Source organism: Xenopus laevis, chromosome 2L (genome assembly GCF_017654675.1).
Source record: "Xenopus laevis strain J_2021 chromosome 2L, Xenopus_laevis_v10.1, whole genome shotgun sequence".
NCBI lineage: Eukaryota > Metazoa > Chordata > Amphibia > Anura > Pipidae > Xenopus > Xenopus laevis.
The window spans coordinates 140,340,021-140,484,199 of NC_054373.1; the positions used below are offsets into that span (position 1 = coordinate 140,340,021).

The 144,179-nt window shown below is 38.9% G+C and overlaps 4 protein-coding genes and 1 non-coding gene across 11 annotated transcripts in view; 2 read left to right on the top strand and 3 right to left on the bottom strand.

The window, feature by feature from the left end:
• Nucleotides 1-1,730: 1,730 nt before the first annotated feature.
• Nucleotides 1,731-6,891, bottom strand: LOC108708523 (translationally-controlled tumor protein homolog). The gene is made up of 6 exons (XM_018247323.1): nt 6,682-6,891; nt 4,519-4,592; nt 4,108-4,298; nt 2,975-3,080; nt 2,713-2,829; nt 1,731-2,343 (listed from the first exon to the last, which is right to left on the bottom strand). The coding sequence occupies exons 1-6, from the start codon at nt 6,707-6,709 to the stop codon at nt 2,341-2,343; spliced, it is 519 nt and encodes a 172-aa protein (XP_018102812.1). The 5' UTR covers nt 6,710-6,891; the 3' UTR covers nt 1,731-2,340.
• LOC121400245 lies at nt 2,413-2,544 on the bottom strand. The gene has a single exon (XR_005965653.1). It is a non-coding gene; the product is annotated as a small nucleolar RNA SNORA31 (small nucleolar RNA).
• A 15,478-nt stretch (nt 6,892-22,369) lies between the features above and the next one.
• Nucleotides 22,370-44,176, top strand: LOC108708524 (kidney mitochondrial carrier protein 1). Of its 4 annotated transcripts, none has more exons than XM_018247324.2 (10): nt 22,370-22,525; nt 27,162-27,251; nt 29,891-30,038; nt 30,761-30,855; nt 32,593-32,678; nt 34,864-34,959; nt 35,917-36,041; nt 36,567-36,705; nt 38,480-38,560; nt 41,290-44,176. In XM_018247324.2, the coding sequence occupies exons 2-10, from the start codon at nt 27,188-27,190 to the stop codon at nt 41,329-41,331; spliced, it is 876 nt and encodes a 291-aa protein (XP_018102813.1). In that variant the 5' UTR covers nt 22,370-22,525; nt 27,162-27,187; the 3' UTR covers nt 41,332-44,176. The 4 variants fall into 4 exon arrangements, with proteins under 4 accessions (XP_018102813.1, XP_018102814.1, XP_018102817.1 ...); XM_018247325.2 differs by lacking the exon at nt 22,370-22,525 and adding an exon at nt 28,629-28,749 and having other exon boundaries at nt 27,156-27,251; XM_041582472.1 differs by lacking the exons at nt 22,370-22,525; nt 27,162-27,251 and adding an exon at nt 30,284-30,502 and having other exon boundaries at nt 29,900-30,038.
• Nucleotides 44,177-58,835: 14,659 nt separating this feature from the next.
• cog3.L (component of oligomeric golgi complex 3 L homeolog) lies at nt 58,836-91,743 on the top strand. Of its 2 annotated transcripts, none has more exons than XM_018247329.2 (23): nt 58,836-59,268; nt 62,471-62,617; nt 65,029-65,090; nt 66,335-66,500; nt 67,098-67,172; nt 67,581-67,673; nt 68,462-68,587; nt 70,279-70,362; nt 70,889-70,932; nt 72,665-72,791; nt 72,984-73,075; nt 74,153-74,292; nt 75,180-75,340; nt 76,170-76,278; nt 80,307-80,431; nt 82,133-82,222; nt 83,554-83,674; nt 87,357-87,445; nt 87,526-87,660; nt 88,321-88,396; nt 88,604-88,731; nt 89,554-89,652; nt 90,763-91,743. In XM_018247329.2, exons 1-23 carry the CDS (start codon nt 59,119-59,121, stop codon nt 90,790-90,792), a joined length of 2,469 nt encoding a protein of 822 aa, XP_018102818.1. In that variant the 5' UTR covers nt 58,836-59,118; the 3' UTR covers nt 90,793-91,743. The 2 variants fall into 2 exon arrangements, with proteins under 2 accessions (XP_018102818.1, XP_018102819.1); XM_018247330.2 differs by having other exon boundaries at nt 70,282-70,362.
• A 7,877-nt stretch (nt 91,744-99,620) lies between these two features.
• LOC108708526 (glutamate-rich protein 6) overlaps nt 99,621-144,179 on the bottom strand; it is a 67,197-nt gene continuing 22,638 nt past the window's right edge. For 2 of the 3 annotated variants that reach the window (XM_041582474.1, XM_041582473.1), the window contains 9 exons: nt 143,778-143,848; nt 141,488-141,613; nt 138,758-138,912; nt 133,516-133,580; nt 132,086-132,246; nt 118,615-118,697; nt 117,683-117,838; nt 100,331-100,559; nt 99,621-100,103 (listed from right to left, as the gene is read on the bottom strand). In XM_041582474.1, the coding sequence (XP_041438408.1) occupies nt 99,813-100,103; nt 100,331-100,559; nt 117,683-117,838; nt 118,615-118,697; nt 132,086-132,246; nt 133,516-133,580; nt 138,758-138,912; nt 141,488-141,613; nt 143,778-143,848 (1,337 nt within the window). In that variant the 3' untranslated portion in view covers nt 99,621-99,812. The remainder of the gene's footprint in view (nt 100,104-100,330; nt 100,560-117,682; nt 117,839-118,614; nt 118,698-132,085; nt 132,247-133,515; nt 133,581-138,757; nt 138,913-141,487; nt 141,614-143,777; nt 143,849-144,179) is intronic. The other variant, XM_018247331.2, reaches the window with a different exon arrangement.

The window sequence follows — 144,179 nt, forward strand, 5'->3', positions numbered from 1 at the left end:
AAGTCAGGCCCGGTTTCAAATGGACACTGTTGCTTCTGAATTGCACTGGCTACTTACCTTACTTTCCTGTTTGCATTGGGTAATGTAAATACAGATAAAGGGGCCCTACACAGGCAGAATGAAGCTGCTGATTGGCTGGGCTAGAGTGGCAGCATCAATACTGGGGACTGGATGAGAGATTGACAGCAGTTTGAATATTCCACCCAATGGAAGAGATTGAAGTGTTCAAGCAGCACTGGGCATAAGGGAGCGGTCTCTCCAAACCCAGCCCTGGATTCAACAGCATATCTGCTTGTGGCCGATTGACTGATATGTTGCTGAAACGCAGGCAGGCGGAGATCCAACGGATTCATTTTCCTTTCAGATCAAGGAGTGCATTGGCTCATTAATGCAGTCCTTGTTCAGACATCTCGTATTCCTGTAGGGCTAAACAATGCGATTAGCCCAGTATCAAGTGGGACTATTGAGGGAAAGATCTGCCCATTTGGCAACAATCTTTCTTATAACATATGACCAAGTTTAGTCAGCAGATGTACTTGCATAGGGGGCACTGGGTGGGATCTCAGGGGGTAAAACAAAATCACTTCCCCTCAGTCATATCTACCAGGTGAAATAAATGGGAACTGATCAGAAATATTGACATTAGCAGCAGGTTGGACCTAGATGTTCCCAGATTCCCTCAGCTGCTTGTACTTCGTCTCAAAGACCGAATTCAGTCGTTATCGATGCTGCAGTAAAACGGACGCCATTTGTACCCAGCTGCAGTAGAACATTTAGTAAGTAGGTACTTTAGTGGTTACATTGGTGTTCTAAATGTCGAATACAAGACTCGGTCTTAAATATATTAATGGGTTGAGTGCAGAGGACTCTTGTATTTGTCTAAATGAATTGTGGTCACCGCTTCATTGCACCCCCACCTAATGGTTTTAAAAATTAGTGGTGAGCACAACTTTTCCTTGTTGGTTCTAGATGTCAGCCATTTGTAGATGTCTGCTTTTTGTGCTCTACAGTTTTTCCTCTATGACACTCCATTGACCAGGGAACCACTCAGTTTTTTGGGAAGAGCAAAACCCCAAATCTTGTTTTTAAAATATTTAAATGCCTATACTGTGAATTAACCATTTAAATTCACAAAACTAAAAATAGAAAATACAGTGCTGGAAAACTAACAAAAATCCACCATAACGTCAGCACAAGAGTCTGTAAACTCAGAAGGCCAACACAGGACTCCGGTATGGAAGAGAAAAATCTGGGCACCTTACCTAATGCAGGGAAAAAATCCCAAACAGACTGCTGAATTTATGTTTTCTGTTGGCTGCTTTTAGGATATCCCTGACACATGCTGCCAATCTCATGCTGGATACAAGTTCCAGATCACCTTTCATCATCCACCACCTCCTCACAGGGTACAGCAACATCAAGTACTACACAATTTATCAAGCATCGGATTGACAGTACTACTTTGCAGGTAAATATTGGGGTATAACAGACCTTCAGTTGTACATGGAGACACTTCAATTATCAATGTGGCCACAGGTATAAAACTCTTCATGCTCGGAGGCCAGAATTTGCAGTGTCAAGTTCTAAATAATACACACATGTATACAATCAAATCCAGATCATGTTGTGAAAAGCGGTTGATTTTTTTTTTTAATTTCTACACTTTGAGCATTCACCTGTGGTAAAATTCTTTATTTTACCAGTTGCACAGAAGGGCAAAAAGCCACACATTGTTTAATTCTGTCTTTATTCAGGATCAGTAATAAAAAGCTCTTCATTGATGGTAGAGAGCCTATTAACAGGCAACAGTCAATGCTCCAAATCCAAACAAGTTACTGTGCAAAGAACTTGCAGTGTAACAAACCCCTTCACGGCCAGAAGTATTTGCAACAATGTTGAAAGTCCTTCTGGCAGAGGAGGAGTCTAATAACCTGGGGCTGAGAGGCAGATTGAATACTTTTTGCTGTCTCCTTAAATGTGCAGATTGTCCACAAACTGAAGGTCCGCTTCTTTTAAAAGATTCTGCCAATCAAAGTCTGTCTGATCAGTCACAAAGCTTCTGTGCAACAAATGTCAAATGCACAAGACCCAGTCTTCAAGAGTAATTGCAGAGCAAACCAAGAGGCAATGTCTACAGTGGAGAATCATGGGCTTTATTGAATCTAAATGACAAAAGGATTTCAGGTTTTTAAAATAAAGAAAGTCTCCACTTGAATAATTTAGGGCCATAGTGAAACAAGCTCAATGTATCAGTCCTTTTTCGAGTCGGTAAATATCTTGCTCAGTCCTGGTATTCATGAATGAAAAGCAGCAGCCAAGATGGAAGAACCAAACGGAATGTTACTGCAAAGATAAGATAACAAGAGTTAGTTTATATCGTACAGACAGCAAGTAACAGCAGAGTACAACTGCATTTGTATTCCTCTATTCAATCTGAAAAGCCATGTATTAAGGCAGACAGAAAGCGCGAGGAATTTCTCTCTTGCATCTCTGTGCAAACCAAAAAAGCAACTAAAATGGCTTATGGTCTATCAATGGATGCGTAAATGCTCCCTGCAATGTGTCATGCACTGATCAAATCTGTTCCTTAAAAATGGGCTAAAAATAAACTCTGCCGGGTTTCTAAAACTGGGGCGAACAGGCAGATGCCAGCAAGTGTGGTAGAAATATGCTAAACTTTCCTCCCCCCTCATAGAGTTTATTTCAACTTACACATTTCTCAATAATCAAGCCATCCTTAAAGAAGATCATAAAGGGTGTAATACCATCCTCACGGTAATCTAGCAGACCCACCATACCATCGGGGTTCATTCTTTCTCCGGTGTAAAACTAAAATCAGAATAGAGAGATACAGATTAAAACTTTTATCAGTCACCTGCAGGAGCAGCTAACCAGGGCAACCTGCATGGAATAACTATGCCAGCACTCCATTTAGTTCTAATTCCAACAGAGACCCCAACTTTTAGAAAATTACCTGATAGTTTTTGAAATTTCCAAGTATTTTTTTTACAGTTTCTTGAGCTCCTTTCATGAAGGTGTTCACTCTCTCAGGATTGGTCTTCTCAAGATGGGCCTTGAGTCTACAGAAAGCACAAATCCATTAATCATCATCACAGTTCTGCTCTCACACCTCAATTTCATTTATATTGACCAGTCAAGAGCAGAATTATGTAAAAGTAAAAAAGGGGACTGAATACCTATAACATATGACAACAGATGAAGGGGAATTCTTTTAAACATGAACACTTTAAAGAAGCCATGTCATGGAAATGTATTTCATAAAATTTAACCAGTTAGTTACAAATTCTGCATCTTTTCTAGAAAAAAAAAAAAATAATGAACTAATTCAGCATTCCCGGATGTTAGAGGTGAACAGAGGTGCAGTGGCAGATCCTTCAGCTAAGAGTGGGTATAACATACAGATACCGGGCAGACAGGCACAGGAACAACACTAAAATTGATGTAAAAACATGCATTCCACCCCCTCGAATAACAAATCCCTCTTCCCATTGTGTGCTGCATTTTAAGATGATGGGGTCACATCCATTCTCTTGTGAGGCAGAAGCAACTAACCAGCGGTGTTAACAAGAAAGCTTGGCTAGGAGATTGAAGCACGCAGAAGCGCTTAGAACGTCGCACTACTGTAAAATTTTATCTAGGTATGTATGCATAAATCAATAAAAAACTGTGCAAGATAGAGGCTGTTATTTGAGGGGGACAGAATGATTCTCACACATTTTAGTGTTTCTGCTCCTTTAAGATGTAAACTTGCCAACAGCAATAACTTCTCGTAAGGCCCCAATATGAATTAGAACTAATTTTAGCCCATTAGGCTTAGGCCAAATGAAAAGGGAGGGAAAAAACTTTCTACTTGTTTTGTGACAAAGTTAAGCAATTTCCCATCCAACGTCTAATTTGAATATGCAAACTAGCATCAGGCAGAAGAATTCAGCTGAATCCCAATCCTGTTTAAAAAGGCCACATTCTGAACTGAATTCGGTGTACCCCTAGGCATAACTGCTACACAAGACAATGGTCAGTGATTGTATCCTATGCACCAATGTGGACATTTTTGCTTTTAAAAACTAAGTTTTCCTCATCACTCACTGCTTCACATAATCCTTGATGTAATTCTTGTAAGAGTCCTTGGTGAAGCCTGTTTCCTGAAGTTTGTGATTCATTACTATATCCACCCCACTGGTTAGTGATGAACCACCAACGTCGTCCTCCTGGAACTCGGCTGAGGCATTGCCCCCAATAAGCGCATCATCAATTGCACCTTCTTCTCTTTGGATTACCTAGATTAAAAATAGAGAGTTCAGTCACTCTAAAAAGCAAATGGTTTGACACAGCTAGAGTCAGCCAGGCAATCTCACACAGGCTATCAATCACTAAAGCACTAAAGTAGTTAGGAACCCTGCTTTTTTATGTCAGTTAGCAATAGACTTAACTAGAGCATTAAACACTTCACACATTATCCATATAAATGTCAAATTGCAGGCTGGGAGCTGGACTCACCTTGCCTTCAACTTCCAAACACATCCCATCGGGGGTTTCGATGATTTTGTAGATATCCGAGAACATTTCGTCTTCTGCAAGAATATATGTATAAAGGTTGAATTAGGGCAGTGACAAACAGTGTGACCTAGATCTTTAGCAATGCCATGATTCATTTAGCCTAATCCTCAAAAGAGATCAACATCCTGATTATTAAAGGGAAGTTCCATTATATCTAATTCTGGTATTCATGATTTTATGCTTATTTAAAGGTGCTACTACCATCATTAAAGTTAAAATTTAACTTAATGCTTAATCATACTGAAAAGAAATAAAAAATGTTTTAAATGTCTGCAGTTTCTGGTAAAAAGTTTTTCTTTACTATCCCTTCTCTCAGCATTTGTTTCCCTCCCTTCTGTCTTTATGCAGATGTTGGGAGTCCAGAAATATATCTTTTGAGGGGCTCATCTTTCTAGCAGATGTCTTAAAGCTTCCTCAAATAACGGATTCCAGGGAAAACAAAAAAAAATAACACTGTGGCACATATACTACATGTAACGTAATTGTGATTTTAAAAGATCTTCTTTTAAAAAAAATGTTTTATTAGACCTACACATCAAAATGCCAGACTATTACTTGAAAAGCGACAGATAATGGAAGAGAGACAGTGATGGGCAACTATTATTTCAGAAATAAAGGAATTTGTAGTTGTGTATATGAATCTTATATTTAGTTCCCCTTTAACTGCAGAGTGATGTAGGAGTAGCAATAGTCATGGAGCCGAGGAAGCTACACTAGCACTAGTGATTCACAATTATAATAGCCAGACACTTTATTCAGGGACACACCTATAAGGGAGCTTACACACAGGGATATTTAGTTGCCTGGCGACTAATCGCCTCCTCTGCAGGGCAACAATCTCCCCGAACTGCCTTCCACCTGCTATAATGAGAAAACACCAGCGCAAATGCACTCGTAGCTCTTCGATTTCCGAAGTTGCCTCGCGAGGAACCCCCTTGGACAACTTAGGAAATAGAAGTGCCGCTGACGTTCTCATTAGAACAGGCAGTTCGGAGAGATTGTTGCCCCCCAGAAGAGGCGATTAGTGGAAAGGCGACTAAATCTCCCCGTGTGCTAAAGCCCTTAAAATGCCAGACTGCAGCTGAAAATTCCCTGTTGGGAATCTGAGAGCCTAGATTATTGGGGCCAACTAGAAACCTGCAAATAGTTTTCATTAGAGGCAATAGCAGCGCCGCCAGATGGAGACTCTCTGATGCGGCCATTTTATTTGCCATCGGCAGAGCACCTGGAATGACGTCAGAGGGAAGTGGCCCATAGAAGAATGGAAGCTTAGCGACAACATTCCCCTTCTACTGCTCCGCCGACCCAGCACAAAAGCAACTGTAGCCACGACCCATGGAATCTGCATTGTTGCAATAACAGGCGCGAGTCTTGCCGGTCACACTCTTTTACAGCCATTTCTTTGTAGAAAGCGAAGGGCGGGCGCTTATAGTAGGCGGAAGGCACATGCAGAACACGCGAATCACAGAGTAGAGAACATGGCCGCGCATTCAGCCGCTCTCCTATCTGCATCAGTGGCACAGCCCCACCCTTCCATCCGCATCAAGGGCCAGTTGCAACACAACACTCCGCCCTCCCGCCAATAAGTTTGCCCAGCAACACCCCCTCCCCCGGCTGCAGCCCCATGCACCTATGACGCAGTTTGAGGGAGGGGCAACAGCGACACGCAAACCGGTTAAGTCCCGGCCTGTCGACTCACGGGCGCTACGGAAACACAAAAATGGCAATTTGGTACTACTACTATAGGGCCGCGTTCTCATCCCAGTATTATACGCCCTTCACCTAAACTTGTTCAGCAGCTGCCGCCTCACAGCACGAGACGGAGTACACATCCGCAATAATAACCGAGAAAGGAAATTGTACCGCTCCGCGCTAATCGCGACTGATTCTTATAGGTAATAGAAAACATATGGAAGTGATCGCCCCAGTCTGAGCGCGGGGTTAGTGCTGGAATGTTCCAAAAGTTGGCGCTCCCTACCATCACGCGCACACTACCCAAAAAAAAAAAAAAGCATCCGGCGCTCCAGAACTGTCTCTTACTTTCCCCAACTACACAGTAAAACAAGATGCCGGAATCGGTCAGATAGGGACGCCCCAACTCACCAGTGATGCAGTCCTTGTAGATGATCATGTTGGCGGCCTAAGTGTTGTAATGCCGAAGCACACAGCGAGGATCAGCGCCGGCGGAGGGTGGGGAGAGAAAAGGAGCGAGTCAACGCCTCACTCGACTCATATAGAGCGTCGCAGCCCCCGTGACGCAATTAGCGCATGCGCATTGAACTACCACAAGCTACGCGCGCGCTCCTTGCTCTGACGTCCGTCAGTGTGTACAATGAGGCTGCAATGGTTCGGGGAGGAGCTATGAGCGCGCGCGTTGGCGTTGCAACCACTACCTTCCACCAATTGTCTGCTTATTTGTGCAGTTGTTAGTGTAGCAGTGGCCTCTGTTGGTCTGTGTGGAAATTACACGTAGCATTTGCGCCCAAAAAACCTTAGCAACTTTCCAATGCACTGTAGCGCTATAGTAAACTGACTTGTGCTAGGGCATTTTTAGCTACTTTCCTTGGTGGGCTACGACCACCGATGAGCTCTCTTTCTCAGGGGTAAGCCCTTGCAACGGTGTGGAGGCAAGGGTGTAGTGTAACTGAAACCTGATGCGATAGCACAATGATGGGCGCCAGTAGTTCTTTAACAGTTGAACAAAGAACAATATTTATTGAACAATAGCACAGAGATCATTTAGCACATTGATCCACAATGGAGTATAGAACATACACAGCAGCATAAAGGAAGCATATACTCACAGCACATATAGGCTGAATCCCCACAGGCTAGGGAATATACAGCAGAGAGTAAGTTGACAGCATGTGATGGGTATTGCCCAGTTTTCAGGATATCTTCCAGTGGCAGACTAGGGGAACTCCTGACATCCCTATCTAAACACTTGGTTCCTTACTCTGGGTCAGTAATACCCTGGGATCTTAATCCCTCTAATCTCCTCGACGGAGCCTTGAGCTGCTCAACTAATTAACCTCTCTATCACTCCTAGAGCGATCTATAAAACGAGTATAGCTGTCTAATTACTAGGGCCAAGGCGCCTATGGTCAGCACTACCCATTCCCTTCCAGCCTGCTTGGTTGGGCTAAAGCAATGGACCCAGAGCACATGGTTCCTAAACCTTTTATACTCTGGCACAGTGCCATCTGGTGTACACTGTGTGAACTGCAGGGGTTACATAAGCACAAGGTCCCTTTAAGGACCCACTGAGGTGTCCATATTACTAGGGATGTGCCTGTCTGTAAAGTGTAAGGGTGTCTAAGATTTTCACATCCCTACATTCTCCCCCTGGTGAATTCCTTCCGTCCCGGCAAGGAACCTTTCAAAGAGCAAATACTGAAAATATAGCAGTTAAGGCACATCATGCAAGAAACCTTTTCAGAGACCAAAAATACATTGCATTTCTATAACATTACCATATAACCTCTTCGGGGTAACTCTCCTGAGAAACCCAGGTACAATGGCATAGCTGGAAAGAAACATATCAATAGCAACAGTTTCATTCATGGGCAGGTAAACTTTGTCAGTAAACACCTGCAAAAGAAGGTACAAGTTAGAGATACTGCATTTCAAACACATCAGTATTCTAGTCCATCATATAATCGAACCCACAGTCCTTTTCAAATGCACTTAGGAGGGTAAAGGGAAAAATTGGATGAACCCACCAACGGGTAGGTGTTAACTAAACAGTCCTTGGACCAAACTCCAAGAGGAGTAAAAGAAGAAAAATCCTTCCCTGAAGAAAGTTCAGTCACTTTGGAGGGACAGGAAAAATGTAACCGGAAGACACTCCCAATGGAGCATCATCAGTGGGAAAACACAATGTCCCTTCAAAAAGGAACCACCACCCACCAGTAGACTCAAATCATGTGAAGAAACCTGGCCTTGGTGTCTTCATAGGGAATGTAGTATTTGGGATGGGGTTTGTCCACCCATTGTCCATCCCCCAAATAAACTTCCAAATTAAAGTACTTGGTAGGGTTGTACTTCCCACAGCTCTTCACTGCATTTTGAAGAATGGTGCGACCATACCACCACTCCTTCTCGATAGAGCGCAGGTATTGCCAATCTTGCTCACGCCTCACCTTGTCGGGTTTGTGAGGCAACTGTGGTCCATCTTCTCCTTTCGTGGAATCTCATCGATCAGCCAGTTCTCGTAAGATGCAGCCACCTTCTCGTACACCCACAGAGAAGCATAGGGCATAAAGTAACCCCAGGTCCGGTGCACATGGAAATTAATCACTCTCTGTACTCTGGACACAGAAGTGAAGACGTTGGGATCTGCCCATCCTGGCAGCACCCAGAAATCTTTTTCCTCCTCGGGGCCTATGATAGGAGGAGCAATGAAGCTACGAGGCACTTCTGTAGGAGGGCCTGGACCATGCTCAGCTTCTGGAGTCTCCTCATATTCTTCCCATCCTGGAACAGGTCCTAAGGGATTGTCGTCCTTAAGCTTGGGGATAGCAGCCAGCAAATTCTTTTCCCTCTCCAGGGATATCTTTCCCCACTCGTAGTGGTACAAATCAGCCACTTAAGTGCTCTCTCCAGGCTCACTAGGAGTTTGAGGCACAATCACTTTGGGGCATACGGGTTTGGTGGGCTCACTCACCACAGACCTTTTACTTTGGCACCGAATCTGTGCAGGAACTTCCAGTATGGATTCATCAGCACTGTTCACACTGGAGGACATCAACTTATCCAGCAGATCCTCGTCATCCTCCAATATTGGAGGGTCCCGAATGGAGGGAGCTATGGGTGCAATCGGCCCCAATCAGTTAAATGAAAACTTTCTCCAATCCACATCATGGCCTATGACTGGAGTTGGAGTAGGAACAGCAAGGGCTGTAAAGATGGTAACAGTCAAATCCCCACAAGGCTTTGAATCGCTGAGCAACACTTTGCGGGATGAAGACTTTGCCTCAGAAGAATTAGACCTCACATGAGGAGCGGCAGCTCCTGGAACAACCATAGGAGTTTTGGAAACTTGAGATTCAACCAGCGGGTTCTCTGTTCCAGAATTAGAAACATGCTGAAAGTATTCCTCCTCCGAGGATATAGAAACAACGTCAGGCCTGCAGGCCACATCATCTTCAGGCGCGTGCCACGCCCTTTCCAGACAGTCCTCTGGTAGCAGTTCTGGGGCAGGCACACAACAAACGGGGGCCCCTTTAGCAAAAGGGGTACACACTTCTCCCCCTGGTGCATCCAACACTATAGTAGACACAACCAAAGGTGTAGGCATCACGGCTGCCAAAACATCACACAAGCAGTCAGGCTTCAACGAAGGGGAAGTGGAGCACACATCTGCCGTCCAGCCGGACGGGGTGATTTCACTGACCGCAGCCGCGGTCACGGGCACATCTCCCTCAAGCGGAGCCACTTCGGTTGGGGAGGCACAAGCTGAGTTGAGTGAAGACTCACTGGGTGAATCATCTAGTATAGCTTCGGGTACGGGTACAAAGGCCGGCTCTAGCGCGGGTTCTGAGACCTTCTCTGACACCTCCGGGGCCTCCTCTATCTCTTGGTAGACAAGAATAGTTTTGCCGCTCACCTTGTCCCGTGTCTTCTCCACTAATGGAGGTTGATCAGCCCGGTTGAATGGTTCCATCCATAAGCGGGCCTCGCATTGCGAACACACGCCATCCAGGTCTTCCAAGGCGTTGGGCGCTTCCATATCACACACGCCACAGTCCGGAATCATCATTCCCCTTTCGGTCGGGGTAAAGGTACCCTGATACACATACTGCCGCTCGGGCTCCACCTGGGTAGTAGCGCAGGGCAGAGGCTCCATGGTAGGCTCCGGAACCTCCGGTTCAATAGCAGGTTCAGCCACAGGCTCAACAAGTGGTTCGGCAACACACTTATCTGACTCAGCCGAGTCTAACAGCATGGAAACCAAACTCAATATGGCAGCAGTACTATCCTCCAGGGTGGGACGTCGCGCCATGGCTCAGGTAACACCCCCTTGGGATAATCTAGTACGCCCTTTTCTACTTTTTTGCGTGTTTCCCTTCTTAACTCATGCAGGTTAGGGCGTTGGCACTGGAGGTTGCGCAACACAAAATTCCTTCACAGCAACTTTTCCTACACGAGGTGGTATAGGTGGCGGTGAAGGTGGGGGTGTCGCAGGGCAACTGTCCACCAATGGTTCTGTTCCCAGGGCCAAACAAACAGGTTCCTCAGCTAGCATAAAGTCATTAAAGTCTATGGCATCAGCAGCTAGGAATGGATTTAGCCCAGGGGTAGACATTTTAATTTCAGCGTACTCTGAATCCTTGATACTACAGCCCTTTTTCTCTTCCCATAGGCTGGAGCTATAGTAAGATTCATCTATCATCGGATCCTCACACTCAGAGGTCAAATTAAGCAATGATAGAGGAGGGGGACTGCACATGAGCTGGGCAGACTTAGGCAGGCTCTGATACCGGCACGGACACCCCTCTGCAGAGACTCCCATAGGGTACACCTTGGAAGGCCATGTATCACTGCTAGGTACGCCAGGGACCCAATACAAGACCCGAACAAAACCTTTCTCATCGGAGGGTTCTTGCGCAACATACTCAAAAGCATTAAATATGGGGTTGCCCCTTAAGGAGTGATTCACAACATCTATGGGGCACCCCTCTGGGACATTATCCACTACAAACGTGTAGTCAGGATCCGCTCCCATTTCTAAGGACCAGTCCCACAATGCTGCTTCAGACAGGGGAGCCATTATGCTTTTGCTGTGACCGAAATGTGTGAGGGATACACGCTCACAATATAATCAGTAGGCACACCGCTCGGGGAATAAGAAATACAGACTTTCCCCGCCTAGGTGTCTTTTTCCTACTGAGTCCGCACACGCAGGGCCTGTCACACTAGGCCGCGTGCGGAAGTACAGTTCAACCCTTTAAGAGCCCCACGTTGGGCGCCAAAACGTAGCGCTATAGTAAACTGACTTGTGCTAGGGCAGTTTTAGCTACTTTCCTTGGTGGGCTAAGACCACCGATGAGCTCTCTTTCTCAGGGGTAAGCCCTCGCAACGGTGTGGAAATAATGTCATAAACCAGCTGATTGATAGACCTGCAGGCAATCCAGTGGCGGAACTACCGGGGGAGAAGGGAGTGCAATTGGGCCAGGGCCTGCACCCCCTCTGGGCCCCCTGGCAGCTCACGTACTGCTGATTTCCGGGCACAGCGGCCGATTTCTAAATGCAATTGCAGGTGCAATCGGGGGAAGATAATCTGGTACGGAGGGGGCCCGGCTGCACATCCCGCACCAGGGCCTACCCCCTCCAGTTACGTTACTGAGGCAATCTGACTGTTTTACGAGAAATAAACACCACTTTCACCTGCAATTGCATTTAGAAATGTGTCATGTAAAAATGTGCATACAGGAAAGTCCCCCAAAAATGTGTGTATGTGTGTGTATTAGGGTTGCCACCTGGCTGGTATTTTACTAATAGGGAAAAAAGATAAATATAAAGGAAGGCCGGTATTTTTTTTCCAGAAAAGGTGGCAACCCTAGTGTGTATATATGTGTGTGTGTGGGGGGGGGGTGTTGTATGTAATAAAACTAAAAGCAAGTCTAAGCAGCTTTCAGATATGTGTTATTTAAAGGGATCCTGTCATCGGAAAATATGTTTTTTCAAAACACATCAGTTTGACATTTTGTCAATTTCCCAGCTGCCCCAAGTCATGTGACTTGTGCCTGCACTCTAGGAGAGAAATGCTTTCTGGCAGGCTGCTGTTTTTCCTTCTCAATGTAACTGAATGTGTCTCAGTGGGACATGGGGTTTTTAATATTGAGTGCTGTTCTTAGATCTACCATGCAGCTGTTATCTTGTGTTAGGGAGCTGCTATCTGGTTACCTTCCCATTGTTCTTTTGTTTGGCTGCTGGGGGGGGAAAGGGAGGGGGGTGATATCACTCTAACTTGCAGTACAGCAGTAAAGAGTGATTGAAGTTTATCAGAGCACAAGTCACATGACTTGGGGCAGCCGGGAAATTGACAATATGTCTAGCCCCATGTCAGATTTCAAAATTGAAAATTTGAATAATTGGATATAAAAAAATCTGTTTGCTCTTTTGAGAAATGAATTTCAGTGAAGAATTCTGCTGGAGCAGCACTATTAACGGATTCATTTTGAAAAATTTTTTCCCATGACAGTATCCCTTTAAACATTTACAGTGGTTTTAATGGGAAAAAAGAGGCTAAATCATTGGAGGATGCTGATTTGTTAGCCACCCCCTGCCCAATGACTATAATCACTTACCTGAGACATTGGGTCAGCGCTCCTGTTCACTAAAAAAAGGGCACCAGCCTGGGTTACTACTGCAGGAGTGCCAAATCACCATCTTCTATTGTCTTCCAGGGATGCATTATGGCCAATGTGCACTGTGCAGAAGCGTGAAAACCCAAATTTTGGTTAGCTGTTTTTCTACTACACCTAAGCTTCTGGCTAATAAAAGAGCCATCAAGAGAAAGTAGATATGAAATGGCACTCCTTCTTCAGTATCCCAGGGTCTCAGGTAACCGATAAATGTAGCTGGGAGGTGCCTAACAAATTGACATTCCTCAGTAGGGTTGCCACCTGTCTGGTATTGACTCGGACAGCCTGGTATTTTGAAGGGCTGTCCGGCTCAAAACTGCCTACTCTGTTTTCCAAAATCGGCCGATCGCTGCATCATAGTCCCGCCCCCGAATCACTAACCGCCCCCTCCGCATCAAGGCCCTGCCCGGTCTCCACCGGGCTAAAGGTGGCAACCCCATTACTCAGTGATGTTTCTCTGAGCCGGGCTACGCCAGCCAGGCGCCCTTGGCAACCTGGCCAGCCATGGCATTGGCTTTGCGCCCTCGACACATGCCTATTCTGCCTACGCCTAGTTCAACTCTGAATCTGAATCCCACTAGTTGAAGACATTGCGCTTTAAAAACTCCTGGTATCTTTCAAATAGCAAAGTGGATTCAGGCCCTGTATTGGGAAGAAAATTTTTTTTTATTAAGAGTGTACATCCTATAATACACAAAGAGACAGATTTATCAAAGGTCGAGGTGAATTTTCGAATGAAAGAAATTTGAATTTCAAGCTATTTTTTGTGTACTTCGACTAGGGAATAGTCCAAATTAAATTTGAACGTACTGTCTCTTTAAAAATTCCACGTCAATCATTTGCCATCTAAAACCTGCCAAATTCCTGTTTTAGCCTATGGGGGACCTCCTAGAACCTATTTGAAGTCAATTGGAGGACTTTGAAAAATCTAAGTTTTTTTTGGGAAAAACTTTGAATCGAATTCGATTGAATTCGCTATTCCTTCTATTCAAATCCGGCCGAATATGGACCTATTCGATCGAATACAGACCTATTCGACCAAAAAAAACTTTCGACTTAATTTTGCTTGGTCTTTTTGAATAAGACTTTCTAAGTTTTTTCTTGATAAATATGCCCCGAAGTGTCACAATAGGGTTACACTTGCTTGAGGTGGATCTGGACAGTGACATCAAGGGGCGGAGTCAATTACATCAAAGTGGTGGGGCTATGACATGAGGGTGCTGATGTTTAGGGGTGGGACTATGATATAATCGGACTGGGGTTATGGCAAAATCAACAGAGTTTGGGGCATTTCAGGCTGCAATCAGCAGTTTTATTCCGTTTTTGGGGCTCTGAGACCTGGACAGGTGGGTTGTCAAAACCATACACATGTACAAGATAAAAGGTGGATTTGTTGATGTTATTAACTGTCATCTATTGGATTTCATCCCACACTCATTAATCTATAATAGTTTTAAAGACTGCAATTCTGGTGCTGGGAAGTATTATTTCAAAGGAAACAGTGGGCTTGAAGTAGTGTGTAGTGATGTAGGATTATACTATTCTATTAATAATAATATTCCTCAACCCTCTTACTAGGGTTTTGGTTCTTTTAAGCAAGCAGACAAACAATCCACACCAATAATTGTATATTAAAGAGATTGCATTATATAATAAATCAATGGATTGTTACACTTAAATTATTACACTTAGACTAAACAATAATTACAATATTTACAGTTACAAACATGATACAGCTACATTATTGTTACTAAAAGAGCCATGCAATAGAGGTCAGCTTCATAATGGCTTCCCTCCAGCCTGCAGTCCTCACATACTATCTTGTCCCAGGATCCTCTGTCTCTTTTCCCAGGCTGCTCTCTTCTCCAGCTCCACAGCTGCTTCCTTCTCTCTGGGGCTCCCAGTTGCTTCCTTCTCCCCCTTCTCCAGTACTTTTTTTATCCCTTGTTTTCAACATCTGCCCCCACAGTTTACCTCCCAACTGATAAGATGGCGATATAAACCCCCAACTTGCCTACATGCTGTTGACCTGCAGAAACCAACTACAATTCCAAGACAACCATTTGATATGGAAATTTGGGTAAGGGTGTGAGGTGGAATGTAAGACTCGCTTTGTAGACAAAAATATGCACAAGGCCACAAACAAATTCATATGTAATATAACATAATGGCATACCCAAAATGGAGATTTCTTACAGTGTGGCACTTTATTTTATACAATATTTTGTAGTGTGCACTATTTTCATTTTGGGGTATCTTTATGCCATATGCTCTGTAATTACTGAGGTATTTCTATGAATACTGGTCTTTAAACTGTTCAGAAGACCCTGGAATTCATATTTATGGTGATTTACATTTGTACTAGGACGCTGTAGATTGTAAAGTTTAAAGTAAAAAAAAAAAAAGCAACATTTAAAAAAGCATTGGATTTTGGTAATTTGCAGTAGAAAGACATATTTACGCATTTTAAATTCACCAGATTGTGTTCTTTCCAAAAAAGTTTTCATGGTCAACTTTTGAGTTGGGCTGCTCAGGAAGCCACCAAATGGAGCTGAAGCAAAGTTGCTGAAGCCGAAAGGAGCTGAAGAAGGTTTAAAAAGAAAAAAAAAAAACAACAAGTCAGTGCCCCTAAATAAACACTTTTATGGAGGGCCACTGAATACCAATATTTTTAACTTGTAGGGGGGACCCTGGCCACCAATGGGGTTATTATTATGTTTGTGTGAGGGCTGCCCTGGCCACCATTTTTTTGTCAACTTGTAGGGAGGACCCTGGCCACAAATTCTTTTTAACTTGGGGGGGGGCATTCATGTTTATATGTGGGTGTAAAATGATAAAATGTGTGTTTTTGAAGAATTCAAAATTGGTAAAATGAAGGTTGAAATGCATTAAATGAAGTATTCCAAATGGATACATGGATAAATGTGCCTTTTCACTTCAAATGACCAAATTGCACATTTCTGCAGTAACGAAGAAACTAAAGAAGCCACTGGAAAAGTGGTGAAATGTTTTTAAGATTACTAAGCAACTTATAATGCCCCTAAAACATATCTTTACATAACTTTACATAACTTACCAAATGCCCCTAAAACATATCTTTTTGGAATCTAAACTTCCTGAATAATTAAAAATTGGTAAATATATATTTGAAAAAAAACATCCATATACTGATATTCTGAATTCCATGATACATGTGCATATGATAACTTAACTGTGGTATACTCCAAAATATCAATAATGCATTGTATTGTTATATGAATAACATTTTATAATAAATAAAATTATTTATTTATGTTTATATATTTATTATAATAAAATTTGCTCACTGTTCAAAAACAATTCCTCCTTTTATGTGTCCCAAAAAACAGTAATGTAACCCAGATAAAATGTATATTTATAAAACATATACAGTGCCCACATCCTCCTCCTCCCCTAACCCCCATGAATGCAAGACAGTGCTGGGGTGCGGGAATTGGGTCTGTGTCATGCCTGCTCTCCCTGGTGTGGTGTATGCTTCTAGCTAGTTATGCCACTGCCATCAACCCTTATGCTACATTAACTAGAACATTTGATTATGTATAATTAATACAATAATGAATTGCCAGCCACAAGTCAAAACTCCCTGCAACTCCTGCTATAACTCCTATTTCTCGCTCTATCAGGTAGGCCCTTGCTGAACTGATGGAGAAGGGGTTAACCACACTGAATTCACACACACAGAACTTAATCTCACAACGCTCACAGCATTGCCTTACTTCAGGAAACTAAGGGTCACTCACTCAGGGTACTAACCCTCCTCATCTCCTCTTTGGATCCTCAGTCAGCTAAGCTAACTTCCCTAATCCTGTCTCTCTCACTCTTAGGGGCCTATTTATCAAAGGTTGGATTTCAGTGGTTTTAGAGGTTTTTGAAACCAAAAACTAAACTCAGAAACTCTAAAACCACTAATGTGAGATTTATTACAAAAATCAGAATTTAAAAAGTACAAAAAGTTATATAAAAAAAAAAGTACACAAAGTTGTAAAAAAAGTTTAGTTTCGCTGAACAGTAGTTCGCAGTAAAACATACGAACACCTCTAAAAATTACAGTTTTTTGGACAATTCTTAGAAAGAAGAAAACCCTGAAAACCTCTAAAAGTCTGAATTGATTTAAATCAGTAAAGCTCCCAATGACTTCTATAGGACCTTGACAACTTTTACCTGGCAAAGTTTTGTATTCATTTTCTTGGTTTTTACACTTCATAAATCTCACATTTTTAGAGATAAAAAAAAAAATTAGAAAACTATACATTTTTAGAAATTCATGGAAAAAATAGAAATGTGATTGTTAGTAAATGGACCCCTTAGAGTGAGCGAGTTAGTTAGCCAAAAATGTAAGGATGGAGTGACTGGATGTCTAACATATCAGAAGAGAACACTACTTCCTGCTTCTCAGCTCTCTAACTCTGAGCTAGTCAGCGACTTGAAGGGGAGCCACATGGGACATAACTGTTCAGTGAGTTTGCAATTGATCCTCAGCCTTCAGCTCAGATTCAAAAGCAACAGGTATGACCCATGTGGTCCCCCCCTCAAGTCACTGATTGGTTACTGCCTGGTAACCAGTGTAACCACTCAGTGGAAGCCAAGAAAGCTGCAAAGCAGGAAGTAGTGTTCTGGCTATTATGTTAAGACATCCAGTCACTCAAGCCTTTATACATTACATGTTTGGCTACCTAACTATATTAGATACATTTTTCATTTTGCACAGCCTATCTATTTACCCAGTTTTTATTTTTTTACTGAACAATTCCTTTCAGCTCTTTTGGCATTAACCACCCCCTCCAGCAAGTGGGGATTCATAGAAAGAAATGTACATGACTTCCCTTTTAACATACTATGGAACCCAACGTAAAATGTAAGTTATAGGGCACCTGCCGGGGGAGGGGGGGAATAGTTTCCCCCACTGTAGGGTTGTCACCTGGCTGGAATTTGACCAGCCTATCCAGTAAGTCACCAGCTAGTGCTGGGCCTGTCCATTACAATTTTAAAGGCAGTGTACTTGCCAATACATTGTTTATACCCTATGAATCTTTACCTTTCTTGATCTCTGCCACAGCCTGAACACCTTATTTTATCCTGTGACATAACCACCTCCACCATGTCTAGTAGAAAAGTGATCTATCTACAAGAGTATTGAATGAGTTGATTAAAAAAGGGGGTCTGACTTACATCGGTGTGTAGAGAATAATGGATTGAGAAAACAAAAGGACACCCCTTCTTTATCAATTATTCAGTATTAAAATCTATTGAAAGGGTACTCAAAAAAAGGACTGGATGAGTGCCCCACGTACTTGTGTGAATAGTTAGATTTACTAAAGTATGTACTATCGCAAAAATTAATTAACCATCTTGATCACACTTGTTAATTTAAAACTGTATAAGAAGAAAGTGCTGGTGCAATAAATTAATTGATTTAGTGGAATTCCCCGCTTAATAAATAAAGTGACTCAGTGCTATGCTGGTGATGACACTTGAGGATTGCTAATAAGCTTCTAAATCATTAGTCATTAATTAATACCTCTAATTCTATTTAATTGTATAAGAATAAGAACAAGTGACCAATTAATAAGTTATAAAGTGCTTAAGTGCTAGTGTTATTGATATCAATTCATCCAGTAGAAATTCATCCGATTTCAAGGATAAGTAGGAAAATGAATTGAATAGATGGTGGAGAAGTCCCATTATAACTGTCTCCTTTTTGGTCTAGGGACCCCACAAAGATAGAAAAGGCAGGGCTTCAGGGACTGTGGTATCAAAAATTACCTTTTCTATCTAATGCAGACTTATTGCAAAGAGGGACAGATTTGGTGAGGTGAAAATGTGCGGGGGCCGATGTTCAGTCTGACATCCTTTGAACCATCATTTAACTAATTTAAACAAGGAATCGCGTAGCCGTAGCAGTAATATTTGGGCACATTAGTGAAATGATCTGCCACTTGGCCTATACTGCTGCCTGTGTGCTGAAGGTGTTAGCAATAGACATGTAGTGGCACGTAGTGATGCACTGCTCTCGCATACTTCTTTAGTTTACTGTACTGGCACGTCAGTACTTCTATTGCACCTTCAGCCCTAAAGAAGTATGTGAGAGTGGCACATCACTACGTGACAGTACGAGTCTATTACTAACACCACATGTGCTAAAGCACACGCGGTGCTTCATTTTCCGAAGTCGCCCGAAGTTTACTCATGAGGAAGACACGTGGAGGCAGTTTGGGGAGATTGTCACCCAGAGGAAGGCGACAAAGTCTCCCCGAATCTCCTCGTGTGAACTAACCCCTAAGCACTTTATAACTTATTAATTGGTTACTTGTTCTTATTATTATACAATTAAATAGAATTAGAGGTATTAATTAATGACTAATGATTTAGAAGCTTATTAGCAATCCTCAAGTGTCATCACCAGCATAGCATGAGTCACTTTATTTATTAAGAGGGGAATTCCACTAAATCAATTAATTTATTGCACCAGCACTTTATTATCCATAGTTTTAGATTAACAAGTGTGATCAAGATGGTTAATTGATTTTTGCGATAGTATATACTTTAGTACAGGGGTGCCCAAAAGGTAGATCGGGGTTCCACCAGTAGACCTTTAACTTGTGATCAGTAGATCTCAGGACACTGTCTAGTCTTGAGATCTAAAGCTTGTCTAAATCCTCCTTCTGTTTAACTCAGATATTTATTCTGTTAAGGTTACATAAGAAATAGTTAATAAATAATACAATTCTCAAATATAGCAATATAACTTTACTCATAAATCAATATAATATTTAAGCAATACAAAATGCTAACAATGCTTTTATGGATGTAGATCATAATGGGATAACATCACTAAAAGTAGACCCCACATTAGTAAAGTATGGGCACTCTTGCTTTAGTAAATTGAACTATTCAATTATATGTGGGGCACTCATCCAGTCCCATTTTTGAATTCTCAATATAGACCCTTTCAATAGATTTTAGAACTGAATAATTGATAAAGAAGGGGTGTCCTTTTGTTTTCTCAATCCATAACCACCTCCACCATGATGGCTGGTATTCCACCACAAAAGAAAAGTCCTGGCCACCAAAAGTTAATGGGGAAGAGCTGACCACCAATGTGTTTTTGTTTTACTTTTCTGGGAGGGCCCTGGTTACCAAAGTTTTTTTTTTTTTTTTAAACTTATGGGGGCTGGCCTCCGATGTTTCTTTTTTAACTTTGGTGAGTGCCTATTTTTTTTACTTTTATGGGGAGCCCCGACCACCAATGTTTTTCTTTAAACTTGTAGGGTGCGTACCTTGGCCACCAATGTTTTTTAACTTGGGGGGTGGCTAGTAACTGATGTTGCATGTTTATATGTTTTGCTATTTTGATTTTTTTGCCACGGCTGCTCTTTACACCTAGTCTGACCCTGCCTACAAGTGAAGCTGGCCATAGGTATATAGATTTTATTATTTGTATGACGAAAGAATGTTTGTTTCAATGTAATGATCTACAACTACAAACAATTGAAAAAGCCAAAACCTTAAATGCTTCAAAACGGGGTGATCCCTTATTTATTGCATGGTGCTCCATTTATTGGCTTTTTCAGTTGTTTGTGGATCACTTAACTGGCATGTGGCTAGGCCAGTGTCAACACCTGCATTCCCCATACAAACAAATTATAATGATCTACAACTAACCATTCAGATTAAATAAAGTAGGAAAAAGAACAAATCAGACTCTGTTCCAGTCATTAATTTACAGACAGCAATCGTATGAAAGTTTTGTTTGAGAAATAGTAATGTACCCACAGATATTGCACAGAAAGCTTCTAACCTGTCTGATCGACTAATCGCCATGGTACAAAAAAATGTGGGGATTATTCTAACTCCACACACGGTCTGAAACAGTCTATGACCAACGTTAAAAAACAAAAATCTGATTGCTGTGGGCAACACCACCAGTGTTGTTTTCCTCCACTTTTTACACAGCATAATAAACAGGCCCCTTAGTGTCCCGGCTAGCCATTATGTGTATTTGTAGAGTGTCGGACTGGGGGGCCCAGGGCACACAGCCTTAGGGCCCCCCCACACCATCCCACGGGCCCTTCAGTCACAAAGTCCTCAGTCTCTGCAGTCCTCCCGTGCGCGCACCTCTCTCTCTAGCACGTGAACACCTCTCTCTAGCGAGCGTCAGGAAGGTAAGGAGAGGGAGTTGCAGGGAGCAGGTCTGGGTCTGATCCTGCATGCGTTTGAGATCACAAACACACAGCCAAATTTAATTTTTAATTTAAAGCCCAGGTGGGTTTTTAAAGTACAAACTAGCCAAGGTACGGATTAGGGCTACTTTTGGATCTTTGGCTGGTTTGTACTTTGGAAACAAAGTTTGTTCTTACCCTAATATGCCAAGCCTGCGTCTCCCAATGGATAATGTCGTTTTTGTTTAACAATTTGCCAATTGCTAAGTTTAATGTAAGACTACAATACACAACATGCAATGGGACTGACTTGTGTAAAAGTCGGGAGTTACCAGATTTTGGGCTCTGTACCCCAGTCTCCTGTATTTTACGGTGACTTTCCTCAATTTTAGGGCAAAAATCTGTTGGCCACCAAAATGTCTAGAGGTTGACCCGTTTTACCAGTATTTTATTGAAATTGTTTATGTATTAGGGCATTACAGGTCCCTTTACCTCCTGGGCCCCCTCTGTAGTTACGCTCCCGATGAAGGTAAATCTGACACATTTTGCTTCATCGAAAAATTTAAATAAAAAAGGCATATTTTCACATATATCCTTTCAATTTTTAGACGTTTCACTGCACATATTGTGCTATGTTTGGGCTACTTTTGAAGTGCCTCTTGGCTAGTTTTGGGCTGTTGTTTTAGCTGACTTTGGCTGATTTTGAAAATGAGACCTGGAGACCCTGGCTGGAAGGCTGTCTCATGAAGCACGAGTGTCAGCCTAGCAATGGCCTCCAGCATTTTTTATCACTCAATATTATTGTTTCCCCCTATAAGAGTTCAGCCTCTAGTCCCTGCACCTTTGTGCAAGAAACAATATCCTAGATAAGTGCCTTTAATATCTGTGTCAAAGCAAACACGAGAAGGTTGTATTCAAGCGAGCTCCTCTGATTTCCCAGTCGCCATGTTACACAGGATACAATTTACCCTTAGATCTAGCCTCGAATTTTGCCGCTTTCCCCCCGCTTCTTCTGAGATTGCACTCTCCATTCATTGCCCTGCAGAAGACACTTCGAAACTGGCCAATCTCGAGCCCGCCCCACTGGCATCGCGATAGCTTAGGACAAGCGCTTTTTACAAAATAGGAACCAGCTGGCACCGCCCCCGGCTCTTAATCATTCGTGCTTCTTTTGTTCATGCCCATTTTCCGCCAATCGTATTCTTTCCTTGGCGCCCTGTAGGCGGAGCTGAGCGGGTCAGAGACTGGGCGGTACTTTGTGAGCTATGGGAGGCCAGACAGTAGGAGGGAGTGTCTCAGTGGGTCACCTAGTTCATCGGAGGCACTTCTTCACATCTTTGTTGCCTGAGCTTTCTGTTTAAACTTCTCCCCGTCCCAAAGGTAGGTGCTAGCTTGCTGCTATAGTGCCTGTGAAGTAGGAGAGACAACATGTCGCTTGGTTATTCGTACGCCCCCTTCAACTGGCTGAATAAGTAAGGAGGCAAGTCCCATGCCCTGTCACATGGTGCTCGGGCATCTGTAGGGCTGCTAGTGTAGCAGTGAGCGCACAGTTCCGGAGTGTGCTATAGCGCCGAGTGATCATGTGCTCTACTGTATGCGCTAACGTTAGACAGAGGCGCAATATCCAAGGAGCATTGGGGCCTAGGGAAAGCAACACTAGCGCTTCCTCATAGAGAGGCTGCTGGAGGGCTGCGCTGTGTTACAGTAATAGGATCTCCGCTAGTTATGTATCTCATACCGGAGAGCCGCTCACGGAAGGTGCTGCAGATAGTACTATGATGTACATGTGCCTGCTGCCTCGGACTTGCTGTTATTATTCCTATATGTCACAATTGACAGTTCAAAACGTGCACGTGTATTTGTGTCTGAGGCTGGGGTGTACCATCTCTTTCACAACTGCAAATCCCATAGCAAACACTGTCACACACACCCTCTCCTCACTCACATTCACTCTCCTCACACACACACTAATTTCCTCACACACTCACTCTCCTCACACACCCATTTTTCTCACTCTCCACACACTCACTTCCCACACACACTCACTCCCCTCACACACATTCACTCTCACACTCGCTCCCCTCACACACACTTCTCTTTTGCATTTTTTTTTTAACATTCTTATTGGGCTTTTCCAATTATACGTTTACCTTTATAGTCTGCAATGTTGAGCATAATCATAAACACAAAATCACAGAACATAAAAAAATAAAAATCACAACTGAGAAAGAAAACTGAAAAGAAAAAGTGGTGAATATATAAATCATTGCACAGACATTCTTTCTCCTTAATCAATAAATCTCCCAATTTCCCATAGAGATTTAAGTGTGAGCATAAGTAAAGGTCTCGGGTAGGCATTTTTATATAAACAGTAAACAGATAGATGAGCATCCAGTCTCCAAACCTTTAGAAAGTTATGTTTCTGGAGTAGAAAACTGGTTAGTTTTTGTTCATCATAATTCAATCTACTTTCTGTTTCTCTTTTCTGTATTTCTTTATGCAGTTCATGATATACTAAATGCAGAATAGTGCCATTAAAGCGAGTTTAATTGGACACATTCTCCTGCCTCATTGATTCGCCAGAACAATTGAGATATTTCCAGTCTGTCTCCCAGCCATATAATAAACTCTTTATCTAATCTGCTTGATGTACAGATACTTGTAAAGCGTCACCGGAGGACAATGTGATTGCCTTTCTCTAAAAACAATAGAAATTGTTGTGGGAAGTAGTATAGGCTTGTGGCACACAGTGTTTATGGTCCCTTGGTGTTTTTTGCAAATGTTTAACTGGGAAAGCTCTATTATTGTTTATCATCTAAACTTGAATAATCTGACATTTTCTGCACCTTGTAGCCCCTACTTGCATAAGGCTCTGCTGCAACTCTGTGGGAAAACCTCAGACTCTTTGTAGTGCTGCCTGTTTCCCTGCACAGTGGGGCAATGTATAGTGTTGCACTGTGTATTGTGTAAGGCCCAGACACACTGCTTCTGCCCATGTGATAATCTTTGTATACCCATTCTCATATATTGTCTCCAGAGATAGAATTATCAGTTTATCAGCAGGCAGAATTCTAATGGATGTTTCCATTAACTGCTGTAGCATTGTCTACAATCACCTTAATCTGAAACATACCTATTGGTCCTTCTCTGTCTGCTCTTTGATCTCATTCCCTAACCAGCTACATCTTGTGGCTACAGAAAAGACAATACTGATAATACTGAGAACGGGTGCTTTACGGTGTGGCACACAAGCAGATATAGTCGCCTGTGATAAATCTTCGCTACTGCAGGCAACTAATCTCCCTGAAATGCCTTCCCACCAGCAAGAATATAAATCGCCAGAGGGGTGACATAAGCGTTGCTTTGGTTTTTTGAAGTCACCCGAAGTTGCCTCACAAGGAAACGTAAGAAACCCAAAGCGAAACATATGCAGTCCCACCAGCGATTCACATTCTTGCCGGTGGGAAAGCATTTTGGAGAGATTAGTTGCCGGCAGAAGCGAAGATTTATCGCAGGCGACTAAATGCCACCATCAAGGTATATTCTGGTGTTTTTGTAGCCATGACAAATAGCTGGCTACAAGTAGCACTGTTTGTCGTAGCCCTTAGGTGACCTAAAGTAAGTATATTGACTGGTTAGTGGTCTTTCCAGTATATAACCCTCAGGGCACCCCCTACTACTTACACTGTAGTTTGCCCCTATAGACAGTGGAATGTTTGGTGGCCAGGAATTTAGAGGGCATGACCTACTGGAGCTGCTCTACACGAACAGGCTTTGCAGGCTCAGCTGGGAAAAGCAATGAACTTTTACTCTGGGCTCTTCTAGGGAGGGGTGTGAGTTTGTGCATATTAGTGACAGCTTGTTGTAAGTCTTTCGCTGGATGGATAGCTAAAACTTAGAATTACAGACCTTAAAGGAACAGTAACATCAAAAAATTGAATTGTTTTAAAGTAATATAGTAAAACTGCTGTGTTTGCTTTAGAAACACTACTGTTGTTTATATAAATAAGCTGCTGTGTAGCCATGTGGGCAGCTATTCAAAGGAGAAAAGGCTCAAGTTACACAGCAGATAGATACCATTATGTCCTACAGAGCTTATCTGCTGTTATCCACTATTTTTCCTGTGCCATATAGCTTTTTTTTATAGTTTATATACTGATTACCTTAAAGCATTCATTTTTTGGTGTTACTGTTCCCTTAAGCAGCACCCACGTAATAGTTTTTCCGGCCCCTGTCAATACTAAGCAGTTAAATGAGGCAAGAATGGGCATTTTAAACAGATATGAATCTCGAGCAAATACAAAACAGTACAAAAAAACAAATTGCAAAGTACTTTATCAGCAGTGTTCTTGTTTGTATGGACAAGCTGCTGTTTGCTGGTTAAAAGGAAACACACATGGAGCCACCATCAATCTCACATGTAAAGGGCAACACATTCTGTTTTATAACTAGACTTTAATTTCCTTTGTTTCCCTTAGATAAAAAATGGTAATGTTAGTTTATTGCATGAACAGAAAATTATTTGAGTGTGGAGCTCAAAGTGCCCCCCTTTCAACATCCAGCAGGCCACATACTTAGATTAATAATGGTATTGATCATGTATGCCATAGTGTATGCCACATATATGCGTGTGTCTTTAGAAAAGACGTACATCCTTTAGTCACAGACAATTTTGCTAGAAAAGGGCTTTACATAAATGGATTTTTTTAATCTAAACTTTACTTTTTTTTTGCCAAAACTTGTCTAACTACATGGTAAGAATGCCAAAACTCCCAATTGCCAGCTCGACATGGGCTTGTTCCCATTAACCTTGATGAAGGGCAGCAGCATTCCTCAGAGTTACAACCTTGTAATGCCTGCAGGGCTTTTATCTGCTGAAACAGTGCTCCCTCTACATGTACATTCTTCATTTACTCACAGTTTTTCTTTAAATGAAGAGCCTACAAAAGTTTAAAGATGTGACATCCATAATTATATATAATTGTTTTAAAGGGGTTGTTCACCTTCAAACACAATTTTCAGTTCACTTGTTTTCAGATAGTTCTCCAGAAATAAACACTTTTCCAATTACTTTCTATTATCTGTGACCATATTTTTTTTTTAAATTTCTTTCTTTCTTTTTTTTTCCCACACAAAAAAGAAAAAAAACAAATTAGACAATACACAAAAAAAGGGGGGAAGGGGTACAGAAAATAAATACAGGGGGGGGGGCATTGGGAGGGTGGTGTATTAATCATATATCCCACAGTTCATAACCACTTCAACATTTGTCCCATATTTGTTCTCCAAAAAAAATTTCTTTCTTTATTTTTTTGTGACCATATTTTTAATATTAAAGTGTAGAGTTTCATTTTTCACCTTCTTATATCTTTCTTAAAGGTGTGGTATACCCTTTAGTTACATTTTAGTCTGTTATAGAATGGCCAGTTCAAAGCAACTTTTCAATTAATCATTATTTTTTTTATAGTCTTTCAGTTATTTACCTTCTTCTTCTTCTGACTCTTTCCAGCTTTCAATGCGCTGTAAGGCTACAAATGTATTGTTATTGCTGCTTTGTATTACGCCTCTTTCTATTCATTCCCCTTCCTATTTATATTCCAGCCTCTTATTCAAAGCAGTGCATGGTTGCTAGGGTAATTTGGACCCTAGCAACCAGATTGCCGAAATTGCAAACTGGAAAACTGCTGAATAAAAAGCTAAATAACTCAAAAAACCACAAAACATGAAAACCAATTGCAAATTGTCTCAGAATATTACTCCCTACATCATACGAAAAGTTAGCTCAAAGGTGACCAACCCTTTAAGCATCTCTGAAGGGGTCGGGACTGTCCTAAACTGATACAAAAGTTGATACATTTCTTATCTTTGTCCCTGCTGAGCAGAATCCCTGAGTTTCATTAAAGGCAGCTGTTAGAATTGATACAATCAATCCATAAGATACTTGTGAGAAATGTAACAATTCTATTTGTTAAATTTGTAATCTTTGTATTACTGAACAATCTCTTTTTTCCCACAGGCAAAATAGAGACCTCCAGGGGGAATATGACCGCTCTTAACTGGAAGCCCTTTATATATGGGGGGTTAGCGTCAATCACTGCTGAATGTGGTAAGCCTTTTTTTTAATATTCTGGAATATTATTATTAAAAGGTTTTTAGCTGACGTTCATTCATATTTTGTAAGAGCTGTCTGTTTCACCTGTTGTTTTAAGTAAGCGATTGTATATTAAGCTGATGCCTTTACTGGCAGCAGGGGATTTAATGTAAGTCATATTTTGTCAGATCTCTTAACAGCTGTAAGTTGCATCCAATGCCGTATATGAAGGTAGAGGTAGAAATATTTGTTGGCTATATGGTATGTTAGGCATAGTTGCTGAAATGATAGCAGTGTTGAGGGATCAAATATTTGTAGCTTGGTCAGGATGTATGTTTTCCATTTTTCTATTTTATGTATCATAAAGTCTAATGAGTCCAATTCCAGTTGCAATTCGAGTTGTAAGGAACCTAGTGATTGCAGGGTTAGAGTTGACCCATTTTCACACCGAAAATGATGCCCTGATCGTGCTTGGTATAATAGATTTGTTGAAATGAGCATAAGAAATCTTTTACTACATGTAATATGTTAACTGTTTTGGGGTGACCATACTTTTTAATATTAGCCCAGAATTTAAATTTTTTGGGGTGTTGCCATCTGGTAATTTATTCTATTTATCCCCAACCAGTGGCTTGTGTTCTCAGTGGTCTCAAAGCCGGTGTTTATTTTTGAATTCCTGGCTTGAAGGCACAAACACCATGTGTGATGCCAAACAGAGCCTACAGTAGGCTGCCAGTCCAACTCTTGTAGTGACTCGCAGGTAGAATTGATTGGGGACCCCTGATCTAGTATGACAGCTCTGTAGTACAAATAGATGTGGGGTACCCAAAGCCAGCTTTATCTCTCATACTGCATATTATGTTTGATGGGATTTCCACTTTTTTTGTATCCACAGGTAAATTGCATATTCTTATTGTTTTTAATATTTGTGTTTAAAAGTGCACATTAACTTTTGCCTTGTGGACCCACCAGGGATACTGTAGGATGAGAGAATTAGGCTGGATTCATCCATTTCATTTGATCAACAACAACCATATCCATAGATTTCACACAAGAAGATTTAAATGTGAACAATGAAATGTATGCTGTAAAGTGGTAGTGAAATCAAAAAGTTGAAATATATTATATAAATTTCCTCTAGCAGCTGAAAATACAGTATTAGCAATGGTATAAAACAAGGTGTGTGGAGACAATAGATGACAGTTGGCACTCATTTATCATCAAATAAATAAGAAAATCAGTGAATTAAAGAGATTGATACCTAGGACCCAGTATGTTTGGATTTATCCAAACTTGTAGGCTGTTGTAAAGCCACAGTATCTAACGTAAACCTGAAGTCTTGTTGCTATTCCTTACCCTTTATTGGAAAACCCGTCACCTCTTTCTATACAGATACTTGGGAAGTATGCTGCTTAAGGAAGGCATGATCTTAAAAGGTGAACAATCTCTAAGAAGAGCTGACTTAGGCATCAGGTTTTGCTGTAGCCATAAGCCTTAGGCTTATGTCTCACAGGTAATTATTTGCTACCTATAATTAAATGTCATTGGTCTCTCTGGGGCCATAATAGCGTTTGTCCCCAAGAGGTTGTTAACCAATAGGTCAGGACCAACAATTTGGTCCCCATACTTGTTTTATTGTATCCCCATGATCCTATTAAAATTGCTGCCTACAATTGAAAATAGTATAAAACTGGGTCCTCTGACAAAATGTTAAAGAAACACTGCCTTAGGTAATTGTACATCATATTTTGATATGTTTTCAGCACTTTTTGATTTAACTGACAAATTAAGCCACACAGTGTGGTTACTGTTGCTTCTTGTAGCTAAGTAGAACAGGCTTTGTTTTATTTGTGAACAGTAGCCAAAAATGCCTTTATGGGAACAATAAATCTAGTTCAACCCAGTGATTAATCAGCCCATGTGACATTAGCCTTAGGGCTTTGGCACATGCAGTGTTCTGCCTAATGCAGAATGAGCAGTGATCAGAATGCCTCTGTACAAACCTGATTGCTTCCCGTTGACTTCAGTGTCAGCGTGAATTTACAAATACACAAAAAAATGCTATATACATATAACAAATTATCTAATCTTTATGACACCTATCAGATTAGTAAATTCTTAATAGGGGTCCGCCATACAACGCCAGTGAAAGAAAATGTAATTATAAGACACCTTTCAGTATGCATTCCTTTTTATATTGTTTTAAGAGCCAGACCCAGAGAGCAGAAAGGGACAAACACTGCTTTCATTAGAAATTCAAATTACTTTAAACCACAGAAAGGTTTAATGTATATTATGAAGTTGCTTATAATTGCATTTTCTTTATTATATATATTTTTTGGGGGGTGGAGGACCCTTTATTGTGATTTATTGTAAGCTCTTTTGAGCAGGGGCCCTCTCCATTGTATTTTGTAATCCTTGTTATAGAATCACAATGTTACAGTGCTGTTAAACTATTGTAAGACCCCTATCTGTTATAAGTTAATGTAAAGTGCTGCATAACTTGCTGGCTCTGTATGAATAAGTAATGATAATGATTGTTTTTTAAGTCTATACCTTACACACATTTTGGTAGTATTTCATTCTTTCAAATTAATATTTTTTAAGATTTACAACACGGTTATTTAAACATAGTCTTCATTTTCCATTTTAAGGTACGTTTCCTATAGACTTGACCAAAACACGTCTCCAAGTACAGGGTCAAGCTAATGATGCCAAATATAAGGAAATCCGATACAGGGGGATGATGCATGCAATTGTGAGGATATGGAGGGAAGAAGGCGTCAAAGCACTTTATTCTGGGTAAGCACAAACTACTTATAATTTAGGTAATGTTTTTTATTGCCGTGGCACCTTCTAACCATAAAGTGCTGTAGCCGTACTTGGTAAGCTGCTAATAGGCTTTGCCTCATTTCTGCCTCTCAGACTGTGCTACACCTCATTCAAAATATTCTTCAGATCACACATAAATACTCACAGTAATCTGTCCTACAATATCTGTTATTTTGCTACTACATCTACTGAAGTTTTTTTTTTTTTTAATGCAGGCAAGAACGTTTCACATATATCCACCTCTCAAGGGAAAGCAATTATGTGTGTGTGTGTTTTTACAGCTTGTTGTCACACAACAGACTCCAGCATGTCTCATGTTAGAAGTAATTATAAAACCTGCTATAGTAAATGCACATTAGCAAATGCTGCTCATCTGCCACACCTTTAGCTGGAAGTTCTTCTTTGTAATTGAGCGAGGATGAATTCACTACTAGGTTAGTGCTAATGACTAAGCCGTCTGAGCTGAATATTAGTTTATCGTTAACAAGATAACTTTTCATGGCTGTTGTGAATAAAAATTCTCTATCATGAGTTGCTTTGGCATACTGTATACAGAGTATCACTACTGGCTCTGAGCTGTTGTGAATTGTAAGATCTTTTGTGGGCCTTCTCATTTTCCAGGTTAGCTGTAACATCTATGGCTTTAAGGGAAAAAATGATGTATTGAAAAATAATAAGCCCTTTCTTTCCAGAATAGCACCTGCAATGTTGCGCCAGGCGTCGTATGGCACCATTAAAATTGGCACGTATCAGAGCTTGAAGAGATTGTTTGTCGATTGCCCAGAAGGTTGGTAAATATCTTCCTATTAATCCTGGCAAAAGGCTAGAATTTTGAATGCAACATTTCTGTATTTACAGTTATCTTGTTATGAAGTATTGTGTAAATTGCAGTTAAAGGAGAACTAAACCCTAAAAATCAAAATGCCCAAAAATGCCATATTTTATATAGTGAACTTATTGCACCAGCCTAAAGTTTCAGCTTCTCAATAGCAGCAATGATCCAGGACTTCAAACTTGTCACAGGGGGTCACCATCTTGGAAAGTGTCTGTGACACATGCTCAGTGGGCTCTGAGCAGCTGTTGAGAAGCTAAATTTAGGGATTGTCACAAATTATCCATCAGAAAATTAGGTTTGTCTGTAATATAAGCTGATGCTACAAGGCTGATTATTAAAATCTAATTGCTAATTGCACTGGTTTCTGTGCTGCCATGTAGTAATTATCTGTATTAATTACTAATCAGCCTTATATTGTGACATTTCTATTCTATGTGTACTGTAAATTGTGAGTGGGTCCCTAAGCTCAGTAAGTGACAGCAGCACAGAGCATGTGCAGTGAATCAGCAGAAAAGAAGATGGGGAGCTACTGGGGCATCTTTGGGGAGACAGATCTTTACTGCTAAAGGGCTGTGGTTGCCTTGGGCTGGTACAGAAGCACAAAACATCATGTACAACATTTCTACCTACTTCTTTAGTTAAATTTTACTTCTCCTTTAAAGAAATGGGAAATATGTAGTTCATAATACACTTATTTAAATGTATGCAGTAAATACAGTATTAAATCATTTTATAGTAAACTAATATTTTAAAAATACAAGTTATAAGCAGCAGTAGATCTAGATAATAGAGCTTTCCCAGTATTTTGAGTTTACAGTGTTGCAGTAATACAAAAACCATTCACATTAAGGGATTGATTCCTGAAATGCGTAAGGCGTACGACTTTTGCAGGATACTGCAATAAACCTGCTTTGTTTTTACCAGAGTGCCGTCCTTTCTTTGGTTTGGTTCATTATTAGTGATGGGCGAATTTGCGCCGTTTCGCCGAAAAATTTGCGAAACGGCAAAAAATTTGCGAAACGGCGCCGACGTCTCGTTTTTGGCGGCGGCGCCCATTTTTCGGAAAAATTTTTTTTTGACGCTGGCGAATTTTTACCGCTAATTTTCGCGGGCGTTTCGCGAATTTATTCGCTCGGCGCGAATCGCGCAAATTCGCCGCGAATTTGCGACTGGCGAATAAATTCGCCCATCACTATTCATTATCCAGAAAGCCCCGAATTACGGAGCTGTCTCCCATTGACACCATTTTATCCAATTAATAGAACTTTTAAAAATGATTTCCTTTTTCTCTGTAATAATAAGAGTACCTTGTACTTGATCCAAGATAGGATATAATTAATCCTTATTGGAAGCACAACAAGCCTATTGGGATTTTTAAATGTTTACATGATTTTCTAGTAGACTTGGTATGAAGATCAAAATTATGAAAAGATCCGTTTTCAGGAAAGCCTCAGGTCCCGAGCATTCTGGATAACAGGTCCTGTACCTGTACAGAAATTATGATTATAATGGAGTCTGTGGGAGATGGCCTTCTTGTAATTCAGAGCTTTCTGGATAATGTGTTTCCAGATTACTGATCTCTTACCTGTATATTGCTGTGATGTAGTATTCTGTGATGGGAAACCCTATTTTATTATACAGCATCTCTAAATGAGAATGTTTTGATTATATTGTTTATTTTCTTTACAGATGAAACGTTAGTCCTCAATGCATTCTGTGGAGTATTGTCAGGGGTGGTGTCTTCCTGTATTGCCAATCCTACTGATGTTTTAAAGGTACCATACAAATTGTGCTTCTTCTTGCATTTCATGCAATAAAGATAAGCTCTTTTCTCAGTGACTAAAGGAGAACTATAAGTTCTGAATATAAAATTAATAAGTGACGTATTATATATTATAAAATAAGTGATGTGTTTAGAGGGATAGTTTTCCTTTCACATCCTAGCCAGCTATGGTTGCTGTTAGGGATGCACCAAATCCAGGATTCGGTTCGGAATTCAGCCTTCTTTAGCAGGATTCAGCCATATCCATGTGCCTGGCCAAAACAAACCCTTCAAATGATGTGACTTTTCATCACACATTCAAGGAAGTAAAAAAAAATGTTTTTCTCTATCATTAATTTGCATATGTAAATTAGGATTGGGTTCAGCATTCAGACAAATCTTCATGAAGAATTTAGCCAAATCCCAAAATAGTGGATTTGGTACATCTAAACCAGGGTCCCCCAACAATTTTTAATTGCCAGTCACAATTAAATGGAAACTTGTTGGGGAGCCATACTGGTTCCTGGGGGTTGTCCATAAATAATTGGCTAATTAGTATTCCCATGAGGACTACTGGTCTGCAGAAGGCTCTGCTTGGCAGTACAATAGGTCTTCATGTCTCCAAGCCAGAAAGTAAAAAATAGCTTTTGGGGCACCTGGAGTAAAGGAGATTATGAGAGACATGTTGTTTTCAAGCCATGGGTATCACTGCTTTATAGAATTAAGTATTTGAAAGAAATCTAATTGTCCATATGGCCTGGGATCCAGCTGCAGTTCAGGCACAGACCAGTGTGCAATAATCCTACAAAAGGCAGCTGTGATCTGTGCCAAAAGGGGAGTTACTACATACTGACTTACTAAGGCTTCCAGATTTTTGCACATACCACAATGCCTATTTTCTTGTTTCAATGTTTAAAAAATGTAAATAAAATGTAACTGTCATTAACATTTGCAAATATCTTGTTTTTAACACACCAATATATAGTTATAAATGCGGCTGAAGTGTGGGGAGAATAACAATCCATGTGTTCCTAATTGCACAAGAGAGGCTGACGTAATGTCCTAGGTGGCATAGGAACACCATGCACGTAACATTTTGTGTGAGAACAGAACACGTGATCAGTGCTCAGAACAGCAGCAGGGTGGCAGGCAGCCTGACAGACAGAACATTCTTTCCTGTACTCTAAAAATAACGTCTTGGTTAATCCCTGAACCTTTAGTTATATGGATGTGTTGAGTATATTTGTCACACTAAATATAACGATGACTAAAGTTACCTGACCTACTGCAGATATTGTTTAGGAGGGAATCCCTATAAGATCAAGTAGATAATTTTTCAGGCTCATGTCACAATTTGACCCTGAGAGAAGTGACACAATATGAGACCTTTGCTAGATGAAATGTCTTACTGACCTGCTCCTTGTTTATTCAGCCTGTACAGCCACTCTGACCCTCCATTATTTACGGCAAGATATTGAAATGTGATTTCATTTTTGCAGATTTTATTATCACTGCCTGTCTGGTGGGGGACTTAACAGTAGTGATTTTAAAACAAAATAGTATTTATGTTACACATAAGTAGTTTTGCTGTGGGATTTTACAATTCTTGGATTTGCTGCTCTCATGCTGTCTCCATTCAGAGTTGAATTGATACCGGCAGCTGTAATTCAGCTTGCCTGGCATCTAGTTTCATTTCTCTTCTCTATATAGTTAGCAGCTATTATTAAACCCCTATTAAAGGACAGTTAATAATATAGCCCACGCAGTGGCACATTTGCCATATATCTGTAACAACAAATATGTAAAAAAGTTGTCCCCTAGATAAGTACAGCAGTGCCTCCCCCTTATTTTTAGTCAGCTTGGCATATGTCTGAAGACGGAGCTGACTAAAACTCCAGTGGGCTACGGTGGCCCAGACAGGACTAATTTGTATTCACTGCTATAGAACTTTTATATCTTTGGACTTGTTATGGACATTTAATCCCCCTTTAAATAGGGCTTTGTCTGATACTTTGATTCTGTTATCTTCATTTACATATACAGTTGTAGCACATCTTTCCACAAAGAAATAAATGTCACTTAACTTTTCTTAGTACCGAATATGGGAAAATAAAGTAGGTATTTTGTTTAAAAGGAAACATTTTAATATGTGGTTTTATTTACACTTCTGATCATTTGCTTTGTTTCCCAACTTAAAGATAAGAATGCAGGCTCAAGGCAATGTAATGCAAGGAGGAATGATTGTAAACTTCATCAATATTTACCAGCAAGAGGGGACCAGAGGACTATGGAAGGCAAGTTCTGTATCTGTTGACTGTCCAGAGGGTTTCCCTTGCAAGTTGATACGTTGTTGACTGTTCATGCCTATCTATGATAAGCCATGAATAAAATAACTGGCTGGAATTCACCACACTTTGTTATGAGCAAATATTACTTGCTGCACTGTTCAACAAAAGTATATTGTTGGTTTTATGTATTTTTGAGCAGCAGTGGAAACTGGCAGCTACTGTTGCTGGGAGAAAACTATTTGCAGTATTAGAGTCATTAACTCACAAGCTCTCACTCATCTGGTAGCAGCACTGTATAGTAGTTTGGTTAGAGAGATTCTGATTTTGTTTTGTACAAAATGTATTCAGCACCTGTAACCTCTTTAAAGGAGAAGGAAAGGTGTTTTTAGTTGGGGGTGCCAAAAGTTAGGCACCCCAAGGGGTTGTATCTACTTACCTGACACCCTGGGCCGGTACTCCAGGGGTTCTTCCAGCGAATCAGCTTAATGCTTTTTCTTTCTTCAAATTTCCCGGGGCAGACGCATGTGCGGTAGAAAGAAATAGCCAGCTTTCTAATAAAAGTTCGGCTCTTCCATCTACTGCGCATGCGCAGCCTCGAGAAGAAAGAAGAAGCCAGAACACCATCGCTCCATGCAGTTTTCTGCTGATAGGAGCACCGGCCCGGGGTGTGAGGTAAGTATATAAAATCACTTGGGGTGCCTAAGTTTTGGCACCCCCAAGTAGAAAGTGTCATTCCTTCTCCTTTAAAGAGCCACAGCCTTAAAGGCAATTGCAATGGAATAGATGGGACATTTATTGCTAACTTCATATAGTCCTTTACATTGCAGACTTTTTTACATGCAGGATAACCAGAACACATTGTTGGATATGCTATAGCCTTTTATTATTTGCAGATACTGTATATGTCTGACTCTCATCTCTTGTGAAAGCACCTTTTTAAAAATAAATTTATTTTTTTTGCAGGGGGTGTCTCTCACTGCCCAGAGAGCAGCTATTGTGGTTGGTGTGGAATTACCTGTGTATGATATCACCAAGAAGCATCTGATACTTTCAGGACTAATGGGAGACACAGTCTACACTCACTTTTTGTAAGTAGTGTGGAAATTCGGATACCTTTCATGAATAAAATTGTTTTGATTACTTGTGCCTCAGGGAAGTATTCATCACTTTTACTTACATTTCACCCACCTATATTTCTCTTGTAAGTAGTGTCATATTATGTCTTTATATTTGATTCTGTGCCTGCCTTTGACCTGTTTTCATACGTAGAATCTCTGTGCAAGTCAAGCTTCTTATGAATGAGAGACATTGCCACACTGCGAGCAGTGTACTTCCTTATTGGCCAAATTTCAAATTACAGATTAGAAAGCACTTCCTCCTTCAACACTCCTCATGTGCTGCCTTGTTTCATCTGGCTGCTGTTAGATGACATTTTAAAATCCCATTATGTAAGATGCTAGTTTTGCAACCACTATAGCTGAAATTCTGTCCTATATTTTAAATTGATCAGGTGTAAAGTTTTGTTTGTTCCCTTAAATGTGTCCTGCTTTTACTGGTTTAACGCTCTGTACTTTGTAACAGACGTAATCATTGTGACATCTGCTTTTGTTTAGATCCAGCTTTACATGTGGATTGGCTGGAGCTCTGGCATCAAATCCTGTTGATGTTGTGAGAACTAGAATGATGAACCAAAGGTCAATACGTGATGCGTCAAATTCAAGTTACAAAGGTACTCTGGATTGCTTATTGCAGGTACGTATATGCACAAGAACTAACCTCACAGAAACCACTTTTTTTCCAAACATTATGCAGGTAATAATTTGCACACAGTTTTCAAGCAGACATATTAAACTTTGTTTTTTTAAATGGCTTTTGTTGCTTGCTTCCCTTATCCCACTGCTGTGTTTGTGGGGACAAAAAAGCAAGAGTGCTGCTTTATATTCCTTTAAATTCAACAGAACTGAATGAAAGGAGAATGAAAAACATTTATATTGGTTAGTCCCTCTGGAGAGGCCTTCTTCTATTTCCTGACCTACATGGCCATGGACCCCTCGTCCTTCCCAGAGATCTAGAGTTAGAAGCGTCCCGGTTTGGGAAGGAGGCCTCTCCACACTGAGTAAATTTTACATAAATGCATTTAACATTTAAAGGGAAAATTTGAAAATAAGCCTCATCTCATAGAAATAAGAATATAAATATGAATTCAAAATCTTGTACTGTTTCTGAAATTATCAAGTTATTTTACACTAACTTTCTTTAATCAGTCTTTCTTCATGCAGAAGGCAGAGTCAGATTTTGATGGACAGTTAGGTCATTGGTATGTGATCCCTTGGCCTAGACAACACTAACTGTCTTTTGAAATAACTTACTCCTACTCAAACCTGCATGTAGAAAGATAGATTGCTGGGAGAGCAATTTCATTGAGAACAATAATTTGATTATTTCAGAAATATCACAGTTTGTTGGTACATAAGATAATTCCCTTTAAAGGGTATATAACTTTTAGATTATTCTATGCTTAAACAATATATAGTCTTACTCCCATATGTAATAAAAGGCACTACATGCGCATAGGAGCAGTAACTAATCACAACCAATTAATAGTGTGCTTTTAAACAGGTGACCAGTAAATGCTGCCTGCTGATTGGTTGCTATGGGTTACTGCTCCTGGGCAAACTTATTGCCTTTTATTGCATAACTCCCTTTGTCACTTTGTCACCAAGGCAGTGGGCCAAAACATCGTCTTAACTCATGCAGTATGCTTACTTAACCTCCCATGGTCTAGTCTGAGAATTATTTTATTACTTTTTTATTCTTTTTAAAGTGATACTGACACATTCCTATAAAAATAGGAACGTGTCGGTATCCGTGAAAAGAAGCTGCACGTGAAATATAATCAGCTAAAAGCTCCCCAAGTAGTAACGGTGACCCTCCGTCACCATTAAATCATCTTGCTGAGTTGTTTCAGTCATGGTGGGCACATTAAGCCATGCAAGCTGGTTTACTGATATTCATAAATGCATTTTTCATATTGAAGAAGCTTGTTTTTTATGTTTAGTTGCCCTTTAACGGATATTGATTCAGCTATATTGATTTAGCTGTATTTGAATTAAAGTGTACAAATTGCAGAGCACTGAACCTGCCTGTTTGTTAGGTTACTGTTTTTATATTTGCTATACTCACTAGAGTCATATTGTCAAATGATCCAGCTACCATCTTTTTTCAGCGCTGTTCATTACAATTTTTTATGTGGAAAAAGGTTAATTTGCCCCTTCTAAAACTTCATTTGAAAGTTGGCATTCTGCAACTCGTTTTTACCCATGGTTATTGGAGGGGAGTTGAATATAGGGTACAGTTTGCTTTATATCCTTCCGCTCATTCCTACCTAATTCCCACTTATCTACAGTTCATGTAATTTCTGTATTTCAGGGGAGACTGAATGTTGTGGGGTTGGCTTTAGGTAAAGCAGAGTTAGACTTGTGCATTTCTATTCTATGCTTATTATTCTTGGTTTTTTTTCCCGCAGACATGGAAGAATGAAGGATTTTTTGCATTATATAAGGGATTTTGGCCTAACTGGTTGAGACTGGGTCCTTGGAACATCATTGTATCCTTTTCAAAGTTCAGCAACAGGTTGACCAGAAAAAGTAAATGTATTACATAGATACTTTGAGTAAGCTAAATGTTAAAACTAGTATTGGCTGACACCAAACATGATATTCAGCTCCTTTGGACTGGCTGACAGATCTTTTGTGAGTAGAGTTCTTGTTTCCAGAGGGTATTTATTGGACACAGTTTTTCAATGAAAGGTTCAAAATAGTCACCTGTTTCCTAGTTTAAAATGTGACACACTAGAAACAAGAGATAATTGCATTATCTTTAATTGTTCAGTGCAAAACATCTGAAGTCCTTACTGATCAGATTTGCCATCATTGTATGTAGCTTCACTTATGTAGATCTAGGGAAGTGGGTCTGCAGAAAATGTCCTCTGCAGATCTGATCAAGGATGTCCCAGCTGTACTGTACTGTAAAAAAAAAAATACAAAATAAGTTTATATCAATTCATTTTATGGGTTTAGATCCCCTTACTGCATACTTTAAATTAATAAACTCAAATATACACAGTTAATTTTGTTTGAAAAAAGAAAAGAAAAAAACGCCCATCAAGTTCAACCCTTCCAAATGACCCTATCTATCTGTCTGCCTATGTGTCTGTCTATCTATTTATCATCCAAGGTAGAACCCTCATAAGACAATGAATAGTTATAGTTATGCCTAGGTGCAGGCTAAAAAAGAAAATATATGTGTGTGTGGGATCAAACGGCACTCACCATTCAAAAATGTTCTCGCCGGGTGCTGATCAATAAATCAATAAAAGTTCAAAGAAAGCACTCACGGCATTGACCATCGGATGAGAGCTGAAACGCGTTGATGCACCATGCACGAATTAATACACTTTGAAAGACATCCGATGGTCAATGCCGTGAGTGCTTTCTTTGAATATATATATATATATATTCTCAAACAAAGATCCGCACTCACAGGACTTAAGATAAAAAACTTCACTTTTAGGGGCAGATTTATCAAAGGTCTAGGTGAATTTTTGAATGAAAAAAAATTCAAATTTCGAGCTATTTTTTGTCTACTTCGGAATAGTCCAAATTCGATTTGAATTTGAAAAAAAAATTGAATATCGAAATTTATCATGTACTGTCTCTTTAAAAATTCGACTTCGACCATTCGCCATCTAAAACCTGCCAAATTACTGTTTTAGGCTATGGGGGACCTCCTAGAACCTATATGGAGTCAGTTGGAAGTTTAGTTTTTTATTTTGGGAAAAACTTCTAATCGAATTCGATCGAATGCGATATTCCTTCGATTTGTACGATTCGAATTGGGCCAATATGGACCTATTTGAAAGAAAACTGACCTATTCCACCAAAAAAAACTTAGACTTAATTTTGGTTGGTATTTTTGAATTCGAATTTCAAAGTTTTTTTCAATTCGAATAGGGCCCTTGATAGATATGCCCCTTAAATTAGAGCAAAAAGGCTGACGTTTATTTTGCACCCAGGCACATTAAAGACTTTATTGAGAGTGCCGGAGATACTATGGAATATATATATATATATATATATATATATATATATATATATATATATATATATATATATATATATATATATATATATATATAATATATATATATATATATATATGTAATATTTATGTGTATATGTAACCAAAAGCAATTGTAATTTTAAATGAATGTTTACAGAAGAAAACAGGAAATAAACGGCTGGTTATTTGTTTTAAGATACAGATATGGGACCTGTTATCCAGAATGCTCAGGACCTGTTGTTTTCGGATATCTGTGATTTGGCTCTTCATGCCTTAAGTCTACTATAAAATCATATAAACATTAAATAAACCCAACAGGCTGGTTTTGCTTCCAATGAGGATTAATTATATCTTAGTTTGGATCAAGTAAAAGGTACTGTTTTATTATTACAGAGAAAAAAAGAAAGCATTTTTTAAAATTTGGATAAAATGCAGTCTATGGAAGACGGCCTTTCCCATAAATGTATCCTATTTATGAGGCAGCATTTTATAAGTCAGAATATGATCAATAGAAACAAATCTGCCCCTTACCGAACATTTGCCCATCTATAACATACTGACAGTTCATTTAAAGGTGAACTTCATTAATTAGGCATAACTGACCTGACTACAAGTGGAGTTTTTATTTAAAAATACTTAATCCCCCCCAGATTGATATAGCAGTAGGTCAGGCTTACTCTCCCTTTGTTTTGTTTTTTTTAAATCTTGAGCTTGAATCTGACTTCCAAAGTGCCCCATAGCAGAAAGGTGAAAAGGCGACGGCAGCTTGGATTCCTCTGTGTGCTGAACTGGAAGTCCACTTCACACAGATGAGCTTTTTTCAGCATCTGCAGACACTGAAAAAAGCTTAGGTGCTTCAGGTCAACAGTGTGAAGCGGACTTCCAGTTCAGCACACAGAGGAATCCAAGCTGCCGTTGCCTTTTCGCCTTTATGTTATGTGGCACTTTGGAAGTCAGATTCAAGCTCAAGATTTAAAAAAAAAAAAGAAAAACAAAAGAGAGTAAGCCTTACCTATTACCATAGCAGTTTAGGGGGAATGAAATGTTAACCTAATTTGGTATTACTGGTCCTTTAAGTGAATTTGCCTTCTGTACCATGTGGTATCATGGAAAAAAATTGGGAATTGCCTTATGATCTACAGGGAATCAAAACGACCTCTTTTTAGATAAACTGTTACCACTGTTCTTTATTGATTCCTTAATCTTAAATTGCAGTTCTTTATAACATATGAACAGCTGAAGAAACTGAACTTGTGATGTCGGGAGATTCCATTCTGAATAATTTTGAAAGTTCAAAATCCTCCTATGTTTGGCTACTGGACTTCTGCACTATGACTTGAAATGTTCATTACAGTACTGTGTGTTAAGACAATGTTACTCTTGCTGAAAGCCTGAATGTTAAATGTCAGGCTTGCCCAATGACCCTGATTTATTGTTTTTAGGAATGTCACATTGATTTTGAGAAATGCATCCATAGAGGACACCCTCGAATACAAGTTAAAAAGCGTTACTACTAGTGGGACTCCCACCTACAGAGGGAAGTGAAAGAAAACGTTTTAATTGTCTATATTTATCCATGAAAATGTCATTTTACACAGCAAGTTGGGCAGTCCTCTGTAATTGGTGTATTTTGGGGGGAAAATGAGTTAAGATTTATGTTAAGATAAATCTATGGCTTTTGACTTGTTGGGTATCTGTTACATCCTCTGAAAATGTGTCTTAAGGTTTGATATATGATCTGTTACACCTTCCCTCCAGAAAAATAAGAATTAAGCAATTTTAGCAATTTTTTTGTATATGAAGATTAATCTAATTTCAGAACCAAAATTATATATTTATATAGAAAACCCATATATGAGCTTGAGACATACTGTACTCTTTTCTTGGCCCACTGGAAGGCGTGTGTTGCACACTTACAGATTAACATACTTTAATAATGAGTGAAGCAATTTTTTTATTTTGTTTGGATTTTGTATGAAAACTGACTAAATAATACAATTATGTGTGCAATAATCGTGAGCTTCTCTCAGAATTTTTTTTTTATATTTTTTAAACAGTCAGAGACACGGTACCTCCAAAATACCTAGAGTGTCCATGCCCTTACTGTTAAGCTCATGGACACCCTATACAAGTATTTAATGCAAGGCTTTATAGATTTTTTTTTTTTTTTTTTTAATGCAATGGAAATCATAATTCCACCAAAGCTAGAATGCTACTGACAGAAGTACTTTTAAGTCACCTTTTTTTTTATAGTACATTCCACATACTGCTGATGTACACTTATTTATTGAAAAATGCCATTGCTAATGAAATGCTCTAATGCATAGATTTTATGTTTATGTGGTTTATGTGCACATGACACTTTTGCGTTTTTCTGCCACTTTTCTTAGAAACTTGAGCAGTTCGATCTGTGCTTTCTTGCCTGTGGAATTTATTTGTAGTGTTTAGTTCAACTCTGTAATGCTGGAGGTTCTCCAACTTGCCCGTTTCATATTTTGTATGCAGTGACATGTGACTGGATACGGAAATTGCTTATATCACTTTGTTTTTTAAGCAACATGAGTTAAGTTACAGCACTGCCACAATACAGTAATGGTTACATCGTTTTTAATTTTAAGTGGGATTTTTTTTTTTAAGTATTCAACACTCAAAATTATTTGAAGTGTACTTCGTAACTTTATCAGTATGAACAGTGGTCCATATTCTAGAAATCAGTCCTAATTTACAAGCATAATTCAACTGGTCATAGCTTGCAGGTGTAGGGATGTATATGCATAAGCATATTGAAGACGTGCAAAAAGATTCAGGTTTAGCCAGAATTATACAGTTAACTGGATTTCATGCAGCTTAGCTATGTTCCTTATTTTATATTTTAACGGGCAGCAACAAAACTGGCATAATTGTGATTTCAAGGCTGTAATGTTGGGCTTACACAAGAAGATCTGCTCATTTTGAGAGGTTGCCAAAGCAGCAGATGCTTGCTTCTATTTAGCCAGCCACGCAATGGGCCAAATCAAATTGTTTGACCCGCATTATGTGGTCCTATGCAGACCTGTCAAAAGCTGATGTAGGCTTCACCTTATAGGATTTTCTGATCTGCCAGAAATGTTGGCAGGCTCCAAATACGAGCCAATAAGCTGCCGTCTTGATCTGGGAAATCCAAATCGGCAGCTTGTGTCGGCCCATTCACAGCCAGCTTTACTGCATGGAACAATAAATAAAAACAGATGCAATTGCATCCCTTCAGAAAAACAGATCTATTGTTCACTGTAAGTGAAGGCTTTACTCATATCTGGGCTATGAAACTCTACATTTAGGTGTCTATTCTTCAAGAACCACTCATAATAAGTCCATTGTGTCATGCTACAGATATATGTAAATAGCAGTATTTGGATATAATATGGATATAATAGCTGTTGACAAGCTCAGCTTGTTACTTGCATACAGGGGGTGATACAGTGGCAGTAGTAAGGAAAAGTTAAAAGTACACTAAATACAGTATTTTGGCAGCTCTAGGAGAGTGGCAGAACATATGAGGAGACGCACTGATCATTACAAGTGAAGGGTGTCCATCAGGCTTTTTTTTTTTAAATGCTACCAATGGGTTTCAGTACAGTTTGGGGGCTATTTATTAAAGTCCAAATGGGAAAAAACTGAAGTTTTTTTTACTATAAAATTTGAATTTTTAGTGGGAAAAAACACGATTTTTTCAAGATTAATTATACCCTGAGGATGCAAAAAGTCAGTATCCCAAAATACTCCTTCTTCAACCTGTTGAGGACCTGTAGAAGTCAGTGGCAGAGGTCCTATTTGCAATTTGCAATTTTTTATTTAAAATATCAGAAAAATTTGGATTTTGATAAATAACCCCATTAACCAACTGACTGTGGAAGCTTATTTCCAAACTTCATTTCATCCCCAGAGTCCTTGTGCCTAAAAAATACTTTGAAAGCTGTGTAGATACTTGTATTATAGTTATTACTAGTTTCTGTATTTATTGTTCATTTTAAGACGTAGCCATTAGTTTTCTATGAAGTGTTATGTTGAGCTTGCTTGTATTCTATGTGCTTTGAGAGGCTGCTAATAAAATACAGAATGTAAATCATGTCTGTTATTTTTTTTCCGCAAATCATTTGAAAATAATATGGGAAACCATCCATATCATGAAAAAAATGTTTCTTTATTTTTTCTCAGAGCTGTATACATATTTACTAATTTATTGGTGAATTTCCTCACTTACAATTTTTTCTCTGGCTGCAACACACTCATGCAATTCTTCCTTAGAGCACCACTGTAGTCAAAATGCAATGTGTGCCACAGACAATTCTGATGACAATTCTGCTAATCCTAGTTAGTGGTCCATAACTGCCTCCGCCAACATTATGTGTGCCACCGGCAAAGCCTTTACAAAATGCTCAAAAAGAAAATATTGGTCATGGCCCAAATATCCGTACCTTCTCACCAATAAAAATACATTTGAATACTTGCTTTACAGTTTATAAGATACTGATGGCCATGACTTACAGAAGAAACAAAATGTTTTGTGCATTCCAGAATCAACTTTGTCGGGAAGGTCAGGGTTAGTAACTTAGGGCACTGCTAAATATCTTCCCTACAGAGAAACAGTCAAATTACTAAGTGGATAAAGGACTAAAGCATAAACCAAAAGCTATGTAGACATGTCTCCAACAATTATTCCCCAGTTGTTTAGGTTGACATAGGATACCTGCATTACATGTATTCAGTTCAGTTGTATCAGACCATTCAGGCAAGACTGAAATCTCTTTCACTGTCCAGATCCAATGGACCAGATATCCCACCCATATCTCGCTGACTGGCTAAAGAGGGAGTTGCTGCATAACATTCACCAACCTGCTTAGATATTAGTGATAATGTTATTTTGCTACCCCAGTAGTTTTCCACATAGTGGGTCACTTGTCAATAAGAACATCTTTGTAAATTTGAATAACATGGATTTATTCACAGACTTCTTTGTTCACTTTGATATGCTTATATCTATATTAAACCTGCCTAACAGCTTGTTGATCCAGAGGAAGGAAAAATACCCCTTCTGAAGAATCGTTAATTTGCATCAGACCATAAAAGGTAATTCCTGCTTTTCTAATTTTGTCAGTGGAGAGTTGCACTTGTTGAACTAATTGTTATTTTCAAGACTTTTGCTTCAGTTCTGTAAGGCATGTGGCTTTTTCAATCACTTTAACCAGAGGAAGAAAACGCTAAAAACTATGAATTCAGAATACATCTTATGATCTTCAAACCCAAACTAGAAACACATTAGATGCAAAAACAAAATATGGAATCACCCTGTGGTTATATTAAGCAGAGCTGGATTTACGCAGTATTAGGTTGGTAAGCAAGAAAATGGAGCATCTGTGATGCAAACTGCTATTCTTATTGGTGTGTTTAGAGGAACTGTCTCCAAAGTGATTGGACTGAACCTTGACATTACTGCTCTGCTCCCTCTAATGCATGCTAGTAAGGCGCCATGCAGAAAAGGCACGTGCAAAAGTGGTTGGGTGGTAGCATGTGCCTGTCTGTAAGTTCAGGGGAGTTGTGTCTGTGGGGAGCAGGGCTGTATTTAGGTCCAATGCCGCCCTAGGCATCAGACCTTAACATGCCCCTTATGTCATGTGTGTGACGTCAGCGTGTCAACGTGTGATGTCACATGGTGGAAGTCACTTCCACGTAATCCCTCACCCCCAGCTCCGTCACTGGATCACCTATGGAACAGGCCCTCTGGGCCTTAATATAAATACGCCCCTGGTGGGGAGGCATGTTGAATCCAACCAAGGAGGCAGGTGGTGGGTGGAGTTTGAGGTGGGGCTTGCCTGGGGTGAAACCTTACCGTATTGTAGGCCCTCAAAAACCAATCCTCCAGACAGACTTGTAGAAAGATTTGTAGTTTATTAGGTACATCAGGATACAGCCTGGGGTGATTTTTATTCAGGAGCCATTGCACTTGCCTGAATGTTTTTGGGGTGTGGGAGGAACCGGAGAACCCAGTAGAAACCCATGCAGGCACTAGAGCACACACGCTCCTAAGTCCTAACAGATCTAACCTGGCACTATGGAGCCCAAGTTTTAATTACTAAAGTAGATGCGCTACTACACGGCCTCCTGTCTATTGTTTGAAGAAGAAGGGATTGACAACTTGTACAGTTCTAACTTCCTGCTCAGCTAACCCACCATGGTAACGACTAGTTCCTATCCCTGGAAAGGACAGTCCCTCTAGTGGATAGGAAATAGATGATTCATATGGCAGTGAGCTAGTTTCTATCCCTAGAAAGGACCTAATGCCTCTATTGGTGAGGTACCAGGAAAGTATAGGAATTAGACCTGTATAATGACAAAGCTAAATGCCATCCAGTACAAGGACATTCAAAGTAAGGTCCCAAATAAGGATAGACTCTAGTCTGTTCTAATAGAGCTAGCTATTTATCATCCTTATAAAGGCCCTCACAATACATTAACCTTATGGTATGTTAAATAGATAGAAAACTATTTGCAACTCATTAAAGGACATATTTCTGCCATTTTTAGAGATAGTACTTAGTTATTCATATATAAGATGTGTGAAATCCATCATCTTTGTTAGACTGTTTTACTGCTATTTCATATGAGGTCCAGTAAAGGGATAGAAACTAGTCAGCTCATATGTGAACAAGCTAATTCGCATGCGCGAAAAGACGCTTCTGCGCATGCGCGAATTGACGCATGCATACTCACACAGATGTGAACAAGTGGGTGGTCGGCAGAGAAGGGACCGGACTAGGGGTAGGAGTAAGTACGTGCCTGGCGCCACTCCACCTTTGCGCCCTAGGCACGTGCCTACTCTGCCTACCCCTAGTTCCGGCCCTGATTATATATAAAGACGCCAAGCTCTGTCTCCATTATGGATTTGCCTAGTGCAGTCCTATTAAGGGTACAAGTGGATTTTTTTTTTTTTTTGTAACATATGTTTTTATTTATTTTCCAAATCAATAATAATAAAGTAACAAAATGGAAATTTGGAGGTACATAAATTATACAAAGAGAAAAGATTCCATTGTCAATACAAGTTTAGCGATTTATCTGAAAACCTGTCAAATTGTGAGTTAATGTAGAACTTGAATATGGGATTAAATAAAAAAACAATATTTCCTTACCTCATAGTTTGAAAATAATTAACAAAGAAAGCCAGTGATGTAAAATAGTTTTCCTGGTTGCAGCAGTTAATCTTTCTGCTAAGAGTCTCTCCGAACGTGTAAGATTTAATTGTGGGGGGGGGGGTATTCCAAAAATTGCCCATGTTAATGTAAAGGGTGCAGTTTGTTGTCTTAGAGATTTCCAATATCCCTGAACTTCTCCCCTTCTCTGGATCCTAGGGCAAAGCCATAAACAGTTTACGAGGTCAGCTATAGGTTGTAGGCATCTCAGGCATTTGTCTGTATTTGTAGTACCTATATGATGTCTCTGAAGTGGTAGAACGAGAAAAACTATGGCACTCGAGGCAAGTGAAATGCAGGGTTTCCCCTTGCTTTTATTTCTTGTGCAGACGTGCAACGTTTCGGGGTGACCCCCTTTATCAAGCATCACCCCAGAGTTTTTCTCGTTCTACTATATATTGGGGGTTGCCGTACCTCTACCCTGTGCACCAGGCGTTCTCTGTGAAGTTATTAGAGTGTGCTCTGCTTCACCTTGTTCCTGTCTCCGAAGTGGTGTCAGATACGATTGATGTAGTATCTGTAGAGACATTTCCTGATATTTACTAGTAGAAAGCGTTTGCATAGTCTTTGTGTGAAATTGGAGTATCTTAGCAGCTTCTGTGTGTGGAATTACTGAGGTCCTTTTGCTTATAAAATTATTTGAAGTTTCAATTAATAATGTGGTCCTAATTGTACGATAGATTTGAGATGTAGTTTTAACTGTAGTGCCTCTGGGCCATAATGTATTTATTTGGTTATTTTTATCGATCTGAGAAAGATGTTGTAGAGCTTTTGTAGCAAAATGTAGAATTTGAATAGAGACTAGGTAGTCCTCAGATAGAAATGGGATTTCTGAGCTACCGTATATATTCGAGTATAAGACGACCCGAGTATACGCCGAGGTACCTAATTTTACCTACGAAAACTGGGAAAACGTATTGACTCGAGAATAAGCCTAGACACAACTACAGCCCTGTCTCCCAGCAGCGCACATTCCGCCAAAGCGACCCCCACAGCGATCAACCGGACTTCTTTGCAAAGTTGATGGTGACAGAGAATTGCCAAACGGATTACTGTGTGCATTGTCCCACTTAGGGATCAGGAACCTTGGCTCTCCAGCTGTTAAGGAACTACAAGTCCCACAATGCATTTGCCTTTAGACTCCTTCAAAAGGCTCCTTCATTGCATTGTGGGACTTGTAGTTCCTTAACAGCTGGAGAGCCAAGGTTCCTGATCCCTGTGAAGGTGCTGTGTGATATTGCCATCACTGTTAATCTTTCGTATAACCAACAGAGGGTGCTGTGTGATATTGCAGTCACTGTTATTCTTTCATATAACCAACAGAGGGTGCTGTGTGATGTTGCAGTCACTGTTATTCTTTCATATAACCAGTTGCAGTCAAATACCAAATAAGGGGATTTTGTGGACTCACCATTAAATCTCTTTTTCTTTAGTTGATGGGGGCCACAGGAAACAGTGGGGTATAGCTCGTATCACTAGGAGGCAGGACACAACCAAAAGAATAAGTAGCTCCTCCTCCACTGCCTATACCCCTCCAGTGGGCGGAGCCTTAATCAGTTTGTACTAAAGAAAGTTGAAAAACATGACCCAAGTAAAAATTAATGAACAAACCTGTTGGCTAATGCCAAATCATGTCTAATGAAAACCATGGTCCTCCAACTAGGGAGGGAAGTCCAGTGTCCCCCAAGCACACATGCGAGCCCCCTGGAGCACTGGGGAGCTGTGCTCCCCGGTACACGGCTAGGCGACATGCTGCCCCTAATATTCTGCTGCCCTAGGCCCAGGCCTTTGTGGCCTCACCACTCACACTGGACGCAAAACCTGCCCTCACACAGGGCCCCAAACCCACCCTCACACAGGGCCCTCACTCTCTAGTACCGCCCTCACACAGGGCTCAAACGATTCTTACCGATTGATCGAAGGATTTTTATCCGATGCCAAAAACTTTAAAAAATGCACTGGAAGGTCCCCATTGGATAATATAGCAATTCGGTAGCTTTAATTTGGCGAAGTATTGAAATCGAAGGATTTTTAAAGAGACAGCACTTTGATTATCGAATGGTCGAATATTCAAACGATTTTTACTTCAAATCGAAGTCGAAGTAAATCTGAAGTCGTAGTATCCTATTCAATGGTCGAAGTATCCAAAAAATTACTTCAAAATTCGAACTTTTTGGAAAATTCACTCGAACTTAGTAAATCTGCCCCATAGTGTTTCACAATTCATTGTGTTGGTGTTTTTAAGGGAAAGTATAGGTATGTGACCTGTAATCCAGAATGCTCAGGACCTGGGGTTTTCCGGATAAGGGATCTTTCCCTAATTTGGGTCTTTGTACCTTAAGTCTGATAGAAAATCACGTAAACATTAAATAAACCGAATAGGCTGGTTTTGCTTTCAATAAGGATTAATTATATCTTAGTTTGGATCAAGTGCAAGGTACAGGTATGGGACCTGTTTTCCAGAAAAAAAGGAACTCCCTTTTTAAAATGTGGATTATTTGGATAAAATGGAGTCTATGGTAGATGGCCTCTCTGTTATTCAGAGCTTTCTGGATAATGGGTTTCCGGATAATGGAAACCCATACCTGTACTGTTTTATTATTACAGAGATAAAGGAAATAGTTTTTGGGTGATTTGGATAAAATGGAGTCTGTGGGAGACGGCCTTTCTGTAATTCCTAGCTTTCTGGATAACGGAAGCTATACCTGTACATCCTGATTTAAAGTGGCTATAATTTGCTGTTGCACAAGGTGACCTGGAACCCCATGAAAACTGCGGTAGAAATGTCTGATGTTCGTATAAGCTTATGCTTTAATACGAATGAAGCAAAGACATCCCCGTACAGTGAAACAGAATGTATTTGCTACATATGCCTGGTGTTGTACAGTAACGTGGTCTCTAGTTTGTGTAGGTTTAGACCTGGTCTTTTGGGTTATACCTGGGTATTCGTGAGTTTTCAAATTACATTTCGGGGGGGGGGGCTTCTGCAGATATAATATCAAGTTACAGATAATAGTAAGATGTACGTGCTCCATTGAATTGTAAGTTACTATAATTATGGTACAGTTATGGGATCCGTTATCCGGAAACCCATTCTCCAGAAAGATTCGAATTACGGAAAGGCCGTTTCCCATAGACTCCTTTTTATACAAATAATCCAGATATTTTTAATGGATTCCCTTTTCTCTGTAATAATAAAACAGTACCTTGTACTTGATCCAAACTAAGACATAATTAATCCTTATTGGAAGCAATACCAGCCTATTGGATTTACTTAATGTTTACATGGTTTTCTAGTAGGTATTAAGAGCCAAATGATGTACAGGTATGGGACCTGTTATCCACCTGTGATCCAGTACGGGTATCCAGAATGCTTGGGACCTATTAACCAGAACAGGTATGGGAACTGTTATGCAAAATTCTCAGGACCTGGGGTTTTCTGTATAATACATCTTTCCATAATTTAGATCTGCATATCTTAAGTCTACTAGAAAATCATGTAAACATTAAATAAAGCCAATAGGATGGTTTTGCTTCCAATAAAGATTAATTATATCTTCGTATGGATCAAGTACAAGGTACTGTTTTATTACTATAGAGGAAAAGCAAATTCTTTTTTAAAATTTGCATTATTTAAATAAAATGGAGTCTATGGAAGATGCCCTTGCCGTAATTCAGAGCTTTCTGGATAACGGGTTTCCCGATAATGGATCCCACACCTGAATACATTTCACTCTGCATAATGGAAATTTAAAATATATCGTGAAGGTTTGCTTAAAGGCACTTTCTCTGCTGGCTTATTTCGAGATTTTCTCTGATCTCTAATGCCAACTAATGGGCTAGCAAGGGGTTATTCTCGTTACTATATTTTTCAGTATTTTTATTGGTTTTGCAACATATTTAGTTACAATCCTTTTGATTAAAGTGCGTTAACATAAGAATTGTTATCAGTGTAAGATGTTGCAGTCAGTTCAGTGTTGGCTAAAAGAAATGGTTGCAATCTAAACAAAATAAAATGTAAGAAAATTAGTAAATCAATATACCATAATAATGCTAACAGTAGGAAACTACAGGTAGGGAACTGTTATCCAGAATGCTCGGAGTCGGGGTTTTCTGGATAACTGGTCTTTCTGTAATTTGGATATTCAAACCTTAAGGCTGCTAGAAAATCATGTAAACATTAAATAAACCCAATACGCTGTCTTGTTTCCATTAAGGATTAATTATATCTTAGTTTGGATCACGTACAAGCTACTGTTTTATTATTACAGAGAAAAAGGAAATCATTTTAAAAATTTGGATTATTTGGTTAAAATGGAGTCTATGGGAGATGGCCTCTCCGTAATTTGGAGCTTTCTAGATGATAGGTTTCCAGATAACGGATCCCATACCCATAATAAAAAGTAGCAATAGCAATTGATTTTAGATGGGGTCAGGGACCCATATTTGAAAGCTGTGAGAAGGCAAATAAGTTAAAAAAAACAAAAAAACAACGAAAACCCATTGAGAAGTTGCTTAGAATTAGCCATTCTATAACACACCAAAAGTTAATTTAAAGATGAACCACCCCTTTAAGAAGGATATAAAAAAATTGGAGAAAATGCAAAGATGTGTAACTAAATGTCACGGTCGGCACCCAACACCAGAATAAATGCCAAGCACCATGGTCTCGGCTCGTGCTTCACCTGTAGTGTGACCGCCGTTGGCCTCAGGAGGAGCCCTCAGCTACTTGGATGCCACCAGGACTGAAACGAGAGGTGCAAGGCAAGAGGTTCTGGATAGGCAGAGGGGCACGACTGTTAGCAAGAGTCTTTAGGCCGAGGGTCACGGTACAAAACAGGAAACCAGAATCGTAGTCAGTACAGGCAGGGTCGAGGCAGGCAGAAGTCAATTGTAATCAGGCAAGCAAAGGTCAAAACCGGGTAATCAATCAGACAGGAGGGTTCAGCAGAAGGATAGTCGATATTCAGGCAAGGGTCAGATATAGAAGTCAGGATAATCGTATAGCCAGGCATGAAGGCTTATGTCTTGAGTGGGGAGAGGGTCAGAGACTACTTTCTAGTCTTAAAATATAATAGCAGATATTGAATATGTTTACTGAAACTCCGTTCCTGAGCTTGGAGGACCATCATGTGGAGGTAGTATCCTTCTTTCATGAGAATAGTTTTCATGGACTTAATTGCTCATGACTCTGAGTAAACCCTCTGTAACATCCCTTAATACTAGAGCTCCCATGCCCTCAAACTCAGTTGGAATGGGAAGAATTTGAACACCAATCAGTTTCTAATGCAGGAAGTTGCCAAGCAGTTTAGCCTAAAAGATGAGCCACTTTCCAATTTTTGCAGCTGTCTTAGGTAAGTAGATGAAGTAGCAGCAGTGTGAAGAACATGTCTGGTAGTGCCCTAGACCACAAGCTTCCAATTTAAGTCAATGGGAAATTCTTCAGCTTTTTGATTAGCCTAAAGAATGAAATATATCCTATACACATACTAGCCTCTTTTAATGGAACAGTCATTGATGTGTACCCTCTTTATGGACCGAGCATTTTGCCGCTTGAGTGTTTTCAGTGCTGTGAACATACACCAAACCACTCCAAATTGCCACCCCCACCCAATTCATTTCTGTAGAAAATTGCTTGTGCCTGTAAATACATTATTGCATTAGCTAGCACTTGCAAGCTGTTCCCATAAGAATGAAACAAACAAACATTTTGCTCAACAAAACCTTTGGTGTTCCATTACACTTATAGGAGGGAAAAGATATCATGTTATCTCACGTTCTCCACAAAGTGCACACATTCATTCACTTTATCCTTTCCCTTCAGTTTTCTTAGTCTATAATTTGCCTTCATCTCCCTTGTGCAGCTAAGATTTAACCATATCCTGTCTTGTGTACACCCTTTCCACTATAACTTCTCCCCACTTATTGAAATACATTTTGCATAGAAATGTAGCAGCCCTGTCAAGTCTATATAGTAAAGACACTGGGATGACAGAGTTTAAAGGAACAGTAACACCAACATTTTTTAACACTTAATTCATCCTCAAATAGTTATAGTACTAGGTCATGTTTACGCTAATTTTTTTTTTAGAGCTTGAATCTGACTTTCAAAGTGCTCCATAGCAGAAAGGTTACAGCAGCTTGAATTCCTCTGCTATGCTGAGCTTAAAGGAATTGTTCAGTATAAAAATAAAAACTGGGTAAATAGATAGGCTGTGCAAAAAAAAATGTTTCTAATATAGTTAGTTGGCCAAAAATTTAATGTATAAAGACTGGAGCGACTGCATGTTTAAAAGAACAGAAAACTACTTCCTGCTTTGAAGCTAACAAAAAACAGCGATGTGGCAATGGCGGAGCTCATCCCATGCACACCAGCTCCTGCTAAGCCGCAGCTCTCGCGATGTGTCGGCTCCTTCTGTCCGGCTCCTTCTGACCGGCTACTACATCAAACCACTGTTACCGATGCGGAACGCTGATCAAAGCATTCTTGGAGTCTGGTAAGATTAATATCAATGTATCGGCTTTATTTATGCGCTTTTTATCCCCTCCTTTGTAATTTTTAAAAGTGCATAAATATAGCCGATACATTGATATTAATCTTACCAGACTCCAAGAATGCTTTGATCAGTGCTCCGCAGCGGTAACACTGCTTTGAAGCTAACTTGGTTTCCACTGATTGGGTTTCTTATAAAACAAGAACATGAGTAGATTTCACTTTCATTCTTCTTTAACTTTTTAGTGTTTCTTATTTGTTCCATTCTCACCCCATCTATATGTTACCCCTCCCAAATGTGACCAATGCCCATAATAAAGACACACACAAAGCAACTTGATGTTAAATCTGTGTAAGTCACAGTTTTATTGATAATAATTAGATAAACTGCGCTATTTGATCCAGAGGAAGGCTAAAAACCTCTGGCAAGCTTCGGACAATCTGCTTACTAGAGGGAAAAATTCCTTCCTGACCCCCTTAACGGGGATCGGATTTGCTCCCAGGATCAATGCGCCAAATTAAATCAAGGGAAGCAGGGTGAGGGAAACAGAAAGGAATATGGCAGCATACACATGAGTGCCTTTAAGCTACAAGGTGAACGCTACATTCCATTCTATTGGAACCCAGGCAGCCTGTGGACCCGGCTTCTGCAGTCTGAGGGATGGAGTGGACAGGAATGCAGGGTCTACTGAGTGGCTTAAGGGTGCTCTTGTCTGTGAAACCATACTTTAGGTGTAAGGGGGTAGCGCTGGTGAAATTACGGTGGCGGGAATTGAAACAGAGGGGAATATGGCTACATATACATGGGAGCGCCTTTAAGCTGCTAGGTGAACACTGCATTCCTCTCTATTCCATTGGACCCCAGGCAGCCTGCAGACCCTGCTTCTGCAGTCTGAGGGATGGAGTGAAAAGGAATGCAGGGTCTACGAGTGGCTTGAGGGTGCTCCTGTCTATGGAACCATATTTTAGGTGTAAGTGCGGCACCGCTGGTGGAATTACGGTAGAAATGATTGGGGAAATAAGGGACACTATGGTTGGAATTGCGGTGGAGGGAACTAAAATAGAAGGGAATATGGCTGCATATACATGAGCACCATTAAGCTACAAAGTGAACCCTGCATTCCATTGGACCCCAGGCAGCCTGCAGACCCGGCTTCTGCAGTTTGAGGGATGGATTGAAAAGGAATGCATGGTCTACCAAGTGGCCTAAGGGTGCTCCTATCTATGGAACTATATTTCAGGTGTAAGGGGGGAGCACCACTGGTGGAATCATGGTGTATTGGAGTGGAGGCACCGCTGGTGGAATTGAGAATGGCTCACTCACCTCTGTAGACAAATACAAGAGGTCCTCTGCACTCAACCCATTATCAATATATTTAAGACAGAGACATTTTGTGCATACTGCTACTAAAAAATGCCTTACCCTTTAAACAAAACAGGGATTGTTTGTCCATATATTGCAATATATTTAAGCTGGCCAACTACGTCAAAGTCATCCCATATCTGGCCAATCCTACGCTCAATTTTCATCTGATTCATTAAGAATTCAATTGCTTAATTATACATTTTACAAAGGGACTAAGTTTTACCTGCAACTTACTAGCTGCTTTCAAAGTAAAACTCCCAAACTTGGCTGCCTTTTTATTAGACACCAGTGGGATCACCTGACTATAGTTGGGAAGGGTGGGAGCTACAACAAGGAGCTGGTCACTGCTCCTGAATAACTATAACAAACAAGGGAAAATTGTGCTCACCACTAATTTTTAAAAACATTAGGCGGGGGTGCAATGAGGCTGTGACCACAAAATACATATAGACAAATACAAGAGGTCCTCTGCACTCAACCCATTATCAATATATTTAAGACAGATACATTTTGTGCATACTGCTACTGAAAAATGCCTTATCCTTCTTAATAGTCCCAATTTTATTAATACAACTAATGATGCATGGTTCACACATGAGGAAATTCAAGAGACTAGAACATGTTAAGATTAACCGGGCCGGGCCCAGATGGTATTCATCCCAGGGTACTTAGCGAGCTTAGCTCTGTGATTGCCAAACCTCTTTACTTAATTTTTCAGGATTCATTGAGGTCTGGCATAGTGCTAAGAGACTGGCGAATTGCTAATGTGGTGCCTCTATTCAAAAAAGGATCCCGTTCTCAGCCTCAAAACTATAGGCCAGTTAGTCTGACGTCAGTGGTAGGAAAGCTTTTTGAAGGGTTAATAAAGGATGGACTTTATAGCAAATCATATGAGTGTGTGCCAGCATGGTTATATGCGTAATATATCTTGCCAGACTAACTTAATTTCTTTTTATGAGAAGGTAAGCAGGGACCTCGATTCTGGGATGGCAGTGGATATGATTTACTTAGGCTTTGCTAAAGCATTTGATACAGTGCCACACAAAATGTTACTGGTTAAATAAAGGAATGTTGGCCTGGAACATAGTATTTGTACCTGGATAGAAAAGTGGCTAAAAGATAAACTACAAAGAGTGGTGGTAAATGGAACATTTCCTAATTGGACCAGTGTTGTTAGTGGAGTACCACAGGGCTCTGTACTAGGTCCCTTGCTTTTCAACTTGTTTATTAATGACCTGGAGGTGGGCATTGAAAGTACTGTTTCTATTTTTGATGATACTAAATTGTGCAGAGCTATAGGTTCCATGCAGGATGCTGCCACTTTGCAAAGTGATTTGTCTAAACTGGAAAACTGGGCAGCAAACTGGAAAATGAGGTTCAATGTTGATAAATGCAAGGTTATGCACTTTGGCAAAAATAATATAAATGCAAGTTATACACTAAATGGCAATGTGTTGGGAGTTTCCTTAAATGAAAAAGATCTAGGGGTCTTTGTAGATAACACGTTGTCTAATTCTGGGCAGTGTCATTCTGTGGCTACTAAAGCAAATAAAGTTCTGTCTTGCATAAAAAAGGGCATTAACTCAAGGGATGAAAACATAATTATGCCTCTTTATAGGTCCCTGGTAAGGCCTCATCTGGAGTATGCAGTGCAGTTTTGGACTCCAGTCCTTAAGAGGGATATAAATGAGCTGGAGAGAGTGCAGAGACGTGCAGCTAAATTGGTTAGAGGGATGGAAGACTTCAGTTATGAGGGTAGACTGTCAAGGTTGGGGTTGTTTTCTCTGGAAAAAAGGCGCTTGCGAGGGGACATGATTATACTTTACAAGTACATTAGAGGACATTATAGACAAATAGCAGGGGACCTTTTTACCCATAAAGTGCATCACCGTACCAGAGGCCACCCCTTTAGACTAGAAGAAAAGAACTTTCATTTGAAGCAACGTAGGTGGTTCTTCACAGTCAGGACAGTGAGGTTGTGGAATGCACTGCCGGGTGATGTTGTGATGCTGATTCAGTTAATGCCTTTAAGAATGGCTTGGATGATTTTTTGGACAGACATAATATCAAAGGCTATTGTGATACTAAACTCTATAGTTAGTATAGGTATGGGTATATAGAATTTTAATTAAAAGTAGGGAGGGGTGTGTGTATGGATGCTGGGTTTTCATTTGGAGGGGTTGAACTTGATGGACTTTGTCTTTTTTCAACCCAATTTAACTATGTAACTATGGGGAAGGTCCCCATAGGCTTGGCTAACTTTTTTTGATCGAAGGATATTCCTTCGATCGTTGGATTTAAATCCTTCGAATCGTTCGATTCAAAGGATTTAATCGTTCGATCGAAGGAATAATCCTTTGATCGTTCGATCAAAGGAATAATCCTTCGATCGAACTATCTGCGCTAAATCCTTTGACTTCGAGGGTTAACCCTCGATATTCGACCCTTAGTGAATCGCAACAGTGAATCGCAACAGTTTCTATACAATTTATTGTTCCCAAGTTGTCCATTACATTATTTTCCATTAAGGGAGACTGTCAGTGCATGGCAGAAAAGCAAAGCTGTTTATGGTTAATGAATATAATATTATTATAGCTGTGTCAGTATGTTTTGCCTTTCATTTTTATCTTGCCATTGTTGCACCGTAATTGTGCAAGAGTAATGGTAAAAAAAAACCCCAGCTCCAACAACCTGACATTAATTCACCGTGATCCCCCCTCACCTAGGGTTGCCACCTTTTAAAAAAATCTTCACCAGAAGGTGGAGGGGGCGGAGTTAAAAGGTTGGGGTGTGCCGCTAAAGGGGGCGGGGCTGTGACGAGCTATTGGCTGGTGGGTCATGACATCAAAGGTGGCGGAGACAAACACACGCATTTGGCAAAAGTTTTGAGCAGGCTGGGGGCAGGCCACAGGCTTTTTTTAGGTGTATTACAAATTTACTGGCAGCTACATTGCCGGTAAATTTGTAATACCGGCCCCGGCTGGTGTTTTACCGGCTAGGCCGGTAAATAGGTTTGCCACCTTTTTAAAATTTCTTTACCGGCTGGCGGGGCCACAAAGGGGCGGTCCGTGACGTCATGGGCAGGGCGTGACGTCAAAGGGGGCGGGGCTGCGCCACGGACACTAAAAGAACCACAAAGAAAAGCTAAGTTCAAGGGGATTGGGGGCAGGCCGAGGGCTCTTTTTAATCGTATTACAAATTTACCGGCAGCTACATTGCCGGTAAATTTGCTATACCGGCCCCTGCAGGTATTTTGCAGGCTAGTCCGGTAAAATACCATCGGGGTGGCAACCCTACCGGTAAAATAGGGTTGCCACCTTTTAAAATAAACTTTACCGGCAGGTGGAGGGGTGGTCTTAAAGGGGCGGGGTTGTGATGTCAAAGTGGCAACACTAGTGGGCAACACTACCTTCACCCCACAGAAATTCAGAGGCAGTGATCCCTTCAATCCCTACAAACATCCAGCGACACAATGAACTGGCCCAAAACCTGAGGTAGAGGTTACAACCTGTACTAAACCTACAATACAAGTTGGCAACCCTGGGAATTTAGTTGCAGGTCCTGTCAAGAGTCCGCAGCCTGCCACTAGAACCCATTACCACTTTCCCATTTAGCGGTCACATGGTAGGATCACATGACCGTGACGTCAGGTCCTTTCCTAGGATAGGAACTAGCCGCTACCAACCCACCATACCACACCTGACTGCGTGGAACTTTAAAAACCACGTGACATTCGAGTCTATCCACCCTGTCACCGGGAAGCTCTCTGTCTCCCGTATGTAAATATAAGGGCAAGAGGCGGGGCTAGCTGTTAGCTTAATGCAGTTCGCTATAATGTGATAGTAGTTCCGGGTTGCGTGGATTCCGCCTCTGAGCGGCGTTGCCAGGTTTCAGGATCCCGGAAGCGGATCTGAGCGCAGCTGCTGTTGTGGCTGCTTCTCTCCATGGTTTGAGAGCCAATGATGGCGGGGCAAGAAGAGCAGGAAGCCCGGGACAGGCTCACACTATGGGATCGTGGGTCAGAGCCGCTGGCCCTACTCACAGACCGACAGACAGACTCTATACTAGAAATCATGGCTGCTACTGAGGATCTGCCTGTACCTGCGGAGGTAAGAGACAGTGACAGAGTGACAGCTCTCCTGCGATAGTCAAGGGCAGTTTGTATTGTGTTCTTGCATCGCTGCTGCTATTTCTGTTACTTTTTAGTCTATTTCTATAATCACTTTAATTCCTATAGATTTGCTTCTTGTAAAGACTGTCTAATAGATTTCAGCGCTTAAACAGCAGTGCTAGAAATTCATTAAATGCTCTCATTCCTGGGCTAAGAGTCAACTGTGATATCAAGGCAAGAAAAGTGTCTTGAATTCATTAGATGTAGAATTAAGCTTGTCACAAACTGCTGCATGGAGCAGTGGCATTTGTTTATTATATTATATAGCCCGGGGTCCTCAGCCTATGGGGTCTGACCCTGTATCACTTGTAGGTGGGTTTAGGGTTTGGATTCAGTTTGCAACCACTTTACATTTTGAAAGCTCAATTGGTCCTGTGAGACGATTTGCACAAATAACCTTCAGTGATGTCTTTACCCAAATCTTTGGTGAATCACGTTTTCACTGATTGTCACCCAGTCGGTGTTTATAAACATATCATAGTCTTGGGTGATGTGATGGCTGATTTTATCATTGTTATTGGTATGAGTGGCTTAGATGATTTCTTGAACAAGCTTAAAGGAATTGTTCAGTGTAAAAATAAAAACTGGGTAAATAGATAGGCTGTGCAAAATAAAAAATGTTTCCAATATATTTAGTTAGCCTAAAATGTAATGTATAAAGGCTGGAGTGACTGGATGTCTAACATAATAGCCAGAACACTACTTCCTGCTTTTCAGCTCTCTTGGTTTACACTGACTGGTTACCAGGCAATAACCAATCAGAGACTTGAGAGGGGGGGGGCATATGGGTCATATCTGTTGTGTTTGAATCTGAGCTGAATGTTGAGAACTCACTGAACAGATATGTACCATGCGGGCCCCCTTCAAGTCTCTGACTAGCTCAGAGTTAGAGAGCTGAAAAGCAGGAAGTAGTGTTCTGGTTATTATGTTACACATCCAATCACTCCAGCCTTTATACATTACATTTTTGGCTAACTAACTATATTAGAAACATTTTTTATTTTGCACAGCCTATCTATTTACACAATTTTTTATTTTCACACTGAACTGTTCCTTTAATATCAAAGGCTATTGTGATCTCAAGACCTACAGTTAGTATAGATTCTGGTATTTATAGTTAGCTCTGTATAGGTGTGTGTGTATATATGAGCACCGGGGTTTGTTTGGAGGAGTTGAACTTGATGGGACTTTTTTTCAACCCAACTTAATTGTGTAAATGTCCAAAACCTTTTGCACTTTTGTCCTTCCATTTCTACCTGTTTGTTATCCAATCACTATACAGGCAGGTGCCTCGTTCCTGCTCTGTCTCTAACTACATGGGACTTTATCTCTATGTATTTATACTTATTGTAATGCTTGTTCTTCCTGTGGGTACCTTTCTATATTATAAAATGTTATAGTGTTGTATACCCTAGGATCATTTTATAAATTAAGGTATTGTACATACATATATGCGCTACGTATAAATGCACTTCTACTTAAAGGAGAAGGAAAGGTTAAAACTAAGTAAGCCTTATCAGAAAGGTCCATCTAAATATACCAGTAAACCCCCCAAGTAATGTTGCTCTGAGTCCCCTGTCAAAAGAAATACTGCATTTCTTTCCTTCTATTGTGTACACATGGGCTTCTGTATCAGACTTCCTGCCTTCAGCTTAAACCTCATTGCCCTGGGCAAGAGCATGCTCAGTTTCCTCCTCTCCCCCCACCCCTCCCTTCTCTACTGTAATCTGAGCCCAGAGCAGGGAGAGACTCAGGCAGGAAGTGATGTCACACCACATTAATACTGCAGCTCCTATTCTAAACAGAGAGTTTCTAGAGCTTTTTACTCAGGTATGGTAAAACATTGTACAGAATAAATATAGCATTCTAGCTTGCACTATTGCAGCTAATCTATATATAACGCTTTGGGATTGAGTATCTCTCTATTCATGTTACATTCAGTGGCATTTTAGGTCATGTCTCCTGATACAAGTTGCAAGGCAGGTGACAGAAATTTGCACTGCTTTGAATACTCCACTCCGCTGCATGTGACTGCGCACAAGAGGCTCTTATTCAAATCAGTGGAGATTGGCCACGAAGTGGATCCGATTCTCTCAGCCTAAAAAAAAAATATGCAGGATAAGAGCCAAATCAGAAGTAATGATCCGTCTGCCCTTGGCCTTATTGTTGTTGCTATTCATTCAGGCATATAGTGTTCTCCTGGCTTCAGCCCCACCCAAAATGTTTCGATGGTAAAAAAAAACAACTACTCCAGCCAATGCCTGACATCGCTTTTGTAGACTAGAGGTACAACTCAGAGGTATCTGTATACTTTTGCCCAAAAATATGTTGCAATACATTTGACATGGGATGCACTGAATCCACTATTTGAGATTCGGGCCAATCCCAAATTCTTCATGAAGAATTTGGGCGATACTGAACCGAACCAAATCCTAATTTGCATGTGCAAACTGGATGGGGAAAAGTGGAAAAAACATTTTTTACTTCCTTGTTTTGTGAAGTGATTTCCCTTCCCACCCCTAATTTGCATATACAAATTCAGATCAGGCCAGGCACAAGGATTTTGCCGAATCGAAATCCTGCTGAAAAAGGCCGAATCCTTGCCAAATCCCGAATCGAAATCCTGGTTTTTGGCTCATCCCTACATTTGACTAAACAGTGTACATTTGTAACGCAAAGACAGAAAACTGGGCCTAGATGGACTGCATCTCAGCTGAATGCAAATGTCTCTATCAGTAAGATCCAATTTACATGCTGACACCATTAGATTTATGGATGTGATTATTGCTTAGTACAGTAATCAGGGTAAGTGTTTATCCTTTTTGGTATTCTGAATGGATAAATGAGACAGGAAGGAAACAGTAATGTGCATTTAATGAACAACATCTGGTCTGAGTGCAGGATAACAGATGAAAATAATATTTAAATGCAATATTGCCTCAGAAATCTCTTTCCAGCATCATCTGCATGCTTTTTTTTTTTTTTTAATTGTGCAAAGTAGATAATGGTTCATAATATAACCTGCTTGGTAAATGCACCTCAATTTGTGGTACTATAAGCAAGCAACAAACTTCTCAATCTGACTGTTTATGTATCCGTATTCCTTTCTATCTGTATAACATGTATATGATTTCATACAGCTTCCAATTGAAGATTTATGCAGCTTGACGTCCAGGTCGTTGACAGTAACACTCTCTGCAGCTATTCCTGAATCTACAGAAGATATCCTCCAGCAAGGTTTTTCTTTGTTAGGGATGGAAGAAGACAGAATTGAGACAGCACAGCAAGTACGTTATAAAGGTCATACCTCCTTTGTCATCTGTGTGTCTTTTTGTAGCTCTGTAATTAGCTCAAAGGAGTAACCTATACCATTGGAGTTAATGATATATATGATCTATATATTTAAACAAATGTTCTGTTGTAGAAGGAGTTTCATAGCCAATGAAAGTAACATCTGTTATCCTTACTGACTTCTTTAAGTTCAGTTTCCAAAGATTAATGTACCATCTAATATGAATAAGTGACTTGTTTTTTTTTTTTAACATAGTAAATAATGTACACTCTGTTGTAAAATACAAGAATATTATAAGTCACTGAGGAGTTCCTTGAAGAGGCTGAATGTTTCTATACAGGTCATGAAACTGCAAGGCTTCTTCTAACATCCTCACATTTTATAACGAGAGAGGGGGGGTTACATAAATTACAATGTATTCTAATACACGGGATTATAAGAAATTGTGCACCCCATGTTATAAAACTTTGGAGTTCCACGATCTGTATAATACACTTTGCCCATGGCCTTGTGTTATTAAATGGTCTTGTTTACATCTGATATCCTTATAATTTACAGTAGGGGGAACCTTATTGCCTAAATAATTTTCAGGTTTATTCATGGCTTGGAGTTTGATAATTACTTAATATAAATTCCTATGCAACATAAATTCAGTGTTAGAGGTTATTGGCATGGCAAGCAAAGTAATATAATTCAAAGCTGTACTTATCTTAAAATAAGTATATCATTTATTACCTTATGCGCAGTTTTCATTGTTAATTAAATAAAGGTCATCAGAGAAATTAGCAGCAGTCAAACAACAGTCACTTTGTTAAGTGAAAACTTCATTAAGGGGAAATTGCCATCACGTAAAGTGGATGTACAACATAGTGAAGACAATTAAATATGATTAAGCCAGTGGGATTTTAACATAATGTTTATCAATCTTCCAGAAAAAAAATTGTGCAATTTCCAACTCTTAAGATTAGAATTTAAACCGTTATCTAAATATTATGGTGGTTAGTAACCTAACTAAACCTAGCTGCCAGGCAGTGGTTGAATGGCAGGTGGAATGTTGAATAGCAGTGGCCCTGAATCAAAAGTAAAGGCAAAAAAATGAAATCCCATTTTCACTTTCTTTTCTTTATGAAAAAGAAGTCTATGTTTAGTATACAAAATACAACATTTCTAACATTCTATTTTAGACTTTAGTTCCCCTTTAAGTAATGACTTTAATAGCATGCTAGCAAAATTTCACATCCAAAGTAAGGGGGTTCGGAAGCAAACCGTAAATTAAAGGAGAAGGAAAGTCAAAAATTGCGTTCCCCACCAGGCCCCCTCCTGAAACGCCGTAGTAAAAACTCGCATATCACTGCTGCATCTGTGCACTAACATTCAGAAATTACGGCACTTGTAACAGTTTGGCGCCACCATTTTCACATAGTCGCGTCACTTCCACCCTGCGCTCAATCGTTAGTGCGCATGCTCCTCTTTCGTGACCACATGACTTAATCATACACGCATTCTGTATCTGAATGCAAGCAAGGAGCCAAACCTGCGCTTACTGCTGCGCATGCACAGGGCACTGCTGATACCTACTGCGCATGCGTATGCCGTATTCACAACGATTTCTGGACTACAGATAGGTTATGACTTTTTATACATGTTCATACCTATTTCAAAATCGATTGCAGCAAAAATACTACTGGAAAAACTAATGAAGGAATGCTTGCTGTCACAGATACATACTTTTCATTGGCAATAATTAGAGCTTAATTTCATTTTTGACTTTCCTTCTCTTTTAAACCAATTGATGGGGGAAGCAGTTGCTGTCTTTATGGACAATGCATGTAAATGTAGAATTTTCTGAATTTTTATGTCTGTAAAATGGCCCCTGAACACTTCCCAAGTCATGAAATGAAATAGAGCAATGCAGGAATGGGACATAATATCCAGAATGCTTGTGGCCTGGGGTTTTCCGGATAAGGGGTCTTTTCATAGTTTTGATCTCCGTACTTTAAGTCTACGAAAGAATTGTTTAAACATTAATTAAACCTATTAGGATTGTTTTTCCTGCAATAAGGATTAATTATATCTTAATTAGGATCAAGTACAAGGTACTGTTTTGTTACAGAAAAAAAGGAAATCCTTTTTTTGATTAAAATGTAGTTACTACTTTACCTGTATATTATCTATGTAATGTAATGTATGGGATGTTTTCGGATCTGCTGACATTCCACATTGTCAGGTGCGAATTATGCTCTGCGTTTGAGTGTGAGTATTGTCTATAATGTCTCTATATTCTCTGATCCACAAATGAGCCCATAGTTACAGAATTATTCCATGTCAAATTATACAAAGGGTACATGTACTATCCTATCTCTTACTGTTTCAACAAGTTCTAATGACCGCTATACTTTTTCCCAGTTCTTTTCATGGTTCGACAAGTTGCAGATCCATATGGATCATGATGGCAGCGCAAAGTACAGGTACAGTTTGTTTATTCTATGTTAAAAAGAAACTGCAGGAGCAAGTTGTATTATTTATTTATCTAAAATAATTTCAATCATGGTAGTTTTCTGTGTAAGCTGGTGTCACATGGGAGGTTTCAGATACACAGAGGTTCTGCTTTCTAGGGTTTTTAATTGCTGTGTAGTGTTGACTGTGTGTGGTGTGTATCAGCAAAGCTATAAACCACATGGCATTAAAGGACAGGGAAAGCCCACTGAACATGTCTTCTAATATGAAAAGGCTTATATGAAAAGTTCAGTAGCACTCTGTAACCCCCTCCAACAGCTGTCATTTCCAAGCAGCACTGTCATACTGAGAAAAAAAAATGCAGACTTGTCTTTGAATATCCCAAGCTGCAGTTTCAGACAAGACCAAGACCCATGATTCTGCTCAGTAGTGTCTCCCAGGGAAGCAGATGTGATGTTGGAGCTGGGCCGAAACCCACAGGTTCCGGCTAGGGTTGCCACCTGGCCGGTAAGAATGATGGTTGATCCCAATGTTATTAATAGGGAAAAAAGATAATTATATAGGAAGGCCAGTATTTTTTTCCAGAAAAGGTGGCAACCCTAGTTCCGGCCGACTCCTGCACAAAATCTTCAGGTCGCTGGCCGGTCTGGGTCAAGCATTTCTCCTGCTCTCCCTGACTGCGACCTAACCGGGTGCGGATTGGGAGGGGGGCAGGGTGCGGGTCTAGAAATTCTCGAGCCGTCAATTTAAAATACAGTGCAGGATAGAGGGAGGGTTATGACTGCACATGTGCACAAACCGCACACACACGACATCTTGTGAATGTCAGCAAATCATCATGGCAGCATGGAAAGGAATGGAAGATGTTCACAAATCAGCATACTGTAAGTGAGGGAGGTGATTTTCAGGAATTTTAACTTAGAGATTATGTGCATCAAAGGGGTCTAACTGATGGGCAAAATGATTACTATGGGCTTTCCTTGTCCTTTAAACATAATTTTTAGGGTAAGAAGAAGACAAAGGCCAGCAAATAGTAGTTGTACTCATGTTAATAGTCTGTAATGTGTTGTGCCATATTTGTGCCATATTTGTGCTTAAGGACAGGTTCCTGTTAAAATAGTTTAAGCATCACAACATAACCAACATACTGGAACAATAGAAAGGCTTTAACTCATCTATGGTAAGCTTGACTGGTGATTAACAATTACAAAAGACTCACAACATAAAATCTCATTGTATTTTGTTGATTTTCTAGAGAAATGCGAGATTACTTGGCTGAGTTTCAGGAGCAGTGCAATGCAATACTGAACGATGTTAACGTGGCACTGGAGCATTTAGAATCTCTTCAGAAACAATATCTCTTTGTATCAACCAAAACAGGAACACTACACGAAGCCTGTGAGCAGCTCCTGAAAGAGCAGGTATGTCTTGCTAGCTTGGCCTGTGTTGAAGCTATCTTTTGCAATCCAAATGTGTACACAATACACATGGCACTGTTAGCCAGAATGCTCGGGACCTGGGGTTTTCCAGATAACAGATATTTCCGTAATTTAGTCTGGTTTTGCTTCCAATAAAGATTAATTATCTTTAGTGATGGGCGAATTTATTCGCCAGGCGCGAATTCGCAGCGAATTTGCGCGTTTCCCCGCCAGCGAATAAATTCGCGAAACACTCGCGAAAATTTGCGGCAAAAACGTCGTTTCGCGAAATTCACGAATTTTTCGGCGAAGCAAAACGGCGCAAATTCGCCCATCACTAATTATCTTATGATCAAGTACAATGTATTGTTTTATTATTACAGAGAAAAAGGAAATTGTTTTTAAAAATTTTGATTATTTGGATGAAATGGAGTCTATAGGAGATGGCCTTTCCGAAATTCAGAGCTTTCTGGATAATGGGTTGCTGGATAACTCATCCAATACCTGTATAATAATATATTTTACTGTTGTTTATGGGAAAGTGTTTTTCATGTTTACTATTCTTGTGTACTGATAGTGTTTTCTTTTATTTATCCGCAGTCAGAGTTTGTTGAACTAGCAGAAAACATTCAGCAGAAACTCTCATATTTTAATGAATTAGAAAATATAAATACGGTGAGTATATATTTATGTCTTCCACGAGAACTTGGTTTTACATGAAACATCATAGAATGCTTCCTATACAGAAGCTCCAGTTATTTACTTGAGTAAATAACTGGTATAAGATTTCGTTGAGTTTCATTACAAGGATCATCACCTCTCATTCACAGTTTGGGCTGTACAGGTTGATTCATTTATTTTATCAGTTTCAAGAACGTTTTCATATTGATTGCTCCATTGACATAGAGAGAGAGAGATAACTTATTAGTAGTATTAGATATCCTACACTTTGTACCACTGTGACTTTTAATGGAGATATTTCACATCTCACATAATAATCTTACATAAGACGTATATGATTTACTCTTTACCAGTTCCTAAAGTCACTGTATAATCAACCAATCCTGCACTTTGGTTTTCCAGAGATTAAACTCCCCTACATTGTCTGTAAATAGTGAAGGATTCGTCCCCATGCTTACAAAACTGGATGACTGCATTTCCTATATTTCTGCACATGTAAGTCTGCTGAATATAAATTTCTTCCTAAACTTGTACCTGTATGTTGAGACTTATATCTAATGTGTTTTAGAGCCATTCAATTTTCCACATTGCATTTAACTGCCAACTAAATTTTGTCAACACATTATTCTGTTGCTCTACCTATGTATAATTTTTTCCAGGACAACCTAAGCTGACTATATCTGAGTTCGAATTCTTTTTTTTAACTTTTTTTCTAGCAACAAGGCAACCCCAGTTGTATGCTAAAAGCCTCTAAACAGTAACTTGAACACAGAAGACCTTATATTTTTGGAAAGTAATGCAGACTCATATGTGATATACACCAAAAAATACTATCCAACCATTATAATATATAATTGGTTTGGGTACATATCTGTATAAATACACACATGTTTAAAAGACATTAGGTTTTATATTCCTGTTCTAGTTTAGATCTAAAGTCCTATGAAATCACCTAAATCAATAAAATCCGTGATGTGGCAGCTTCCTGACTATATGTATTAATGCGGTTAAAGAAAAAAATTATTAGAACACAGAATAATCATCCCTTTTTCAAGGTGCAATATGGCCTTTTGTAGCTTTATATAATTGTCATATCCATTGTTTGTTGCATATTAAATAGTTATAACAATTTTGGTGTAAAAGTTATATTATTAAATATTTAATATATGAAGCAATAATAACATACACATTCTTTCAAAAAGGATTTAATTTTTACTTCTGGGGTATATTGATGTCCCTGGTCATTCATGTATTTCTAACCACATTTTGTAATTTCTTTTTAGCCAAACTATAAAGATTATCCTGTTTATATGGCAAAATTTAAGCAATGTCTTTACAAAGCTATGCATCTTATGAAGAATTACACTGTGAACACACTGCAGAACCTCACCAACCAGTTGATTAAAAGGGTAAGTCTGAGGCTGTTCGTTAAATTTGGATTGGGAAGTCTTTTGACTTTGCTTAAAGATGGGCATGTTTATTATTATTATTATAATTATTATTCGCGTTTCATAGTTAAAAGGGTCAAAATTTCAGAAGCTGGCCAAATTGACAAACCATTTTAATAGTCCTGTACATGATTTGAACATTTGAGGAGGAAGTGCCATATGCAAGCAGACTTTCTCCTCTTCTTCTTCTCAGAACAGTCAACTCCCTCAGAAGCACAGTAGATTTTAGTCCACAAACAGGACCTTATCCTGATTGCCTTTAGGGCTTATTTATTATGCCAAGCGCCTATTTTTTAAATGTTACCATGTGGTTTTTGCCCTAAGGTTCAGTTCTTTGTGATCCTTGAATGAAGATCAACGTGTTGCACGTCTCTCAGAATAAAGTGCTGCTGCCTGTGTTTGAGAGCACAGCATTTAGGGGCAGATGTATCAATGGTCGAATTTCGAGGGGTTAAATCCCTCGAAATTCGACTGGGGAATAGAATCGAATAGGCAATTCGGGCGAATTTACGCGCTGGCGAATAGTCGAATTGGCGAATATTCGCCAGGCGAAAAGGCGCCCGATCGAATATTCGCTCGAAGGATTTTCGTTCGATCGAATGCCTTTTTATTCGATCAAAAACTTGGAAAACAAGTCTATGGGACTTTCCCATAGGCTTTTAAAGCAATTCGGTAGGTTTTAGGTGCTGAAGTAGGCAGTCGAAGTATTTTTAAAAGAGACAGTACTTCGATTATCGAATGGGTGAATAGTCGCAGCGTTTTTGCGCTCGATCTATTCGAATCATTCTACTCAGGCGAATTTACACCAATACGATAGTCGAGGAGCACAAAAAACCACTCGAAATTCGAAGTTTTTTAATTCGAATCCTTCACTCGAGCTTGATGAATCGGCCCCTTAGTGTAGGAAAGTGTAGCTATGGGAGTCAGAAAAGAAATTACCCTAGCACACCCTGGCCTTCCCAATCAAATCGAATCCCAGGTGCTCAGTGAAGGAGGCGTTTGGCTACCTCAAGATCCACATGAAAAGTAAGAAAACACTGGCACAGCATGGGTTGCTTCTAGCAGGGAAATCCCTTGCTCATTTATTGCGGATGCAAAGTTTCGGGGCGTAACAAAGGGGTTACGCCCCGAAACGTTGCATCCGCAATAAATGAGCAAGGGATTTCCCTGCTAGAAGCAACCCATGCTGTGCCAGTGTTTTCTTACTTGGCAAGTGTAGCTATGCCATTCATAAAATATACATACACACATCTGTGTAATCAATTAATATGGCTAAGACTGACCGAACCTGTAATTTAAAGAAAAATATAGGATTTGGTGTTTAGCGTTTGTTTCAACTTTTTTCTGTAAATAATACTGTACACTGAAACGAACATGGGAATTGTTTCAAAGACGGTTACAAGAATATAGCATACGTGAATGCATTAATTTTGGTGTTTGAGAGAGAATTTATGAAGAATGATGCAACTGGTTTCTGCAGTCCTGATTTGGAGTTGTCAAGATAGCAAGAAATCTTAAGAGGAAAGATTAAAAAAAAAAATATTAGGATCCTAAGCTAATTTAGCTATGTCCATACTTGAGGGATGGAAAACTTGCTGGTGGGTCAATATCAAACATGATTATCTGCAATACATGTCAATATTTTATTTTAGCAGGATTCATCAAATACATCAACTACTGACAATGCCTTCACACTGTTTTATGTCAAATTTAGAGCAGCAGCACCCAAAGTCAGGGTAAGTATTCTCTGTCTGACTGCTAAATGAAACCCCTTACACAGTTATTTGTATGTTTGCTAATTTTCTGTTAATGCAAGAATAGTTCTCCTAGTTTCTGTATCAGTAGGAACAATCTAGAGCTATTGTTGCAAGGAGCATTCCCAAGGTTAATTAAAGTAGCTATAATGCAAGCATGACTGATCTGGGCATATTTTACTACACACATAGAGAACAGGGATTAATCAATGCTCATTCCCTGGCACAATGTTGTACTTTTACTTTATTCTTTGCAACTGAATACCTTTTCAGGAAGATTGAGTTTTAGCTAGAAATTTATGATCATGAAGTTACTAATCCTCCATACCATATCAAGAGAAAACATAACTATTTACCTACTATTGACCTTTCAAATGAGACCCGAGAGGCACAGTGTGCATCTGAACTCCCAAGAACTGTCTGCTCGTGTAGGAAACTTTTGTCAAAACATGATCAGAATTCAAGAAAATATTGCAAGTAATATATATATATATTTTTTTTTTTGTAGACACTGATCGAGCAAGTAGAGCAGCGGTCTGAGAAGATACCAGAGTAAGTCGTTTTCTTGTACTCTTGTTTTTGCATGATGTAAGCTATAAATAGGTCTACATTTTCCAGCTCCCGGGTTTGCATGCCGACTAATATGTTCTGTATTGCTGAAATCGACTTTGTAATGAATGAAATGCTACATACAGTAGGGCAGGGCTGTCCAACCGGTCCGCGACCCCCCCCCTCATGTGGCCCTCAAAGTCTGCCTGCTGTGTCTGCTTGCCATATGTAAAATTTAATTTTATTGTATTGTTCACACCTGTGATCCCCCTGCACCCAGACTGAAACTGCCCACATTGTTCACCTGTTCACACCTTATTCAAAATGCTAATGGGGCACTAGCACTGTGTCACTGTATGTAGTACATCTTAGAATGAGAGCTTTCCTTGTCTCCTACTCTGTTCTTCTGCCTTCCCTATGCTCCCTGTCTGTGTCATACTTTGGTATTTTTTCTGGGGGTTTGTTAGCATTTGAAAATTATTGTTAGTGGCCCCTAAGGTGTTTAATCATATGCTGGGGTACTGTATTATACACAGGGGAGGAAGAGGCATATGGATTTATGGTTATGTCTTAATATGACTTAACTTTATTCACATATGAGTGGCATCCCTGCCAGGGCAAGCACAAGGTAATTTGGCACCCTAGGCAAGAGCTTCAATCAGTGCCCCCCTGTCCTGCATTACCATTTCCCTCCTTACCATGATGGTTTTTAAATAAAGAGAGCAAGTGTACACCATTTTTTCATTTATATTGCTGTCCCCTGTACCTGTACCAGCAAGCCCAGCAGCCATCCATCAAACAGCAGCCATCATATTGCCCCCAATCTTTACCGTGCCAGCAGCAGCCAAAAATAAATCTGATCACATTGCCCCCAAGTATTTATGTATCTGTGCCAGCGCCTAGCAGCAACAGCAAACATATGGCCCCCAAATCTGTACCTGGCTGTTCCAGCAGGAAGCTTCATACTTTACAGTAATAGAAAGAATGTCTTCAGTTCAGTGCAACTGTGCAAGGCTGAGAGCAGCAAGAGTGAGCCACACCAAGCAGCCCCCCAGCTCTCTGCCTCTCTCTGTCATCCAACACATCAGTGATGTCATTGACGCGTGTACGCACGTCGCGCTGCACCGCACAGAAGGAGCTATTACTTGCCGGCAAGAGGGAGAAGGGGAAGGAGATGGATTCCACCCAACTGGGTGACCATGATTACTGAAACAAATTATTAAATAAACGCTTGAAAAAAGTGCGCCCCTCAATGATGGTGCCCTAGACAGCCGCCTACTCTGCCTACCCCTGGTTCCGGCCCTGATCCCTGCAGGGAGCACCAACCATTTGGTTTTTTGGTGTGCTATTAATGTGGACATGGTCTTGCGGTAACATGGGTGTGGTTTAAAGTGGGTGTGGTCTAAAAACAGGGAGTGGCTAACACTGGCTTCCGTTATCGGCCCTCCACCATGTAGATTGGAAAAATTTCGGCCCTCGGTACCATAGAAGTTGGACAGCACTGTAGTAGGGAATAACTGGTCACACTGTACAAAGTGTTAATATATGTTAATTTTATGAATGTGGCGCTGTTTGAGTGCCGGAGCTTGTTTTTGTCTGTTTGGGTGGAGGACCCCTTCAAAGGTGGATGTGCTTTCAATGGGTTTCAATGCATAATCCATTTTACTTGATCATGAATATAGGGTGCAAAGTTATATAGACAACAAATACAGTATTTTTCTTTTTTTAATCTAAGATACCAACAGTTGCTAAGTGAAATACATCAGTGTTATTTGGATCAGCGCGACAGTCTGCTTAGTCCAAGCATCAATACTACAATTTCAGATCTTACCAGCCAGAACAACAGAGATCACTGTGCACTGGTAAGGCTCTCCCATCTTACATTGTCTGGTTTAAATGCCTTTGCTAGACTAGATCAACATTAAATTGTTGATTCTAATATTTTACAAGGAATGTTTTGCCTATGTATGTTTTTAATTATACCTGGTCAGCTGAGATTACAATAAGCCAAATCACTTGCTAAATGCATTTTCTCTTTTCTCTTTAACTTTCAGGTACGTAGTGGCTGTGCGTTCATGGTCCATGTATGTCAGGATGAACACCAGCTTTACTATGAATTTTTCACGAAACCAACACCTAAATTGGAGTATGTGGTAAATTTTGTATGTTTTGTGCTTATCCTTGTAGGTTGTTAGGGAAAATGTTTTTTGCATCTTCTATCAGTCAGATGTTGGGTACCTTACTGGTGGCTTCAGTTAGGTGTTTTTTTATTTTTGTTCTAATGCTAATTTGATATTCGCAAAATAACAGACTAACATCATTTCAATCTGGGTGCTCTATTCAACATTTATAAACACTGGGCAAATTTGCACATGGGCAGTAACCCATTGCAACCAATCAGATTGCTGCTTTCATTGTACTGCTTGCAGCTGGCTTTAAAAAGCTGATCACCGATTGGTTGCTATAGGTAACTGCCCATGGGCAAATTTGCCCAGTATTGATAAATGAGCCCCAACGTTGTATGCTCCCATCTAGTGGCTACGTTGCTATTTTTTGCAGTTAGTCTTTGATCAAAAATCTGTACAAATGTAAATCCTCTTACTCAATAAATCACTGTGAGAAACAACATCAATATATATATATATATAAATAGTGAATAAAGTACTCCTATTATAAGTTACCAAGGAGTTCCAGGACCATCTATCATTTTAAACAGGTCATGAAACTCCAAGGTGACTCCTAACATTATCATATTTTGCAATAGAGGGTACTTTATTTATTATAATACACAAGTTTAGTGAGTCATGTGACAGAAATGACATCACTAAGCTCCGATTACAGTAGAAATGACATCACTAAGGATATAATTTAAAGGATGTTCGTGGCTCTTGTGTATTATATAATAATAAATGCAATATTCTGGGGGCATCGTGTTAGGTATAACCTTTGATTTTTTTTATCTCTTGAAAGATTAGCATTTAATTCAGGAGCATTAAAGCAGGAACATATAACTTGAAGGGCCCAGAACCTCAGGCAGTCTACCCATGACACTTGGCTAATTTAGTTCTCTTATTGCTTTAGTTTCTGTGTAGTGTAAATGCATGTTGTTGGACACCTATTATTTATTTGTAGATCCTTTTTAGTAGTCATTACAGCAATCTAAATGTTATTGTAGTAATTTTTTAAAAATCGTTAAAAACATGTCTGTACTTTTTTTTGACAGTGTGCTTCTAGAGAAACTGTGTTTGTCCCTCTATGATGTCTTACGGCCACTGATCATTCACGTCGTCCATTTAGAAACATTGTCTGAGCTGTGCGGAATCCTTAATATTGAAATGCTTGAAGACCACGTGCAGAACAATGGTAAATTTGTGTTATATTGTATGAGATTAGGTTCTTTCACTGTGGTGGGAGCACCTGTTGTATTATGTTTAATTTTGCATCCACAAATTTGAAGCAAGCAAGGCTTGAGCAAACTGTTGCCAGACAAGGTGGACACAGACTTTTGTATGAAATAATATAAGTGTCTACTTATTCTGACCCACTTTTCTGCACACATGGTATACACACGGTTTAAAAACTGCACCTAAAAGAGAATTTTTGCACTCACCGCCAAATAATATTAAAGGGAACATTAATAGGGATATTTATCAAAGGTCAATTTTTAGAGTCTTGTATACCGCGAATGGACCTATAAAACCAGAACCCGGAAGCCAGCAGTGTAAGGTCCCGCCACCCGCAATTGGGGGTGTAAGGTCGGCCTGAGCCCGACCGACACGCGAGTATCAGCCGGCCTGCACATCACTACTTCAAATGGTTCAAGGGACCTCTGGCATTGACTCCTACATGACCTCGACAGGTTTCAGATTCAAGCTATTTCCTGTGTTGGGGGATTAATAAATCTCAAACAATTAGAGGTAGTTTTTTTTAACCCCAAAAAAAAATCGAGTTTTGACTCTAAAATAACCTCTAAAATAGTCTTAAAATGTGATCAGATATTTCACATACATACATACATACATACATACATACATACATACTGCAGCGTTTACTAAGTTCTTAAAGAAATACCTGTAATATGATTTATCTTTTTGTGCCACTTTCAACAGTCACTAAAAAGATATAAACTCTCCAATTCCCAGATTGTTACTAGCCTGTTGAAAAATTAGGTATTGGTGCATCTGTAATTTTGTCTTTATTATAAATGCTTCACTTAGGAGCTGACTTTATTTTCCTTCCTGTATGATTAGTGGAGCATCTTGGGGCTTTTGCTGCTCTGGTTAAACAGATGTTAGAAGATGTCCAGGAGAGACTCGTCTACAGGACGCACATATACATCCAGACAGATATCTTGGGTTACAAGCCAGCTCCAGGAGACCTTGCATATCCTGACAAGCTAGAGATGATGGAGGTACAATTGGTCACTAGACAATTTGATCATACTTGAGTAACATAATAAGGATCAACCCCCCTTTATTTGCTAATTATTTAAAGGAAATGTCAACCAAACATTTTTTTGCCTAATAAAAGAAAACCCAATTCTAATCAACTTTGCAATAGGCACTCATTAAAATTTTCTATGGTTTTTAAGTTATTTGTATATGTATTGCTATTGAAAGCCAAGTTTGACCTCTTCTATTCTCTGCACTGGTGGCTCAGACTGTTGATACAATGTAAGACAAGGCAGCTGATTAACACACCTTGGGGGAACTAAGACTTGCAACATTGTTTAAAAAGTAACAACCAGGAGTTAATCAAATGCTGCTTTTAATAGCAAATGTTTTTACAAATAACTTTAAAAGCACTACAAATGTATATTGGAAAGTTGCTTATAATTATGTTTTCTTTTATTAGGCAAATTTCTATTGTAGGGTTGACTTACCCTTTAATTCCTAATATATCCTGTTCAGGTCCAGTCCATGCAAAAATAACCGTGTTAATGAGAGTTAAAACAAGCTGTTTCACCTAGAAAACCTAGATATAAGAATAGGAGAGTTTCTTCACAGAAGTAAGCTTCAGCCATGCAGTTTATTTTACAGGTATGCATAAGATGGCACTACTTTTGCGTTTTACCGCTGAAACTTGCTGGCTTTTACACAGACCTCTGTAATTAACAATGTTCTGTAAACCATTTGTTGATGGGGAAAGTGGCATTTGTTGCAGTGAGGCTTTCATGGACAGCACCTGGGCTTACAGACCCATATCTTTAAAATACAAATATAGGTCATTTTCTTCCTCAGAAAATTGCACAAAGTATCAAAGAAGAACAACAGAGGTTACATTCTGCAGAAGCTTCTTTTTCAGATGTCCACTTAGAAGATCCAGATGCCAATAATCTTATTAAAAGTGGTGAGTATATCTAAATAATTTATTTTTATATATTTAACTGCTTTTTCCAGTAGTTTTTTCTAATGTGCTCACTTTACAGGGTGACTACATTCTGTCCTGATAATTTATTAATGCTTACTTTGTGCTTGAAGGCCCTGAAGTCCTTAACATTCCAGACACCAGCCTTTTTATTCCCATAGACTGTATCCTGGTCCGTCTCAGTTCCAGCACTTAATGCGACTGCTTCTCAGATGTTCGTTGTCTGAAAATATGGCAGTCCATCTGTTGCCAGTAAACTATTGCCCGACTGTTGCTTTTTTACATTTTTTATTTTTGAATTTACAAGGGTGGTTGTTAGCGAGTACATACTTGGTTCACAGGTAGTAATAGCTGTTAACACTTGGGGGGTTATTTATCAAAGTCCGAATTTATCTCAATATTTTCTGGGGAAAAAAACTCAGACCAAATCCACACAGGCTTTTTGTGCTTATTTATTAATACACTTTCACGAAAATTTTGTTTGCAGGAAAAAAACTTGAAAAATCAGATTTTCGAGATTTTTTCGGATTTTATCATCCGAAAACTCAGAATTTTGGCTGAAAACTTCGGGGTATTAGTAAAAACCCAGCGCACATCAAAAAATTATTGGGACTTCTCCCATTGACTTATATGCAACCTCGACAGGTCTGAGATGCTGGATTTTCAGATTCGGACTTTCCCCATCCTCTGGGTTTAATAAATTCCGAAAAATCACGTTTTTTTGTGATTTTTGCATTTGGAGTTTAGTAAATAACCCCCTTGGTTTTCCTATCATACATTTGGGTAATCAAAAAAGAATTTTCAGCAACATAATTATCAAAACATCAAATAGCAACGGTCAATCATACTTAGTACCTTACATGCAACCAATTCACTATGCCTTCGTATCCAGTTGGTCTGATTGGTTGGCATATGTCTTAGAGCTCTGGGAGTTCAAGTGGATTGATGTCTAGCCATGGGTCCCATATCTTTTCAAATTTCCCAGGGCAGAGCTTTATTAATTAGGTTAACCCATTGAGCCACTATGGGTGAGTTATTGCCCATCCAGCACATAATTACCCCTTTCTTGGCATAATATAGGGATGTTCTCATGAGCGACCTGGTCCATTTTAGGGGAAGTAGTTCTTCCACTAGTCCAAGTAAGCAGACCTCTAGAAAGTAATGTGGAGTCATTTTGGTGATCCCCAAAACAGTTTTTTTCTGGGTGACGTCTGAGGGACTAAGAGAATCTCTAAGGCTAGGACCCCTAGTGTAGTTGAAAAGGGGGGTTTGTTTAAATTGGGAACCATATTTTGTATCTTGTTGTAATATGGGCCAATATTTGTTCAATTTTTTTGCTCTGTCTGCCATACTTAGCTACGAAGGGGATTCTCTCAAGCTGGTTAGGTTTTTTCTTTGATCCTTTTAGGAGTTCCTGTCTGTTTAGTTTACCTACTTGGTTCTCTATTGCTTTGAGTTTTGCTACATGATAACCCCGTTTGGAAAGTTTTTGGGTAAGCGAATTAGCTGCTTTTTTATATTGTGCATCCATCGAAGCAATACGGCATGCACGTAAATATTGGCTTTTAGGTATAGCGCTCATAGTATGATAACTGGAAGAGAGTAATAATGTGTTACGCTCTGTGGGTTTGGAATAAATCTCCGTTGTAATTTTATTGTCACAAATGCTTAGTTTTACATCCAAAAAGTTCAGTGATGTATTAGACCATTCTCCAGTAAATTTTATAGTGGAATGATAAATGTTCGCTTCAGTTAACATGTTTATAAAGATTTCTTCAGTGCCTTGCCAGATAATAAGTATGTCGTCCACATACTGCCAGTATTTTTGAATGTACTTCTTAAATGGGCCCTGAAGGAAGATTTTTTTTCAAGATGGTGGACAAAAATATTAGCAAATGAGGGGGCTACCGATGCACCCATAGACGTGCCCTGGCGCTGCCAATAGTACCTATCATCAAACTTAAAGTAATTCCTATGCAGTACTAGGGTCAAACAGTCCAAAAGGAAATAAATGAGATGATGTTCAGTGTTTGTTTCCAATAAGGTTTCTTCTATGTAAGTAATGCCTTCATTTTGGGGTATGGACGTATAGAGACTTTGTTTGTCTAAACTGCAGAGGCATATGTCAGGGTTGTTAGGTTAGACTAACTCTTGAAGTCTGAGTAAATCAGTTGTGTCAACCAGACATGTGGGTATGTTGTGTACAATAGGCTGAAGGTACTGGTCGACAAATTTTGATAATGGTTCTAAAATAGAGCCAATGCCTGAAATAATTGAGCGCCCTTTTGGATCAATGAGTGTGTTGTGGATTTTTGGAAGTAGGTATAAAACAGGTGTGCGTGGATGTTCTGTGGTTAGATAATCTTTAGTGGTAGTATTGATAATCCCATTTTCCCATGCTTCTACTATCAAGTTATCCACTTCACATTTAATGGACCAAACTGGATCTGTAGGGGTTAATTCATAATGCTCTAGCACAGACAATTATCTGGATCTGTAGGGGTTAATTCATAATGTTCTAGCACAGACAATTATCTGTTTGCTTCCCTCATATATTGGGATGTATTCATTACAACAATAGCGTTACCTTTATCAGCTGCCCTAATTACAGCTTCAGGGTTGTTGGTTAGAGATTGTAAGGCCTCTTTCTTTTTTTTTTGTAAGGTTAATTAGTGATCTGGTGTTGCCCCTGATGTCCCATATTTTCTGGACCTCTTATTTTATCACATTTTCAAAGGTAGTGATAGCTGCGTTATCCACTTGTGGGTTAAAATTGCTGTTTTTTTTTTTTTAATTGCATGGGGTCCTTATGTTTACCAATAAACAGTCCTGATGGTCGATAAAGTACATTTTAAGTTTAAGCCTACTAAAAAATTTCAGAAATTCAATTTCCCATTCATATATGTAGTTAAGGTTCTCCTCTGCCGCGATGGTGTGACATCACTTCTTGCCTGAGACTATACCTGCTCACTCATAGCTCTGAACTCAGATTACAGCAGGGGTTGAGGGAGGGAGTAGCAAACTGAGCATGCTCAAGCCCTAGCCCTGGAGGTTTAAGCTGAGAGAAGGAAGTCCGATACAGAAGCCCATGTGTACACAATAGAAGGAAATAAATGCAGTGTTTCTTTTGACCGAGGACTCAGAGCAGCATTACTTTGGTTTACTGGTGTATTTATATAGACCTTTTTGATAAAGCTTACTTAATTTTAGCCTTTCCTTCTCCTTTAAGTTGTTTGATGTGCTGTTTCCATAGTAAAAGCATTTTTATAATTTGTTCCTGATAGAAATTGCATCATTGAGCTGCCACTTGCTGTCCTCGGGAGATAATAAACCTGTCTCTTTTCTCCTTCCATTGATACCTTTGTTTTGTTTTGTGCATACATCAATAACAAGTAATGTAAACAAGTTAAAATACATATCAAGTTACAAATAAGGCACACCAATGGATTTGCAACACAGAGCAATCTTTACTGAAATGATAATGTTTTACTGCAAAGACCTAAATATAATGGGCCACTTTGTTGATGTATTTGTGGGCCAGACAATATAGAGGTGATGTCATACACAGCAACTGAGCAACTCATTGGCAGATAGGGGACTATAAAACTGACATGGGACAGGACTTATCTAAAGAATTACAGATTGCTTATTTTTTTGTACCTGTATAACAATTACTTCATGCGCCTTACAAATCTTTACATCAACATGGCCTGGTTTTAGAGAACATTTTTTTTTACATTTACACCTGGCCTGTTAATAACACATCTAAGTGAAAATCCAAATGCCTTTATAAAAATTATCTATTATGTTTACTCTCATGCAGTGATGTTATAGGGGAATGTGTATAGTAAAATAAAATAATGTAAAGTAAAATGTATCTAAAAGCATCAGACCCTGACTGTGGAACTATATACCCTTAATGATACATGCCAGGTAGGATCTGGTTTTGTACACCATTATATTTGTTATGATCAAAGTTAGACATTTTCTTCTTTTTATCATGCACTTAGGATCTTCGGAATCCTTAAGCCAAAAGTCTCAGAATACAGTATCTCCTGCCGACCTGCATGGGATGTGGTACCCTACAGTGAGAAGGACGCTGGTGTGTCTTTCCAAGCTTTACAGATGTATGGATGTAAGTGCGAAGCTTGATCAATGTCTCACTTCCAATCCATAGGTAGCCGTTTTCACTAATTGCCAGTATATGTTGCAAAACCATGCATTATACATCACAATATAACTTGTATTTTAAGGGTAAATGTTGACTCTGGATACAAACTGATACGTGACAGTGTTGTTTTTATATATTTGCAACAAATTGTAGCCTCTGTCACACTGTAAATCATCCTTGTATTGTGTTTATTCCAGGCTTTATGTGATCTTCCATATTTTACTGTAGCAGTAGCTCTGCTCACCAGCTGGGCCCATGCCCTGATTTGTGCATATGAGACTCAGGAGAAGTGTTTACTTGTCCTTTTAATGCAGTATAATCTTACTGTATGAAACAACATGATTGTTATATAAAATGTCTTAGTAATTATTAGACAATTTTAAAGTAGGTTCAGGTTTTTTTTTTCCTGTGACTATTTAATACAACGGTAAGATCTCACTCTTCTATGGGAGTTTCAATGGTATTATTAAACTTAAAGATAGACTGCACCTTGGCCCTCCAGCAGCACTTGCTGACTTTGTTTGCCTGGGCTAATCGAGTGGCAATAGGAGTGGCAACACAGTTGTGTTCAAAGAAAAATGAAAACTATGTAAAAGGTCTATAAGTGAAAGATCTATATAAATACACCAGTAAACCCTCAATTGAATGAGTCCTCTGTCAAAAGAAACATTTACAGTAAACAGATGCCCATGTGAAGTATAGAAATGCAGACTTCCTTCTCTCATCTTAAATCTCCCGGGCACGGGCTTGAGCATGCTCACTTTGCTCCTCTCCCCCTCCCTTCTCCCTGCTGTAATCTGAGCCTAGAACTATGAGTGAGCAGAGAGAGACTATCCTTTAATAAATTCTGTTAAATTGATTCTAACACTAAAGAACTACTTTTTAAAATATGAATGTACATTAAAAGTTACCTATAGGTCATCGTTTTTTGCTGAGAGGTTTGTTTTTGTAAGTAATTGTTACTTAAAGGTTCCTAAACCTGACTGTTTTGCCAACCTGACTGTCCCATCTCAGCCTGTCAGTTAAAGTTTCTAATGCTAACGGACTCCTGCTGCACAAATATGGCAGCCCCCTCATACAGGAACATAGGGGATCAGACAGGTAATGTAAAAGCATCCTGCAAATACTTTATGGCAAAGTTATAAGTAGCTTTCAAAGGCAATATTATGATAGATGTAAAAAAGTTTCTGGTGTCAGATCAACGTGATCTATAGATATTGTTTGAAGTAGAATTTTTTTTTACAGTTGTTTTTCCTTGCTGCTGATGGTGCAGATTATGTAGTATGATGCTGAACTGTAGAAGCTCATGGGACAAGGATTAATTTCTTATATGATTTTATCATCTTTTACATAACAAATCTGCAAAATGATTTCTGTAACTACAGATGTGTGGATCTGAGGCACAGTGAAGTCTGACAGATATGCAAATATTGCCTAATCTACTTCAGTGAGTGGGGCTTGGAGGATCAAAAAAGATTATGATTAGTATTAATGGAGCAGCATAGAGAATGGATTCCCTCTGGTTAAAATTAGTGGCTTCTGCTGCTCTAGGTGCTTCACCTCCTGCCAGCACTACCCCTTCTCAGCTTTTCCTGCAGATGAAAATTTTTTCTGCTGTTGCAACCACAACATTTATACATGGGTTTGTTTTCCTGTCCCCTCTAGAGGACAGTGTTTCAAGGATTATCTCAGGAGGCCTTGTCAGCATGTATCCAGTCACTGTTGGGAGCATCTGAAGCAATCAACAAAAACAAGGTCAGAAAAAAAATAGTCACCAAATGCAGAAAGTTACTCTGTACTCATGTTACCAGGGTTGCTATATTAACTGTTACTGTAAATGTCTCCTATTTGTAGCATCTTTTCACTTTTCAACTGGTCTTAATTTTTTGCATTTTATATAATATAAAGATTATAATATTATTGTATTGAGTTGCTAGCCCTAGCAGCAAAAAACTATACTGCTTAGTAAGGCTTTATTTTTATTGTTATTGTAACTTTTTAATTACTTTTCACGCTATTCAGGCCCACTGTTATTCATCTACCAGCCTCTCATTTAAACCACTGCTCTGTTGCTAGGTAAATTGGATCCTAGCAACCAGATAGCTGCCGACATCTCCAAACTGGAGATCTCTCTCTCTCTCTCTCTCTCTCTCTCCTTCCTCCCTCTCTCTCTCTCTCCTTCCTCCCTCTCTCTCTCTCTCCTTCCTCCCTCTCTCTCTCTCTCCTTCCTCCCTCTCTCTCTCTCTCTCTCTCTCTCTCCTTCCTCCCTCTCTCTCTCTCTCTCTCTCTCTCTCTCTCTCTCTCTCTCCTTCCTCCCTCTCTCTCCTTGCAAAGTACCTTGGATCCTGTTCCCTAAAGGGTACAGGCTTTAGCTCTTTAGTAAGTCATCACCAAATACCAACTGCTGCTGTTTTAAAGGAACAGTAAAACCAACAACTGAAAGTGTTTTAAAGTAATGAAAATATCATGTAGTGTTGCCCTGCACTGGTAAAACTGACGTCTTTGCTTCAGAAACACTACTATAGTTCATATAAACAAGCTGCTGAGTAGCAATGGCGAAAATTGAAAAACGGCTATATGGCACAGGTTAAATAGTGGATAACAGATAACATTATGTTCTACAGAGTTTATCTGCTGTGTAACTTGAGTCTTTTCTCCTTTGAATAGCTGCCCCCATGGCTACACAGCAGCTTATTGATATAAACAATAGTAGTGTTTCTGAAGCAAACACAACAGTTTTACTAGTGCAGGGCAACACTGCATTATATTTTTATTACTTTAAAACAATTTCATTTTTTGATGTGACTGGTCTTTTAAGTAAACTGACTAATAATTTGCTTTTGGTTGCCTGATGTTTGCACTATAAGGGATGTTTTATTGTCTAACAGAACTTGCTGTTTGAATTCCCATCTTCATGTGCCGATATCCTTAACCTTCAGCAAAATGGAGTAGAACATGTGGGCGTGTTTCGTGCATCTTGTTTTTGGGAACCTTATGGCTCTGTTCATGGAACTAGATTTATTTATAGCCACTGTTTTTTTTTGTTTTTTTTGTTATTTCCACTAACGAAAATGCTTGTTTTTTAGACCCAGATTGATGGGCAGCTGTTCCTTATCAAACACTTTCTCATCCTGCGAGAGCAGATTGCTCCCTTCCACACTGAATTCACCATTAAGGAAATTTCCGTCGACCTCAAGAAAACAAGAGGTATTTCTTACTGGCAGCTGGGGGACTTGGCATACCTGTCCTGCAGCAGCCACATTTTATTATTGGTCTTTCATGTTCACCTGCAATTCTCTGCATGCTGATCCAGTTACAAATTAACTTGCATTTAGTGCCAACTCCGTTTACATTCTAACTTGAAAGAGAAGGCTGCACAAATGCCATTTGTGTGGCCTGAATAGACAGCTATGTTTTACAATCTAGATGTTTGGGCACCCTAACAGTTATTGTAATCTATGTATAGGTTTATGTGTAGACACACGGTCAGATTCGGGTAGATTAGTCGCCCGACGACAAATCTCCTCTTCTTCGGGGTGACTAATCTCCCCAAACTGCCTTCCCGCTGGCTAGAATGTAAATAGCCGGCGGGGTGGCACTCTGAACGATTTGTTTTCCGAAGTTTCCTTCTGTGGCAACTTCCACGACTTCGGAAAACGAAGTGATCCGAGTGCCATCCCATCTGCAATTTACATTCGAGCAGGCAGGCAGTTCGGGGAGATTAGTCCACCCTGAAGAAGAGGAGATTTGTCACCAGGCGAATAATCTCCCCAAATCTGACCGTGTGTGTCTGCCCTTAATGTTCCTAATTTACTCTTTCCTGGATTATACCTTCAATGACAATAACATTGTTTGCATTTGAACATTACTGAAACCCTGTAGTGATGCTATTATGTTAGTGTTGTGGTCAGTGGGTAAATATGTCCTTTCTGGTGTTTTTAATTGGCTGACAGAAGACATTGCTCAAATATTTAGGAAGTGAGTACATTTCTGTGTCAGCCAATTGGTGCATAGAAAGGTAAGTAGCTATTATAAAAGTTGATCATTTTTGCTAGGGTTTGCTCACCTTTAAATTAACTTTTGGTATGATGTGAAGAGTGATATTCTGAGACAAATTGCAATTGGTTTTCATTTTTTTTATTATTTGTGGGTTTTGAGTTTTTTTAATTTTTATTCAACATCTTTATTGTTTGCAATTTCAGCTGGTTCTTGTTGCTAGGGTCCAAATTACCCGGACAAACATGCATTGATTTGAATAAGAGACTGGAATATGAATAGGAGAGTGACTCAATAGAAAGATGAGTAATAAAAAGTATACATAAGTAGCCTTACAGGTATTACTTTTTAGAAGTGGGTCAGTGACCTCCATTTGAAAGCTGAAAAGAGTCAAAAACTATAAAAATAATTAATGAAGGCCAAATAAAAAGTTGCTTAGAATTGGCCATTCTGTAACATACTAAAAGTTAACTTTAAGGTGAACCACCCCATGGAGCATAATCTATGTTTATTTGACCTGACTTACTATTTATTTCTATCCTGTTCATTTAAGGCTCATGGCACTCCAGTCATTTTCTCTGGCAGTGGAGGAATGCCTCTGACTGCTGTGCTCTTTGCCATTGACTTGAATGACAAGTGCCTGTCACCAGTGGGCTACAGGCATTTCTTTTCTGCCAGCATAGAAGGTGCTACATCTGCCATTATCCAAAAAAATATTTTTGTTCATGTAAAGGTCACCATACACAGACAGATTTAAAGGAAAACTATACCCCCCAAACAATGTAGGTCTCTATTAAAAGATACTGAGTAAAACAGCTCATGTGTAAAACCCTGCTTCATGTAAATGAACCATTATCATAATAATATACTTTTTTAGTAGTATGTGCCATTGGGTAATCATAAATAGAAAATTGCCATTTTAAAAAATAAGGGCTACCCCCTGAGATCGTAAGATTTACTGTGTACACATACAAACCACATGTAAGGTCACATGAGCCAATTAACAGACAGAGTTCTGCCTTTTGCTTCCTCACTTCTTCCTGTTACAGTTAGAGTTGTAGTATTTCTGGTCAGGTGATCTCTGAGGCAGCACACAGACCATCACAAAATGGTGGTTCAAGGCAAGAGATGTAAAAGGGCAATATTTATGTAAATATATATTCCAGTTTGGTAAGATTCTTTAATATGTCATTCAATTTGATATAAACTATCTGTTGCTTAAGTATTCATTTTGGGGGTATAGTTTTCCTTTAAAGGTGCCAAATCTGGCCCTTCACAATAATTCTGCATCTTATCTGCCTGTATATGAGCCTTCCGATGATCCTACCAGTATCCAGCTAGGCTTGCCACATGACTGGTAAAAATGTTGCTTGATGCCAATGTTATTTATAGGCAAAAACCTTAAAAATATAGAAAGATCAGTATTTTTTTCGAGAAAAGGTGGCAACCCTATATCCAGCTGAAAATCAGCCTCGTGTCAATCTAGGTTTGATTTCTCCAACTAGATCGAGCATATGTCTGTTGATCAGGTTCTTGATCCAACCTCTGGCATAGCCAGGGCTGCTCCTGCCATAGGGCAAGGTGAGATTCTTCCTAAGGCAGCACTCAGTGGCCAGTTGCAAGGGGTGGCAAAAAACTTTAAGATCCGAATTTCTGGGTTTTAACCTAAATTCAGGGGCGGCACCAGAGTTGGTGTCTTGTTACAAGCTTGCTGATATAACTAAATAGAAGGAATAAATAAGGAGAAATTTAAAAACTTGGACTTTTAAGATTGCCCCTGGGCATAGCAGCAATTCTGATCCTCAGCCCAAGGGCCAAGCGATTGGAATGAGCCCAATAATTCCCATCTCAAGGTGGTCACTGGAGACCTCACCAAATAAGCAGTTGTTATACGTTATGGTAAACTAAACAGTCCTATTAGTTTCTCCTTATTTATTCCTAAAATAAGTCCTATTTTGTTCTTTCAGCAAGCGTGTAACAACCGTGAGGCGTATTTTGTCTATAACCATTCTGCAACACTGTCACATGCCCATTCCTCATGTATCCTTGGTGCCCCTACCAATAGATTGTAAGCTCTTATGGGAAGGGACCTTCGACCATATGTCTTGACTTATACTTGCATTATTATTTGTAACTGTTTTGTTTCTATCTGTTTGTGATCTCCCCAATTACAGCAATCAAAATACATATTTTTTTGTACATTATAGACAGTAGAAGAATTTTGGTATTATTTCAGGTTGCTTCATGGGGGAGAGCCCAGTAGATGGCAGCAGCAGCTGAAAAATTGATTTATTTTATTAATGCACAGACCTAGGGAAGCCTAATCCTTTCTTCAGCAAATCAGTCGCTCAGCTGTATCCCCCATAACCTTACTGTACATCTAGGTGTTACCAGAAACCACTCTACTTTCTGTTATTCTGGTTCTGTCCTATATGATATGAGAATACTCATGTTTTCCTCAAAAATATGGTATTATCACTTTAAACCTGAGAGGTCAAGCCATCTTTTATTTTTTGATTAGACTTGACTATGTTAAATAAATGTTTCAGAGCAAATCTCTTATTAAATAGCCCATTCTATGCATTGGTAAAACTCATCTCCTATTGGTTTATCTTCAGTCATTTACTTCACCAGGATAAAATGCCAGCCGTCTACCATTTGCTTGTGTGTTTTCAGAACTAACTTGCTGCTTGCCATTTAGTTAATAGGCAACTGGTGACAGAGTTAATACATCAGAGGTAAAAACACTTCACGGGTAATGTACAACCACAAGTGCAGTGAACAAAGTGCAATCGACATGTTTTTTTTACCCATAATGCGGCAGTTTCCCCCAAAATTGCAGTATTGTTGCAGACGCCAGTTGGCACTAAGAGCTTTGTATATCTTTTTGCAGATGCTGCATTTAAAATTCTCCATCCTAGGACAGTTCCCGGGTTCTTCAGGTTCAACAGCAACAATGCTCTCCTGGAGTTCCTGTTGCAGGTAACTTTTCATTTTAGGACAAATGTGTGAAGGAATCCTCTGGAATATGAGCTTAACCTCAGTCTTTTGTTACATGAAAGGGAACCCCGGAAATTAAAGAGCATTTCATTGACTCTAAGAAAGATGTTGACCGTCACCTTAAGGCAGCGTGTGAGCATTTCATTCAGCAACAGAGCAAGATATTCATTGAACCATTGGAAGACTTTATGACAAAGGTAATTACACAAGGCTTTGCAATACACTATCAACTGCTCTGAGTTAGTCAGCGACTTTAAGGGGGCCCCGTGGGACATAATTGTTCAGTAAGTTTGCTTTTGATCCTCAGCGTGCAGGTCAGATTACAGTTACCCATGTGACCCCCCTCAAGTAACTGATTGGTTACTACCTGGTAACCAATCAGTGGAAACCAAGAGAGCTGAAAAGCAGGAAGTAGTGTTCTCGCTATTAAGTTAGACATCCAGTCACTCCAGCCTTTATACTAAGGATGCACCGAATCCGCTATTTTGGATTCGGCCGCACCCCCGAATCCTTCTCTAAAGATTCAGCCGAATACCAAACCGAATTCGAACCGAAGGGGAAAACATTTTTTACTTCCTTGTTTTTTTGGACAAAAATCCGAATCATGCTGAAAAAGCCCGAATCCTGGATTCGGTGCATCCATACTGTATACATTACATTTTTGGCTAACTAACTATATTAGAAACCTTTTTTATTATGCACAGCCTATCTATTTACCCAGTTTTTATTTTCACACTGAACTGTTCCTTTAATGCAAAATGGCAATTCATTGGTAAGAACTACCTAACTTCACTTTGTAACTCTTACATATCTGTGAACATCTGTGTATTTGAGTCGCCTTTCTTTGCCTTCTACAGGTTACTGCACTGAAAACCATGGCCAGTCAAGGAGGGCCAAAATATAGTTTGTCACAGCAGCCTTGGGCACAACCAGGTTTGTTACTTGCTTTTTGGTCTATAGTAACATTGTAGCTCTATTATGCCCAAGCCTAGGAAAATTCACTTCAAGAATGAAGACATCTGCCTGTTGCCCTTATTGTTTTATGACATCACAGGAGACTTGCATTATATCTTCATTCTCTTTGAACAGATCGTTGTCATATATAGATTTCTCAGATGTGTTTTTATTCTTCTTTTCCAGTGAAGATAAATGACCTGGTGTCTTCCACCTACAAGACCATGAAAACCAAACTGCCAGTGACACTTCGCAGCATGTCCTTGTATTTGTCTAACAAAGATACTGAGTTTATACTGTTTAAACCAGTCAGGGTAAGTGCTGCTTGGATATCCGTGCAATTTCTCTCATTTGCAAACATTTTTTAATCCTTACATTGACTGTCCAGCTCATGAGTCTATAAATATAACATTTATCCCAGAGAGTGTCTGATGAGTGACTTTTCTGTGGCAATAAAAGAAAACAACACATGGGGCATTGTATCGGAAAAATGGAAGCAATGAAATCATTCGGAATTGCAGCCAGTATCTCTTCTTCATTGTACGTGGAACATGTGTGGCTTATAGGAATAATTGATGTTAGAGATCCCTGTTCCATGACTTCAATTGCTGCTGGAAATTAGCAGCTGAAGGACCACAGAAAGGACTGGCTAAAGCCTAAGGGCTCATACTGATGAGCGGTTGAAGCTGCGCTCCCCTGCGTTCTGTTTTTCTGCATTCAGCCGCAGGGGAGCGCAGGAATAGACTCATTAAGTTCTTTTCAACGGGCTGTACTCACACAAGTGCGTGTAGGCGCCGAACACAGGTTGAGACGCAACATGCTGCATTTTTCCAGCGTTCGGAGCCTACACGCGCCTGTGTGAGTACAGCCCCATTGAAAATAACTTAATGCATCTATTCCTGCGCTCCCCTGCGGCTGAACGCAGGAAAGCAGGGGAGCGCAGCTTCAACCGCTCGTCAGTAAGAGCCCTTATAGTAACTTAACCTATTGAACCATACTTTTGTTTGGTTACTTTTGCTTATTATTTTATGCCCCTCACATTCACATGAAAAATTAGCCTTTAAAAGGCAGGGTTTCTATGACAGCTGTCTGTCCGTCTATCTCGTCTCGATTGATTACGTTTTATTTTATCTTAGAGCAATATACAGCAAGTGTTCCAGAAGATTCACATGTTACTGAAGGAAGAATTCAGCAGTGAGGATTTGCAGATCATTGCTTGCCCTTCAATGGAACAGGTAGAATAAATAGTATATCCTTCTGAACATAAAACAGTTTGACTGTGCCAGAAGAGCAATCGTGTAAGATGTATGATTATATGTACAAAGTGCTTTAACCAAAGTGCAGTTCATTGTGGCTATTACTTCCCTCCATTAATCATTTCAAGCTCAATATGCCTCTCCCCTTGAAGGGGATTTGATCTCAAAAATCAAATGTTACATAATGATAGAAACTGTCATTTGAATCAACCAGTTGTATATACATTTAATAAAAACTGGATTACATTTACAGAAGTTGTTTGTAAATGTAATTTGGAATGAATGTATATTGGAAAGTTGCTTAGAATTACATTCAAAAGGCAACATGTTATGTTGGGTTTACATCCCCTTTGAAGGAGAACTAAACCATAAAAATGTGTGTCTAAAATGCCATATTTTATATACTGCTCTTATTGCAGCAGCCTAAAGTTTCAGCTTGTCAATAGCAGCAATGATCCAGGACTTCAAACTTGTCACAGGGGGTCACCATCTTGGAAAGTGTCTGTGACACATGCTCAGTGGGTTCTGAGCAGCTGTTGAGAAGCTAAGCTTAGGGGTCGTCACATATTATCAAGCAGAAAATCATCCTGGTCTGTAATATAAGCTGATGCTACAAGGCTGATTATTAAATTCAAATGCTAATTGTACTGGTTTCTTTGCTGCCATGTAGTAATTATCTGTATTAATTACTAATCAGCCTTATATTGTGACATTTCTATTCTATGTGTACTGTGTATTGTGAGTTGGTCCCTAAGGTCAGTAAGTGACAGCAGCACAGAGATGTGCAGTGAATCGGCAGAAAAGAAGATGGGGAGCTACTGGGGCATCTTTGGAGACACAGATCTTTACTGCTAAAGGGTTGTGGTTGCCTTGGGCCGGTACAGAAGCCCAAAACTTAATGTACAACATTTCTACCCTACTTCTTTAGTTAGGCTGAGTTCTCCTTTAAAACCATGCTCAGCAATTGTACATGTACAGGTAAATAATCAAATCATGATTAGGCCAAAGATACAGAATGTTCTATGGAAAAAAGAAAAAAAAAAGCGTTGTGGCTTTTATAAAGTTTGACAACATGTTTTTCATCCTTAGGTGAATCTGTTGCTGTCTGTGACTAAATAGTTAAAGAAATGTCTGTCTCTATCCTTGCGGTACGGAGAAAGCAAAGCAGAAGTGAAGGAGTGATGCTCTGCAGCGTGCAGGCTGTTACAGGCATCCATGTCTACATGAAGCAATGTCAGTCCTCCAGAAGCAAGGAGGCCATACCAAAGCTTTACTGTGATTTCTGAAAAGCTTTAGACATGTTTAAAGCAAACCCAATATAATATTTCACTCCGAGGTGGAAACAAAATGAAACCCGCTGCCATGTATGCTTGGAAAGGGGAAATTTCATTCCAATCAAATATTAACTTAAAATCTGAATTTATAATATAGTGATCATTTGATTGGCATTTGTTCTAGATCTCACTGGAGGGCTCTGATATCTATGTACATGGCATAGTGAAATCCCATGGGGGGATTAAGCGAATGACTAGCTGCAGTTAGTAAATAGAAGCTGGGTGGAGCTGTTGGCTTGTCACAGTAAATTCATTGGTGCCCTTATCCCTGTAGCACTGTGTCAGCCTGTGAGGGAGAACTTGTAGTGCAGCTCAGTGAGAAACTTGTAAAATAATAATAATGAGCATTTAAATCTTTCTGTCCCCTGATAATACCTCTATTCGCCTAAATTAACTAATTTTAGATCAGGCTGTTTTACCATTGAGTTCTCTGCGATGTACAAGTAAGTGATCACAATTCCATGCAGCAAGTGGCATGACGTTCTGTTCTGTTTTGCAGTGTTAGAAGAATACGGGCTACAAATTGAATTACTACTTGCTATTGTGTCCGTTTGGCAGCTTGCACTAAAGGAGACAATGAGTCCATTTATTGAGGCCCTTTTTAGCCATTTTATATCAGTCTATAGAAAAGTATAGATTAGGGAGCAAAGTGCATCAATTTGAGAGATAGTGGATAGTGTGCAGGGTCTGAATTGTAAGTCATATGGGGAAAAAGGAAAATAACTGACCCTTAAAATTGCACTTCCCCATCCCACAATGCAATTGCTCAGTGAACCAGCTAAAAACATAACTTTTACTAATTAAATTAAAAAGAAAATCCAGGAAAAAAGGAAGGAACAAGAAGACGGAAAGACTAAGGGTATAGGGTAGGTAAACAGTCTGTGAGCATCAGAATGAGTCTCAGACCCGCCTAATCAGCTTGCAGCCGGCTGCTACAGTCACCTCAAGGTGTGCCATTCATTAACCACCCCTTCACCCACAATGCACCCCTCCCAGGTGAAGGGGTGGTTAATGAATGGCACACCTTGAAGTGACTGTAGCAGCCGGCTGCAAGCTGATTAGGCGGGTCTGAGACCCATTCTGATGCTCACAGACACAGTTTACCTACCCCATACCCTTAGTCTTTCCGTCTCCTTGTTCCTTCCCTTATTTTAATGGTTTTTCCTGGATTTTCTTTTTAATTTAATTAGTAAACGTTCTGTTTTAAGCTGGTTCACTGAGCAATCGGATTGTTGGATTAAGGGTCCGTTCTTTTAATTTTTCCTCGTATAGCAAAAAAAATGTCCATATTGTTGCTAAATAAAAACTGAAACTGTTAGGATTATGTTATTTCTGCTTTAAATCTGACATTCTGTTTGCTAAGGGCTTAGACTTCCCAGGTTCTCTAGGACGTTTGAAATATTTATATTAAGGCAGAAGGAAAGGCATAATCACTGGGGGTGCCAAAATGTTAGGTACCCGCCATAATTGCTTACCTGAGACCCTGGGCCAGTGCTCCGGTTTACTAAATACTGCACCAGCCCAGGGTACTACTATAGAAGCATCACATTCATATTCTTCCTGCTCTTGGATTCTTCATGTGGCCCTAGTCTGGGTGCAGTAGAGTCAAATGCCAACGTTTTGCTTCTAAGTTTGGCTTAAAAAACCCGGACCAGGCCGAAGAGATGACTCAAGAACATGAAGAATATTGCAACGCGCTGGTCATACAGTAATACCCCGGCCTGGGGCAGTTTTGAGCTAATTGAAGCACTAGGTTCTTAGAGAAGCAATTGTAATCTCTGGAGGTGCCTAACAATTTGACACCCCCATTGAATTTGACTTTCCTTCTCCTAAAATGATTGTTTGGGTGTAACGGATTTGGGTGCTCTCACATTAGTAGTGCATGTTTTTCAGAGGCATTACATCAACGTGGAGTCCATTGCTTGCTGCTCCAATTTACATGTGGGCTTCTCTTATTACTCCTTTACTTTAAAGAATAAATATTAGTAACAGACGACAACATTCATTTTCATTATGTACCAGACCTACCAGTCTGTAAACTCTGTTTCTTTTAAGATATGCAATTACACAACAAATAATTATAGTGTAGGATAAGTTTCACGATTTACAAGAAATCCTTGTGTTTGTAATTAAAGGAATACATGGGAGAATACTTCTATTAGACGTTGGGTTTAGATAAAGTCCAAAGCTCACGGGTTACAATAAGATTTCTCTTCTTTAGAGCTTCAACTGTAACGATCTGCCTAGTGCCTTGTAACATATGTATATTTATCTTTTATATTAGATTTAGGCCTTTTGCCACCGGAAAAAGCCTTTCTGGAAGGGAAAAGGTCACCAGCTGATTAATGTACATAAAACGTTTTAACACCCTGTACAGCATTGTAATCACTATGGTATATATCTGTATTAAAGTGGGAACCTGGTTTAATTCTCTCCGTATATGAAACATATTGGAAGATTTAAAATATGAATTCATGGTGAAGCATTGATGGCTAATTGTAAAACTGCTTTTTCCTCTATGTACAGTTATCAAATCTTAGGTACAATATTGTACAGAGCTGTCAGAAAATATTTAAATTGCTTTAAATCATCTGAAGAAATTTTGTTTTAGTAACTTTTTATAATAAAAGTCTTGCCTCCTTAATTGCTCTTGAGTTTTGTGTAATTGAATTCAAGGGGTTATAAATAGAACTCTTTCCCCAGAAACATAAACATGTAATACAGTATGTGCCTTGTTACATACTGTATATAATGTGCTAAAGAGGTCAATATTTAAATCTAATACAAGTGGTACAAAGGCATGTCTCATGGAGCTGTACGGCTCCTCAATCCCATTATTTTAATCATGGCATTAATAGTACTGTACTAAGAATGGGGGTTATAGTTTTAAAGGTCGAGTTGATTTTTACCTGAAAAATGTGAGTTTTAAAGGGTATTTTTCAGTCAAACACGACTTTTCTGGTTAAAAAAAACTCACTTATTGGATTTAAAAACAAATGATATATATTTTATTATACTTTGAAGCTGGAAATAGCTTGAATGTGAAAATACTCCATCTAAAAAACCGTTGAGGTCATGTAGAAATTAATTGCAGAGGTCCTTTCAACCATGTTTGAGCAATTCAAGTTGTTTTCCGATGAAAACTCGATTAATACGAGTTTTTGGGTTTTTCACCCAGAATTCACTGATGAAAAGTTTTTTCCATTCAAGTTTTTTTCTTAAATCAGAAAACATTTGAGTTGTGAGTTCATTCGAGGTATAAAAAAAACCTCACAAACCTCTAAAACTCAACCTTTTTATATATATATATATATAATCCATCCAAAAGTCGGCACTCTCGAAAATAGAAATAACTTGCCTGGGTGCAGTATTCAAAAGTAATAGTCCATTGCATAGAAACCGCACTCACAGGTCTTAAGTATCTTTTAAAAAATGTAATTTATTATCATATTGGCGGCTGACGTTTCGGCCTAGTGAGAAAGGCCTTGGACTAGGCCGAAACGTCAGCTGCCAATATGATAATAAATTACATTTTTTAAAAAGATACTTAGGACCTGTGAGTGCGGTTTCTATGCGATGGACTATATATATATATATATATTATATTATATTTTTGTGCTGGACCACAGCAGGACCTTCCTGTCATCAACAAGGATGCCAAAAGTTATTGTCCACAAAACATCAGGTCCCTGCATGCAATGGTTTAAAATATCTCTGAGCCCCTAATCATGTTATTTCACTTTACCAAAAATCATTCATTCTGATATGAAACCACAAAACTTTCTGGTTTCATCAGTAACTTCTTGTAGCAACTTTTTGTTCTTAAGATTCAGTCGTTGGAGGGAAGTAACAAATCTCTCCCTGAATGCTCTGTGAGACCCAACATATTAGAAGTATAAATAGGCTGTGTGTAATTAAACTGAAGTAACTAGTACAAGTCCTTTAAGAAAACAGACCAATGTATAAGCAGTACAAAGTATGTCTGACTGTCGGTTATTTCATCATCATAAGAGTTGTAAGCCTTCCAAGTAATGGTCCATACCTTGTACTTTCTTCTTCTTTAATAACATAAAAATTGCAAAATGTGATATTTCACCATTAAGTGAACTGTTGATAATCAGCTAATGTATTATTCGTATGATCAATATGCCAATTTGGGACATTTTCTAGCATCTGGCTCATGTCAGCTGATACATGCATGATCTTCCCTAGGAGTTCTTTATGCTGCTCAGATATATTCAATTGAGACACATTAAAAAGAAGACTAGACAGCTTAAAAATGTAAAAAAACGAGCTCCTGAAGTTTTTCTTTTAGAGTTGACATTGTTCTTATTCCTTTTTATTTGTTTCTTAGAAAGTCCAGCCAAAGTGTTTTGTCTCCAGCCAGTGTTAAGTAAGTAGTGAGAAGTGCAATTTTGCAAGAAAAAAAAAAATCCATTGCCTCCTTGAGCTCATTTAAACAGCATTTGCACTACCAGGTCCTTGCTCTTTGCATGGAGCACTGGACCAAAAATCCAATGTTGTCAGAATTTTGAGGTAATTCATCATCAGATATTTTATCATCATCATCATAGTCTAGCTGTTAATATTTTGAGATATTTCATCAATAGAGATGTCATCATTATCAGAGGTCCGGCTATCAGACTTTGAGACATTTCATCATCATAAGAGATTACATCTTCATCAGAGATCCGGCTGTAAGACTCCTGAAATATTTTGTAATCATCATCATAATTTCATCTTCTTCTGAGGTCTGGCTGTCAAAACTCTTGAGATGTTTTATCATTATCCGGGATTTCAGGGATATGTCACACCATCAGGTCAAACTCCTGTTGCTATTCAGCTAATGGATTATTTGGAGGATGAATATGCCGATTCAGGACATGCTCATGTCGGCTGATGCGCACATAATCTTTCTTAGGAGTTCTTTATGTTGCTCAGTTGTAGTCCATGAAGAGATATTAAAAAAAAGACTGGGCAATTTAATGTAGACTCTTTAAAATGAGCTCCTGAAGTTTTTTTTTTTTTTCAGATTTGACATTTTTCCAAATGCCATTTATTTGTTTCTGTATAAGCTTAGTAAGGTCCAAGCAGTGTTGTGAAAGAACTGGAAAGCACCAATTTGGAAAACAATCCAGTCCCTCCAGCTCATTTACACAGCACTTGCACCCCGGGGTTTCCATTTCTTTGCATGGAGAACTGGATCATAAATCCATTGCCCTGTGCAAAGAGCAGCATCAGAGTCTGCTGCTCAGTCCTGTCCGCCGCAGGGTGTGAGCTGTGCAGCCTGCTGCTCCTACGTTCCGCCTTAGAATGGTACACAAGGTATGGGATGGGCGGAGGACGTCTACGTGGCTTCCCTGCATGACCAATTTAAATTTAGCATGGCCTAACACAGGCTGCATTACATTCAGATTGCAGTCCACTGGTCTGGGCCAACTGCTGCCTTGTTTTCACTTTGCCACTGTGTGTGGGTCATTGTGAATCAGCCCTGATGTGTTTGCTTTGATTTTCATGAGTATATTTAGCAAGAAGTGCTCATTAGTAGCAAATGAATCCACAACCCTTATCACTTCTTCAGCAGTAGGTATTTTTTTTTTAATTATCCCCTGTTGATATTAAAAGATAAATAACGGCTCTATATCCAAACACACCTGTAACAACTCTCCTCACATTAGTTGATCAGTGCAGCAGTTCAACTTCATTTCACCTGTGCTGTCCAGATGTCTGAAAACCACTTCTACAGAGTTATCACGTAGTTCAGTAATGAGCCCAGACAAGCTCATTAAAATATTGCACTGATACAGTTTGAAGGAGATCCCTGAGAGTGTAAAACATGTGCCATTAAACATTAGTGAGTCCATTCTAGATCTCACCTGCATCCTCTTAAAGGAAAACTATACCCCCCAAACAATGTAAGTCTCTATAACAAGATATTGCATAAAACAGCTCATATGTAAAACCCTGCTTCATGTAAATGAACCATTTTCATAATAATATACTTTTCTAGTAGTGTGTGCCATTGGGTAATCATAAATAGAAAATTGCCATTTTAAAAAATAAGGGCCGCCCCCTGGGATCGTAGGATTCACTGTACTCACAAACATACCAACAAACCATACATGTTAGGTCACATGAGCCAATTAACAGACAGAGTTCTGTCTTTTGCTTCCACACTTCTTCCTGTTACAGTTAGAGTTGAAGTATTTCTGGTCAGGTGATCTCTGAGGCAGCACACAGACCATCACGAAATGGTGGCTCAAGGCAAGAGATGTAAAAGGGCAATATTTACTTAAATATATATTCCAGTTTGGTAAGATTCTTTAATATGCCACTTAATATGATATGAACTATCTGTTGCTTAAGTGTTCATTTTGGGGGATAGTTTTTCTTTAAACAGACTAATGGCAAAATAGAAACAAATGTTGCATAATTGTAAATTTAATGTCACCTATGGTATACGTCAGCATAAAATATATTCATTCCATTGGAGAACTTTGTGTGTCTCCTGGCTATAGTTTATTTCATACTTTATCCTCTCTCTATTTATTTATAATACTAGACATTAAGCCCGTTAAATTAACGGGCGCTAGAACATATGTAGTCAAACATTTATAAAAACAGAATTGTTCTAGTCTAAAAAAAAATTCGCCAGAGACGGTCTGTGGGGCACATGCGTAGTAGCGCAATCCCACGGACACAGGGACTGGACGCAGAGACACTTCAACTTTATTTTATAGGATAATAAACATAATGGTTTGAATAAGGCATTGGCAATGCAATTTTATGTTCAGTTGCATTATGTATATTGCTTTATTAGTGCACACGTTTTACAGGAAAGGGGACGTATAAAAGTATTGGGTGAGGAAGGTACAGTGATCCACATTTATATTAATACTGCACAGGAGATAATAACACATTGAGACTTTTTAAAGTGTAGCAGAAAAGGACCAGTAACTCTAAAATACATGTATTAATCTGATGAAATATTTTTATCCAGAACATCTTTGAAGCAGAATTTCTGTTTTTTTGTAGTGTTTGCTTTCAGCTCTGAGATGTTGAGCTGTGTTTTATCTTGTGCTCAAAGGAAAACTATACCTCTCTAACAATCTTGGTCTCTATAAAAAGATATTGCAAAAAACCCTGCTTCATGTAAATAAACCATTTTCATCATAATATACTTTTTTAGTAGTATGTGCCATTGGGTAATCCTAAATAGAAAACTGCCATTTTAAAAAATAAGGGCCGCCCCCTGGGATCGTAGGATTCACTGTACTCAGAAACATACCAACAAACCATACATGTTAGGTCACATGAGCCAATTAACAGAGTTCTGTCTTTTGCCTCCACACTTCTTCCTGTTACAGTTGTAGTATTTCTGGTCAGGTGATCTCTGAGGCAGCACATAAACCATCACGAAATGGTAAAAGATGTGTAAATATGTATTTACTTAAATACATATACCAGTTTAGTAAGATTCTTCAATATGCCACTTACTGTAATTTGATATAAACTATAAAATCTGTTGCTCAAGTATTAACTTTAGGGGTAAAGTTCTTTTAAACATAGCTCCACCTGTTTTATTGTGTTGAATACAGCCCTTGATTATCCTTATTTAAACCTTCCCCCCATAAGCTGTGACAATTTAAATAATAAAATACTAAATTCTAGAAATATTGCATGCACACTATATAGAGATATATTGAACTAATGTAACTGATCCAACTGACCAATCATCTGAGCCTCTCAGATGAATCTCATAAATGGCTATGGACAATGGTATATTTTGACAAGCAAATTAGGGGATGGGTCTGTGCCTCCCACATCTTGCCCCTTGTGAATACATTGTTTCTAAACACAGACATGCCCTTGATGTAGGAGAAGACAGACAGAAGAAAGGCTGTAAAATGCTGTTTAACCTGCACCAAAATCCAGCAAAATGCAGCCCCACAAAAAGAGCCTCATGATGTTTGCATTCAGGCCCAGATTTAAAGGGATCTTGTCATCGAAAACATGTTTTTTTCAAAACGCATCAGTTAATAGTGCTACTCCAGCAGAATTCTGCACTGAAATCCATTTCTCAAAAGAGCAAACAGATTTTTTTATATTCAATTTTGAAATCTGACATGGGGCTAGACATTTTGTCGATTTCCCAGCTGCCCCGGTCATGTGACTTGTGCCTGCACTTTAGGAGAGAAATGCTTTCTGGCAGGCTGCTGTTTCTCCTTCTCAATGTAACTGAATGTGTCTCAGTGGGACATGGGTTTTTACTATTGAGTGTTGTTCTTAGATCTACCAGGCAGCTGTTATCCTGTGTTAGGGAGCTGTTATCTGGTTACCTTCCCATTGTTCTTTTGTTTGGCTGCTCGGGGGAAAAGGGAGGGGGTGATATCACTCCAACTTGCAGTACAGCAGTAAAGAGTGATTGAAGTTTATCAGAGCACAAGTCACATGACTTGGGCAGCCGGAAAATTGACAATATGTCTAGCCCCATGTCAGATTTCAAAATTGAATATATAAAAATCTGTTTGCTCTTTTGAGAAATGGATTGCAGTGCAGAATTCTGCTGGAGCAGAACTATTAACTGATTCATTTTGAATAAAAAATTTTTTCCCATGACAGTATCCCTTTAACTAGCAGAAGCTCCTAGGTTCCACTGGGGGTTGGTGCACAGAAGAAATCCAATCACCTGCACATCCCCAGTACTTCAGACCCAATTTAGATGCAGCAGGGCTGAATACCATCCTAGGCCTGGACTTTTGTGCCATTTCCACAAATCTGGGCCTGTTTGCATTTGCATTTGCTTCACGTAACCACTGGTGTTTTTTTATTGCCGTGATACTTCTTTGAACCTTTTGGAAGCATTCCTTGGTCATTTTTGTGCTTGTCCGTAAGTTTTCTAGTGTACCTAAATGTTTTATGCAGTTGAGTGACATAGTCGTTGAAGTCTTTTCTTCCACAGTGATTAGCAAAGTCTCTTACTAAAGTGCTGATGTTCCTCAGGAGTCCAGAGATCTGCTGCCTTTTTAAATAAAGATAGTTCTCTTCCTCCCTGATCCTCTGCTTCCATAGAATTATTTTCTGATGATCCTTTACCTACAAAGTATTAAAAGTATTTGTCATAAATTATTTTATGGCAATTATATACTAAGAGGCAATGTTTGCAATTATTAAGACTGGGAATAGTATTCATAGGATTCTTGTCACCTCGCCATAATTAAGTTATTTAAGTTACACATTTATAATTTGCTATAAATTGCTAAGCCACCCGTGCCCCTATCTAGGTAAACCCCAAATGGTTTGCATAACCTTGAAAATCTTACCATTAGTTTTGATCCCACATTAAAAGTCACTCTTTTGTCCTTACTAGAGAATGTCAGCTCAATGTTTTCTTGACTTATGACTTTGACCTCGGTGTTTGTGTTTAAACTCATGGTGATGGGTTGAAATGGAGGGGCATGAACATGATGGCTAAAATCCCACCAGCTCCAGGCTTTCTGTCGTATTCCATTTTCATTAAAGTAGGAACCACCAAAGGGATCGAGAACTGTCCTGAAGCAGAAAAAGCAGAAGACTAAGATCAAAAAAATATATCTGCATTTTTCCAGACTTTACAATAATAATTTTTCAAACCTGGGAAAATGTGCACTTGGGCAATAACCCATTATTGTAACTTTCATTATTCTTTCTGCAATTGGCTGAAAAAAAGCTAATCACTGATGACTATTAACATTTGTAATAAATGACACCCGCTAAGTAGTCTATTATATTGTTTCTTATTTGCACTATGAATAGGATACATTTTAATGCCACTTAGTGACCAAAGCCATATATGCACAATAGGGGTGTTGGGGCTGCCTCCAATGCCATTGGAATTGCAGGTAGTGTGTTGGGTTCATTTAGGCCAGCAATACCCTGCCTATGAAATTAGGGTGCCCAAAAATCTCTGCCAGTCATCTGCTTATTAATATACTGTAGTGTACCTGGATTCAAAACAGTGCCTTATAGGTTCTATGCAGTCTGTTATACCTCTGCTCTGTGTAAGCAGATATCTAGGTCCTGGTTCACTCCCTTTGATACCCTTGCATTTTCAAGTAAGCATGGCTGACTGCTTCAGCTACTGTTAATTTGGCCACAGGTGCCCAGTGTTAGTCATCAGTCTGGCTCACTGCACTCGCTTACTGCCTGTTATGGGTCAAGTTTGCTTGTTTCTAGTTGCTCTGGATCCTTTGGCTGCTGTTTCCTACTTCTCTGGTGTTGTTCCTTGGGTTAGTGCACAGCTTAAATAACTAGATCTCAAGAAGACTTGACACACATTCATTAATGTACTTCTGTCCAAGTATGGGTGCCAGTGCATCCATTCTGTCTTCTCTGAGTCATAGAGTGCAACTGTGTTGACATGCAATTGCGATGTAACTCAAAGCACAGCCGCACAGTCTGTGATACATGTATAAGTGTGTGAATGTTTGTTGTGTCTGCATACAGGTTGTTTGTCCTTACAGCTAATAAAAAGCTGATAAACATGAAAAACACTGGAAGAGAAATCTTCTGGTCAGACATTTGAGCATACCTCCCAATAGTTTGGAAATAAAATGAGGGACAAAAAAGTTGGCATGGGTAGCGTGGCCCCTAATTACTATGTTCGTTTTACAATATTTGGCAGGTTATGAAAGTTTGAACATATTTCTGTGGTGTTTTTCAGTTATTATAGTTTTGCTAATGAAGGTGAATTGCCCTTTAAACTGTGAGTCTAACTTTTCACGAGGGACCTGTTGTCTTATATTGTTACAATTACTTATTTGCTTATCTTGAAATTATTACAAAAGTATTTTATCTGCTGCTGTGGCTGTTCTGGGCTCTCTGCCAATTGCCAATTAAGTTGGAAACTTTGTTTCTTTTTCTGGCTGTTCAGTGCAGAACAGCAGAGAAAAACGGGACTTTCCAGTACAAATGAGGGACTGCAGGTTGAGCAGGGACTGTCTCTCTAAAAACTAGACAGTTGGGAGGTATGATTTGACTTTCATAGTCTCTAGTATGTGTGGGAAATATTATCTTGCACATTAAATAGCCTGGCACTTAAAACATTTACCAGCATTTTAGATCGCACACAGCCCGATGGGAATCAGTTGCCTACACATACATGAAAAACTAAGATGCTATTGTCCCTACTGGCAATGATAAACATTTACTTTCAATACAGATGAGTCTTGGTAGAATATCTTTTAAATAAGGATTTTTTTTTACATAAGTCTCTTGTCTAAGATTAAATGTAGCTAAAAGATGAAATATGAAAATGAAACAGAAGCACTATATTAGTCTGTTCAATTCAAATCCAACTATAGGACTTTCAGGTGATGTGTTAGAGAAAACATTGGTAAAGAATTGGTGAGGGAAAATAAAATCGAATAACACTTGAGATGTAACAGTTTTGCTGTCGTACCCCATCATGTAACTAAAACTTGGCAAAAAGAGGCATAAAACCAGTCAGTATGAAATGTAATTTGAGTTGCGCTACTTTCCTCTCCAAGCACAAGGGATAGAAACCAATGGGAGAATATGACTGAACTGAGTGGAGATTTTCAACGCTTTATTGAAGGTCAATCTCTATGGAGACCTTGGGATCTTATCACAAATGTGTCCGGAAGAAGAGGAGAAAAAGACGGATTTTGGTGCGTGTGGCTGCTCCTGATAATGCCGCAGGGATACAGAAATATTTTATTTGAACAGAGATTCACATGACAGGTAGAACTTGGCTTATATTGCAGGCTGTCTGCCAAAGAAAGGCTTAACTCCTTCTGTATTTACACAAAACATAAAGGGAATTACACAAGAAGTTAAATAAGATAAAATATAATAAATTAATAAACCATAAAATATAATGAGGACAAATGATGTTACAGAACACATATTATTATTATTATTATTAACATGTATTTATATAGCGCCAACATATTGCGTAGCACTGTAAAGTAAATGTGATTATACAACTACATCACATGAATTACATATATAGAATATATGGAGTAACAAACATCACAATCAATACAGGTACAAAAAGGTGAGGAAGGCCCTATGCATAGGCATACAGTCTAAAGGGAAGGGAGTAATACACAAGGTGTGGGAGTGGGCAAGATCGAAGTAAGTGGGTGAGAAATGTGGTGTTGCGTTTGGTAGTTAAGCAGAGTGAGGGTAGGCTTCTCGAAAGAAGTGCGTTTTAAGAGATTTTTTGAAAGCAGAAAGGTTGGGAGAAAGTCGGACAGACCGTGGGAGAGCGTTCCAGAGGAGGGGTGCAGCCCTTGCAAAGTCTTGAATGCGAGCATGTGAGGAGGTAATGAGAGAAGAGATGAGTAGCAGGTCAGTAGAGGAGCGTAGTAAGCGAGTGGGTGAGTATATAGAGATGAGTTCAGAGATGTAGGGTGGAGCAGAGTTGTGAAGTGCTTTGAAAGTCAGTGTCATTAATTTGAATTTGATTCTGAAAGGTAACGGAAGCCAGTGCAGGGATTGACAGAATGGCGATGCAAAGGAGGAGCGGTTGCTGAGGTGTATGAGCCTCGCAGCAGTGTTCATTATGGACTGGAGAGGTGACAGTCTCTGGAGGGGGAGGCCAATTAAAAGAGAGTTACAGTAGTCTAGACGCGATATGATGAGAGAGTGAATAAGAATTTTGGCAGCGTCTTGGGTGATAAATGATCGTATTTTGGATATGTTCCTTAGGTGGAAGTGACATGATTTAATAAGTGACTGGATATGAGGAGTGAATGACAGGGCAAAATCTAGGATAACCCCAAGGCACCGGGCCTGGGGAGAGGGGGTGATAGTGGAATTGTTAACTATGATGGATACTTCGGGGATGCTACTGGTGTTAGTTGGAGGAAAGAGAACCATTTCAGTTTTAGAGAGGTTTAATTTAAGGTAGCGTTGCGACATCCAGGTAGAGATAGAGGACAGGCAGGAGGAGACGCGAGTTAGGAGTTCTGGGTTGAGATCAGGAGATGAGAGATAGATCTGAGTATGGTCAGCATAGAGGTGGTAGTGGAAACCATATGAATTTATTAATTTGCCAAGGGAGGAAGTATAGAGGGAGAATAGTAATGGTCCCAGGACAGAGCCTTGAGGAACTCCAACAGAAAGAGGTAGGGGAGAAGATGATACTCCATTGTAGGAGACACTGAAGGAACGATTGGTGATGTAAGAAGAGAACCAGGACAGGGCTGTGTCACGAAGGCCAAGCGACTGGAGGGACTGGAGGAAGAGAGGGTGATCTACAGTGTCAAATGCGGCTGAGAGGTCAAGCAGTATTAGTAGTGAGAAATGATTGTTGGCTTTAGCGGTTAAAAGGTCATTAGTTAGTCGAGTCAGGGCAGTTTCCGTGGAGTGTTGTGGCTTAAAACCAGATTGTAGGGGGTCCAGCAGGTTATTGTCAGAGAGGAATGAGGTTAGTCGGTTGTAGACTAGGCGCTCAAGTAGTTTAGAGATGAAAGGTAGCAGAGAGATAGGTCGGAGGTTGTCAAGATTGGAGGGATCAAGAGAGGGTTTTTTCAGAATGGGGGTGACAAGAGCATGTTTTAGTTGAGAAGGAAACAGTCCAGTTGAGAGCGAAAGATTAAATAGGTGAGTTAAGGCTTTGATTAGACAAGGATTGGTATTGCGGAGAAGTTTTGAGGGAATTGGATCAAGCGGGCAGGTGGTAAGGTGAGAAGAGGCCAGAAGCTTTGAGACTTCATCAGTGACAGGGGTGAAGGAGCACAGGAGAGACTGGGGAGTGTGGAGGGAGGGTGGTGGAAGTCTAGGGGGGTTGAGTAGTGTAATGTCCCTTCTGATAGTGTCAATTTTGTTTTTGAAGTGCTCAGCAATATCTTGAGCAGAGACAGATGTGCATGGAGGGGGTGGAGAAGGGGAAAGGAGAGTGTTAAAGGTGGAGAAAAGTTGTGCTGGTTTTTTAGAAAGGGAGTTAATGAGTGAAGTAAAGTATGTTTTACAATACACACACATATATATATATATGTGTGTATTGCCTACACTTATACTTTACTTTTACAATCTCATTTCATATGTATATATTAGGAGTGAGTATTCAAAGCTGATCAACAAATGTAATTGATAATCTTATGGCAATAAATACATAATTGGGCTTTGACACTCATATGTAGGGTTGGACTGTGCCGGTGTAAAAATGGGAAAAACCCAGAGGCCCCGACCCTCATGGGCCCCCGCCAGCCCAGACCCGATCCCCCAATCGGCACCTCCTAAAGAAAATAATAAAACAAAATTATAAGTGCATGATGTGATATGGTGTGCATGCATGCATGTGGCAAGGGGGGAAGGGAGTTTGGAAGTTGGGAGGGGCCCCACGGTGGCTTGCAGGAGGGCCCTTGGTGTTGCAGCCTGGGTGGGCCCCAATGTGACCCTGTTCATATGTTTATATCAGAAGTTTCTGGGTTTATGTAATAAAAGACACTAAGGTTCCCCAGGTGCAGTAACTCATAGCAACTAATCAGCAGGAAACATTTACTGGTCACCTGTTTAAAAGCAAATATGTCATTGGTTACTACACTTGGGCAAACATACCCCCATATATAATAAAAGGCATTCAGTTTGCCCAGGAGCAGTAACCCATAGCAACCAATAAGATGTTTGCTTTTAAATAGATGACCAGTAAGCTGTACCTGCTGATTGGTTGCTATGTGTTACGGCTCCTGGGCAAATAATGCCTTTTATTACATAACCCCCTTAGAGTCTTTAATTACATATGGGGGATAGTATCATGGGTGGCTAAGGTTTTACTCAACTTTCCAACAGCATTAGCTGGGTAGTTAAAAGGTCCCTTCTCCGTCCCAAGGATAGCTGAAAATGATCTATGAACTCAGCTTGAGCCTCCCAATAACCTGACAGGGACCGTCTGGCTTCCCACCAATCAGAATGCCATTGCCTATATGCCCTGTACACACTTCTTGGATTAATCAACCATGTATTGAATTTGGTCAAACCCTTATTGTTCTTTGCAAATAAAAAATGTTTTATTACAGTGGATGATCCCAAATACATAGTCGTTCCAAGCCCTGATAGATAAGACTATACTGTTATCCGGAAACCCATTATCCAGAAAGCTCAGAATTACAGAAACAGACTCCATTTCATCCAAATTTTAAAAAAAAGTATTTCCTTTTTCTCTGTAATAATAAAACAGTAAATTGTACTTGATCCAAACTAACATATAATGAATCCTCATTGCAAGCAAAACCAGCTTATTGGATTTATTTAATGTTTACATGATCTTCTAGTCGACTTAACATAAATATGTCAGTACCCCTGTCAGCATGTTTCCTACCACAGTTTTAGTGTAGTTTTTCTTTTAAATTTTCAGCAATGCTAATTAATAACTCATTTGTACAGTAAATACGTTTCTATAAGGATAATGTACCTTCAGTCCTTTTTATGTTTAGAATATGGAAGCATCTGGCTGCCCTCCCAGCCTCCCTTCAAACAAACATTGTACTTAGCAAGCTTTGTTGTTTTTAATTGGACCATTAGTTAATTGATCACTGCAACGCAGCATCATTCGGGGCCCTTAAACGTAAGCGTCTGAATTTGCACCGACTGAAATCCAAAACCATACAGCTTTTTCAATTCACATACGTGTGGTTTTGTGTGCTATGCATTTCTCTATTTTAACACATTTCAGAAGTAACACATAAAATAAAATTGTAATAAAACATGTTCCTCACAAGCCAGTGGTTGGGGATCACTGGTCTAAAGGATCTCCCCCCAAGGGGCACTGAGTCCCAGTTCACTGCCATCCATATCCCTGGAGAGGTAGATCCTGCTGAGTTAAATGGCACCTCGTTCAAAAAAAATGCTCATATAAGAGCACCATAAGGCTAAGGCCACACTAGGCGATAGCGCGGCGATTTGACTCGCGGCGACTTTTCGCCGCAACTTTTAACCCGCAATCGCTGTGGAAACTTTTGCTCTGGCGTCTATGGGGAATCGCGAGCGTAAAAACACACGCGGCGATCTTTTTTCTATTGTCGCTCGAAATCGCCTAGCGAGGCAATTTCGAGCGACAGTAGAGAAAAGATCGCCGCGTGTGTTTTTACGCTGGCGATTTTTCGCGATTCCCCATAGACGCCAGCGCAAAAGTTTCCACAGCGATTGCGGCTTAAAAGTCGCGGCGAAAAGTCACCGCGAGTCAAATCGCCGCGCTATCGCCTAGTGTGGCCTTAGCCTAACCCCCCATGCAAACAGATATATTTCAGAGGGAAAAAATGGACCTCGTTTGACTCACCCAGACAGAAGCAATAGGTTGTACAGTTGGGACAAGTTAATAGTGCCCTGATAATGATGCAAAATGATGTCACCTTAGAGGACCCGCTTCCCCCATCACCTCTGCCAGGCCTTTCTAGCCTAGACAATGTAACTGCATTTTCTACACTAAAAACTATAATTTTGGTTAAAGAACCACTAATTCAGCTCCAGGTGTAGCTTTTTTTTCTGCCCCTAATAAAATGCGCCTCAGGCAAAGTTCTCACAGTGTCTCATGACAGAATCTGCATTCCTGGACACACACACACATACTCTTTCTCTCTAAGGCAGAAATGAAATTCACATAAAGGATGATGAAAGGAATGGGTTTTAATAAGACAATAGAAAAATAATGAAGACATTTAGGGGGTTATTGCAGAATAATCAATGTATATTCTCAAGGATAGATGCCCCAGAGCCATTGCCATTTTATCCTTTGACTTTTATCTCCAGTTGAGTACGCTCTTATTTTCTTTTCTATTTATGCAGTCCTGCTTATTTTAGTGACTTATATGCAGGATATATTTTTAGTACCCTAGATTTTCAAGGATACACAAGAAACTTTCTACTGACAATTTTCTGATTGTATCGGTTAGAATAGCAATAAAGGGGTAGTTCACACTAGTAAATACCAGTGTAGGTATCAGTCATCATGTTTTATGTAATCACAGCTGGAGTAAGTGAAAACCCCAAAACTAATAGTCAGCTCTTCCACCACAAAAGTTAAAGGCTTTTAAAATAAAATAATAAAAGCTTGCAGAGATAGATACAGAACCCCTCTTCTTTTCACATTTACACCTGTGATATAGCTGCTTATACAGGGTCGGACTGGACCATTGGTGGCCCACTGGGTTCTAAACCTCTGGGGCCCCCGCGGCACGTGTGACGCACATGTTGGCGCATATGCGTGGATGCTGCCGAGCTGGCCTGCTATTTGTTTTTAATGAGGCTAGCCGAACGGTGGTGGGTCTGGGCCAGCGGGGGCCCACTGGGGTTTCTCCCCGGTGTCCCGTCGGCCCAGTCCAACCCTGCTTATATATCAAGACATGACAAGGAACTACCACTAATTACTGATCACTGATCTGCTCAGCATAGCTGGTATACTTGCTAGCGCTTGCAAGAAATTCACCACTATCACTGATCAGCCCAGGGCAAATGGCATCTTCTCACTACCATTGTTTGCCCCAACAAATCTTTTCAAGCTTCCCTGTGGACATCTTGCTACCACTAATTTCCCTCACTATCACTGATCTGCCCTTGCTCACTTCACCTATTTCTACCCACTGCCACTAATATGCTCAAGGCAGATTATGTCCTTTCACTACTACTAATTTTCTAGTAGCCATCGTTTATCTGCCCAAGGTAAATGTCTTCGTCTCCCTAACACCTATTGACTCCACTAATACTTAGGGTAAGGGCACACGCTAAGATTCGGGGAGAATTAGTCACTCGGGAACAAATCGCCTCTTCTTCAGGCAACTAATCTCCCCGAAAAGCCTTCCCGCCGGCTAGAATCTAAATCGCCAGAGGGATGGCACTCAGAGTGCTTAGTTTTCTTAAGTCGCCCGAAGTTTCCTCCGAGTGCCATCCTGCCGGCGATTTAGATTCTAGCCTGCGGAAAGGTTTTTTCCGAATCTTAGCATGTGGCCTTATCATTACCTAATGCCATGCTGTTATTTCCTCACTAAATTTTCCATTATTATGTAATGAGCCACAGCATTGCTGACATGCTCCCATAATATTAAGCTCCACAGGGGCTCTACTGTATTTAGGGAGCCAAGTCTTTTACAGTTTAGAACCAGCTCTCCTTATTTATATATCAGAAATGTGTATGAATTAATATACTTGTAAAAGGAAAGGAAGATACAGAATATTTAGCGGTTGGGAAAAAACACAATTTGAAGGGTAACTTTAATTGTAAATATCGATCATTTTAAAGATGAACGATTACAGCTCAAGTGCTACTAAAAGATCAGATTTTAACATCTTTTAATGATTTTTTTCTGCAGGTTCCTGTTAGGAGGGGCACAAGAATAAAATCAATTTGTTGTTTGGCTACAGCATACAAAATAGAGTACAACAGGATTAATTCTAACAAATGTAAGGCAAGACATCTTTTTGAGGAAGACCGGCATTATACAACAGCCTCAACATAGCTTTTATGGTTACACCAGTTTTATGCCATTAAAGAAAATGCAGTAATTAAATTAGGTTAATCATCTGCTTTTCCAATCTCCCACTCTACAAGCTTACATTTTAATATTACCTTTTTTGCATGTCTTTAGTGAATGTCCTTCCCTGTTCATTTTTCATTCAGATTACTGGTTGCTATGACCAGTGCTCATTTACAAGAATGATTATAGTACAACTGGATACGGTACAGGTAACAGCAAGAATGTCCATCATAAATATCTGACACTGTTTTAGAACTACAATTGGGAACTCATGTTGGACATTGATGTAAAAGGGAAAATGATATCATACTTGCATGATTTTCCTTTCCTGGACACTCCATGTCAGACACACGGGATAGCCCCTCCCCAAAGCTTTAAAAGCCCAATCATACCCCCAATCCGGTGTGTAGTGATAAGCTTCTAAAACTACTGAAAAGGGGATGGGAAACTATGACGTACGTTTCGCTAAACAGCTTTGTCAAGGCGAAACGTACGTCGGCGTTCTCAGTAATCCTCTTTTGCTCAAATTGATTCCTTTTGTAAATTCGGTTTATAACTAATAGTCTGGTTGGGTTTTTTTCAACGGAAGTGGGGGCAAGAATTTTTTGGGTCAAATCCTCTACTACTCTATACAACCTCTTATAATCTTCTTTCCATTCTAAGGGGCCGACGGTTTGTGGCTTTTTAGGGTTACTTAGCCTCTTTTAAAACATCTAGGGCAAGTTAAATACCAAGGCCACAGCCCCGGTTACCCTGTCCTGCTTTATCTTTGTGGTGTGCCAGGCTCTAGAAAAAAAACAGGTAGCTAGTTTACGGGACAACTCCACCATCTATTGTTTCTAATTTCTACTATCTAATTTTTTGGATTGTGACTACATTTTTTAACCCACTACCATGTTTGGTCATTTTTAACTACTTTTTAATTCAACTAATTAATTTTTTGGGCCTATTACTCTAAATTATTGCACTGCACTTTACTTAAATAATGAATTTTTCTATTTATGGATGAATTTAAGGAGTAATATTATCTCACAGATGAATTTAATTAGTTCGATTTTTCAATTTTAAAGTATTCAGGAAAAGTTAATGTGGTTATAACGGCACTGGCACTTTAAAATTTCTTTTTTTAGTATAATTTCTTATGAATTATTGGTGTTAAATAAGTAGGGTGCATCACCTATTATAATTTTCCTGTCAACCTTAGAATCATAACTATTGGTGGGGTTTCTTTTTCCTTTCCTGTAAAAAAAATTTGTTTGTTCTGACTTTCTCAGACCTCAACTAATAGTTGTGAAAGATCTTTTTTGCGTTTGAATAAAGGCACCTCTTTTGGGTTATATTTCACAAACTATGACAAGTATTATATAATTTTCACTGGACAGTTCTCTGGTACTAGCTCAAGAAGTTCCTGCTGAAGTGTAATGACGGCATGAGGCTGTTAATAAAGCACTTACACCATGCTCATTCTTGTTTACCGAAACATAACAAAATTGGCGATGAGATGTCTCTTCTGTCTCTGCAGCAGCCTGCACATTTTCTTCCAAACCCTGGTGAGTCTGCCATTGCTCTTACTGTTTGTATCCATATATTTTAAAATTACATACTTGCAGCCAACCAAAGGGAGTGATCTGCTGCTAGAAAGTGCGCTTTACTTGTTTCCTGCCTGGGCACAGGGGGAGAGCGTATATTCTATACATTACCATTAGCTGATGATACTTATGAAACTGCTTTTACTGCTCTAAAAAACGTATTTGTGCCAAGAGTAAATGTGGTTGCTGAAAGATAAAGATTCCACCAACATGCACAGCATTATGGCAAATACACAGAAATATTTGAGAGAGCTGGTTGTTACCTGTGAGTTTGGGGATCAGACAGATGAAATGCTAAGAGACCAAATAGTGGAAAAAACAAACTCACCTCGCATTAGAGAGAGACTGCTCATGAAGCATAATTTAAACCTTGCAAAGGCTATTTATTACAATTACTAGCCAAATTGAAACAGCAGTAGCAGAGGCTAAAACTCTTAGCCAAGGAACTGCTGGAAATGTACAGACTGTGAATCCAACACCAGTGTCTAATAAAGCACATTCACAGGCAAAGTACAATGCTAAGAAAAGGGATTCGCCTTCACTGCAAAACAGTGAGCAAATACACATAAAAAATGCTGTATCCAGTGCGATTCAACACAGCACACTACAAACTATGTTATATGTCCTGCAAAAGCTGTACAGTGCCACAAATACAAAAAAGTAGGACATTTTACTAAGATCTGTCGTAGTTCTGCTAAAGATGTTTATGAAGTTACTGCTCCAAATGTGAGTGTCCTAAGTGTGGATAAAGCTGGTACAATCATTCCACACAAGTTACTGTCAGTACTGCTTCTGCTGACACTCAATTAACCTGGAAATACTTTGCAAAAGATCTGCTTGTTGCAAATGCCCTAAGACTGGTCAAAATATCCAATTCCTGTGCTTGGTTGCTTGCCAGTGACTGTACAATTTCAATCAAACAGTGCAAAATATGACTTTTACTTGTGACTATACTTGGAAGGGACCTATTTGCTGCATTAATCCTACAATTCATGAATGGTTGCATTATTACAACACTAGTACCTACTACACAGCAAGTGTCCAAAATTTCATCACAAAGCAGCACTTCACTGGGCCGTGCAAAGAACCTTGTACACAAAGTTAAAATGCGACCGGATGTAAAACCAGCATGTCAGAAATTGAAGTGATTACCCTACTCTTTAAGAGAGACTGTCTACCAGGAACAAAATAAACTGGTAGAACAAGATGTGATTGGAAAATCAGAATCCTTCTTCACAATGAAGAAAACTGGTGTGTTGACTTACATGAACCTAATAAAGTAATTGTTATTGATAATCATCCCTTGCCACATATAGAGGAAATCTTTTCAGAACTCCACAGAGCAAATTTCTTTTCTACCCTGGACCTAGCACCTAGCTGTTTTCAAATAGTGATGTATTCTATACTCCACAACATACCTGGTGTACAATGCTACTTGGATGATATAATTGCCTACGCTCCAACTATGGATTAAGTGCATGATTCTGCAGGATTGAAACAGAACCTTTCAAAATGTCACTTTAGACACATTTAGCTGTCATATCTAGGTCAAATAATTTCCCAAGATGGACTACTGCCTGACCCTGACCATGTCAATGCTGTTATGCAAGCACCTACTCCTTCTGATTTCGAGACCTTACAAGCTTTCCTATTTCTTATGTCATGGTATTCTAAAATGTATTCCAAACTATGCTTCAGTTGTGCAACCAGTTAGAGCACTACTATGTGAAACTTCAAGACTAGTTTGGTCAGAGACTGCCCAGCATAGCTTTAAAACAGTTAAACAGTTGATTGTGGACAGTCCAGCACTGGCTTTATTTGATCCTGTACTTCCTATTATGGTTACTACAGATGCTTCAGACTATGGCATTGGCACAGTCCTTACACAGATCCAGATAGAAAAAAACTGTTGCATTTGCATCCAGAACAATTACAGAAACAGAGCATAAATATTCAGCTGTTGAAAAAGAAGCTCTAGCATGTGCAACAGAAAAATTAAGAACCTACCTATGGGGTGGAGAATTTACCTTGTGCACTGATCATAGCCCTTTTACTACACGGCTTACAACAAAGGGACTAGGAAGAGCTGGAATGCGTATAGCTAGATGGTCAGCAAGGCTACTGAATTTCAACTACAAAATGCAATAAAACCAGGTTTGAAAAATGTTACTGCTGATTGTTTGTCACATTTAACGTTACCTGCAGCTTCCGATACATTGGATGAGGATATAGAAGTTGAAGCACTGACTGATACCCTATCTCTTACAGTTACAGCTGCTGAATTTAAGCAATCTTGTCTGCACTGATGCCAGAAAAAGATTAAGTTTTATTTAATTAAATAAGAGGCTTTTTGGCAGAGAGCCCAGAATACTCAGCACCTGCACTTAAATGCATTTGTAACAAATCAAGATAAGTAAATATACAATTGTAACTATTTCAGATAAGGACTTAAATCTTAAAGGGCAATTCGCCTTTATTAGCAAAACTGTAATAACACATAAAACCCCCAGAAATGTGTTCTAGCTTTCTATAACCTGCCTAATTTTGTAAAATGGGCATGGTATTTAGGGGTGTGACCACAAATTTTTTTTGCTGTGCAGAGCTTCTTGTCCCTCTTTCTGATTTTCAAATGTTAGGAGGTATGTGTACATCCATATGTAGTTATCACCTCAGTCAGCCCCAGAAACACTGTTATAGTAAGCAGTGGCCAAAACCAGAGAAATGAATAACATGTACATTTATATTTGGTTATTACATTAGCCAGGCCCAGAACCACTGACATTTTTAACATAAACATTCAGTTTGGTTGTTATATTATACCAACCTGTTATGCCAGCTGGAGACCACTCTGCTAAGGAATCAAGAACAGTCTCTCTGTCTGCAACTCCCTGCTATCCAGTATCTTAATATACACACTGGCTGAACAGATTTATGTTAACATCTGTTAAACCAGCATTTTCCTAGCTTCTAAACTAGCTGGACACTGGATGAGAAAAACAGAGTAAAAGAAGTAAATGTTAGTTTTAAACTTATAAACCTGTACAGTAACCAACAGGATAGAATTGTAACAGAAAATCCTACCTGATGCTTCTGAGCTTCACTCTGAGCTTCTAAGAGAGGGAACCTACCTACTCATTACCTGCACCTAATCACTGACCTCCAGAGTAATTACCAAGGTGTGTAGGAGCCATACACGCCACTGCCACCAGGACCCACTCACAATATACAATACACATAGAATATAACTGTCACAGTATAAGGCTGATTAATAAATAATACAGATAATTACTACATGACAGCTCAGAAACCAGTGCAACTAGCATCAGAATTTAAAATCAGCCCTGTAGCATCAACTTATATGACAAGCCAACCTCATTTTCTGCTGGATAATTTGTGACAACCCCTAAGCTTAGCTTCTCAACAGCTGCTCAGAGCCCACTGAGCATGTGATTATCAGTAACATAAAAAACTTTTAAAAAAAAAAAAAAAAAAAATTGTTTCTTTGCAACGAAAAAACAACACCAATACAGTTTTAACTTTAAAATCACAAAGCTTTCATTAATAAATTACTTACTGATTCTCTGCATGCGCTCCTCTTCAGAAACGGCGACAGGGCGACGATCCATTGTGCGTTGCTCAAGTTCTCCTCCCTGCCTTCTATAGGAGATAGCCAGGGAGGAGAAATCGAGCGCCGCACAATGGATCGCCGCCCTGTCGTGTTTCTGAAGAAGAAAGCAAGCAGAGAATCAGTAAGCAATTTCTTAATAAAAGCTTTGCGATTTAAAAGTTAAAACTGTATTGGTGTTGTTTTTTTCGTTGCAAAGAAACAAATTTTTCTAAAAATGTTTTTTCTGTTACTGGTCCTTTAAAAGATGGTGACCCCCTTTGACAAGTTTGAAGTCCTGGATCATTGCTGCTATTGTCCAGCTGAAACTTAAGGCTGGTGCAATACGTTCAGTATATAAAATATGGTATTTTTAGCCATATTCATTTCAAGGGTTTAGTTCTTCTTTAATTATACTGAGAAGAAACTGGAAGCAGTCACAGAGAAAAACATGTTTAAAATGGCATGTGCCATTGTCCTCACTATGACACATCAAAAGTATTATTATTATTAATAATAACATCTAGTTATAAAACACCAACATCATTTATAGTGCTGTGCTATAAATCAGTGTATACATACAAGAAAGCATACAAAAACAAGAGGTAAAAAGAATCTGCAGGGCTGGAATCAGGGGTAGGGAGGAGAGGTATATACCTAGGGCACATGTACCTCTTCTACCCCTTGCCCCTCCCCCTGCCCGTTGTCACTTACCTCTAGTGATGGGCGAATTTGCGCCGTTTCGCTTTGCCAGAAAATACGCGAAATTCGCAAAACGGTGCCGGTGCCTGCGCTCGTTTTTTTTTACGGCGAATTTTCGCGGGCGTTTTGCAAATTTATTTGCTGGCGGCGAATCGCGCCAATTTGCCGCAAATTCGTGTCTGGCGAATAAATTCGCCCATCACTACTTACCTCCATAGGTGCATCACACATACCTGGCCCAGAATAGATGCCAGTGGATCAGCATTTTCTCCACTAGAGTAATTTAACAGGTGGAGAAAATGGCATGTGTGACACTAGCCTTAGGAAAACAAGGTACCAAATAGGTTTAAATAAACTAAATATTTCTTTAGCCCAGAGCATGATCTGGCAGATGGGTGCCTTGCCTGTCAGTGCATACTAAATATGGGACAGAAGCCAGCGGATTGGGGTTATCTCTACCGGGATGTGTGACACTAGCTAATAGATTAGTAGAAAATTGAGTAGACTACTCTAATTATTTATTTGTACTCTATTGTCATTGTAAATGTTAGCTGCATGTTTCTATATTTCATTACATGGCCGGTGCATGAGAAAACACTAACACTTTATGCCAGGTTGAAAGTTATCCTGCCGGCATTGTGTATAATTCCATTAAGAGCAATTGGCACTTTGTGCCACTGGGACTAATTTGAATTTGAATCTAATTTTTGCAAAGCTTTACAGCTGTAGTTTGCAGATGAGTTTTCACAACTTAGTTTGTGATTTAGCCATTCTTTTCCTTCATTTCCTTATTTTTTGTTGTTATTCGGAAAACAATTTCTATGCATTCAAAAGTCATGGATCATAAGAGGGGAAAGAGTTCTGTTTATGACAACCCGTACATTGATAGTACACCCCAGAGAGAATTAACCAGGCTTTTCAAAAATCCAATTTTCACATTGAAAATAAGCTCTGTACAAGTATTCCAGCTATTCCTAATGGAGCATACTTCTGTCTCAGAGAGGATCTTGAAATGATAGATCTTTATGATGGTGTTTTATTGGGTCACTAGGTTCGGACAAGAGAAATAATTTGCTTTCTTTCTAAATCAATTTGAATGCTGCGAGTAAAAGTACAACACCAGTTCTCAGAGGCCGCTGTGCACTCATATCACGGGTGAAATTAAAGTATTTTATTGTTTACTGCATAGGCAATTATTGTGTGTGTGTGTGTTGTTTGTGATGTGCTTATACTCTGACTGCTTATCACTGTTATATGACACAGCAAGTGTGGCTGGGGGAATGCATGTGACCCCTGAGTTTCCTGCTGTCTTGGAATAATTCACAGGGAGTTGGAGTACAAGCATACTAGCACTTATTTAGGCTGTTTTATGTCAGTTTCTTGCTTGTGTGTGTTTTTTTTAAATCTAACCAGCCCTCATTTTCTAACCATGAAAAATGTAACCATAAAAATATAAGCCTTGGAGAAAAGATAAACTCTAACCCTTGAACACGTTGTAGAGCTGCAGAAGACTGCAGTATATTTGTGGTCCTCTCCTGTTCTGTGTCCATAAATACCTATAATTACAGTAAAAGTAGTTAACTGACTTAAATCCACTATGTATTAAAGTGGAAACAAGCCATGAAAAAAGGCAGACTTTAGGTTATTTGCTTTAGTCTGAATATTTCTACACTAAATTGATGAATTAGGTAGCGACTTTATGGAAGAGATGAGAGATTAATTATAAAGCACTGTAAAAAATGTTGAAGAAATCACTTTGTGTTGGTCTCTGGGTGGAATACTAGGAGAAAAGGCTGTCTTTAATAGCTGGCATTAAAGGAACAGTAACACCAACAAATGAAAATGTTTTTAAGGAATGACACTATATACTGTTGCTCTGCACTGGTAAAACTGGTGTGTTTGTTCAGAAAAAACACTATAAAAACAAGCTGAAGGGTTGCCATGGGGGCAGCCATTCAAGCACAGGACACACAATAAATAACAGATTAGTTCTGAAGAATCTCATTCTATACGACAGAGCTTATCTGTTATCTGCTATGTATCCTGTGTCTTTTGTCCTTTGTCAGCGTTGAATGGCTGCCCCCATGGTTACACAGCAGCTTGTTTATATAAACTATAGTAATGTTTCTGAAGCAACCAAACCAGTTGAACCAGTGCAGCTAAATCTTTACATTATACTGTACATTATATTGCTGAAACATGATGGCAGTATGAAGAATGATAAAGTTACTATAGTTGCTGCTGCTAGATATATCCTTTTACAGTAGCTCACTTAAAAGTGTTTTAGTATACCAATGAACTTACCAAATAAAGCCATTCTGATGGTAGCAAACGGCATGACCATTGCTCATGAAAACCGCTTGAATCTGTGGGTTCTGCTGAGAATCCTCTAAGATGATAAACGTGTATTGGGCTGGGCTGCAGCACGTTATCAGGATACCTGTATTTCCTGATGGATAGCTGATTAACAATGAGTTAAGGAAAAACAAAATTCTACAATACTTACAGAATTGTATTGAAATGCTTTTTAAATAAAATACCTACAGTATACTTACAACACTAAAATTATTATTATTATTATTATTAACAGGTATTTATATAGTGCCAACATATTGTGTAACACTGTACATGTGATTATACAACTAAATCACATGAATTATATACATAGAATCACATGAATTATATACATAGATCTATAGGGTTAAAGGTGACACCTTTACTTGCACAGTAGGTAGTTCCGTAATGGAAATTTTCAGTACCCCATTGTCGTTTACTCATGCACAATACAAAATGAATGTTGAAATATTCTAATAGTCTATATTTAAATGTATGAATTTAGTTTTACATAATTTGCATTTCCATTTCAGTTCTAATTTTACTTGTCCGAGAAAGCCCTCGTTTTTATGTTATTTATTGGTTTTTATTATCTTACATAGTGAGATAACAAAAGCAGATTCTAGCATGTATGATGCAGATAATTAACTGTACTAACTGAAAAGGACTACTGGTAATTATGGCTTACAAAGCAAACCTGTGGTAAGTGGTAAATGTATGTCATTTTTTTACTTATGTAGCTCAACATGTACACACAGAACTGTACATTAATAAACTAACAATAAAATACAAGTACAGTTACATCCAATATCAAGTGCTAAGTATTAAAGAGAGAAGAGAAAGCAGGCCCATTCTGAAGAGCTTACAATGTAAGTGACTTATTGATTATATGTTTTGGATACAAGATCTGTCCCGTTCCATTTGGAAACTGAATAATAAATTTGTCCTCCGTTGAGTCAAGGTTTGAGGCAGTTTCACAACATTTCTGCAAATGGAAAAGCAAAAATACTGAATTGTATCACATAATGACTCCCTTATTATAGATGGTACACAAGTCAATGCTTTTGGTGTCTTCTGCTGCATGCTTTTAGTAGCTTAAACACATTGTCCAAAATTTTTGAAATTGCCTCCATTGTCCTTTACGACAATCCCCTAGCACGCATGGTGTTAGAGCTTTTAGGAGATTTTTATAGAGGACAATGTATGGCAATTTCAGCAATTTTGACAAAATGCCTAAAGAACAAATAAAAAAAACAAACAAATACAAAAGGTATTGTAGAAGTGATGCCTGAAATTGACCTGCGTCACATTACCCTTAGAATCTTTTCAGGTGACAAATATAACAATATCTAATAAGCCAAGATAAAAGATCAACTTTAGAGTAAAATTTTATAGAACAATAATTATAAAAATGTATGTTATATGTGCATTACATCAAGGGATAGATTTAAGTCCAGATTTCTTCAAACATTTTAACTGATTTGCTATGAAATAAAACTCATGAAACATTTGCAAGTGTATTTAACCCGTGAAGTCAAACAAATATGCACATACATGGATAAGATAAGTGCAAGAAGCAGAGAACAGATAACATGCTTTGAAGGGCTTGGTGTAGTTGCCTTGTGCTTGGGGCTCAAAGGGCCAGCTAATAATTTAGGAAGCAGCCCATGTTAAAATAACTACACATGATAGCAACATTTACTACTTTTTGCCCATGTATTCTTCTCTGGGCAACATTATTACATTTGTTTGATATATTTCAATTCTGCTTCCAGTTTAGGAATATCGTTTTTTTATTTTAGGATTTCATACACTGAGCCAAATAACTTGATGAGCCAAATAAGTCCCAAAGTTTATAAATAGTAGATATTGAAATGTTATAGCGGAAACCAAAATAACCACTATTAAAGACTTTGGCTAAGGCGTAACGGCTTCAATTAAATTGAAACAAGCAGAGCATTACAATGTGCACATGGCATGTTCAGAGCCAATGGTAAGAGCCAGCTGCCAAATCCTACAGTAACAGGGGGCGATGTGTGTAGTCATTTTTTAGATGAAATTAAGTTTATGTAGAAAGTTTGTTTCTTTAGCTCCTTTCCTTCTGAATGTGAATGTGTCATTTGATTTTATGTTTTATTATAGCACAGCAAGTAACACAAATAATTGTTGGCGGCATGCCTGGAATTTGTTTACTTGTGTTTGGCCCTGCCTGTTTGTATAATAACGATCTAAATTAAGACATATAATTGGCCCATTACCCTCTTGATGACATAGGAGCAAATTCACTAAGCCGCGAAGCGCCGAACGCTAGCGTTAATTCGCTAGCGTTTGGCATTTTCGCTACTGCGCAAATTCACTAACGAACGCTGGCGTAGTTTCGCTAGTGTTACTTCGCAACCTTACGCCAGGCGAATTTTCAGCGACGAAACTACGCAAATTCACTAACTTGCGCAGTGTACTGAACGCTACCTTTTACGATAGACTTCCTTCGCCACCTCAGACCTGGCGAAGCGCAATAGAGTAGATAGGGATTGTTTAAAAAAAAGTAAATTTTTTTTCTAAGTCCCAAAAAACGCTGGCGTGTTTTCTACATGATGGCTGATAGGCTGAAAAAGATCGAAAATTTTTTGGGGCTCCCCTTCCTCCCCCCTACATTTCCTGACTCATGGCAACTTACCTAGACAGTGGGCACATGTGTAGGGCAAAATAAAATTTTTATTTGCTGATTTGAAGGTTTTCTAGGCATTTGTAGTGCAGATACGTGTTCCTCCATTGAAATTTGAATTTCGCGCCGTATGCAAATTAGCCTTCGCTAGCGTAACTTCGCTTTATATAGCGAATCAACGCTAGCGCAACTTCGCAACCTTACGCTACCCCTGTGCGCAACTTCGGATTTTAGTGAATTTGCGGAGCCCTGGCGAAACTACGCCTGGCGAAGTGCGGCGAAGTTGCGCCTGGCGCAACTTCGCATCTTAGTGAATTTGCCCCATAGTGTGATACTGTTGTAAGGCAATCTCTTCTCAGTGTTGAACACATTTTAAACAAATCTGTTGTGAATCAGAACATCATGTAGCAGACTTCTCCTTTATAGAAGACACTGATATAATAGAGGGAGATGGGTGTTGCCCGAGTGGATCAGCAGAACTGATAAACTGGAGCTTTCTGGAATATACCAGCAGCCATTCACTAGCTATGGCTGTTATGACCATTGATTTGATTACAGAAGACAGAACAAAATGTCAAAGGTAAGTTCTCACTACAGAAAAAAGTAGGGCAAAGCCAAGCAGTCACATACAGAGAACTTCATAAAAAAGCATATCTAATTTTTACAAGTGGCAACACTGAAGCAAATGTAAGTTGAAGGAAGCATTACAAAATGCAAGTTTAATTCAGTGAATTCCAATGATGCACCATGCAGTACATCCAGTGACCATGATGGAGAGGGGGGCCTGATGTTGCAGGGTTTGCTGTATAGTTCCACCTAATCAATTTTGCAACTAGCAAGATTGCAAGTTGGGGGGTTATGGGTGAGGGGAGGAGTTGATACTGCAGAAGGTGAAGGTCATTGTTGGGGGGCCACAATAAACACCACTATTTTAAAAAATAAATAAATTAAAAAAAAACTAATTTTCAAATGCTTTTAAAAGATGTGACCCGAAGTAAATAGTAAGGAACACTATGGGGCTTGACATGGCATGTAGACTTGAAAATGTCATAATAATGCATTTGCAACTAAAAATAACGTGCCTTGATTAATAAATGACAGTGTATTTACCATAATGTTACTATGTAAACATAGTTCATTGTGTTCATCTGCCTGTGCAGTAATCAATAACTGTGTTGGAAATATGGTGGCCCCAACAGGTAGGCTGAAGCTCTAACAGCAGGTCATATACTACAGCAAGCTGCAGTCAGTGGCATCTACAGGCACTGATATTTCTCAGTAATACAATATAGGGACACACTTTAATTTATCCTCTCTTGGCTCCTATTATAAATCACATTAATCAGGCCTAATTTAAATGCAATAAAAAGGGGTAGCAATTAATTAGCAGGAACAGCAATAATTGAAATTCATTGTTTGCAAAATAATCTATTTAGCCTGTTAGCATATATTATTTAGTTGTCTTTGCATATGTTATTCTGCTTATATTTATTCACATTATCTTTTATGGAAAACCAAAAAACATATTGTTAATAACTCAAAATCTTTAATAGAGATTGCTTTATTTGCTACTGTTCTTAAATAGTTTCTACTACTATTCTTAAAATCAGCTTTTTAAAGGAGAAGGAAATGCTAAAATTAAGTAAGCTTTATCAGAAATGTCTATATAAATACACCAGTAAACCCTCAAATTAATGCTGCTCCAAGTCCTTTGTCAAAATAAACACATAATTTCTTTCCCTCTATTGTGTACACATGGGCTTCTGTATCAGACTTCCTGTTTTCAGCTTAAACCTCCAGGGCACAGCCTTGAGCATGCTCAGTTTGCTCCTCTCAGAGCCCAGAGCTATGAGAAAGCAGGGATAGACACAGGCAGGAAGTGATGTCACCCCAAGCTAATATGGCAGCTGTACCCTAAACAAACAGAGAGAGCTTCTATAGCTGTTTACTCAGGTATGGTAAAGCCAATCTATTGGCAATAAACGCCTCTGTAGCTTTCCTTCTCCTTTAATAATGTCAATGCAGTCATAAATAAAATACTGTGTCCATTAAAGAAGGCATGCTATAGAGGGGTTATTTAAACAACTTCATCAACCTATATCTGCCATATCACAAAAATGTAATGTCAATAATTGGAGACAAAACTATTTGCAATTACTTTAAGGGATTAAAGAAAGATTAGAATCCAATATAATAGAGTTGTACTGATTTTTAATATAACTCTGCACAATATTAGGTAGAAGTTAGTGTATTTTTTTTGTTTCTGCCTTTACATACGGGCTCATTTATAATGTCCCACACCATGTGTTGCAAAGTGCAAAAAAAGGCCACAATTAGACTTTTTTTTGCACTTTACCTACTGCCTGGTTATTGTGAAGAATGGGGCAGACTACTGCCCTCCCTTCCACAGCACAGAGACCGAGACATGTCCTGTGTATCAAGTGCAGAGTTACTGTGCAATCTTACAAGGAGGAGGGAGACAGGCAGAAATAAGCAACCCCAGGGGGGCAAGTGCTCTATACGTGGACACTCTGGGTTATGCAGTTGCTCCCTTTAGCACTTCTGCACTTGAGCCCCATAAAAGGTAAATGTTCCAATTATGTCATGTTGTAGATTTATATTACTTATTAAATAAAGTGTAAATCCTCAAAACAAATGAATGTAAAAATTGCTGATAGAATTTAATTTACATATAATTATTTTTCATTTTCAAGCTACATAACAAATTTTTACTAAATTGGGCAAAAAATTTATTCTGAGGAAACAGACGTGTTTAGATACTACTCTGCTTAAATCTGGCCAGAAAAAAATCATATGACTATTCTAGTTAATTTTTTTAAGCAGCATTTAAAAAAAGCTAATATTAAAGATTTGAGAAAAAAGTAAATTGTAAGAGTGTTTAGAAAAGTGCTCTGAGCAATTTTGCATTCATTTGTTTTGAGAAATTACATTTTCTTTAAACAAAAAATAACTGACTATTTGTGAAACAGCGTAAAGCATGTATTTTCCAGGGATGCACCGAATCCAGGATTCAGTTTGGGATTCGGCCAGGATTCGGCTTTTTTCAGCAGGATTCGGATTTGGCCGAGTCCTTCTGCCCAGCCAAACCGAATACTAATTTGCATGTGCAAATTAGCAACGGAGAGAGAAATCGCGTGACTTTTTGTCACAAAACAAGGAAGTAAAAAATGTTTTCACCTTCCCACCCTGGTTCGGTATTCGGCTGAATATTTTGCGAAGGATTCGGGGGTTCGGCCAAATCCAAAATAGTGGATTCGGTGCATTTCCAGTATTTTCTAAATGACCTCTTTGTTTTTGATATTCATTGTGCCTCATATTCATTTTCATAGCTTCTACTTGCATGTGTATGTGTGCGTTTGTGGGATTAGCTTATTCTGCAAATGCATGATGTGAAAGTTCATGTCAATTAATGTTAGCATTATCAATAACTTGAAATAAGTAGAAAGGCAGCAACATTAACCTTAAACAGAAATACATCTACTAATTCACAGTGGAGTTTTCAAGAGAGAAGTAACTTGTAACAGTGTATAACAAAAGTAACAGTAACTTATAGAGTTTATTCATTAACCAGAACAGCCTATTCCACTGGTAGAATAACTACACAGGTCCTGCCCTTTACAGCAAACTTTTAGCCCCATCTAGGGTATTACGACCATATGTGCGTTTATTCAGAGTTTCCCACACAAACTCTTCAATAAGCTAATACACACTTCCTCTTACTGCTTTCCTTCTCAGAAAGTTCCTCACCCTGAGGTGGTAACATCACGCACCACACCTATATTCATTATATTACATGCTGATTGCATTCAGCTTCTATTATTCTCCTCAAATCCGTGGTTTCATAGAGCATTTTGGGAGATATGTACTTTCCCCTATAGGGTTTTCCCGGACACTGTGCCACACTGGAGAATAAAAAATGTACTTTTATGCTCACTTTCAATATTCATTGCAAGGACTTTCACACCTAGGTATAAACTTGAATCTCAGGGAATGCACAGTGACTGGTCATTCTAAGCAACTGTGATGGAACACAAGATTTAAGTATATGGAAGGTCACCATGGCCCTAATCATTCGGCTCACTAATTACTTTTCTAACTTAACCATTAAAATAAAATCAATGTATCAATTATATTCAGAAGTGCTGGGAATTTTACCATAAAAGCTATTACTACTGAGCAACATTCATTACTAAATTGCATTACATACAATCTTCCAGCTGATGTTGAAACCTAAGAACACTTATTTCCCATACACTGTGGCTTATTTCATACTGAATACATTACCAGAAAGGTCATAACTTTAAAGGGAGCAGAAGCACAAACTGTATTATTATTAATAATGTTGCACTTTGAGAGAACTATTCATTGAAAGATTTCCAAGCAATTCAGAAACCAATTAACTATGATTAAAACAATCTGCCTTATGAACTTAAAGGGTAAAAGCAGAACACTGGCATTTGTAAGATGAATTTTCTCATATCTACGCATGGTCACACAGATGCAACTAATTCTATTCCTAAGCAAAAAAGTAACAAAAAAGACTTTTTATTTACACTGGCTTAGTACTGTATTACGTAGATTTATTTAATGCGTGAAGTGCTAATTATAAGTATACAGAATATTGTAAAAGTGATTTGTTCAATAAAAAACAGTACTTAATAATTTTTATTTTTGGATGTGATGGTGTTGTGGGTCTCACGTTCTATTTATTGAAGAATATCAATTTAAATATTACGTTTTAAAAAAAATAAACAATGTTAAAGTGAAACTTAGGGCTAGATATTGATTTGGCAGTATATTATAAAGTATATTAAAAGTACTGTAATTGAGTTAAAGGGTAAATAAAACCCAAACATCTATTTGCCTCAATTTTGCTATAAGTGCTTAAGACTGCTTTTCTCTGTCAGTTACTGTAGCCTTGTGCAAATCACAATGCCATCCACAAGGTACCTGTTTACCATAAGATCCTTGCCTGTATCAGTAACCCCGCAAAAGTATACATTAGCAGCAGTGATAATAGATGCACCTGATATCATATAAAGGTCATAATCTTCTAGGTCTAGTATAAAAAAAATATTTACTACAAGTAATTTTAATACCATACTGTCTTATTTTTGGAAAGTTTTGTGCAGAAATCTCAAGCCCGAGGTGCAACTTCCAAAATTATAAATCTGAAATACATTGGTCCAATATGCTTTTGCAATGAGGTCCAGTTAGTTGGTGGTAATTACAATGCTTGGTCTATCATGGCTCTTCACAAATGTGAAGAATGTTAAATAGTTTACCCAAAATGCTACATTTCTGTACAATTCTTCTGAAAGGATTTATACCTCACACAGAGTTTCGGGAACACAAGAGAATATCAAACAGGCCTTTGAGATTCTCCCTTATGTTCCAGCTGATGTAGCAATAGATTCATGCAGAGTGCATTGTGGGCACCACTCTCTAGCAAAAGGTGGTGGGAGGCCAAGAAGGAGCTTACACGCCAGTGAGAAAGAAGTTGTAGGATTTTGTTGGAATTTCATACACAACACACAGCTGTATCATATGACATGTAGCTCATATAAAAAGCAAAATTGAACCATTACAAATCATATCATTTGTTCTAAAGTGCTGATATATTGGGTATTGTCTGCACAATTTTTTTTTACCTATTTCATAGGTCTGCTCAAACACTATCACAAACAATATGATACATCTTCAATCCAATTAAATTACAGATGCGTTTATTTTTTAACTACTATAATCCTGGGTTATTTTGAATATGAATATTTTGACTTGTAGGGGGTTATTTATTAAAAACTCGAAAATGCAAGTTTTTTTACCCTAAAATCTGAAATTTTAGTGGAAAAAACCCCTAAAATCTTTTGAGATTTATTATATCCCGTGCATGGAAAAAGTTCAGATCCGAAAATCCAGCATCTCAGAGGTTGTATATAAGTCAGTGGGAGAGGTCTTTATCCTATTTGGAAGTTTCTGTGGTCTGCCCTGGAATTAGCCTGAAAATTAGACTATTTGAGACTTTTTGGACAAATATCCCAAAAATTCGGGCTTTTCGGGAAATATCCAGAAAAAAATCAAGCAGTTTGGGAAAAATTCAGGAAAAATCATACAATCTGATTAAATCGTGCATTTTTATTAATAAATAAAGTCTAATAATGTATTCTAGTTTGGTTGGAGTTTTTTTTTTTAAATACTTAGAGAACTTTATATTTTGATAAATAAGTGATAGAAGAAGATTACAAAAATAAAATAAACACAAAGGTGCATATAAGTCCATTAATAACATAAAATACAATTACCTCCAAAGATTGTTGCTGCCCTGAGATGCACCTTCTAAACATTTATTGTGAAATACTCTACTGACTATTCGGGAATCAACTAGTATAAGTCTTTTATTTACTGCCTCCTAGCCTCCGAGACTTATAAAATGTGTTTGTGTGGTCCAATCTCTTTGATTTACCTTAAGCATGAAGGTTGCGAACAAGCTGAAAAATGCGTGTTTTATATTCTGTGTTAGAATATTCTTCCAGGTACAGAAATCTTTTTTATTGTCTCAATCTACAGTCATGATGACACTGCAGGCTATATGAAGCGCCATAAAAACAAGAAACTCAGAAGAAGTACTTTCCCCCAAACTCTGTCTACATCTTTCAAAACAATGTGCATTGTGTGGCGTGCAGAATATTGTACCATACCTGATGGAAACAGTCTTTATGACTCATTTAACTGATGGATTGCTCTGGAACTCACTGCAAGCCAATGCTTTCAAGCTTCTCCTAAGAATTGGCCCAGTGTTTCAGTTGCCATTTTGTTCCTGATAGACCAATGCTAAATTCAACAATTGGTATCAACAAGAAAAAGTGATAAATCAAAATAGTGTTGGTATATAGTAACTCAGAAAACTTTGTTTGTCAATATGCTTCCATCTGAAAGGTTTGCAACAGCATTACAATCTAGGATTTGCCATGCTAAACCTAGATATTATTGGATACACCTTGATATACTGAGATTAACTGGGAGATACTAGCATTTATGGGATAATTCAATATATATTTGCATATAACAATATTTTACAGTGGAAATTTTACTGTAGACGTTTTTCGCTGGTCTATAACAGGTTGATTGTACTGGCAAATACATTAGATAGTTTCAATAAAGTACCGGATGCCTTTTTTGTGAGTGTTTGATTACAATGCTGATATTATAGGGGATTCTACCTAAATGTTTTATTTGATGAAGGAAATTCCAATACACTTTCATTGTAAAAGTAATTGTAAAAGTTATTGCAAATGAAAGTTTGTCTGTTCCATTCTACTCTCAACACTCCTGATTCTGATTCTTTAAACAATGTGCCATTGAAAAATCCAGCTGATATATGTGGAGAAGCATGCAGAACATTGTGGAAAATGTAGCCTTGCAGGAAGAGAAATGGCTTCTGTCTACATTGTTTCAAGAGTCAGAACCTGCAGAACTGTGCAAACTAATTCTGCTTTAAATTGAAATTACATTTACAAAGTACTTTAAAGTACACCTTTTATTTTAAAACCTCCTAAAATTACTCTAAACAGCCCCCATAAATAACATACCTTTCTCCCCCCCATTTATTTTTATTTTAAGCAGTATATACAAGCAGTTAAATTAACTTCATACTCACTGCCTCTGCTCCAATGGAAATAAATCAGGCATGAACAATAAGCACCTCTTTGAGGTCTTCATAATTAGAGAGAGAAGGAGAGCTCATGGGGCAGAACTTCACACTAGACAAGGAAGTAACTAAAAGAACTGCATTTCCTTTAGCTGCTTGTAATAGAAAAATAAAACTAAATGGAGGGAGAAGTGACTGTTATTTGCGTATTTTATTGTCCTATGAACCTCAGCAGTTTTTTCTTTATGGGTTGCTATGTTTGAAGCTTATTTTCAGTTATTCTGCCTCTTTCCAACAGAATTTAAATTGCAGTTGGGTTCCAAAAAAGAGATTAGTTGCAAGGCTAGATTTTTTTCATTATTTGTAAACATTCAGATTTCTTTTTCATTCCTCCAGGTTTATCTATTCATCATCTAGTCATTAGTCACTGACAGGTTGCAAAGGTTCCCTGAACCTAGAAATCAGATTAAATGAAATGCCAATTGGATAGGAGCAAAACTACATTTCGATGATCTAAATACTACTTCTTAAATGAAAACAAATGTAAATTGTTTTAGAATACTGCTGTCAATATCATAATAAATATTCATTGTACTCTTTATTGGGCCAGTATACAGTACTTTAAAGGAGAACTAAACCCCCTAAGAAGAAAAGCCCCATATACTACCCTAGATAGTCCCCTCTCCCTGCTTCCTCCCTGCATAGTTCATTACACCAAAAAGTGTCCCTGAATATCATGCTCACTTATTTATGCAAAGTAGTGCAGTGAAGCTCATGTAAAACATCTTCCATATCTTCTTTGGAACCTCTTCCTTCCCTTCGGCAATTTACAGCACGTTTCAGGGCATGCACAATTGGTAAGAATACCAGATTGCTCCAACTGTGCATGTGCCAAATAGCTAAGTCGGTGGGCCCTTACGGAAGAAGACCAAAGATGCGGAAGATAGCACCCATGAGCTCCGCTATGCTACTTTGCATAAATAAGTTAGCATGATATTCAGGAACATTTTTTGGAATAATGTACTATGTGGGGAGAAAGCAGCTAGGTTAGTGGATGGGGTTTTTCTTATGGGGGGGTTAGTTCTCATTTAAAACACTACTATTGCTGCTGTAAATAAGTATTCTTTTATTTCCTGCAACGGAAGTAAAATTCTCCAAATGATCTCATGCGCAACCTCAGGTGTAGAAAATGCTCAGTGCTTACGAAAAATTTGATGAACAGAGTAGAAACTTGGTTAATTAAAATGAAGTGTCTTGTGCTCTAGTGTCTCCCACTCTAATGAAGTTGGGTACTACTACTGAACGTTTATCATATTAAACACAAAAAAACAACTGTTTGCAAGGGTGCAGTACTGGAAAGCAAATAAAACATAGTTAGAGAGGCAGCACCTGCTAAAGTTCCCCTTGACTAATAGTCTGGATGACCATGCGAGAACTGCGAATTCTGAATGTGCTTTGCAGACTTATTGATCCCCTTCCTCAGCAGGCATAAAAGAAATCCTTAGCATTCCCACTTAAAACATGCATACAACAGACAGTCTGGCATTATATATTTGGTTACCATAGAAAAGTCAAACTAAAACAAGCCAATATTGCATACAATAAATAATGAATACATAGCAATAAATACGTATAAGCAAAATATTTGATTTATAACATCCTCTATATATATATAGTAGTTACAAATATAAATATATTATATTTGTTAAAAAATTTCCCTGTTCATCCCTACAAGTTTGGTTGAGTTTATCTTGTATATCAAGAATGTTTTCCTTTTGATCACATGAACTAAAAGTGAGACTGATATAATTATTAAATACTTTATACTTACTGGATTTCTCATGGCACAGCATGGGTTTTAAATCTCTTTTTGATATTTCTGGTCCCCACTAATGTTTGCGTATGGCCTATATATAATTAACCACGAGGGAAAATCAACCCATAACTGACATACTATATACAGTATGGTCTTACAAACGTTGAAAGTTTCAGGGCATGGAACTGTATACTTTTTATAATCATTCCTATGTGCAAAACAGGGACATGACTGCCATATTTTGGCATACCAGTAGTTTTATTGCCATCTGTCCTAACATTTAAAACTTCCCCACTCCAAAAAATGTTGGAGGGAGCAACATGTCTCCCTGTTGTCAAAGATTTTACCGCTGGATTCTTTGGTGCCAGGTGGCCCAAAATATGATCTGTTCAGATGATATACAAATGATTACATATATTTCTCTCAATAGATTATGATAATGGATGGATTTAAAACATTTGTACAAAACTCTTTAGAGCAATGGTACAAAACCCATTATCACTGGTTTTACACTTGGGTTCTAACAACTGTGATCTGTTGAGACAACAAGCCTTTACTCTAGTGTGGTTATCAGGGCCACCTAGGCTACAACCAGCAACCTTGTATTTTCTGGCTAGTTCTACTCATGATTGAGCCACAGTAGGCTCATGTTCGAGAAAATGAAAATTTATTATAAGCTTTATCATACTGAAGTAAGAAACTCTTCATTCTCTCTTCATGCAGGAGTCAGGTGTCATATTTGCTGATATATCTTTTAAAGGGCCTTCTTTCCTAGCATATTTACTAAAGCTCACTCAGATTATGATTCCAGTACAAACAAAATCTAACAGAATAACTGATTTTGGCACAAATTATGTACACAGAGAGACAGGATTTTCTGCTCCCTGCCTGAAACCCTGGGACCTTGTTTGATCCCTGGCCTGTTTTACAGACATTTTGCCTGAATTTACAGCCCCAACTGTTTTTGGACCTTCATTGCTTATTGTAGCTTCATACCAGATCTGCTGTTTGTCTTAGTTTCATTATATTTTATTAAAAATTGTGCTACTTAACATTTTGTCTCTAGTTGTCATCATACCACTAATATATATGCAGAAGTTTACAGAGCACATTGGCTCCTTTTGGCCAGTTCTACAACTGTAAGTAGTCATTTAATTGGTTTACTGACTTATAATTATAACCCTTTTGTATATAAACTGTAGCTAATGGATTCAGCTGCTTCATAGCAATCAGAATTTCCATCTCCTGCTTACAAGTTATCAATACACAATATTATCCAGACATTTATTGTCATGACCACTTCCTGCACTCAATAATCCAGGACAATGCCTTGGTTTCCTTAACTGATTGATCCCATGAAAAAACGTAAAATGAAAATGTTGGACTGCACCCCTTAATATTCACCATATAATAAAAAAAGATATCTACATAGCAACTGTAGAAAATTAAATTTTTGCTAAATTGGTTGTTTGTTTTTCCATGTATACCCATTCTTTCAATATGCTACACATAACCTAGCTTCAGAGGGTGCAATTTTACTACTTGTGAATGCACTATTAATCTGCAAAAAACAATTGATCCTAAAACTGAAAGTAGTTGTGCTCCAAAAAGAAAGCCACGCTTGTTCATTCAATTCTGCAGCATGACATTTAAAACACCAGTCTCAGAAAAGGTTTGAAATTAATTGGAATGAATTTAGGTCACAAGAGACCCACATGTAATCTTTTTGCCAAGTATTATTGTTCATTTTGTTTATTAAATGTGTAGTACCATGAAGATATGATTTTTGACCACAAAAGGTTTAAAAAAAAAAATATCAACATACGGTACTCACAAAATTGACAAATTGCTGGTCAAGGAATAATGCCAGAGGCACTAGGCCTCTATAGAAGATTTGTAAGGATCTGATGGATCTTGGGGTGATGATGCAAATTTTATATTCTATGGTGCTCATTAAACAAAAATCTATACTCATTATTGTCAACTGCTTAAATTTTAGCCATAGCCAATCCCCCCTTAATTTTTCAACATGCCTCTGAATGGGTCAGTTTTACCCTTAAATACTTATATACTGTAATCTCTCCTTTTATGTGAGCACCACAATACCGTTATCCACTTCTTTATTATAGGGACTATTTTTTTTTATCAATCTCTTCAATATGGATTGCATTGCTGTGTAAATAATCATCTCACATTACTGGTTAAGCATGTTTTAAGAAATACCTTAACATTGTCCTTGCACACCATGGGAAGAGAACAGAATGCACTGTTGGCATCAAAGACATCAGAGGAATAGGAATGTTGACCATCTGGTTGAACATATTTTAAGACACTATTGTCTTCTGGCGTCAATGTAAAAGAAATAGTCTCCATTGCAAAAAGAGCTGAAACAGGAGGAAAAAGGTTTAGAAAAATGATGAAAAGACATGAATTTATTTGGTTACCTTTCATAAACAGAAATTAAATTTTTTTAAAGAAAACTGAGTAATGTATTGAAAAATACAGTGTCATACACAATTAGTTATATAGTAGACTGTGCAATATTAACAGCCAATGTAGTGGGGTGGTGCAACCAAATGGGTCATTCTTTTTCTTCTTTTTGGGTAATCAATATTGACAGCTACAGTCAGTCATAATGTTTAATTTATGCTTGGATATGATCCAATCATAACTTGCAAGATCAAACAATGACTGGACCTGCTTTTGAAGCTGTATGCAAATACAAAATGTGTGTAATCTCTCCGAATCATTTCCCATTATAGCTTGTATAAACAGCACATGCAGCACACAGATGGGTACATTCTGATGTATTAATCTTAAAGGGATACTATCATGGGAAAAAAAATTTTCTTGAAACGCATCAGTTAATAGTGCTGCTCCAACAGAATTCTGCACTGAAATCCATTTCTCATAAGAGCAAACAGCTTTTTTTATATTTAATTTTGAAATCTGACATGGGGCTAGACATATTGTCAGTTTCCCAGCTGCCCCAAGTCATTGCTCTGATAAACTTCAGTCACTCTTTACTGCTGTACTGCAAGTTGGAGTGCTGCCTCTTTCTGAAAGCACATGAACAGGCAAAATGACCTGAGATGGCTGCCTACACACCAATATTACAACTTGAAAAAATACTCTTGCTAGTTCAAGAATTAAATTTTATATTTAATATTGTGGTGTTAATACCCCCTTCCTGCAGTGCCAGACGTTAAGCAAAATTTGTGCCACTGCTATGGTTTGATTTTCCTGAAAATTCAGTGAAAGCACACGGGAGAGTGGGTGGAGTCCAAAGGGAGTGGCCAAAAGGGGCATGGCCAAAAGCTTGCAGCGGCGTGCTTTAAAATTCAGAGCTTTCCGAAGGACCATCTCCCATAGACCACATTTTATCCAAATAATTCACATTTTTAAAAATGATTGCCTTTTTTAATAATAAAATAGTGCCTTGTACGTTATGCCAACTAAGATATAACTAATCCTGATTGGAAGCAAAACCATCTATTGGGTTTATTTAATGTTTACATGATTTTCTAGGTGTGAAGATCCAAATTTGATAAAGATCCATTTTCTGGAAAACCCCAGGTCCCAAGCATTCTGGATAAGAGGTTCCATACCTGTATTTGCTTCAGTATTTCCTTTCACAGAAAGCACATACTTACATCCAAATAGACTGACATGCCTTGCGATTGATGATATGTAGTCCTCCAGATCTTCATTTTGCAGCCTTGGAAATAAGTTTTAAAATATAAATTAAATAAATGACCATCATTCTAAAAATCTAGTTTGTATTGGAGCAGTATTGGAGCATTGCAAGAGTGGGGTCTATTGCACACATTGACCCCATATGTGCAGAGACTCTGTTAAATACATTTCTGTATTTGTCAATGTAACATTTTTGTTTCTGGAGTGTTTTACACACACGTGAATGTACGCTTGTGCCATAGTCCACAGTATTTGGAATTTAGAACTGAAGAGGGGTGGAGGGTTGTAGTTCTACATAGCCAAACTGAGTGGCCATTATCTTTCAAGCTGAGTCTCTGAGTATAAGAACATTAGGAGGATAATGAAGTGAAATGATATACTGAATCAATATCACAATGAAGAATTCACTAGCAGAAGTGCATTTGTTTGCATGAAAGAAACATTTTATTGTATGAAGGGTTGTTTGTTTACTAGTGAAGCACAATGTTGATTTATAATGAATACACATTTGTTTCCTTTTTCTTAGCTGTCTGTTTAATAACTACAACAGGCAGTAGATGATTATGGTAAATGCATTAAAATAACAAAGCTACTCTTACTCTTTGTTGTCATTTTCTTACCATTTTATACTTGTGATCTGTCACAATACCTTGTGGGAGGATAACAAGCACTTTCAATAGGAATTAACAGCTCTCCAAACAGAAATTTCTCTCCTTAGCAAAACATCACGATTCCAGTATAGAAGTAAAAGACATTTGCAGCAGAGAGGGCAATTCAGATAAAACAAAGTAAAGTGACCTTTGGATTCAGTAGTCTGGTGGCCATTAACTTCTTTACTTATTTCTGCCTCAGCTGAGCAGTTAAATAAAGGAGACTGCTAAAACCATTAAGGTGAGATTTGATATTTAATAATAATAATGTCAAAGAATTACTAATAATGCAACAAATGACTCAAGGATATTCACTGAAAATTTGCCATTGCATAACTAAAGCTACAAAAAAGGAGCAAAAGAATGAATTATGAAATATACATTGAAATATAAGATATATTCATATCTTATATATTCCATATCTTGATTACATTTCCCTTCATTTTTGTATCCCTGCTTGCTAGGCAAAGAGGCGGAATTATGTAAAGGTGGTCATACACGGCCCGATAAAAATGTAAATGGTAATATAGTAGATGAAGTTAAAAATCATCCATCCATCAAGTTCAACCATATTTTTTATGTAACTGAGCCTGCCTAAATGCTAGATGATCCAGAGGAAAGCAAAAAAAAAAAAAAAAAAAAAAACATTTGCAGCTTCTCTAGTTTGTATCACAGGGGAAAAAATCCTTCCTGACAAGATAGCAATTAGGTACTCCCTGACTCCAAGATGGCAATTAGACCAGTCCTTGGATTAGCTTTGTGCAGAAAGTTAATTTCAGCATTGTAGTAATATATATAGACAGATTGTAATTAATCCTTAGGTAGAAGGTATCCTGAGTTTTTATGACTCCTTCAAAGGAGCCCATCCTCTCTTGTAATAAAATGCAATAATAAGATAAGACATAGGTGGGACACATTCCAAGAGACCATCTGGAGAGGGTCTTTTACATTTCAAAGAGGAACAGTTTGTACAGTTGTTATTGGTAAAAGGGACATCTAAAGAAATTAGCTGGTTTTCCTGTTTAACTTGTCATCAGCCAACCAGAACCATTCCCCATTTGGGTCAATGGCATAGAAACAGTATGGAGTTGGTTTTTGGGCAGAAGAGAAAGGGAAGGAGAGCAGAAGAGAAAGGGGAAGGAGAGCAGAAGAGAGAGGGAAGCAGAGTAGAAGAGAAAGGGAAGCAGAAGAGAAGAAATGGAAGCAGAGGAGAAGAGGAAGGGAAGAAGAGGTAGAGAGAGAAGGAAGGAAGTGTAACCTCTGGGCACATTTTGAAAGATCTCTGTATAATTTGCTGTCTCTGGGCTGGATAATCTGGATAAATCATTTACTCTCTGGGAACCTTGGTTGCATCATTTTACTTGGCTGTGGTAAATTGCGGACTCTACATTTCATAACACTATACAGATACTTATATCTATAAAATACACAACAAGTATCCCTGTATTTTTTCCTTTCTAAAAAGGTATCCAACCCCTTTTCTTGAGCTAATTTACAGAATATGCCAGTACAACCAATTCAGGGAAAGAAATTCTCAACTTCACAGCCCTCACTGTAACAATACCTCTCCAGATCTTAAAATGGTACAGGTAATGGAACCTGTTATCCAGAATTTGGATCTTCATACCTTAAGTCTACTAGAAAATCATGTAAACTTTAAATAAACCCAATAGGCTGGGGTTGCTTCCAATAAGGATTAATAATATCTTTGCTGGAATCAAATACAAGTTACTGTTTTATTATTACAGAGAAAAAGGAAATAATTTTAAACAATTTGAATTATTTGGATAGAATGGAGTCTTTCAGTAATTCGATTTCTGGATAACGGGTTTCTTCTAATCTGAATGGATGCCCTTGTGCCCACTATAAAATAAGCATCAAATAATGTATTACAAGGTGCCCTTGTATATTTATACAGTAGATAGCTATCATATCCCCATTTACACAAATCTTCTACAGTATAAACATTCCCAACTTGGCCAGCCTTTACTCATAACTGAGACTTTTCATACCCTTTATTAACTCAGTTCCTCTTCTTTAGACTTTCTCTGTTTCTTTAAAGGAGAAGCAAAGTTTATATCACTGGGGTGACAAATGTATCTCAGAAGAAGTTTTTAATACATAATAATAATTAATGTATGTATAATAGAACATTGCTATTTTCTCCAGTGAGCTAATGCTAGGCTTTACATTACTCCTTATAGTTTTTATAAATAGCAGCCCAGTGGGTCCATTCTAGGCCTGTTGCAACTCACAACCACAAAACCATATGGGAACGCATCTTACACCTACAAAGCATATCCAAACATATAGAAAAAAAGTACTTAAGGTGGAACTGTGATTGATTGATTGATTGGCAAACTTTGTGGCAGTTTTTCTTTTTGGGATTATCCAGTGGAACATACTACAGGTATCATCTGAAATGCTTGGGATCTCGGATTTTCTGGATAAGTTTTACCTGTTGGATCATTATACCTTAGGTCTGCTAACAGGATAGTTTTGCCTCCAATATGAGTTAATACAGTACCTTGTACTTGATCACACTAAGAAATAATTAATCCTTACTGAGGGCAAAATGATCCTATTGGGTTTAATTAATGTTTAAATAATTTTTTAGCGGACTTTAGTATGGTGATTCTAATTAAGGAAAGATCCCTTATCTGGCAAAGTCATTTTTCTGGAAGTCATTTTTATTATCTTAAAATGTTCAGTAGTATATTTTTCCTTTAAGTGTTATTTTTCTTTAGATAGGTTTTATAACTGTTTTTTTGTTTTTGAGCAATAAATTGTCTTATAATGTGCTTCCTCCTGCAAACAAGTCAAGCATGCTGTGTCTGTGGTGCCCCATGCTGGAATCAGCCAGTTATAGAAGGCAAAATCTGTCAGCGACTCACAGCATGACGGAGTTATTTGACGCTAGATAAAAAGGTTAAGGAACTCATAAATAAATCATTAAATATCTAAACAACTTTTAGGCTATAACATATGTGAAACAGCTTTATTAAGCACCAGTATACCGTATTTTTTTTTTTTTTTTATAATAGCAAAAGTTCCATAAAATGTGCTACTTTTAGATGAAATGCAGATTCTGGCCATTTTAATGCATTCAGAATTCAATTACCTTTCTGTAGTGTCTGAATTTGTCAGAAATATAGGCTGAAATTTTGTCACAAGAGGTGTTTGCATAACATCAGCAACAATGTCATTTTGCATAATGTTCTGCTAGGCAAGAGCTAGTGTGCCAAAAACCCCGGAGGTCTTTTTGAGGGCACTTTGCTGATACACCACCAAGTTTAAAAAAAGCTAAATATTATATATACGGTGTAGAATTACAAAGGAACAGGAACATTACCGCTCATTTACAGTTACAATTTAAGGGTGTAGAGTAAATTCAAAGGGTGTCCATTAATATAGGTTAAGCAGAAAAGCCTACGTTTTAATTATCCTAAAAGGGACCTGTGCAAACTGCTGTATGACGGGATTATAAAACCCTTTCCCAGTGCTGGGCCAAGTTGGCCAGGCGTCCTAGGTATCCCAGCATGCCACCGCGCTCCCCCACCCCGGGTATGATCGAGGGGTGGGGTGAAGTTGGGAGAAGGCAGTGGGGGTACGAGGGCCCGCACTAGAGGTACAGAAAAGGCATATGCCTAGTGAACCTTCACTGTTGCACCCTAGACACGTGTCTCTTCTACCTACCCCTAGTTTTGGCCTGCTCTTTCCCATTAATTTCAATGGAAACTGCCTGGTTCCTTTTCTCAACCTGAAAATACAGTAATGAGTGTCTTGGAGTCAAATACAAGACAGCACTAGCAGTATTTGGTGGTTTGTGTTGAAGTCAATGGGAGGCAGCAGTATTGTAGTGTTTAGTGCTTCACATTGAAGACAAAGAGTGGCAGCAGTTAGGGGAGTAACTACAGAGGAGGCAGACCCTGCGGCTGCAGTTGAGCCTAGGGGGTATAGGGGCCCCACAAGGCCCTCATTCATATACAATTCCAATAAATATTGGTAAAACTGTAGACATTTTGGGGACTTGAAAAATAATTTGCTGTGGGGCCCAGTAATATTTAGTTATGCCACTGGCAGCAGTGTTGTCAGGGTTTCCTTTGACAAAGACTTTGCTAATCAAATCACTATTCTCGAGACACAGGCAAAGTTATTTTTGTATTATTTCTGCTTTTCAGCTCCTTTCTTAAAGTAAATAGAAAGTGCTCAGAAAGACAGGGACGTAAATGCAAATCCCAGCTTTCAGAATGCTGCCCAAGATAATTTTCTGTTATGGATTCTGTTAAAACTGACTGTTGAAGTGAATGTTATTTAACAAATGTGATTCAGAAACATGGTTTGATCTAGATGACAGCATTCTTGTCAAAGTGCCATTGCATTAAGTGTCAAGGTAAGAAATCATGTACTGCTGAAATGCCAGCGGTTTGTTTCAACATCACAGAAACGCTTGCTACAGAAGGTAGCCAGGAGAAGCAAACACAAATGCTTGTGACTTTTTGAAAGAAGCTGATGTAAAAGAATATTATCACCGTTGCCATTAACATACTTTTCCTTCAGTTGCTTTGCTGCTTTTTCGTCTGCCTTAATGGAAGTAAATAAATTCATGTTTGCGGCTTCATCTGTTTCCTCTGAACTTTGTGACTCAATAATTTCTGAGATAAGATGCTGAAATAATTCTTGGAACTTCAGGCAGCAAAAGAGCTAAAGGCAAAGAAATATAAATGTTTAAACTAGAAACATGCTCAATAATGCATGAAAGTAAATACAGGACAAATCATGTGCTTACTAAAGCCCCAGAGCAATAAAAGCTCCTTTATAAGCTATACAGATTCATTACAAGATGAAGATTCCTCCTTATATTCAAAACACTTATAAATGAGGATATAATATTCAATCTTTGCTACTTTGGTTGGCAGTGTAATGTTTATTTACATAATTCCTTTCATTATCGGGATATTTTTCATGATAAATCTAATCGAATGAGGTTCATATTGTGTTTTAGATTTTGGAAACTAACAATTCTCATGCACAGCCAAACCCTTTTTTGTCAATGAAAAGATTGGTGAACCATGCGCACAAGACACATTATATTTTATGTGTATACACAATGGGACAATGGATCATTTTATTCTTCTCTGGCACCAAAATCTAGGGTTCTTTAAAAAAAAAAACAAAAAAAAAAAACACACATGTATTGACTTCAGCACTTGACTTTATACAGTTAGGTCCATAAATATTTGGACAGAGACAACTTTTTTCTAATTTTGGTTCTGTACATTACCACAATGAATTTTAAATGAAACAACTCAGATGCAGTTGAACTGCAGACTTTCAGCTTTAATTCAGTGGGTTGAACAAAACGATTGCATAAAAATGTGAGGAACTAAAGCCTATGATTAAGGGGCCGATTCATGAAGCTCGAGTGAAGGATTCGAATTAAAAAAACTTCGAATTTCGAAGTGTTTTTTGGGCTACTTCGACCATCAAATGGGCTACTTCGACCTTCAACTACGACTACGACTACGACTACGAATCAAACGATTCGAACTAAAAATCGTTCGACTATTCGACCATTCGATAGTCGAAGTACTGCCTCTTTAAAAAAAATTTCGACCCCCTACTTCGGCAGCTAAAAGCTACCGAAGTCAATGTTAGCCTATGGGGAAGGTAGGCTTGCCTAAGTTTTTTTGATCGAAGGATATTCCTTCGATCGTTGGATTAAAATCCTTCGAATCGTTCGATTCGAAGGATTTAATCGTTCGATCGAAGGAATAATCCTTCGATAGTTCGATCGTAGGATTTGCGCTAAATCCTTCGACTACGATATTCGAAGTCGAAGGATTTTAGTTCCTAGTCGAATATCGAGGGTTAATTAACCCTCGATATTCGACCCTTCATACATCTGCCCCTAAGTGTTTGGGACACAAAATGCGTCAAGCTGTGGACACAATAAACTCTTTTCACTTTGAATATTTGCCTGGTGGAAGTCTGCCTTCATTTGAGTGCCTGCTCCATATTGGTTCACAGATTTATCAAGGGTCGAATTGAAAATTTGAATTTTGAGTTTATTTTAGTGTAATTTAATTAGGGAATAGTCCAAATTCGATTTGAGTTTAAAAAAAAATAAGAAATTAGAATTTTGAAATTTATCATGTACTGTCTCTTTAAGAATTCAAATGCGACTATTCGCCATCTAAAACCTGCCAAATTGGTGTTTTAGCCTATGCAGGACCTCCTACAACCAATTTGGAGTCATTTGTTGGACTTTTAATTTTTTTTTTTTTAAACTCGAATTTGATCAAATTAGATTTTTTTTTTTAATACATTTCGATTGGTAATTTTTTTCTGAATTTCAAGTTTATGGTAGTTGATGGGAGTTTTTAGAAACTCCCATAAACTTGAAATCTTACCCTTGATAAATATGCCCCTTAGCATTGCAAAGTAAAATTTCCTATTTCCTTTTACAGTGGAAAAAAATCAAATTTTTATGCTCTACATTCTGAATTCTGAGTTCCAAAGCCGGAATTTAGAATTTAAAATTCAGGACGTAGAACTTGGAATTTAGAAATCAGATGTTAGAATTTGTGATTTTCACAGCTCAGAATTCTGAACATAGAACTCATAAATTAGAGCTTGGCACTTAAAATTTAGAACTCAGCCCTTAGACCTCTGAACTTGTTGTGCTTTGCTATGTAGGAAGTTGCACCAGTCACACACAGCTTGCAGCATGGACCTTAGAGAGTTATACTGTATCTATTACTATATGCATTGTAGTGAGGTGTGGGTTGGAAATTTTGGACTCAGCTTAAGGTTGAGAAGGGACTTGAACACCAAACCTTTCACACCCCATTTTTTGGGCACTCTACCACAGCCTATATAACGTTTCTCAGCAATAGACACACTCCAGGGCTTCACAATGTCCCGTTTAGGACCTTTCTCAAGACATAACAAACAAACAGTGCCTCCCCTTAAATTGAAATCAAAGAGATTGCGCCAAAGACCCACTGTGTGACGTCATTATTGAGTAAACAGCTGTATATACAAGTGTATACATTGTGTATGCAGTATGAAATTCATAGTGCACCACAATGTCACTCACTTAAGTTATGTGTAAACAAGTCCCACAACCATAATTCCAGCTTCCATTCCCCTTCTAATGGCTGCACAAACACTGTAAAGGAAGATATATATATATATATATATATATATATATATATATATACTGTATATATATATATGTGTGTGTGTGTGTGTGTGTGTGCATACGTTATCTTACCATGTCCACAGGTTCAGATGCAAGTTGATCAACTGTTGGTAAGGCTTTTTCTGCTTGGTGACAGAATGTACACAATGCCGGGCCTTCACTTTCTCTTTGAATATCATCTTTATCATCTAATGGAAGCTACAGCAAAGTAAAAAAGGATATATATATCTATATCTATATCTATATCTATATCTATATCTATATCTATATATATATATATATATATACCGTATATACTCGTGTATAAGCCGACCCGTGTATAAGCCGAGGTACCTAATTTTACCTACAAAAACTGGGAAAACTTATTGACTCACGTATAAGCCTAGGGTGAGAAATGCAGCAGCTACTGGTAAGTTTCAATAATCATGTCACACCTCCACACACCATGCCTACTTACACATTTAGTACTGAGGCTGCTGTATTAAATATGAAAGGTAGGAGAGTACATGAGTAACAGTTACATTGATAGTATCTGGCATCTGCATGGATCTCATGTTCCCTGGGAAATATTGTGACTGACAGTAACATTCAAACATCATTCATTTTTTAAATAAATTTTTATTTAATTGCAAGCACTTGATCAATCCCAGCAAAAGCATTTATAGCTGAACCAGGGATGGAGAGATACAGAAACTGTAAAGGAGCATGGAAAGGAATAATAACATAAAAAAGTGGGGCAGCAAAGTTAAAGGGGAAAACAATGGGTTAAATGTAAAATGAAGTTAAAGAAGTTGGTGTTGGCCACTCAGAGTCTGTGTGGATTATAGGGGTAATTAAGCCCCACATTCACTGGCAGCCTGCTTCCCCCTCCATATCTCAGACAGGCAAATTCCATCACTGACTGTCTGACTCTGCTACAACAGCACCCCCCCCCCCCTCCAGATCGTTTGCTCACCAGCAAAGTATGTATCCACTAGAGGAAAATCCAAGCATGTAGCAATAGGCTGCAGGCCTGCAGAGGGAACAGGCAGCGGATCGATCAGCACCCAGGAACCACACCAGCAGTACTCCTTGCCTGAGCTCTTTTTTCGCTGACTCTCCCACAATGCGATGGCGCAAGTGAGTGACATCATCAGGGGGCGCACAGTGTACCGAACTGAAGAGCAGCCAGCAGGGACAGCACAGACGCATTTTTAAACAGTTACCAGGTGGAGACAGTAGAGGCAGCAGGGCCCACTAGGTTCAGGAGGCGGCCAATCGCTGTGCTCAATCCGAGCACCGGCAATATAGAAGTAGAAGTAGTGAGCGGTTTATTGGCCGCAGGGATTTTTCCGCAGGCATTTTTCCGGTGGGCCAAGCCGACCCTGCAGCCGCACACAGCCGGGCTCAGACCTCTCTCTATGGCGCCCTCCCTGACTCTCTCCTCCTCCGACACCACTAGCAGCAGCACGCCTTGCAGGGAGCGCGCACCGCGGGCACACACTCCCTAGCCTGGGAGTCAGGGGTGGCAGCCAGGCAGCAGTCAGCAAGAGAGGGAAGGCGCAGGCGCAGCCATCAGCACGGAAGAGGTAATTTTTTTTGACTGACCCGCGTATAAGCCGAGGCAGCATTTTTCAGCTTATTTTGGGAGCTGAAAAACTCGGCTTATACGCGAGTATATACGGTATATATATATATATATATATATATATATATATATATATATATATATATATATATGTGTGTGTGTTTGTATGTGTAAATGCAAATGTGTGTGTATTTCTGTGTGTGTATTTCTGTGTGTGTGTATTTACAATGCTTAACTGAGTGCAGGCAGGCAGGGTACTGAGGAAAGCTATTGAATGGGCCCTATCTCGGTAAAGATTAACGGGTTGGGTATGTCTGCTGCTGGAAATAGGGGTGGAAGAAGTTGTGGTGCTGCCCTCCACACCCTGACCCCAAAATGCAGAATCTATGATTTGTGACCCTTCAGTAATTTTATTAACAGATTGTATATTCAATGATACGTGACATTTTCCAATTCCATACTTAGTTTATATCATCTGATCAACCACACACTCATTCTAGCCCTTGATGGTAGAGTATGGTGCAATTAAAAAGGCAGGCAATAATATAGTAAATATGTTTTTATTTCTGCACAAACCTGTACAAGCTATAACAATTTCATTTCACTGTATTCATATATTTGTATATAATCTACATAATCTACAAATATGTACAAATGATTTACATGATCTATAAATAAAGTTTATCTATAGTTAATCCTTAATGTGAGTTGTTAAGAGAAAAGCACTACTAGGGGTTAGTAACTATAAAAACATGCAAGAAATACTTGTAATGGTCACAAGATCTGAAATTGTACCTCTGATTCTACAAGTTCCTCTTCACATTCTGAATCTGGAGACTTTATTTCAGATGTGTTTTCAGAGAAAGCTGCCACAAAGAAGTTTAAAAATGAGCTACATATTTTACCAGCCTTATCACAACTGTAAATATGGTTTTCTGAACCAGGACCCAGGTCAATTATCCACCTAAAAACCATTCCTAATTATAATTTAATTTTACTTTGTGCCCATTGTGCTTGCCATGGGGCTTCTGTCAATATAGATCTGTTCCATGGGGTCTTTGTAGTGTTTGCAACTGAGATGGGGAATAAGAGGCTTATTTTTTAACATCTAATTAACATCTATTTTTTAACATCTAACTGGTCCTATGGTTCAACCAACATCTCATGAGATGAACATGAAAAAGTGTTTTATTTAGT

What these genes read in the sequence shown, in the direction of transcription:
- LOC108708523 (XM_018247323.1), bottom strand. Translation starts at nt 6,709, where the DNA reads ATGATCATCTACAAGGACTGCATCACTG. An exon ending in CTACAAGGACTGCATCACTG is followed by an intron (nt 4,593 to 6,681) that starts GTGAGTTGGGGC and finishes ATATTCTTGCAG; the next exon opens with AAGACGAAATGTTCTCGGAT. An exon ending in ATCAAGGATTATGTGAAGCA is followed by an intron (nt 3,081 to 4,107) that starts GTGAGTGATGAG and finishes TGCTTTCTGTAG; the next exon opens with ACTCAAGGCCCATCTTGAGA.
- cog3.L (XM_018247329.2), top strand. Translation starts at nt 59,119, where the DNA reads ATGATGGCGGGGCAAGAAGAGCAGGAAGCCCGGGACAGGCTCACACTA. An exon ending in GCAGCCTTGGGCACAACCAG is followed by an intron (nt 88,397 to 88,603) that starts GTTTGTTACTTG and finishes CTTCTTTTCCAG; the next exon opens with TGAAGATAAATGACCTGGTG. An exon ending in TACTGTTTAAACCAGTCAGG is followed by an intron (nt 88,732 to 89,553) that starts GTAAGTGCTGCT and finishes ATTTTATCTTAG; the next exon opens with AGCAATATACAGCAAGTGTT.
- LOC108708524 (XM_018247324.2), top strand. Translation starts at nt 27,188, where the DNA reads ATGACCGCTCTTAACTGGAAGCCCTTTATATATGGGGGGTTAGCGTCA. An exon ending in GTTTGTCGATTGCCCAGAAG is followed by an intron (nt 30,856 to 32,592) that starts GTTGGTAAATAT and finishes TTTTCTTTACAG; the next exon opens with ATGAAACGTTAGTCCTCAAT. An exon ending in TGGGTCCTTGGAACATCATT is followed by an intron (nt 38,561 to 41,289) that starts GTATCCTTTTCA and finishes CTTAAATTGCAG; the next exon opens with TTCTTTATAACATATGAACA.